This window comes from Helicoverpa zea, chromosome 12 (genome assembly GCF_022581195.2).
Source record: "Helicoverpa zea isolate HzStark_Cry1AcR chromosome 12, ilHelZeax1.1, whole genome shotgun sequence".
In the NCBI taxonomy this organism is placed as follows: Eukaryota; Metazoa; Arthropoda; class Insecta; order Lepidoptera; family Noctuidae; genus Helicoverpa; species Helicoverpa zea.
In genome coordinates, this window is record NC_061463.1 from 5,377,217 (window position 1) to 5,521,395 (window position 144,179).

The following is a 144,179-nucleotide window of genomic DNA, read 5'->3' on the forward strand; positions in this document are numbered from 1 at the left end:
AGATCTAAAACACCTGATGTGGAACTCCAGGGGCCCAGCTAGACTATAGCATATAGAGGTATGACGTTTTAGCAAAAGTTGTTCAATCTGATAAGCACTCTCTGTTGACTTATAAAAATTGAAGATGTAAAACACCTAATGTGGAAACCCAGGAGCCCAGCTAGACTATAGCTTATAAAGATATGACGTTTTAGCAAAAGTGGTTCAATCTGATAAGCACTCTTTATTGACGTGTAAACATCGAAGATCTGGAACACCTGATGTGGAACTTCAAGAGCAATACTACACTTGAAATGTATAGAAATGAATGTTATGAAATAGGTATAGTGAATCAAAATAAGTAATTAGTCCGTCTTTTAGATAACCCTAAAATAATGGACACGCATTTTTCTTTTCTCTCTCTCACAAACAAATAATAACGAAGATACAACAACGCTTGAATTTCGTGTTAAGTCACTGCTTAGTACAAATTTTACATACCTAGACGTGGCGTCACGAGCCTCCACTCTCTAACTTTGTTGCGTTTTATCTTCATTATTATTTTGTATATCTCTTCCAGACCTCGGGACTACAGAGTTCCAAATTTTTGGGAGGCAAACGTGGGGTCGAAGCCAACACGCTGAAGCCCTTTTGAGACAACTTTAATGAAATGGTGACACAAAACCGACGATTATCCCTTTATACACTATAGAAATGAACCCAAGGACAATCCCCGGTGGACGTCGTTAAAAAAAAGACAATCCCCGGTTCTGTGCTAAACTATTGCTAACTATGGAGGAAAACTACTTGGGCTATTTTGATGGGATGTTAGTGGATGACAATGTATTAGGTACATGTAAAAACGGCAGGTGGAGACTCGCCACCTCACTTACTGTAACCAGTCACTGAATAGCAACAAGAGGGCAATAGGGACATGAGCGGCTGAAGGGTGAGGATACCTCGGCGGACTTTAAACGCGGATTACGCGCTCCCTGTGCTTACCATGAGGCACCTACCCTCCGAGCAGGGCCACTAATCCTGCTCTAGCGACTCCACTCTGGACGGCCAAGCCAAGCCAGAGGCGTGAGACCTACCCCCGTCATGGTTCACTCCGACCGGCCGGAGATGGGGGACAGTATACTCTCCCTGGAGAACTCAGTATATATAGCCCCGCGGGGTCGCTACTCCCCGTCATCAGCCTCAGATGTCTTGCGGTGCCTATATCTCATTATTATTGTCGTTATTATCTCAAGAGCCTTTGTCCCAATTATGTTAGGGTCGACTTCCAGTCACGATGCAACTGAGTACCAGTGTTTTACAAGGAGCGACTGCCTATCTGACCTCCACAACCCGGTTACCCCTTGGTAAGACTTACTGGCTTCTGACTACCCATAACGACTGCCAAGAATGTTCAATGACAGTCGGAACCTACAGTTTAACATCCCCTCCAAATAACGGTCATTGGTATCCAAAATATACGTAGAAAGTACATACGAACTTAGAAAAGTTGCATTGGCAGGCACTTGCCAGACCTGGAATCAAAGACGCACGCTCATACTTGAGAGATTGGTTCTCTACCCACTAAACCACCACGAATTCCACTAAGTCACCACGACTTTGTCATCTATTTAATGTTTTTTTACGAAATAATACCTACGTGTAATATTTTTGCCACACACAACTTAAATGCGGTCTAATTAGAATCACTACTTTTATCCCTATGGTCACGTCTATTGCGACTATTCAGATCTTTGATTTTGCTGACCCCATAGTCGCTGGCATAAGGGACAGGATCCGCGTACGAAGTCGCGGGCAGAAGCTAGTAAAATAATATTAGCGTAATAACGATTTGTGGCAATAAAAGCAGTTATGACTTTGGCCAATAAAGTCTGTGTATCTCGGCGTTTTAAAATAACTGAAGATTAAGGGGTGGAAGACTGTAGCTGTCTGAATCTATAACGCCGCGTCTTAATGCGTCTTAATGTGTATTTTACGATTGTTACACAAGACGCGAGCAGTTTTACATCGGTTTAAGCGATGTCTATCTAGCGTTATTAAATCCTCTGATGTTCCGAAACATCAAATTATGAATGAGAAATAAATCAACAGGGGCGATCGTAAAATGCTTTATGTTTTTGTTCTGTTCGGTCGGTTCGATTACTCTCCCAAATTGCCCCAGATGTGGGCACGCGCAAAATCATAATGTTACCATTCTGTTTGTATCGAAATTAAAAATAAAGTAATAGTCCATTTTGATGTTCCTTTCAGCAAGCGCTTGTGATTTAACCTAAGATGATATTGATCATAAAATTGAACGAACCAAATTGATTCCGATCACTCGATTGATGTTCTGTTTTGCGAGTTAAAACTGACGCAGGATAGAAATATTTACATCAAAATGGAAAATGATATGACAACATTGAATAGAAATCATCATGAGTAGGTCTATGTTGGGATATTAACTTAAAAAAGGGGCAAAATTGGGATGAGAGTCTTGCCTGTGATGTCATTGGAGGAAAATGAGATAATGTATGACAAAATTGCTATTACGATAGAATTGCTTTGTGTTGCAAAATGGGAGCCCATTTAAATGTTCGGTAAATAAAGTTTATATATTTTAAAGACAGCGTACGAAGCTACTTTGATGGCGTATCATGGACGCATTACCACTTAATGAAACATTATGAATAGCTAACATGTTAGGGTGCAGCCTATATGATAAATGCTCCGCGGATGACTGGCGGTAAGTCCCTTCGATTCCCGATTGGCATGACATTAAAGAAAGTATTTGCAGTGTGTGCTATCAATCAATATTATGGAATATAAGTCAGGTGTTAAGGCGTCAGTGGTTTGTGATGGTAAATACATCAATTTAGGTTATATCTGTGGTTTCACTGCTCCATTGCTTGCTATCTTTTTTAATGAAGAAAAATCAAGTATTTCTTACATTCCATTTTACCGGTTTGCTTAATAGGAAGACCTTATTTATATTTCATAACAATTTTAATACACACAGTAACGTCTGATTTGAAATTCATCAGATTGATTAAGAGCCTCACATTACCATATCAAAAAAAAAAAAAACTACCCCGACTCGGTTCTTTAAAACACACAAACAATTGAACGAAGTCAGAAAAAAGGGGCGTGATCAAAACCTGAACTTATACAATGACAGCAGCATGTTGATTCAATCACAAAAAAAACGGGAATTCGAACAAAAAACAACAATTAAATATCGAAGCCTCGGCCGCCCGAGAAATATTTAGAATACGTTGCCGAAGACACAATTTCTTTTTTTTATTACCAAAAAGTCCCTACACGTGTCCATGGATGTCGTCTTTATTGGTATAGCCCAATTAATGGCGTCTAATGTTCCCAGAAACTGGCCTTACGACAATAAATTACTAATTTTCGTTTATTTTTATTGTATTTCAAATTTAGAATCTGTTATTCAAATTTTTCTTCAAAAAACTCCATTACTCATAATAAAAAAGAAAATTGAATTTCGAATTTTAAAACTCGCCACTAAGAGATTAAAATTGCGAGTTAATGATAAAGAAAACGGTTAAACAATGTTTATTGCATTACGAAGAGTTTTTAAATAAAAAGTAAATAGAGAATTGTTGAGATTTACGAATATGACTTTTCTATGGCTATTAAGGATCTTACACAATGGCGGCGATATTATCGTGGGTTTAATTTGCAAATGCTCGATCGATATAGCGAGCTGAGTGATTGAGACTGAGCGTACGGACGCATTGACAGTGCACCGCATTCTATGTAAAATATGAAAGAGTCTCGCTCCCGGTCGCCGATGCCGGACAAATGACCCTCCAGATGGATGTGGTACTCGTGCTGAGAGCTTAACTACGAATAGGAATGTACATAAACTATGTACAGCGAACAGATGGAAATATTATAGGCTTCCAATGAATTTCAAGCTGAGATTTTCTTGAAAAGCCGTAGACAGTTACCAAGTCAGATATCATTCACCTAAGTAAGTTACAAAACAAACCAAACAAACATATCTGAAGCAGACAAAATTTTGTATCGATATTAATTGTTCTTAAGTTTTGACTTGGCCCTTGTCGGTCTCACGACATGTCTATTCCAGTATATTAGATAGCATTTTCCTGTATCCATGACGACTAGAGCAGTCTCAGTCAAGCTCATCCACGAAGGATTCTCACATCTGACACATTGGTCATTCCACACATGCATAAAACAAGCGGTGACCGCGGCCAGTGCCTACCACTGATTGAATTATGGTTGCACTACAACTGATTAATGCGACATCCACCACTGACGTACTATTGTCTGTTCCAATCTGCATCCACCAATAAGAGAGTAAAACGATCCCCGTCCGGATCCGGAATGTGTAAGTATCAGCATTTTGTCTCTGTGTGTTCCATTTTGTACTTTGTTACGTTTCGTGGTGTAGGATGAAGGTGCACACATTTGCAATTTTATATTTAGAATGCTGATTTGGAAATGGTATAACAATTTCTTCTTTTGTTTTTTTACAATGTAACGGTTAGTCACGAAAGATGCCAGCTGTGAAAAAGCTGTCAGTGAATTAGCTGAAATATAGGAAATTCAATGATTGTCTACAAAATATCGTGGGGCACCTAATCATACGAATAAATAAAATGTCTCAAGACTAAACAAACCGCGGCGGACCTTTTCCTTAAACAAACAAAAATAAATGAAAATTCAAAGGCCAAAATATAAAACGATAAGAGGATTAGGTGGAACGGAGATGACATTGGAAATTAAGGCTGTTTTCTTTTGTAATTTTCCCCCGTCCCACCCTCGGGTGGCAGGAGTTTGGGGCACGTTAAAAATGTATGTTTTCTCAAGTCCCCGGTCAGCGGGGAGGCTTCGCTCGGATAATTTTCAGGACATGTCGGTGTACACACGCTTTATGATCTGAGACAAGCGGCGAAATCTAATTTTACGATATATGCCTGTAGGCTTTTTTGCTTTGGTGGTACAAAATATAACTAGAACTACTTATAAACTTAATTATTTAACAACAGTTAAGTAACTAACAGTTTAACGTTAAAATTGTTTTTAAAGGCAGTCCCTTCTCACGCGTCTAATTTGCAGAACGTGCTTACCACATTAGCCTAACCACCATAAACTATAATAAACGGCTGTATCTCAAATGGAACGCAAAGAAGCACGACAATGGCCGGTCTACACGGCGCGTTCCGAACGCCGTAATTAAAGCGATACGCGGACAAAAACGCGCAGGCGTTGCGCGCGGTGTTCGCCCGATGCGAGCGTTTTTACCGCGCCAAAAACACGTCGCGCGAACGCTTCGACCTGCAATAAATTAGGCCGAGTGACGAAAGCCGACACCGACTCAATACCCGAAGGCGTTAAATAAAAACATTAAAGGCTGGTTGAAATAATCGACGGGAAAAAGCTATATTGGACCGATTTGGTGGCGACAAGGGCCCGAGAACGTGAGTGGATGCGCCTCGTTTCAATCTGGCGCTCGAAGAGTATTTTACGAGTATTTGTATTGGCTTTTACTTCTTTCAGAGCTCGAGGAATGATAGTGTAAATATACGATTTCAGTTCGAGCTGATTTGGGGTATTAAGGCATATTCGTATTTACGAGGAGACGTTCAATCTGCTGTAAAGTTTACGTCTGTGCTGTCGTAAACAGACATGCTGAATATGAATCTAAATCTTCATGACACCGACTGTTTTTCTATAAGTTAGAGCAAAATTTTATCGTTTAATGAGATCTTGAAATGTTGAATAAACAAAAACAGTGTACGAAAACACAAAACTCTTAAAGATAATAAGACAATTTGTGACGCAGCAGCATCTGATAATATCCGTGGACTTGACAACCTGCGTGAGTATTTTAATACGCAAGTCGCAAACTGAATCGTTTAAAATATCTGCTGTTTATGAAGGGAGGGCCATGTACTCGTATATTTGACGTCAGAGGAACATCGGATTCAGTATAATTGCTAAAGATTATTTCTAGCTATTCAGAGATGTATTTTGAAATGCAGTCTCCAGTGGCAACGGAGATGATTTAAGAATTGAAGGATGTGGGATTGAACACAAGAAGGCGTAGGTACACATTATGCAATTTATTGACTCATCTCCACTGGGAACAATAGCTATAGGTAATTTGCTAGCTGAAAATGCATTATAAACTAAGATTTGTTGTATTTTCGCATATTTATAAATATTGCCCGCTAATTTCGTGGGTGCGCTAATGTCAGCCGTCTAAGCACGTTTAGTGACGTAGCCAGGAAAACGTAACAGGCAGCCATGTTTACGTGAAAATGTAAATAACTCGCTTTCGTATATATCGGACAAATTTGCGATTTAAATCTAGAGCTTTCAATTCCAACGGTAACAGGACTGTTAATACTGTTTCTAGAAAGTTCTGTAACGATAATGACTTTTTAAGTAGGTATCATAATAAAACCTCATTGACAGGCAATATGAAAAGTAACGTACAAAATCCGAATAAAAACATGTTTAGTTTATAAAATGTGTGTTTTATAGCCGCTTGGTATATCCCTTTAATATTCCTAGATAAAATAGTAAAAGTTTTACAGCATTACAAAAATAGGCAAAAGCTAAATCTAGAATGCCTGCTACTAGAGCTATCAAACTATAAACCGGACTTGCATTACCAATAATATCGAAATATTTGATTTTATATCCAAGGAGTTTGTAAGGCGAAAAGTCTTTTAAAAATCAGAGACTTCACAGGTGGCCCAAGTAGGCTCCATTCTCAGATTATATTGTGACGCTCCTTGCATAAAGGGGACCACTATATGATATATCTTTACTTCCATATTGACGCAAGTACATTTGCGCAAGTACTGAAATACCTCACTTCAGAATAATAGATACACATTTTAATAATATGCCGAATTGTAAGTCAGTCTACACGTGCACGAATTACTTTTATATCAAGTTGTTTTTTAACTATAAAACATTTATGAGGAACTCTTTATATAAATCAGTTTATATTCTATGCCCATGAGTATAATTTCTGACGAACACGTGACCTAATTATACTGAAAGACGAGGTTTTAAATAGATAATTTTTCTAGAAGTTAAACCTATAGGAACAGAATCGATTACGGTTGTTTACGTTTCCGTAAATAATTATTATATTGGTGTCTTTAATTTGTGACAAAGCAATTTTCTATTTACGTTATCAATGATTTCTGCAATGTAAAGAAGCAATGATTTTGTGTGCATGAGTCAAATTGCTACAGTCGTATAGTGAAGTGATTCTGCTTTTAGCTAGAGCATTTGGTGGTTTATGATTCAAGTAATGTAGCAGATAGTGATTTAATAATCATGAATATGAGATGTACTGGTATCGCTTGAGCCTGCTGTAAATGTGCACTGTATAAATAAACCATTTTCATTTATTGGCCCACTTTACTGTGGCCTGAACATAACGCAAGAGTAAGACATAAATTTATTTATTGCCAAACCACAAAATGTCTCCATCACAAAGGTATTCTAGTTTTCCTAATAACTATTAGCGAAATGAATACGGTGGTTTTCTGCCGCGGAAAGACTATGAATTCCAAATACTCGTTTGAGCGTTCGCCGTCGAAATAAACATCCCCGACTTTGCCATTTCAACATCCACTTAAATAAGTACTATTCCTAAAAGGTTGGAAACGAAAAGGAATTAGTATTCGAAAATGCAATTTCGGTGCAACGCCGAGAGCTGTCGTATCTACATAGGGGGCGGTCCGAAAGGGGTAGGGTGGGTGAGTACATATCCATCTTGTTAGGTATGCGCCCGGATGCGCCAGCTTCTACAAACACAATAAGAGCCTTGCCTTCATACCCCACTCTCCCCCACCTCCTCTCTTATGGAAAACTTATTAGAGCGCGGCCCGCCGGGGAATCCTTTTTCCTTCGGTAAATATTTGAGGGAGAAATTAAAATTTGACAGCGGACGTTCTTGCGAGTTACGAAGGACGATAGAGTCTATTCTATATGCTCGTACGTGATACTTGAGGCGTAAAATGAAATTTAGATTGAGTTTGGACAGTATTGCTTCGTAGCTCTTTGTGGATGGTAATACGTTTCAGTCCGTGTAAGTGTTTACATTATTATTTATGCATAGCTCTAATGTTTGCCTATTTACTGTGATTATTTACTTTATAAAAGATTAGAGCCTAAGTATATTCGTTGGAGACATAATGTTGACGTATTATGTACTCGTTTTATATAGGCGATATTACTCTAGCTAGATTATAGTACAATAAATTATATATTATTATATATATACAATATATTATATATTATTAAAACAAACGTTACAGAATCTATAAAATACTGACTTCAGGTAGATATTGGACTTTACAACTTTACTGTTTCGTACTAAATCAATCGCTTTCTTTAGAATTATGTTTGTGGTTCATCTTTTTAGCAATTACTCATAATTTTGAAGTAAGACCTCAAACAGGTATCTGTGGAGATCTAAGGGGAAGGCCTATGTTCAGCAGTTGACGTCCTATGGCTGAGATGATGATGATGATGAAGACCTCAAAGTTTTCTCTGACTCTCTGCCACTGACTATTACATACTCAAGATTTTCCTCTAATTTTCTCCCAAAAACAGGAGCCCAATAAACAAACAGGGTGCGGTAAAAAACAATAATTCACACGTGAAACCAATGTAGTGAAAAATGAGAGAGGTGGCGAACGTGAGCCGCGTGGTAACACCCTGTGTTACAAATGAGAACATTTGCGTGCTGTATACGGCTGCCATCTTGGAATTTGTCATTTTTTAATGGATTAGAAATGCGTTTTTTATGTTAGGAAGGCACCAAGACTGCTACGGGAAAGTCATCAGACGAAGGTAAATAAAAGAAGATATACCTCCGAGAGAACATATTGCGTCATGAAAACCAGATCATTGTAAAATTATGGAAAAGAAGTGGTCTATGACTTAAAATCAAAAAGAAATAAGCAATGTTACAAATCTTTGTAAATTTTACTGAACCTAATATTAAGATTATATCTTACTCATGCTTAACTCAAAGCGAGGGTTGTTTTATAAATTGAAGTTTTTCTCATAAAGCTTTTCTTTGATTACTCAAATCACAGAAAACGAATTAGCCTCACAAACTGTACCACAAGCTCAGCGGGGTAAAACCTCATCATTTTGCCCCCTATACAATCAACTTAGACGTTATATAAAAGCATTAAGGGGTAATGTCTTGGCAGTAATTAAAGGCCGGGGGTGGGAGGGGGGTGAGGTCGGAGGCTGCGCGGCTGGGCGTGGTTGACGCATGCGCAGATCCGTTTAATTACACAGGAACAACAGCTCATCGACGCCTCGCGTTCATTAGGCGACGGGCACATAGACGCCACTGCGGAAGGGATGGGCGTGGAAAGTAAATACACCCTTAATTAGACGCCCTTAAGATCGTAGAAGAATGAGGAAAATAAGTTTTGGCGCTTAAGATCTTTTATCACTGAGCGGCCGAATTAGGAGGTTCCTAGGGGAATGGATACATAAAACTTTTGATAGAATTGTTTTTATTTTGGCAACGTTATAACAGCTTATATCATCCTACGAAAGGAAAGTTACTGAAGATATTCTTCAGTAAATAAACCTCTTATCATTTGCATGGTGTTCTTAAAACCCTTCCCCTAACGATATATGCATTGGAACATTAGAAGATACAGACGTAACTCGTAACATTCAAATGAAATGGGCTCGAAATTGTAGATAAGGGGGCTTTATGAACGAAATAAGACGAGGGGAGGAGTGGGGATTAGGGGGAAACCTCCTCATATATATATGTGGAGGAATACGGAGCTTAATATGTTGTGGAACGGAGTGTTTTCATAATGTTGCTTTAATAAGCTCGGCATTGTGGAGATGTATATGTTTGGGTGCGTGTCTCTGTTATTATTATGTGTGTTTAAAGACGTATTAAAAGTAAAGGTTATTTAAATGCTTTTAAAGAATATTTTGAGAAAGTCAATAATCATATAACATCACGCTTCTTTCTCCAAAGGATTAGTAATTACTCCCTTATGATAATTAGTTAGGTACATTTTAATACCGAAAGTTAACTTACAATTACACAATAGTAATCTTTGCAACATATTGAATTCTGGCTATCATATAATTGAAAATGTAATAGGTACCATTGCGTGGTAAAATACAATAATTTATATAAGTGTGTATAGGTAAATAAATAGTTGTGAATGTGTGTTATTTTTAAGTAAACTTTCAAAGACAAATAAGTCGTGACCTTTATTTCTTTTAACTGTATGGTTCTTGTATTAATTTATTTAAGTAGGTAAATTAATGTTTAAAACCTAATATGATTATCTTCTGAAAATGTTTACTATTCGAGAAAAAAAATCATACTGGCTTACTTGATAATACTGTCATATTGTCAATGCTTAGGTGAATATACAATTTTATTTAGAATTCACATCCTTGAAAGAAAGTAATTAATTAACAGCTCATTCTTTTATTACTATAGTTCTTAAGTAAATAACGAAAACGTGATCGGCGTTAATGAAAACTGTTATTGTTCATGTTAAACTGTCAACCATATTCACAGTTAATTCGTGTAACGAAGTAAATACGTGAATGTTTTACTAAATGGGTTCTAATCAACTACTTTATTCTCTTTTCTGTCAAGTAATCTTTTGTTAAATACTGATTAACGATACTTTAGCTATATTGTTTATAGCTCGTAAAAATGATTAATACATGTTTTCACTGTAAATGAAAACAAATAAAACACGGGCGACCTCAAAAACCAAACAAAAGCACCTCTAAAGTAATTCTGTCAAAAAAAGCTGAACGTGGTTGTCCCTCACCAAATCCGATACACGAATTAGATTCATTTTATTCAAACACAAACTTTTGTGTTAACTTTACGAGTCAATGTCTTTTATAACAATGCACAAAATCACGTGAGCCGCCATTCAATACTCGATGAAATACGTTTACATTCGAAAAAGTACCTCAAAATATACAGGTCGGTCGAAAAGTTTTAAAACGTTATTTTTATTGTTCGTGGGTACAGTGAAGGAGAAATGTCTTGGCATATCTAAATAGTATGATTTAAATAAAAAATGTGGGCACGCGACGAGGTGACGGTGCTCATGTAAATGGCTACGGGATCACGTCACGTAGGGTAAAAGGGTGCATATATTTTTGATTTGTTCTATGCTAGGCAATTTTTTTTGAACCCACTTCGTCTTTTTGTCATATGTGGGGGAGTAATCCGGGGGGTAATTCGAATTGTTTTGTCAACTCCTCGTGTTGTTACGGGCTTATATTTCTTATGGGCAAGACGCATAAACTATTCTATTCAATTAGATTATAAAACTTCTTATAAGTAGGTGTAAGCAAATATTTATTTCAAAGTTTGTACATACAATTTTACAAATGGCGGCCATGTTTCAAGAAAATTAGACAGGCAACACTTGAACGCGTAGGTGTAGTAGTTATAAAATATGATATAAATAAAGAAAGATTATGTATTTATAATATACTGTGTTTTATATTACTTACTAGTTTATCTTTAAAAGCTGGAAGATTGTTTATTTTTCTTTAAGAGGGTAAACAGGAGCGGTACGAGTATCAGGTTTTGGTGGTGTGCCAAGACTAGAAATAACGTAATGAGTTTTAAAATTGGCAACTATCGTTAACTTTACTTTATGATATTAACAACATAAGTATTTTGGATACAATCTTTTTGTAGTAAAGTAGCACTTAGCTACGGTATTTACCTAACATTATTTAGTAGATAATCTACCCGTTTTTCTTTAGTTGTATATTACGTCTAAACTCTTAGGTATATGATTGTAGATAAAAGTCCTTACTGTCTATTATCCTGGACATCTAACTTAGATCCGTTTAAAATATTTCTATCTCATATAAAGACCATCCCCAAAAATGAATCGTTAATCGCATAAATCCAACCAATCGCAGTCAGTCACTGCAACGTATAAACAAACAACAAATCCGTACTCTATCCATGTTGAAACAACAGCGACACATTTCCAAGGCCCGATATAGGGGGGAGAAAAGGGGGTGACACACCATCCCTGCATATATCCCTCCGTTCCTTCATTTATCTCGATGTCGCGCCCGAATCCGAATTACACTTGGATGTTCGATTCCGAACCGAGATATGTATCTGGGTTGTAATTTTTCTTAAGCAGTTTAGTATTCAAGACACAAAATGTGGCCACGCGATATGCCTAATGCGATTTATATTTCACTGTAGGTACGGTGGAAGGGTGCTACGGATGTGTTGTTGGAAAGTATGTGGCCCAAATTTTTGTGGCTGGCAGTGTAATGTTACTCGTAATATTACTGAAAGTTAAGTTATACGATTATGGCATTAAATTTCAATATATATGACGTATGATTATTGCAATCATAGTTAAAATTTTAATTGCAAAAGAAAATTGCATTTCTGTAAGAGAAAATGCCTGAAAAACATAGATAAAGTCAGAGAAATAAAATTGTATTTCTACAGAGAAATGTAGTAGGAGAAATGGTATAACTAAATCTACACCTGATTGAGGCAATAAGCTATCGGGGAAAGCTATTATAGGTTTTCAGAGCAGAAGCCTTCGTCATTCAGCTCAGCCGAGCGCTGGACCAAAGTAGCAATTTTCTAATAAATGAGCTTTTCATAAAGGTTACTTAGACTTATATTACCGACAGTCATTTTCATTTTATTAAATTAGTTAAGACCCAAAGTCTTTGCAAAAGAGATGTACGTACTCATATATTAGGTACCTACTTATAAAGTCTAATGTATTATCTACTTCATTTTAGTGACTAATAGGGGGAGGAATGTTAAGACTCAATCCGCTCGTTTCAGTGTTTTTTTTTTCAACACTGATACGGTTATATTTCAAACAGACATGTCAAAATTAATTTCTATATTACCTATATACCAATGATCTCCTTAAACCGATTCCATTTAACATAGTCGGGGTAAGCAATCAAAACACCAATATCGCCCGTCTGTACCACTTATGTAGGTAAGGAAAAATCTTCCGAGGGAAAATGAAAAAACTCAATGATTGAACGTCATACCTATGGGAATAAATTTAGTGAGGGTGGCAGGGGGGCGCACGTGTCACCCAGTTGAATTGTCAATTTGATTCCACGAAGCACCTACATTATTAAACATATACGTACAGGTAACGAAACAATCCTATGTACCATACAATATTATTAAAGATTAAAGGGAAGATTGAATAGAAACTCTTTAGTTTTCCTCGGACAATGGTTTTTCTTGTCTCTGAAATAATTACGCTTTACAAACTGTTCCCCTTTATCTCTTCCCGACCGTTTCCTATCCTCGTTTGTCCCATTTATTCTGCTCCGTTCAGATCTTGCACGTTCCTTACAATATATATGTACCTACGAACATACGTCTACTATGTATGTGTATTTGTGTATCTCCTGAAATGTATGTTTGATTTGGGAGATACTAATTTTCTTCCTAGTTTCAGAGATCAATTAGAAACGGTTAAATATGAAAATTACTCAATGATTTGTATATAACAGAATGCTTTTTTCCTATGATGAACAATATGGTGTTCTCATGACATATGCAAAGTACTTAGACTTAACTGCATTATGATGATATTGCTTTAAGCTTTTACGACGTCGAGACACTTTTATACGGCTATTGGACTGGAATTTCGCTCATGCTTTTTTCAAGTACCTACCTTCATGGAGGTCAATGTGATATTGTTTGAGATGTTATGTGAAGGTAATTTTGTATACTAAACGAGTATAATAAATATAACAGTTTCTCAAGAATTTGCGAGTGATTTTCTCTTCAGTGTGGTAATATCAAATCTGTTTAGGTATCGATATGATATTCGTTTCAATATATTATTATTGGAAGCATCAACCGACATAAAAAATGAAAATCTAATATCACCAGATGAACAGAAAATGACTTGAGTATTATTCCTCCCATTTCATAGGTATGTTATAAATAATTGGACTCCACGTCGCACTGGTAACGAGCACTCGTAAGTTCAACCGAGTATTTTATCTTAACATGTTTACCTTCTTTTTCATAACGAAATTAATTTCGTGTTTCCATCGGCATTATTTATGAGTTCGAATAAGCAATAAACGTATACCGATAACATGTATTTGCTTACGGTCGTTAAGACCGTGGATTTATCTAAAAAGGAGAACAAAAATGTCCCGGGTTAACCCTGCGCCCGACGTCGTAAAAGACCCAAGAAGTACTGCGGGCAGAGCAACGCAACAAAAATACTTTATTTATATGCTAATGTAATTTATATGACGCTTAATGTCTCGTGGCTGGTAACGCACGATTCTGTTCCATTATTTCAGTAGGGACTGATCTTACATATACAACTGTATTCTGAAGGCAGTAAGGTGGTGTTTAGCGTGCGCCAAGTGTCGTGTGTGTCGATGCGATTATGAATGCGCGGTAGGAGGCAGCTTCCAACCCAGCTTCCTCTGGAGGAGGGGGGAGGGAGGACTCAGGGTGAATCAATAAAAATACGCGAGAAAAGCGTTGATTATACAACGGGAATTCGGTAGGAAACTGCTCTTTCAATAATGCCCGCCTACTATGAGACGTAAATTGAAATAAAGAAACGTTGTCGGGCTCACCGAAGTCAAATATTGAAATGTAAGATAAAATCTGCTTATATTAGGTAGATGTCGTCACTATAAAACGACGGTTCTGTACATTTGACGATAGTGTTCATGTCATGAAAACAGATATATATAGTGGGTTTAAAATGAAAACATTAAATAGACAAGTAGGCGTACAATCAAGCACAGAACAGGTTCGAGAACTTCTTGCAACAATTTCAGCAACTGTCCGTATCTGTACGCATATCATTTAGCCATATTTGTAAATGATAAGGAGTAACGTGCATTAGACATTCAAATTAGACTAAAACAAACGATAGCGGACGAGTGATGGACATTCCATCTGCGTATTGTATGGTATTTGCATAAAAATCCTTCGGTTCCGACCGTTGGACGTCCCGCTTGAAATGCAGATTTAGTATCGCAATGAGATAAATACGAACGAACAAATATAAAGTTAAAACCAAGGTATTGGTGGAGTGAATAACTTGACATTGTACTGTCTAAAGATAGCGAGGTCGGAAAACGACTCGATATTGTTACCTAAAAATGTATTCAGGGAATACATTATTGCGGTCTACAAAGTAACAACGACATTCAAAGTTCGAGATAATTAGAATCGAAAATCTAAACTGAGTATTTTTATATGGGAAATTGGTTCGTTTTAGGCACCAATAAGTATTATAATGTGCTTAGATATCAAATGCTGCGTACACACCCACCCACTTAAGCTAACATTTATACTGCCTACACGCCTCCGTAGCCTGACAAGATCTTAAAATTCAAGAACCTGTACATATTTTCGATTTAAAAAAGTGAATGAATTTAAATCCGAGTGAATCAAAAGATGGCGTCTTTCGAGCGGTGACCGTAACCCGCCCACTGCGCGCGCGTCGGTCCCAATATACCTAACGCGATAACTACCTAATTGTAACATAAACACACTAAATAAAGACCTCACAACAAATGACAGTGTCCAAAAACCTTTTAAAAAAACCTGTGAATCAACTAATAAACGAGGTTGACTTTAATTTGTTTGCGCAATTTAAATTGTTGAGCCTTTCAATGTTTTTAGGATATTTACCCCAAAATTGTATGCATTTATTCAATACAGCTAAATAAATATAGGAGAATATGAGAAAGAAAGTAAAAAGCTTCTCAAAAACTGTTAAGAGTCTATAGAAATGTCTCGTTTTAATTCACCTGCGGTAATTTATTGCACACATTAATTTGTGGTATTATTCACCCATGGTTTGCCATAGCGGTGAAGTGTTAATTTATTCGTAAGAAGTGACGTGTCGATAGCCTTTTTTTAAATAATTCACTGTAATTTAATATAAGGCCTTATGTCGCGACTTGTTTTAAATGCTATGGAATTTGAGCAAACAGACTGAATGATCAAATAATTTATTAGTGCAGGTTAAAGATAATCCTTAGTGAAGTCCAACTTTACTAGAATTTCTCTCAAGAATTATTATTTTCAGTCCGATTTCCTTAACGTTTGACTTTGCTTTTAGCTTTTGCTCAAGTTACATCATGGACCGGAAACAATCCCATTCCTTTAGCATAAAAACACACATGTGCTAAAAATAAACAAATATTGTGCATTTTTATAACAGTTCAATTACATCGCGGCCGCAACATTTTACAACCGAGCTGAATGAACAAAAGCCGAGCCCACAGATATAAACGTAGGTATCATGACATACCTCCCAATACGACGCCCAAACCGAGCGAACCTTCTCATTTCCCTTCGTAAAAAAAGAACTTTAATATTTGCAGCACGGCGAATTTAAGGAGGTATAAATTTTTGTCATTAGGCTAATAATAAGAGTTGAAGTGGTGTCGCGGGAACAGGATGTTATAATGTCTTTTGTTCGACTCTTCGTAATTCGCATACCAATGATCTCAGAACTGTATACCTACCTACATTTTTTCCGATTGCAGTATCATCCAGCGTTTAATAAGGTTTTTTTTCATTACGCTATAAAACAAGATACTTAGCAGCACCTGCGATACTTTTGAATTTTAAATTGTATCGTTAAATATCGCGTGTGCAAACAACATATTTACTGCGCTCATATACCCTGTTTTATGGAGTGAGATATAAAAACGATTTTGTTGTCAATTTTAATTAAGGATTTCATCTTAATGAAGGTTTTATGGATCGAGAGGTGCGGTATGACAACATGCGGTGAAACTAACGCAGCCTCCGAGTCATCGATCGACATTAGAAGACACATCCGCAAGGGTCGGCCGCGGATCATTGAGTTGTTTGCTATAAAGTGGAACGTGCAGTACAGTAATGGAGGTACACGTTGTAGGGCTCAGTGATGGCTAGTATTACGGTGTGAGTCCACCCGTTAATGCCTCACCGGGAACTTGAAACCCATCATTACGTATTAGCATAACCGCGCCAAACAAAAAGCTGGCAAAACGTCAGAAACGCGCCGCGTAAGACGCCGTAGAGAATCGTAACGACACTCGAGGGAAAGTCCCACAGCCACTGATTTATAGTCGCGTTTGATAACTTATTTGATCACTTTATGATGGCGAAAACTGCCAGGAAAGCTCATAAGGCACGCCGATGCAAATCGCGTGTATTAAGGCGGATATCGCGGACGGAGTGTTACATGCGTGACAAAACGATGCACTCCCGCATCTTCATAACGGAATAGAAATCACATAACAACCGTGCATGCGACATAACATCAAATCAACGCAGTTGAAAGGTAAACGACTTTTTAACGTGTCTGTTATGTATGTATATGACAAATCAAGCGATAAGTAATGAATCGATGCCAAGTGTAAAGAACCCATTCAAAGATCCCACATGACTCATTTAAACGTAAAAATAGCATTATAAATTTTAACAGCAGTTGGACATAGGACACGTTTATAATAAGAATAAGTTTATTTAAATAAAATGTAGGTATTAGCATGCCAGTGTGCGCGCGGATCTTTCCATTGTTTTCGCTAAATGACATCAAAGTTGTGGCGGCGATGTGTATTTAGCATGTGAAATAAAAATTGTTTGCTGTTCTTAGAAATATGTAGGAGTTAACAGGTGTACCCGGCCGGCGAGCCTCGATACCATGACGCGCCTCCAATATACTTATACAGCTAACTTTTCCTTTTAGGATTCAATTCGTCCCGACGACCTGGATCTTTTATAAAAATGGTATTCAATCGAGTTATTGAATTGCGAATAAGGAATGTCTCCTCTCGAGCAGCATCGTGATGCAAATGAAGAATATTCTATTTTAAATCGACATTCCCTTAAAGCCTATTTGGTTATAGACGAAAGTCTCAATTTCAAAGTGACACGTATAAAACCTCTATGGTTACAATTCAGTGAATTAAAAAACATACCAGCATGTGTGTGTGAGTGTGTAATAAATAAATAAATTATACCTACTCATACTATTAGGTAATGGCATCATGGAACAGTACATGAAACAAAAAGATTAAAAATTAAGATATCATTCAATAAACACCTAAATATCTAAACATAGGTATAATAAGGAGAAAATTGAAAAAAACAATTCATGAAGCTTCAGAGATTTATCAAAATAATAAACATACCTATATACATAGATAGATAATGTGCGAGCCCCAGCTACATTAGAATATCAAATAAGCGAAGCTCTACATGACACGGAGTTCCCATCAATCAAAAGATTTCTTCAAACATACCTAATTTTCTTAACCGAAACTCAATTACGAACACACGAGAAAGTTTTTCTATTAAGGGGTTACACGTGGACGATTACGTAAGCCGTCAGGTTTGTGTTTACGTATATTTTGCCCTCCAACGTAATGTAGATCACAAGGACTCATGGTAATCCACTTCATGTTCTCGAGCATTCCGATAAACTGCGCCTGAATACTTATTTGTCAATGTACGTGAAAATCCGTTAAAGGTGTCACGTTGAACAAAAAATTGGTCTCTATGAAAAAATACGAAATTGACGTAAAAGTGTAAAAAATCAGGGTGATATTAAAATAAACGAGACATGCGTGGACGGTGCGCGCGCGCGGTGTTTGCGTTACAGTCACGTTCGACGGTAATGACAAATTCGCGACCATTGTTGCTGTTGACTGAGGATTTTTTCAACGTTCAAGGTTTTCATTTTGAGTAACAATACGAACGTGCCAACAGTACATTTTATAGGAATTAATTATGCAAAAAATTTTTTATAAAGAGTGTATCGGTGACGAGATTGCGACGAGGTCGTGGCTCAGACAATGAATTAATTTACAATTACAGCCGCAGCTTGGGTCAGAAGTGAAATCTGTTATCACGGTTCGCACTCGCCCTCAAACCATGGATGCGTGTAATTGCGATAAATACACCAATTAAACGTTTGCTCGATCCTAAGGCTATTAGCCGAGAGACGTTCAGACCCACTGTTATTAAAGCGCCACTGTTGTTCCACTTTGTAAGCGAGCCCACTGCGAACAAAGCAGCTGAGGAAATTGCTTTTCTAGACAAAAGTTTGTGACGTTAATAATACATAGTACATTTAAGAATTTTCCGATCTTAACATTCAGAACCAAACAATGACGTTTGTGTATTTTTTATTTCAACTTTCAAGCCCTAGTTATTTATCCTTTCAAAATATCCCAAATACAAATATTCAAATAAATCACACTATTACCTATAAAATTTTCATAAAACCGTACAAATAACACGACGCATATCCATCGCGCACAGTGAGCGAACTTTACGTCAAGCTGGACAAAAGACGCGTAATGAATCCTGAACGTATTAAATTACTCAGTCAGCGAGTGATTTGAGGTCGCGAGCATTAATTACAGCGTCACGGGCCCACATTAGCGTGCTCATTAAGTGAGTAATGGCTGTGTAAACAATGTAGTGATGGGGGAATCACGCGACGGTGACTTGCATGAACCATCGTGTTCTTGGACGTTAGGCATCCGCTTTCGAAAGTGAAAAATTAACATGCGCAATTATTTTGTAATTAACCCTTAATTACAATTCCGCTAATTTTGACTGGATATCATGCGTGTAATAGTGTGTAAGGAAGCTTTTTTAATTGCGCCTGTCGTCATATTGAATTCAAAATGGTAGATAAGAATATTAACCACTTATCGAGTTTTATTTTGCCAGCATATTAAAAATACAGGTAAGTATTTTGTCATTTGTTGCAGAATAAGCCTGCAGGTTCATTAATTACATACTGCAGTAATTGCTAATTTGACCTCTCAACCAAAGATTACATACCGTCAACGGCTAACAATTATCACAGTTAATGAATGCTGCTATTATTTACATTGTAGCATTGTTTGTTTTACGAATATTTCCAGAAAAATCTACGCAGATTTTTTGTTTATTTTATTTCTATAACGGGCTACATAACCGCCCAATATGCACAAATAACGTTTAGCTAAAGCAAAATATTCATTCAGAACAACATAAAACTTATAAATCAATGTTATGATATTATTTTTATAGCCGTTACTGACAATAAAGTCGTAGGCGAGCTTGATTCTAAGAAAATGTTTATGTTCTATTGTATTTTTAATTTATTTATTATGTAAATGTATATAAAATCATTGGCCGTGTTAGATTTTTATTAAAACATGCACAATGCTCTACATTGTTGTTTGATTTACCTATCATTTTTATGTATGTTCTAGAGATTGCAGAAAGCAAAATCAAGACCGAAGAAATTCATTTCGGATACAAACTATTGTTATCATGAAAATGATATTCATGTGTTTCAATTCTATTTCTGTATGTTATGGATGTCTTAATAAGATTGTTATTTGATATAACTGAGGACTACTTTCCTACACCGGTTTTCAAAATCGATCCCCATGGCATTTGATCGGCAATTGTCTTAATCGATAAGGGCATTAAATTGCCCACCCTTTCATTAAAGATCCGACTCTTTGCAAAATATTTTTAAACAATGGTTAAGTTGTAAATCGCTAGTTAAAATAATTGAACGGGTGGTATAATCCGGCTGTCGTGGGCACGGATCGTGAGTCGGGAAACACCTGATAATTAGCCAGCTTCGCAGGTGCTTATAGTCTGTCTAGATTCTAGCTGCTGGGCTGGGAAAGTCTTGGTATGTGATTATCAGGTCATGTGAGAATACTAGGAAGGAATTTGCGTGGGTTTGTGTACATACATTGTATGTAATACGCGTGGTTTATTGCAAGTAATGTTGTACAATATTTCGAAAATATCCACGTGAAAAATGGGGACCTCAAAATGAAAGTTATCAATGGACTGTTTTTGGCCTCGTTCTATAACAATGCTATTTTTAGTAACAATATCTACAGAAATAAAAATGCTAAATCAATATTTACCGAAATTAAAACGAAACCCACAGGCTACAAACATCGGTATGGAACAACCTGTATGTCAGTCGCTTTATGTAAGTATACGACTAATTTTATAGTTGGATCTAGTCCTCCACAAGTTACTTATTGACTAGACTGATATATTGTAAACGACTTTATTACCGTCCACGCAAATGACAGGCTTTTAAAGCTCTGGTTACAGATTACTGTGAATGGGTCAGTAATCGTTCTGTGTAACCAAAGCTTAATTGTATTACCTAAAGAAAAAAAAAAAACAAGAGGTGTTCTAAATTTGAATTGACATGGTCAAATATAAGAATGGACTATGATTTCGTAAGTTGATATTCTTATTTCAAAAAAGTAACATTGTCCGCTACATCTCACGGGAACTTCGCGACCAGAGACAAAGCCGTTAATACAAAGACAATCCCCTTAATTAAAACTAAAGTTAAGTCTTAGGGTGACATGAAGTGGTCATGAATAAAGAAACTTATGAGGGGCACTTCGATTTGATACACTTATTGTAAACCTTTGCAAGGAACTGGTTCTAAGGACAAAGGACCCTTATAATGAGGCCAGCATATTGTATGAAGAGCCCTTAAAAATCAAGTCCGATTCGACAATATGCTTTTTTATAATGGGAGCGAAATTTTTGAGACTCGTTACACTCCGATGCTCGTTCGAGATCGTGTTTAACAGTCGAATTTGTTTCTTTGTGTGTTACTGTTTTCATTTGAGTAATGTGTTGGTAGTTTATGGTAGCAAGTTTGAAAAAGTTAAGGGATGATGATGTATGTGAGACTGGTACAGGTATCCCAATGTCTCACGCCGAATAGCTTTAAAAAGTGACTTGTACTATAAAAAATCGTCATCAGCTACAGTTTATTTGATTAGCTAAGAGTCGATTAATTATAGGGGATCAAGGAATAATCCGCACTGATCCCACGATTAAGTCAGCTTTTTCTAAACCCCAAACAACAACGAATTAGAAAAAAGGAAATTGAATCTAAATCACAGCGTCGAACCACTTAAATCTGAGAGCCAGCGTGAACGACACTTGGTCATTAAATAATAGACAATAATACGATTCTAATACCCAATATCCCGTGTTAGAGAACAAATGTAGACGTGGACATCCTTATTGCATTAGTTCGCAGTGGAATCGTTGAATCAGATAACAATCCCTGTGGGGACCCAATCTGGACTATTTAGCGCGACGGAATGGGCTCAATTAGGATATAGCGGATATGCGGGCCCCTTACTAGCGGGACGAGAGAGCGCTAAAATGCTGCTCTGTTAATAAGAGTGATGAGTGAATGTGTAAATCGATGTGAATTTTTTTTTTATAGTCAATGGGTTCTCCGAATTTATAAATTTATATGACCACAATACCTTTACTGAAATGAAAGTAGTTAAGGAAACAGTGAAAATCATTGGTGGCCAGAGATTATTTTACTTTTTCAGGTGCTTATGAGAACTGGTAAGTTCCCAAAAAGTGAGAAAAACTACTGCATCTCAAAATTAAATTAAATCGCTCAGGAGTACGTATCTAAACTGAAAGTTGTAAGCATAATTTGAAATTGCATCTATAGCCAACTCACACGGAACTCCACACTCTACAAGTCCATACTAATTGAAAACGTAATTGAATGTAGCAGCATTTTAGGGGCTCGGACACCAAACTAACAGTGATTCCCGCTCCGATTATTGTAGGAACGATTTCGTCGACAATCAACAGCGTTCTACCGTTAAAACATCACTTGAGATTTAGCTCGGATTTATTGAGATCAACTTTACCACTTAAGCAGTGTATTGTATTACGAAAATTAGCGTAGGTAACAAGGACGGTAATACTAGATTATCTCCCTTAGTAAGTACCTGACGAAATCTGTACGGGGTACAAAGACGAGCATCAAAATCCCATGAAACAATGAACAACTAAAACCAAGTTAATTTGTACAATCTTATTCATAATGCGTAAAGCCAACGACATATATTTGTGTAAAACTATACGATTAGTTAATACATGTATGTTCTAGTACTTGCCCTATACAAACACGTTGATGTGATGATATGCGAACAGATCGTCGGAACAATATAGGTACTGAAAACTTTCCACTACGAATTAAGTAAATCTCTTGTCTCCGTTGACCCGTCATAAATTCATCTCACAGTCAAATCTTAAGGTAATTTTCTGACGATTTTGTAACTCATTAAATGTGCAAGGAATATAAAGTACCTAGTCCGGCTGTCACACAGGTTTCGACTTGATATCGAAACGGAAATTCATTCGGAATTTTAGTATTTTGTTTTAAAATCTAGAATTTTACACGTCGTCTTTTATGGATCATATTTGCTAATGCTACATTTGCATCGTTTGTACGAAGGCGAAGGCCTAATTGGTAACATTGTGTATAGAAATTGCGTGATACGACACGCAATAATAACGTGTCGAGTTTAAATATTGTAATAAAATTGAGAACAACTGAAGAAATTGTTTTGAGACCATTTTGTTTTGTGTTTATGGTTCGAGAGTTTTAACTCTTGTTTTCCCGAGAATAGGGTTTAGCTGAGTTTTTTTGTGATATTGGTAGTGTTGTAGTGGATGATCGAATTAATCCCACAGATATGTCGAAAGCTGCAAATCAAGATCATCTGACTATCAAAGTGCGCCGGAGTGGTGGCGTCGAGTCGACCAGAGCTTATTCATTATTATAATATGATATACGGACGTCGACTCCCGTCCGATTTCTCTTATTATGCACGTAACTTTGCGTTATCTATAAAATTAGCATCGTCAAGTGTGTTGTTTACATAACAGATGTGACAGCCGTGTGTTATAATAGATACGAAGGAATTGATTCACTTATTGCATGTGTGGCGAATCAGCATTGTGGCGAATCAGCTGACAAATGTAAGTACCTAGTTGGGAAAGTAGAAAACAAAATTCTAAATTGTATTTCAACTTTTTTTTCTGGAAAATTCGAGCACTGTGTACGACATATTCGAATGTATTTGAAGAGGATGTCAGAATAAGATTTAACAAACAAGAAACAGGTTACCTTCTTAAAATGCTCTCATTTATTATTTCTTATTAAATTTTATCTTTCTAAGCTTATGCGAAAATTATCACACAGCATAATCATTTGGAAATTATGTAAATAATAAAACAAATTATAAATCCTTTGAAATTTTATTTAAACTAATTTTCTACGAACAAAACAGCGACAAAAACCTATATTCAACACCAGACGATGTAATGTAGGTAAGTAAAATACTATAAAGTGCCGAATGAATAACATAGTCAACCCGTATTCTTCTAAGGAAGTTCAATTCATTTATACAAGCTTGTAGAGTAGAACTTTCTATGAGTACCACTGTGGAATATCTTGATACTTTACAAATTGTTAGAACAATCGATTTATCATATAATTTTCAGACGTCAGGCGTCACAAGCCTTTTACTATATTGCTAAAATGAAAGAATATTTTGAATTGGTCCAGCCTGTTACGTAAGAGTTTTGTATTTTATAATGTACCTATAATGTAAATAGTCATGTCATTAGGAAGCACAAGCTTTTAATACTCTTGTAGATTGAAAGAAGTCTCACACATTTGCACAACACTATGAAAGCCTCTGATAAATAATTTATTTAGATAATGGGTTTAGTTAGGTATTTCTACAGACCGCCTAGAAATTGAAAGTAGAAAGTATCAATGTAGATAAGAACAGGATAAGGGTAGCCCACTCGACTATCAAACATTGCGATAGTGTTTTTTTTCACTGTCTACATAACTGTCTAAACACATTACTAGATAAATATGACAGACGCATCACTTCGATCAAGATCGTTGAAACGGCGCCTATTGTGTGAACGTGACACCAATCATTAGCATCGAATCCATAGGTTTTCGATCACGTTTCGATTATTTTTGCATCACGGGTGAATAACGTGGTCTCATAACATGTTGTTTGTCACAGATTCAAAGATTACAGCCTTTATGCCTACTTGACTGTCTTTTTATTTATGTCAGTACTTATTTAGGTCATTTTCTGCGTTAGACATTTTTCAGACAGGTACGAGAGCGGATTTGTAAATCGTTTGGGTAAGAATTATTCTACAGTTTTTTGGGACGTGTAACTGTAAATAAATGTAGGTTAGGACGATTTAGAATTACACAAATACGTTTCAATTACACATATGGAACAGATGAAAGTTTACTTCAGGTCAATTATCGATAAAGTACTGCAAACACTAATTCAAATCTTCATTTCCTTCGTTGTAATCAGCGAAAAACAAAACAACTGCATGAAACTAAATAAATGTGCGCCATTAAAGTTTCCTTATTTAACCTGGTGAGCGCGGTTATCGCGAAATATAATTAAGGTGCAACCTCAATAAGCAGCAATGCGAAGACTTCATTCCTAGGTATTTATAGTGGTAATGAAAATATCGGGGCGGGTTGGCACGAGCGCTCTAACCACCGCACCGCTAGAATGTACCACTTGTTACCTTTGCCTATGTAGACAGTTCGTGTTTTTAATTCTTTTTTTAAACATCCTTTGAGAAACGTCATTTTTTATTTTAAGTTTATATTGTCATTGATGAGTTCTAGATTTGAAGTTTTTCCGCGTTTTCTTTGTATTTGCGTGTTCGGAAAAGCTAGCAGTTTATTGGATCGAGCTTACCACATGTGAGTATATTTCAAAATGATAATGTGCATATATGTAATACATTTTTATATAGACCGTCATTTTAAGGTCCAGAATTTTATTTCAATGTCAGAAGAAAAATGAGGTTCTCCTGCTTGACATAAATGCTTTTAATTTGAACTTAAAACGATATAAGCACTTAATGTAGGTGCGTACATATACCCTGTCTTTAGTTGATGTATGTAGATACCGTTATATACTTAGGTTTGTAATTGGTATTCCATGATATAGTAAATAGGTAAAGTGGTGGTAATTTATAGCAGCGTTTATGAAACTGACAGGATTTACGATTCAGTAGCTATGAGTTAACTGTACTTATGTATCTTATGCCTAACATTCGTGATCTACCCGAAGATATTTTTATTTAACGAGCTAATATATTTTGTGTACGTTAACTAGGTACCAACCTACTCCAATTTTGCCAATATCTGAATAATAAACCTCTTTCATAGAGTTCTAGTAAGTTTTAGAATGAGTTAATGTTGAAGTGGGTAAGTTTGTTGATAAAGAAAAATATTCAACTGAAATTTGTAGCAAAAAGTCTTAGCTTCATAAAAGCGACAAGTTAAACAATCTTAAAATAATCTTAGGCTTTTTAAAAAAATACTATGTCACAACATATCTCACAGAACCAAAACCATCAAAATCAACTTTAAATAAAAATAGAGCTCATTACACTAAAAAACTACCTCATTACTTACTCAAAAAGTCGACAATATTCGAAAAATTACTCGGAGTATTATCTAAGGAGCGTGGCGGAACAAACCGCCGTCACGACATCGGTACAGCAAGATAATTACCGCTAATCCGCGGTTGTTTCTCTTTCTTAGCCAAACGATTAAAATAATCATCACGACTTTAATACTCTGAAATGAGACGTTTTCTTCCCTGTTTTGTTATAACCAGGTAAGTTAGACAAGTAGAAGTAGGCAACGTTATCGTTATTCTGTTGTCGGGTAAGAATGTTGATTATTTGAGGATTTGATTTTGTTTTGTTAGTAGGTAAAGCTTTTCTTGTTTGAGCACAAGTTTTAGGGTTACTGTAAGGTACACTTACAACTATGCAGTGGAAAATGGCTTTTAGAAAATAAGCTAACAAGCTCATGAAAAAGATCTCAATTAGTACATGAGGACAGGAAAATTTAATTCATGGAAAATTTTCAGTCTAGGGGCACAATGGTGAAATTTTATTGATAAGGTAGCTTGCTGCTGTTTGTTTACTTGCCAATTTATCTGAATGTAGATACAGTAATAACTGCAAACACAGCTACATTGTCGCAAATAATCAGTTAGCAACATCGCTAATAAAGCCTGCTTATTAGCAAATAGCTCATTAGTCGTTGTCTAAATATCAGTTAGATTAATTGGACGTTGACTGCTGTTCCCAAGTTCATTAGAGACCTTGTGATAACTTGCCATTTCCTACTGACTTTGTATGAGATCGTTATTTTTATTGGAAAGTGGAGCGAGCTCGTTTCTTAGGTTTTTGTATGTATGGAAATGTTTTTTAAGTTATTTTCTTTTAGTTTCAAGTGATTGTAAAATACTATGTACATATGTGTACATGTTCTAATTATGAAACTTTTTTATTTCTGTTTTGGGAAAACTTTTCAGTGGTTAACATTGGATTGAGTTATTCATTGATTAGATATTAAGTATATGAAATATAGGTATCTAATCAAAAACTTGTTTAGGAACAGTCAGGAGATTAAAGATGTAGGTAGATTTGCTCAATCAGTGTTACCTAAATTTCGAAGTTAAGAATCTAAATGCGTGGGAATATAGTTGTAGGTACTATTGTTAATATATTGCAAGCAGCCAATACACTTTGTTAGTAATCCCTATACATAGACTATACATTAACTTGTTCGGTGGTCAGCAAACGTGGAAAGGATCATTAACTTAACTATGTAATGGCAATTTGCGGCAAGAAACAAGAGCCTTTCAGTATGTTACTTGGTTTTATACTTTCGAACTGTCATGAGCATACATCTTTATTAAGTTAAATTGCTCATTGAAGTACGAATTAGAAGCTTAGACTTTTAGAAGCGAAAAAGTCTTTTAGTTAAAATGAGTTTTAAATCTCGTAAGGGTGCTGATCAAATGTTATCTAAGTTAGGAGAATGTCTACTCTGGCACTTTCCATCATCTAATTTCATAATGACGCTGAAGCAAATTCTAAACAAATTAACATACACATTCTAAAAAAAACGCTACCAACTTACATCAATCATTTCGCGAAAGATTATTACTTAGAAAAAGCATCATTACACATGTGTTGTTTATCCACAAGCAGATAAATGAGCTCCAAATGACGTTTGATGATGAAATGACTTGACAAGAACCATCTATTGTTATCGATGCGTCGTGATGTCGTTTTGATTAGAAAACTAACTATATATAAGTAACGAATGTGGCGTTGGTCGCATCACAAATCAATTTCTCAAATTGAAACATGACTGTAGATACAATGCTTGTTTTTTCGTTTCTGCTCGGCCCCCATTGACGTCGGTGATTGAACTTCTAATTGGCAATGAGAGCTGTCATCGGTCACGCTGTTAGCTGCAGTCACGACAATACTGCCCGCCAATGGACAGCTGCCCAACCACTCCTATGTGACATTTTCAGCGCAGGCCATCTACCTAACCATTCCACAATCTATTACCAAACAAGTTTTTCCTCATGAGTATTTTGTTTTCTATTTAAGACTAACTGTACACTCTACATAAAAGCGTTTCAATAAGAACTATAAAGCAGCAGTAACCTCCATCTAGATTCATCAGTTGATAGTCGGAGTTGATGTAAAAATTACTACCGACACGCTAATAACCAAATTAGTTTTACCTATTATGATGAGGAATTTCCCGACGACTACGTCACATAAATAAAATTGAATGTTACGTAACGTAATAGAAAAATAACCACTTACATTGTAACAAGGTGACTGTTTTAATTATGTGGGAATGTTCGTTAGTCTGGTGGATGCCTATTAGAGATGATAGCGGGTAATCAAACAAGTATGTTTATAAAATGATACTTCCATAGTTTAGCGAGGGTATTCAACAGCTCGTGTCGAAGCTACTCTTAACGGTCTCAACTCATTACCAGCTCACGTTGTCTCAACTGTTTGTTGAGACAAAATGGCGGCGGCTGTAAATTACCATATTTTTAGTAAAATTGACACTTTGCCATTATCTACCGGTCGGGCACCGCAGTGGAGTCAACGCCCTCAAACCATCCGGATCTAATTACGTAGTGTCATTAACATTGCGGAGGCGGCACGTCGGCCTAGGAAATGGAATCGAATCATTAGTAGTTTGATTACAAAAAAGGCTTAATAGAAATATAATAACGTCCGACGGAGAAGAAATTGTAAAAAGATTGTAGAGCGATCCAATAATTGGCGGTTATTTGTCGATACGGTTTGGACCGGGTAATGGGTTGGGACGCCTCGACGTGACTCCAGGCCGCGTGGACTCCCCTCCCGGCCTCACTCATTATTGTTTACAGAGATTTGCAGATCGATCACTATGATAGCATTCGCTCGATATGTGTATACTTAACGAGCACTTTTAAACTATGCTACCAAACTACTTTATCATGATTCAATCTGATTTACGAATGGATCAGACCTCCTTTCAAATTGGATTTGACAGACTAGTTGTGAAGAAGCATTCCCGATGTCAGTTTTTTCATCGTTTTCGTCAAAGACGTTGTACGTGAAATTTCTTCGCGTGTCATCATTCATGTTTCATCCTTTTATTGAAACGACACACCGAACAATGTTGTTTTGAACAATTCTATTCAGTAAATCTTTACATCAAGTGAAAACACGATTTGGCGTGAAGATTTGGTGTTAACAAAGCGTTTTGTGATCATTTATCGGCGGCTGCAACGGTTACTTACGAAATTCACGTAAAACCGACGCCATTGAACGTTTACGAGTGAAGTTAGGCCACGAATGTAGCGTGGAGGGAAACTAACAGACGTTTTGATGATACCGACAAACATAAAATATACGGATGGGTATGTTTTTAGCTTGTTTTGACAAATGCACAGCAATGCATCATTACCAGGTCTTAGTTTTTGACAATGAGACTTAGTTTTACTGCTTTCAAATAAATATCATTGGCAGAAAAGAAATAGAAAAACCTTTAGCTATTCTCACATAAAAAAATCCATTTTATTTTCATTCAGCAATAACGATATTGATCATATGGTATTTTGTCTAGTAAATATACAATATTTCATAGCATTCCTCAAACATCAAATACGGATATACAATTTCCACAAATAGGTATAATTTATTCTTTTTAAGTAGCATTTAGTTATGATATTTATGTCGATTCACTTATACTGGAATTTATTTTTTAATGTTGGTCTTAAATCATACCTAAACATTATAAGCAGCTTATTAAATAACCTATTCTTTCCCGCCCACACATTTTTAACACAAAAGAAGATATTAATATTTTATTAAAATCTTCAAATGTCAAAGTCGAAGAATGTGTGCATTCATTAGCTAGATAAGCATCGCAGACTAATGTGAAAACATAAAAAACAGTGGTCATGAATCGCCTGTTCCGAGGCCCAACCAAAGGTTAACAGCAAACTATAATAATTCTATATAAATCGAAAACTAAGCGTACGAGCGTGACGTATACAAAGTTATACGTGATAACCTGGTTTTATATATTTTTTGTAAAATTATTGCTATCAACCAGTCACGTTGAGGCCGCAAGATGTTTGTGCAGTGTTAAAAACTTTTTGACAAATAAAACGGGGGGCTTAAAAAATAACTACGTGCTTCTTTATTTTGACAATTAATTCGGCCTTGCTCTATTTGTACTTATTTGTTATAGGAATTGTGGATCAAGACCGCAAAGCAGTAGGTACTCCTAACTGTATCATTTCAGAAGAGACGAGGTACCCATTTACCTAGCGTATTTGTTCACGATCTCGCACGTTATTTATCTTTATTTACGGTAATGCTTCCCGATATTTAAATCATAGATACTATTCATAATAACAAACGGAGTGCCATTCAATATAATAAGAATAAGAGCTTACTGAACCACCAAACGCATCAGGAATCCTACAGGTATATAGGTAAGCTTAAGCTCTTCTATGAATAATAAAGAAAAAACCTGAGTGTATGTACGTATGTACCTATATACCTATTTAGATATCGATATAATTACTTTATATTATCTCTTTTTTTACAGCTTTTTGTTTTGAGGCAAGATATTTGTAAGCACTTTATCCAATCTGCTACGACAGACTCACCATAGTTCGGTTGTGTTTAAATTAGTCAAATGGCTTCGTTGCAGGTACCGAAGCTACCCTTGTGCGTGCGCTATGCAATTTTCGTATATGGGATTGCAACTTGTTGAATGTCTGTTTATTCGTACAGGTAGACGGTCACTATAAGTATATTTGAGTACACGGCAAGTAGTTATAGATAGATATTTGAGTACACGGCAAGTAGTTATAGATAGATATTTGAGTACACGGCAAGTAGTTATAGATAGATATTTGAGTACACGGCAAGTAGTTATAGATAGATATTTGAGTATAGGCAAGTAGTAACTTGTAAACCTTTCTTTATACGAAATGAACATATGTGATATTTTGTATGTTCAAAATGCTGATTATATTTACGAATGACTTAAATCTATTTAGATTCCTCAACAGGGTTGCTCTTATCAAGTTCCTTAGTATTGTATCAACTTGTTCTGTAGATATATTCTATGTGAGATCAATGCGTGATCTAAAGTCAACGCCCTTTCTATAATTTTCCTGTTTATCTAAGTATGATAGAATTGATAGACATCTGCTTATATTTTCCTTTATTCAAAAGCTTCCTAACGGGCACAACATTTTTTACACAACAATATTCTACGATCATTGCTTCAATGATCTGCCTACTTACCGTCATGATATCGATTTCATAAAAAAATCTATTGTATTTTTTAACAAAAAAGGCTTATTTTATGGTAAGCACGTCCTATATATTGTGTTTTACAATGAAATAATTAGCCTGATCGCTAACGGGAACATTTTTTATTAGGCTTCAGTTTTTCTTTGTACGTTTGTAATTTAATATTTTTTTGAACGAACCCCAGTGAGTGGGTGCGGGTAAAAAATATGTATTGTAAATAAATCAAGGTTAAGTGATATCGTTTTCTCAAACGAAAGTGGGTGGTGATTTATCGGAAACAGTGGAATCTCGAGCTTTTGAGGCCATACCAGTCCACTGCTTTACAGCATCACGAAAAATATCTTCACATATTCTGGAAATCCTAGCCGGAGAAGGATTGATGAATATGTTGCAATGTTGAACCTAGATGTAATATTACGGAAATTCAAGTGTAAATAAATAGTAAAATTAAAAATAAATATATATTTTAAAAATCATATAAAAAGAGACATTTATACAGGTAATGTGTGTTTGGCTATGCTAAAACCGAATTTTGATGAAACTTTCATTTGTTTTTACTTTCAGAAAGTTGTTCATTGGTAATAATAAATTACTGAGTGTGTCTAGTCTGTTTGTTATTTTCAGTTGAAAGGAAAATTCTCATACCTAGACTTTGTTTATTTATTTGTAGGTTGTAGATTTTAGTAAATAATAAAAAATATGTAAGTAGTATGAAAGTTCCATTGCGATGTGCCGTCACGATCGTTTTTATATAATTTAAAATAACTGGTAACCTACAGTAGTTTCATAAACTAGCAATCTGTTCTATTTAGTAGTACAGACAACTTATTTTTATTAAGCAAAGGTGAAACTATCATAATTTAAAGAGCACCTCCCACGAAGGCATGGAATATATCTCTACAATATTCATTTCAAATCTTTTGTAGCAATCTCTATCAGCAGACGCATAAAAACAAAGCCATATTGTTTTAAGACTCAGGTAATGCTCTCAAATGCTATTGTTGCTATCTGCGTGAGATACTTTACATTTCCAATTATCTCCAATGTTCACCTGTCCCTAAATAATTCGTTAATTCTCAGAGCTTAGCACGAGACTTTCTACCAAAAAATATAGGCTTTGTTTAAACACTCATTGTTACCTCACATTGCATTCCACATAAATGTTCTCCAACAAAAGCAAACAAAAAAACAAACTCAGGATAAAGGAACCAAGGAAACAAAAAACAAAAAAAAAACATAATTCAATAATATAAATATTGCATTTATTTCAACGAATTCTGCAAATATAATAACTGTAGATAATAATTATAATAATACTATTCAGTTTACAAGACTTTCAATCTTTCCCTAGGCGGTCGAATCAACGCCGCAAAATACCAAAGAATTCTTTCACTGGCTGGCACAGGACTTTGTTTCAAATAACTATTTAGAATAACGTCATCTGAATAACAGTAAATGCAGATCGCATAAAATTAGGTTAAAAATTAAATTATACAAATTAAAATAAAATTATTGGAAGTCGTATTGGAGGCAAATTCAATATCAAGGAGTACGTCAGTCCTCGACGTAAATACGTTTAGGTATCTACATGACAAACAAAATAATAATAAAACTAAAGAACAAAAATAAATACAAACATAACAAAAATAAAAGAAAAATAACAGAAAGCGATATGCAAATAAACATGCTCAAAATCTAAAGTAAAACCATAATGCTGTAGTATGTATTCAAGGAATAGTAAATAATACTTATTATGTTCTTTACGACAGACCGGGATATTTGCATTTGAAAGATCAATAGAGACGTATCAAGGTGTTTAGAGTCGGTAGCGAAAATTTCCACGTAATAAATAAGGGCGCAGCGTCGCCCCGCAGCGCGTGCGCAGGGCGCGGACGCATGCGCGCCGCGCTCGTGCGCCCCACGTACGCAACATTCTAATTTGAAGAAAATATTTGCATATCGCCTAACGCCTCAATCGAGGCCCACTCTTATGTAAATGTCACGAAAGAATAGCAAAAACTGGCGGGACCCCACACGACAAAACGGCTCATTATTATGTAAAAACCGACAAACTTCTAATGTTATGTCTGTATGTATTTTTGTACTTTTAGGCTCGCGCCCTCAGCCGAGACCCTTGCGAAAGATGCGAAGTAAACTAATTAGATACATTTATATCACAAGTTCTTAAGATGCCTCTACGAAACAAATAATATATTTATATCTACCTATAGATAAGAACTATCCAAATACACAATACGAACAGCGGTCGGAGATAATTTTACAATGCACATCGTTACAACTAATAGTATACTTTTAACTATTTACAGTGGAGCTCAAGAGAAAAATAATTTACAAAACACTTGGATCCTACAAGGCACCTTATTTAAATAATTATAGACTTCAGGCTTCGCTATGACTTTACATAATAATAACTAAAACATTTAAATTCTCTAAAATATATAATTTGGTTTTCATTACAATCCTACAACAATCGACATGTCGCTAATACCTAATAGGAGTTTTAAATACGAACAACTAGGAAGAATAATATTATGCAACAGATTACTAGTCTATATCTCTCTGTAGTGTTGGTTTCCAATATGTAGAGCAAACACAATATAATAAGGTAATAAAAACAAAGGAAACAATGGACACTGATGTGCTGTTTCCGAGAAAGTCTTGATTGGCATCATTTAAATAATTGATTATTCATGTGGAGCGAAATGCATGTGCGCCAGATCGGTCCCATTAGATATACGACGTCCTTCACGCGTCCTAACTCCTACCATTGTTGTGCATCGACTGCATTCGTATGTGCTTGCAGCGGCCGCCCACCGGCCGGCCCGCCTCCGCGACAACACGTGCCGCGGCCGCGGCAGCGGTGCGCACACAAACAAATAGCATTTACTCCTAAATACTGTCCCAACGCACAACTATACAAAAAAATATCTATTTCACACTAATTTAAGATTTATATTATAATTCGAAGATTGAGTAATGTTTTTTACTGTTGCCACGCTCCGAGCTAGGTGCTCAGTAATTATCTGAATTACGAAATAATTTCAGAGATTGAATCGGCTGCGTACGTGCCGCCATTACCTTTTACATCGGCCGACCGACTTGGCGCATATTTATCTCAGTACTGTTTTGAATATGTGCATTTCTCACGGGCAATTATAGCTTATCTCAATCTGAAGAAGATTTAACATTGAAACACCAACACTACGGGGAGATAACGTTAAACTATTTCAGTTACACCTAAAATTTTATTTACAAAAGGACTCACTAGTAGGAAAGTAGCAACGACCGTCACGGCACGAAATGAGCTTCGCTCGAACTGCATTAATAATATCTTCATCTCGAATTGAACACATTCCAAGTGACAATGACGCGATCGAGCGGAGCTCGCCGCTGCGAGGTTCTAATGTAAGAGGGTGCGGGATCGCTCAGCGCTGGGAGGCGCGGGGCGACTCGCTCCGCGGTCAAGTTGTACACTCACCGTTTCCGGCGAGCTGAGGCCGCAGGAACGCGTTGTGCAGGTCGCCGCCCATGCCGCTCTCGAGCCGCGCCGCCATCTGCATGAGCGCGAGCGTGCTGTCCTCGCCGCCGCCCGCGCCGCTCTCGAGGCGCGCGCGCACTGCGGCGATGTGACCACGTGTAAACACATGGTCCTGTACCGAATACTTGTGACTGTACTTGAAGTCACACACTCGACACTCCTCTGGCGGCGGTGCGTCAGACACTTCCATCAGTCCGGCAGCCAGACGCGCCTTCTTCTCTTTGGCACGTGCATTTTGGAACCAAACTTGCACCACGCGTTTGGGCAGCCCTATTTCGCGCCCGAGCGCCTCGCACTCGGCCATAGTAGGAGTTTTATAGTCACCGAATAATGATTTCATTATCTTTACTTGCAAGGATGACATTTGCGTACGATATCGCTTGCCAGGTGGTCGCGCCGACTGCTGTTGGCCAGGTAGAGGTGAGGTCGGCTCATCTTCCTCGTAGAACTCCATAGTCTCGGAAGCGGTGTCGGAACGCTCGTCGGCGTCCGATCCGGGTCGTGACAGGTCAACAGGTTTACTGAGATCTAAAGGTATCTCCGATTTTCCATGTTCTGGGCGTCGCTCAGATACTTCATTGTTTCCGCCACCGTTTTGTTGGGCAGCGGCGTGCGCTTGTAATTCACTAACATAGCGCTTCATTGACTCCTCACTGTACTGCTTGATAAACTTCTCCATGTCTGAGTGAAAAGGTGGAAAAATAGGGGGCAACATGGGAGCCCCCGCTTGGGAAAAATTTTGCTGCCGGTCACTTTGTTGGGAGCCAAAACTAGGTGTTGATTCTGTACTTAATTCTTCATCAGGCAGCGCGTCTACGTTAATTTCGCCTCTCGCACACTGATCCGCATGTTTAGTGCTCAAATGACTTTCTAGTGCGCTCTTTACCTTGAACAAGGCTGGACAAAACGGACATCGTTTATTGATGACTTGTGCATGCGCACGAAACTGGCCTTTCCTCTCACGTGCTCGTGTATTTTGGAACCAAACTTGTACCACTCTTTTTTTTAGTCCAACTTCGCGTGCTATGTTTTCAAGCATTTTTCGCGATGGGTTAGATTCAATTTGGTATTTTTGGTAGAGGTAATCCAGTTGTTCAGGTAAAATAGTAGTTCTTAAGCGCTTGTCTTTTGGTTGTTCTCCAGTGTCCACTTCTTCATATTCATCGAATTTCCTCTTAGCAACTTGCTGGTTGAGAGCAGCTACCAATGGATGTCGAGCCTCATCAGTCCCAAGCGTTGCGTTTAATTGTTGCAGCTGCGCATGCTGCTGCAAGATCCCAAATGGGGAATCCGGCGGGTATGTGGGAAATAGGTTTGGGTTCATTATGTGAACAAGTTGATGTTCCCGCCACAAATCAAACCGAGGGAAGACTAAGTTACATTTATCACATTGAAAATTTCCATCCTTTTCTTCACGTGGAGCGTGTGTTAGAGGAGTTACTGGCGTTAAAGGCGCTGGTGGTGCTGGAGACACGGGGTAGGTGGGCGCGGCCGGGGTTGGCGTGCGCGGCGGAGCGGGCGAAACTGGCACGTGGGGAGGGTGATGCTCAACATTGCTAGAGTTTGAGTCCTCACTGCTCAATGTGGCAGCAACTTGAGCTGCGGCCGCCTGCGCCTGTGCTGATCTTTTAGCATCTTCTTCCTTAAAACAATGAGTTTTCTGATGTCTTATGAGTTCATAGTACCTTTGGAATACTAATTGGCACTTCTTGCATTGATAGTTAAGGCCTGGGGTGCGCTGAAATCTATTTGCGTCATCAGTAGCGCTTGCAGGCGGGTCTGCGGCTGGTTGATTTTCATAAACTTTTCTGGCTTTTTGGCGTGCATTTTGAAACCATACTACTATTACTCTTGGACTTAATCCCAACAACTTCGATAAATATTCGAGATCATCATCTTTGGGATATGCGTTGTTTTCAAAAAACTCTTGTAATACTTTGATTTGATAGTCAGTGAACCTAGTTCTGTTGGCGCGTTTGCCAGAAGACCCCGTTGAGCTGTTGGATCCGTTCGAATTGCCCCCGGAAAGTCCGAAATCGGCCGGTCCCCTGCCAGGACTGAGGCTGCGATTCGGGGTCAAAGGTAGGACGTTCGGGGGCGCGGAGTTTGGGGACGTGAAATTAGGATTCAGTTTTGGTGGTAGCATTGATGGATGTGGCGGCTGCGGTATACTCGTAGCCGGAATTGAATCTAATTGAGATTGAATCAGCGAGTTTAGAGATATATGCGTGGGAGTTTGCGGTCGCGATTTGTTTTGATGATGATGGTCATTAGTCTGTAAGGGTGCAGGACTCTGAGATGGTGCTTGAGGAAAGATAAAGCTCTTATCTTCCTGGTGGCGATCATCATAGGAATTATACTTTTCCTCCATTGATGGTTCGTCATTAGGTTCTGATTTTACCTCCTGTTGCATAATCATGCTGTTGTCTTCGATCTTTGCCTTTTTTTCAGGCGGTGGCTTGCCTTCATCTGAGCTAGCCGATGAATCCAAAGTTGTGACTTTAGCTTCACCTGTCTTCTCATACTCCTCCAAGTTGAGTGTCGTGGAGGGAGGGTTGTTAAAGTTGTAAGGTGAATCCTTGTTCCGCTGACGCTCCTTGAAAAGAGTGTTTCTGAACCAATGTTTGATTACCTTTGTAGCAAGTCCAGACTGTTGAGCCATTTTCGCGATAGCTTCGTCGCTGGGCGAGTTGTTAATGTCAAAGTGAGCTCGCAAAATCTTAAGTTGTTCGTCAGTGATGCGAGTACGAGCTCTCTTTTGACCAGCTGCAGCGTTAGCCTGCAAACAAAAGAAATCTTTGTTAAGTGCGAGCTTTGAGACCAAAGAAACCAAACGAGTTTACAGTCGTCAAAGGGTTCATTTATCTATAACGATATTAAGCAGGTAAGTCCGAATACTAAGGGAAGTCGTTACTAATAATAATGGTCGGACCCTTCATACAACAATAGATTCTCTGTCGCCTTGTGCAAACAGATAGCTAACGTAAATCGTCGAGCTTATCTTACAATACGCCGTAGATATCCTTATTGGCGACGATCGAATTTACACAGTAACTGACGAAAATAATATCAATGCGAAGCCTTGTGTTTGTATAAGTAAATACACGTTATTTGTACGTCTCGACTAAATTTAACAGCTGAGGTAATTGAATGTTGCTAAATGATTGCGCAGTTATATAAGACTTGAAATTGATTTTTAATTATTTAACTTCAAATCCGTCGTGGTTACTCGTCAATTTCAATTCAAATGTACGTTGTTGTGTAATTTGTTAAATATATATTTCGTATTCTTATTGAAGATTTCTCAGCACAGCTTTTGGCCTATTTTGAAAGTTAATCTGCGCGTAACAATGCTATGTACATACACAATACCTAAGATAATATTACGAAATTATCACTGCATGTATTTGTGTTAATTGGTTATAAATTCATCATTGTTTACATATGTCTTCTTCCTCCGAGCCTTTTTCCCAAACTATGTTGGAGTCGGCTTCCAGTCTAACCGGATTCAGCTGAGTACCAGTGCTTTACAAGAAGCGACTGCCTATCTGACCTCCTCAACCCAGTTACCCGGGCAACCCGATACCCCTTGGTTAGACTGGTGTCAGACTTACTGGCTTCTGACTACCCGTAACGACTGCCAACGATGTTCAATGACAGCCGGGACCTACAGTTTAACGTGCCATCCGAAACACAGTCATTGGTGTCTAAGATATACTTAGAAAGTACATACAAACTTAGAAAAGTTGCATTGGTACTTGCCTGACCTGGAATCGAACCCGCGCCCTCATACTCGAGAGGTTGGTTCTTTGCCCACTAGGCCACCACGACTTTTACATATGTACGACATTGTTTACATATGTAATACTGATAATTATTATGATAATATTGTGTCGTACTGAATACGATTAAAAGATTATTCACTTCAATTTTATAAATTGCAGTTATTAATCTAATGCAATTCTATACTACAGTTAATGTGACATCGAAGTCTACTTAATACTAATTTGTATAATTCCTTTTATTTTATGTAAATGATACTCAATGATGTATTCGCATTTGCTATGTTCACGTTATGTAAACGAAGGATACGTATATATACGTAGTAATATTGGAGTTAAATTAATTAGAATATAATGTTTACGTAAAATAGAGACTCACCTGCTGCTGTTGCTGTAATAATTGCTGTTGTTTCATTTGCGCGTCGTGAGCGAAGGGCATCGCGTCGAATGGCGGAGGAGGCAACATTAGAGGAACCAGGGGCGGCTGAAGGTTCATCGCTGCCAGAGCACCCACGTTCAAGCCCAGAGGGAGCCCCAACGATAGCATCTGAGCCACCATCGGGTGCAGCTGACCCAGCTGCTGCTGAAGTTGGATCATGTTCAGAGCTGCTTGCATCTCTTGCACTTGCGCAGCTAGCAAAGCGCCAGCTTGCGCATCCCCCTGCGCGTTTCCATTTTCATTGAAGTTAGCACTGTTATCACCACGTGGAGAGGGTGACCTCTCACCCTGCGGCGCAGGAGAGGCCGCCCGCGGAGAGTTCGGCGCACCTGATTTCCTCTCATACTCCGATTTGAACTGTTCGGCGAATTGCTCCAGGAATTCGAACGGTACTTTATCTTTATGCACTTCCTCACAATGAGTTTTAAGAACAAAAACACTAGAAAACTCCTTGTTGCAATGTTGACACGTCGATTTAGTTTCACCATCCGGGGGCTTCTCTTCTGGAGGCGGAGGCGGCGGGCTCGGCACACGCGCCATCTCTCGCTCTTCTTGCATTTTTCTTCGCTGGTTTTCATTGTATTGCATGACGAGGTCGAAGCCGAAAGTTTCTAAAAGTTGTTTATACATTTGTGAATTGCGTTTGGGCGGGTTGCCCTTGGCGACCATCTCGTCAAGTGCAGCTGTTTCAGCTTCACCTAGCGGCGAATGCGCCCGCGCATCGCCAAACGGACATGAGGTCGCTCGATGTGCGTCGAGTAGCTCCCCGGTCGGGAATGACGCGTGACAGCGTTCGCACGAAGCGCTACCTGCGCGCGGGGATCGCGGGCTACCTGGGCGCGCAGGGGGAGAGGAGCGCGGGCCCCCACTGCTTGTAGATGAAGGGGATGTATTTTTCGGCGACAACACGTCTTGTAAAATTTTGGCGGGGTCGGTCCGGTCAGGCTGCTCTACCAAGGGTCGCGACAAGTCCACGTGTCCGGCTGCGGCGAGTTCTTGCAATTTGCCAGCGCGTGTTTGATGTAGCACTGATCTCATGTGAATGTCCAGCGTACTGCCTTGTGTGTACGCTACTTTACAAATGTTGCATTTGTATCGTTTGCGATCATCCTCTTCACTCGATGTACTCTTGGGAGTAAGTGTCAAATTAGAGGGCGCAGAGCCCGCCCCGGGCGACACGGGAGGGTTGTTATTATTCTGTTGTTCTTGCATCGCTCGCTTCAACTTATGCAAATGACTCACGCTATTGTAGTGAACGAGTAAAATATTCTTTTGCGTAAACGATTCTTTGCATACGTCACATTTGAATGGTCTATTTGGGTCAAGGTACTTTTCCATGGGGTAGGTTAGTTTTTCACCTTTCCTGTGCAGGAGTGTCTTGTTATGTGCGGTCAAGTAAGATTGGCGTGTAAATGCTACTTTGCATCGATGACATTTGTACTTTCTGTTCGGATCATTATAAGAATCTTCCGCCATTGACTGGGAGTTTAGGTAATCTTCCAAGAATTGTTGGTCTTTGTAAATAATTGAATCATCCGAGTTTTCGGCATCATTATGTCCGGACTCATCAGCAACGGTTGCACTTGAGTCTCTGTCTTCCATATCTGCTAAGTCATCATCAGGCGTTCTTAAAGCTTCCTTGCGTAAAAGCTCCGCAGTTGCAGCATCCAAAGCTGTGCCTTGAGCAGCTTGTAATAGGGGGTTAGACGCTAAGCTGCGCTTGAATGCACTAAGCTCTTCTTCGGATAGCTCAGGGTGAGATGTTTCGACGTGCTTTTGAAGAGCCAACACAGATCTAAAGCTCCTTCCGCATAAGACACATTTTGTTGCATCTCTGATAACGTGATATTGTGAATGCAGCTGTAGTTTTTCAATCGTCTTAAATGCTAGACTGCATTGATTGCAACGGTACTTGTACACATGTTTCTCAGAAACCGACATGTTTGCGATGGAATTACGAGCGTGTGCTTCTCTAAAATGATTTTGAAGCGCATGAGCTGCGTCAAAGTAGCGATTGCATCCTTTCTTCCAGCACACGTAGCCCGGCCCTTGAGGCGTTTGCTTCAGTTCAAGATGACCGGACTCATTCTGATGTTGACATAATTCATCAACATTACGGAAAGTACGGTTGCATGTTGAGCATCTTTCCGTTTCGCCATCTGCGCTGCCTTCTGATCGAGGTGAAGAAATCTCTCGCTCATCATCCCCTTGTCGAGATTCATCTCTTTGAGCTTGGGTTCCACCGTTCAACCAATGGCTCTGGTCAACAAGTAGTAACAACCTCTGTAGGCCTTCAGAGTTCACGGAATGAATTTGCATGACGTGTCTTTCGAGGGCTGGCCGTTCCTTGAAGCCATCTTGGCAAAGAGGGCAAATGAAATGTCGAGAAGGATCGCCATGTACGGAGCTAACGTGTGCGTGTAGGCGAGACTCGTTCGAGCAACTGAAGTTGCAATAAGGACACGTGTGTGGACCCGGTGTTTCACGCTCTTCCTCTCTCTCATTAGCGCTTTGTTGAGTTGGTGGTTGGACATGTTGCTGGGTTTGTTGTTGTTGTTGCTGCTGTTGCTGTTGTTGCTGTTGCTGATGTTGTTCCAAAAATCTCATCATCTTTTGCTCTTGAGTCAACTCAGGTTTCTGGTCAATTGGCTCCTTAGAGTCTGTTAACAAAACAAAAGCAATGAAAATGTTTGTTTACATAACGAAGATTGATTAAACACAAATAGTACACGACGAACCTCCCGCTATGGAATCTGCGAGCCGAATGGATACAGATCTGTATGCCGTAAATCCACAATGTCTACCTACGTCTACGTGAGATTTATCTACAAAAAAGATTATTTCTATAAATGAAGCTCACTATTGTTCGGCGCGAGCGTTTGTTACTTTTCTGAATTGAAGTTAAAAATAAAATTCTTCTCTTTTATATTATTAGTAGGACTCGTTTTGTTTGCGACGTCCCGGCAAGACAAAGGTATCGCTCTATCCATCCCCTACGCACACATTCACAGAAGTATTAATGCTAACGTAACAAGTATATTGTAATTTCGCACACAAAGAAGATACAGGACGAGCAAACAATCATTGTTCATTATTACAAAAGGTTTCGAATATTTCGTTTCGCATCGGATCAAATGCATTGGGATAGTTGACGTATGTGAATGTGGGTGTGAGCGAGACGACAGTATGTGAGTGTGCAATTATTATTTTGACCAAGGATAAGTCCGCGGCAGCGTGTGAAAGACGCTGGGCCGCATTGTTTACGCTCAAATAAGGAAGGTGAAAGAAACGGCCGAGGGAGAGCTGATTCGTTAATGTAACGTTACAATTATAGTTTATTAGATGAGCAACAGACCGGCCTTTCATTGTATTCTCGCATAAATATAGAATTTTGGCAAAGAATGAAACCGGAACAAAGAATACAAAAGTTCATATTAATGGAATATCTTGCGAATACTTAGTGCATGCTACACCCCTATTTCTTCATCCGATAATTGCAGAAAAAACCAATGTGTTCGAAGCAAGGCATTGAATTTTCACTTAATTAAAACTGGAAATTAATTCACAGTCGAGCGAAGCTGAAACCAGTCGTACCCCTGTCCGGGAACCCGTTCTATAGTTTTAAGCAGTTAAAACCGTTACATCTAATGAAGGGGAGAGGGATAAGTAAATCCGAGTGCGTAATAATAATGATAGCGCAACTGACCCTAATTCCAGAGTGACCAGTGAATGTAATTATTTATGATGTAAAGTCGCCGTCCCACAGTCTGGTAGGAGCATAGAACAATGGCCAGGTAAAAGGACCTTGTCTGCATAAACGCGATCTCTGACGCTTTTTGTCAATGGACAAAGGGTCTTTTCTAAGGAAACACCACATCGTTATAGCATCGTAAAGTAAGTATTGTGCAGTGTGAGTTTTGTTTTGCGAGATTTAGGTCAGGATTTTTACAATGTGGCGTCAGGGACACAATGGGAGCTGGACGTTTTACTGTCTTTGCGCACCGGTGTTGCGAGTTCGAGTTTCGAACTGAGTCTGCAATATGCCTGCGTATTTCAGTCTTTTCAGTTGATTTTTAATACGCTAAAGTGGGCCCAACAGACCATTAGGGTTCCTACTGTATTGAAAAGTCTCGATCCTATATAACCTGTTCACTGAAATTATGTAGGATATTGAATCGAAAGTTATGTATTATTGTTTTCAATCTTTTGGTGAATAAGTCTGAGACGTCTTTATTTGATCTTAGCTCGTTAAAGCAAAAAATCTTTTGAAACAGGGTGCTGGTCTTGTATAACGAATTAAATTATAAACCGGTTTTTATTCTGGTTTAATCATATTGATGATAGGGACAGTAACTAATGAATCAGTAGCCGAGGGGTAAAACAGTGACAGACTCAAAGGAAGCTACACAAATGACGTCGCAAGACATAAAGCATGATGTTTTTTGTTGCTATGTGGAGTACTTCGAGAGCGTGTGAATTTAAATGAATGCAATCTTCCTCAAGAACACATTTAGTTCATCGTCGTGTTTTACAATGAATCGTAAGCAATTGGCAAACCTAAAATTTATATCAAAATCGATCGTTTAAAACGGCTCTCTCAATAAGGTGAAAATAAGTAATAAGCATAAACATGAGGCCCACAATGGTGTAAGGCGGATTTCTTTCGCCTCCACATTTCTCTCGGAGTTTATCGTATTTCACCGTGGCCATAAACATGCACGGGGCGATGCGGCCGGCGACATTGTGCGATGATGTAGCAGCCTCATCACAAGGGGGCAATCATCCTTAATGCGCGACCGCCACATACGTAATGCGAGTCATTGTCCCGTGTGCGGTACTTATGGAAAATTCGCGTTCTCAATTCAAATCTTCTCTCCGTCTCTCTCGCGCGCGGGGCGGAGCCGCCTCCGACCAATGACGGCATCTGACTCTGGCGACACCGTGTAAGGCGTACGTTATTAAAGAAACCTGTTCTAATGTTGCGCGCTTTAAATTAAATTTTGTTCGTGTGTAATTATCTCATTATTGTGATTACGAATTCTTCGCTAAATGCTCATCGCTTAAAATGGAGATTGCCTCTCAGATTGAACACGGAGTGACGGTCACGCGATAAACGATAATGAAGCCCGTAGACGAAAACGGAGTGCACGATGTGTCCTCGTATCATCTCACAATACTCACAAATTAACATCAAACAAATCTTTATGTTTGTTGACACTATGCACAGAAAGAAGTTCACTTTGAAAAAACGCAGAACAAAATTGATTAAGGAACGAATCGGTTTAAATTGGAAACCGATAGTGACGTTTCGAAATCACATTCATAAGTCGACTCAGTATTACTTTATCGATACGAACGCCGGTAATGGTTTTGGTTGAATTAATTTTAATGGGATTTTTACGCTTTATAGAATAAAAATGTTACGAAATGTGTTTAGCACAGGAGTAATAAATAATAATAATATTTTTCGTTGTGTCGCGTTCTTTTATTGATTGAATAAAGGTTGTCACGAGCGACATCTAGCGCTGAGCAGAAAAACTGAGCAGAATGCGCACGCGCATCTAATCGCTTTTCGATCGTGAATGGTTTTTATGTTGCCATTGTGTAGACACTAGCGAGCACTACGTCTAGCTAGAATACTTACTTTTACATTGTTAGTAGGGTCGTTCGTTATGTAACTAACTAATTATCATTAAGTTGTAACTTACGGAGACAACGCCTTGAGGAAGTTAATGTGCAATAACAATAGACCAGTCACGGTTGGAAAATTATTAGTTGACAAATAAGCAATTTCCTTATTACCACTCTAGTGAACATGAAAAGACAAACGAGGACTAAATATGATAAAAAATTACCAATTAAATTGGATCACTTGTTTACGACTATAATAGCTATTTCTAAACCTACTAGTATAATATTGATAGTGAACTGTTTTGTAGGCAATTTGGGAGGTTCGTCAAATGTTTAAAATTATTAGCTAGACTACTTACCGTTATCTTGTTGATCATATGGGCTGGTCAACTCAGTCGGTTGAGGGATGACTTGGAATAACTCCGCGACATCAGGCGTTGGATCTTTGCCCTCAGATCTACGCTGTAACTGATGAATTTGTTCCATCTGCAGATGTTTGACAGATCGAACATGTTGCAGTAGTGGGAGGCGATGAGGGGCTCCGAAGCCACATAGAGCACAGCGGTACACTCGTGGTCTCTCTCGAGGCATACGCGCCGCACACTCGCGAAGATGTCTCAATAGTAAGGCAGCAGCCTCGTGTCTCGCACCGGCAGCGTGTAGCTGCAGCTTGTGCGCAGAATTGGTATAATAGTCACAGGCACAACATCTCACTTGCACTCCACCAACGCTCGCACCACCTGTTCCTACACCTCCGCAGAACTTCAGTTTCCATTCGTTCCTTGGCCCACCTTCTTTCACGTGGTTTACATGCTGCAGCCTTTGCAAATGCTTGTCAGTTTTACAATGAAGCTGGAAGTTGGCCTTCAAATTGGTTTTGTAGGTGCAGAGTTTGCAAACGTAATGTCCTGCTACTAAAGCCAAAATCTCCTGTTCTCTGATCTTTGTTCGGTCTTGGGCCAGATGATGACCTAGCGCTTCTAAGGAGTCTGTTGAGAAACAATTGCAGATGCAACAGTGGTACGTTCTCTCTGGCTCTGGGTCAGCTGGTTCTGGTGGTGGTTCCATCGCCTCTGGATTTAAACCGACATCTAGATGGGCACCTAGTTCAGGTGGTGAAGGGCCAGGTCCTCCAGTCATCAGTTGAATCATAAGCGCCTGGTTATAAGCCATATCAGCGAGAGCTGCCTCAGGATTGGGTGGCGGAGCATCACCTCCATGGAAATGAAGTAAGCTTTCAAGTTGTTGTTGGCTTTGTTGTCTGTGATGGAGTGCTGATAAAGTCTGCATATGTTTTACATTTTGTTGTAGCACCAGCATGTTATGTGTATGCTTTTCTGAAGTCATATGTATTCTTAGGTTACGAGCCACATTTGTCTCATAATTACAGACATCGCAGCGGAAAGTAGGCTTTGGTTTCTGACCTAATGGTGAATGATGTGGCAGAGGCGGCTTGTGAGGGCCCGGAGGCGTATGTTGCGGCGCTGGTGGTAAAGTACCTTCTCCAGGGTTTCCACCGTTTTGAAGCTCTTGCATATTATTTAAATGCTTGTCTGATTGCATATGTATACTTAGGTTGCCCTTTGTCGTAGTTGAGTAATTGCACACTTCACATCGATATGGTTTGTATCCACAGGTGTAGGTTTCCCCACGTGCGAGCCGTGGATGAGGCTGACCAGCTATGCAGTAAATACAGCTCGTTTCAGCTTCAGGATGTTTCTCTTTCATATGTATTTCTAAGGTCTCTTGGTATTTGTAATGCCAATTACATTTAGGACATTTCAAGGTTTTACAGGAATTTCGGCTGTGCATACCGGCTAGCGGGCCACCTAATCTTCCAGAATTCAATATTAGTTCACATTTTGGACAGTCAGCTCCTGAAGGCCTTCCTCCAAGATGGTCTGGACATACACCTATCGTCGTGCCAGAGAGGAAGGCAGGGGGAGTCGCTTGAAACGGTGGGGATGAATTGGGACTAGCCCGTGGTTGTACTGACGCATTTATCGTGTGTGGATGTGCCACGGAGATCAAGGAATGTTGTGGCATTAAAGATTCGGCTATTGATCGTGGCGGTCTCCACGCCGATGTTGGGCTTGGCTTCCTATCATCGCAAGTACCATTTAGTAGCATTGATTCGGTATCTCTGTCGCTCGTCATTAAATCTTGTCGCTTGTCTAGCGACGGGCTCGGTAATTCCGTCATGTTAGGGCTTCCTGAAGATGATAATCGTGGTGGCGCAGCAGCACCTACAGGTTCTAAAAATGAGACTAGTGGTTCTTTATCTTTGCCTACGCATTGGATGATAGCTGAGGCATTCTCTCTTGATAAGGCGTCTCTTTCAGAGTCCAGTAACGATAAACTATGGTCCGCTTGCGCATGCGCTACAAATGATTTTGCATAGCCAAAACTCAATTTACATATAAAACACATTAAGATCGGTTTGACTGGCACGCTGACGGGACACTCAGCTGGAGGAGATGGCGGTCTAGGAACGTCTTTTCCCCCTCGAAAACTAAATACTCGATAACTGTGCATAACGGGCGCATCGGGTCTCGCCCGCGCCCGCTCTGCTGCCAGTCTTCCGTAAAGCGCGCCGTATAATGAAGGGTTTCTTGACACGTAGAACGCGCTCGCTATCTGTGGGAAATCGAGCTGTCTCTCCACGACGTTGTTGTCGCGGCTGTCCACGATGCACCCGGGTTCTATTTTGGGTAGATCGGGTATGCTCGTTTCTCCTTCTGACAATTCGGGGTCCTCGATGATGTAGGCGGATCCATCAGGGTTGTAGACGATCTTGCCATCGAATCGTTCTACATCGGAGGAGAGCGGCGGAGAATCTCGGTGCGAGGTGAGATCAACGGCGTCAGGCGCGGCAGGGGGTGAGGTTGGCGCGGGCGCGGAGGAGGGCGCGGGGGTGGGCGCCGCGGGTGCCGCGGGCGCGTTGCGCGGTTCTTCCTCGGGACTCATGTCGCCGTCGTCGTCGTCGGGTTCGAGCGCGGCTGAACTCTGCGGATCGTCGCGCTTGCGGCGCCGCTTGCGCTCCGGGGGCGGGCCGCTAGCGGGGCCGCCGGGCTGCAGCGGCGTGGGCATGGCGCCGGGCGTCAAAGGCCGGCATCACATGCTCTCCTGCAACAAATAACCAAACACTTTAAACACCTGTTCTATGGCACTTAGGTACCTATTTGGCTTTTTTACGTTAAACACGTGTGTATAATGGTCAAATATTTGGCTAGTGGGCATCAGACCGCTACTGAACGGTAACCTATCCGTAATCAATCACCTATTTCTCACGGACCAGTTTCATGTAACTGAAGGTGACTGTTGAATACATTTGTGTCGGGCGCGCAACCGGAAGGAGGTGGGTCATCGTTGTGTCACTGTGTTGTTTTCCAAAGATAGATCCTGCAGTAGGTGCCGTATTTAAATTAGGCGGATGTACATACATTAATGTTGGTAATAATGCAATATTTGTCAGTTAGAAACCAATGAATCATAAAATATCAATAAAATAGTTTATCCATAAAATGTTTGAACTTATTAATACCGTCTTTTTGATAAGAGATAAGCCACAAGTTCCCATCGGTATATCAAATTAAAATACATGGTAATCGTTATCTAACTGACATTTGCGCAAACAACCACGATCAATTTATCCGTATGACAGCTTGTCAACGTTGTCAATGCTGACACTATTACAATTAAACAACCAACAAACCTTTTATTGCGGTAAGGTATGTTTTCGCAGTATAATAGCTCTTATTACCATTGACATAAGACTTAGTTAAAAGGAAACTTAACGCAATGAAATATAAAGAGCCAATCTAGAATAAAAATTCGTTAAAACCGAGATTAAGCCGTCATCTCCGTTATCTAACGTTATCAAAGACACTTGTCCTACAAATACCTAACGAAGACTAAAATAATATATTTACTTAGTTGACAGTCGAGATAATCGATGAAAAATATCACATGACACAAGGAATAAATGATTATTACTGAGAAATCGCACCTCTTACACATGAGATTAACAATGGAACTATAGAAAATAGAACGTCAGAATTATTGTCCTAAGATAAACTTATCAATCAAATCAAAGCCTGTTTTGAAACTATTGAACTAAAATTCTATCAAACACACTTTAAAAAAGTTGGAAAATTGAAATAAGAACTTGCCCTTCGAACAAATGACAGTCTACATAAGGAAACCGAGTCCCCACACGCGTTAATGACTAACAAATATATAAGAATTAAAGCAATTCAAATTAATCCAACTGACTAATTTGTAATTTCGCAATAGTAATCAAGTGCCGACTAATGAATGATTAAGCCAGGATGTGATAACAGAACCATTACCGCAAATACCCGAATCCTTACACCGGATGAACTCACTGATAGTAACTTATTAGTATTTAAATTATAACATATGTTAGTTAACTGAATTTATGACTTAATTCCTGTCACATTGGCAACAAGTAATGACACATTTTTGCATCATTATATTGGGTAAAGATTAAAATATTTTCAGCTTGGTAGACTTAGAATAGGGTAGACAAGACACTGAATTCGACGATAAAAATGGTGATGATGATAATGATGTAGGAACATAGAACAGTAGTATCAGTCTAAAGACTTTTGAAGTCACTAGTGTCATAAGGTTATGAAATAGAAATTCAAGAAAAGACAAGTATAAATTAAAAACTAGTCCTACAAGACAAAATGTGGTATTTCAAAATGATAATGGTTTGATATTTCGACGAGAGTAAAGATAAGAATTCTAATACACCTATGTTTGACATATTTTTTAGATTGAATCATCATTCGTCAATAGCGTGATTAATATTTTATTTTCATAGTCATGTGCTTCAATTGTTTGTATGGAATGTTACTGATTAATGCGTAGTAAAAAGTGCCTAGGCTTTAATTAGTTTTTTTTTCTTTAAGTAACTTGCAGAAATGCTAGTATTTTCAAAGGGTACAAATGGAATCGTTAAAAAAATTGAAGTTCAGATGAATTCTTAAAATTCCGCAAACCTCTACTCTTGAAGATTTTTGTGCTTAAATTGGCGGAAATAACGCAAAACTAACGCTATGTAAATTTGAATAAAACTCCTTGTCAATGTCAACAAAGTTTTATTACCAAAACCTTGGTTTTCCTATAGATTATAATGTGAACCACGCCTAAGCATTTGTTTGCATTACAACGGTCGAGTGTAGCCCTTGAAAACCTCATTTGATAATTGATATCAAACGTGACTTGATAATGCAAATATTTGTAAAGATATATTTTGAATGAAAGAGTATCCTTATTCTGTTCGATTGAGGTAATGATTGAAACGTTGTTTGTTCTAAAATAAATAATATCAATATCATTCATTTGACCACGTCTGCATTAGGTAAAATAATAAGATTTCAAATACAGATACACATTTTTCATTTATTCAACAGAACACATTTTCTATAGGATTTAACGGACGAATGGAAACTCCTCATATCATTATCCCTTTAATTACTCATCCTTCTACTAGAATGCTTAATTATATTCAAATTAGAAAACCAAATCATGGTGCAAATAAAGAGGATTTCCCAACACACGACAAAAGAGTAAAATAGAAGCGACAGGTGGTCCTTCCAAACAACACAATTGGCAATTTTTTCTATTAAACTCCTAAGACATCCTTGTACTAATATCGAACAGTTTCTGAGAAAAATCTAACAGGATTACCATACACGCTGCTTAGAAATGCATCACATGCAATTATAAGAAACTATCAAGTGACAAAGTAAAAAATACTAATTACACATAATAATTATACTAGTTCTCAGCAATAGCAATTTGTAGTACATTTCGCAGTGCTAATGTGTATGGAAATTATGCAAAGAGCTGGTAATTAGAGTCGAGGTGAATGGTCCGTAATGCCATAATTTACTCCTATCTACTTCTATCTCTTATTTTTAATAGAAACGGCACAAACTATTTTAAAGATACAACAAATAAACCGACGTTTTATATGAAAACAAGCCACCGGTATTAGCACAATGTTTTACTTGATAATGCCACATAATACGCGCGAAAGTATCATTAAAATGTATGGAAAAGCCAAATCAAAAGGTTCGTCTGTCAAATGTGTCTATAATTTGTATGTTGCAGTTCTTGAGTGGCACTCACTGAAGTAAATGTTTAATGTGGGCACACGTGCGCAGATTCCCATCGTTACAATCAGTGGTGTTGTCAATTTCCACCAATACCCCGATGCTTGCAGCAGAACTAATTTCCGATAAACACGCACACATATGTACCACATAGCTACGTTCGAGTGCAAATTACACGTACATATGAGTGTGTGAGCGTGAGAAAAGTACGGCGGATACAATGGTGCATGTGTGCGTCGATACTGACGCAATTTGCTCGTACGTATTTGCCATACAGTCGCACGGCGGACGCTGCGCACGCGCACCGCTACGCCCGCATCGGACTCTCCTACAATAGTTATCGAGCCCGTCATAATGAAGATGCGCGCTTTTCAAATCATTAATGAGGCTCCCACAATGTAATTGATAGCGACTATAGCAACCATTCAATAACGTTTTTGTCAATGTCCAATTTACGAATACAGTATCGTGCATGATCGCTGGCTAATCTCGCTTGTTTATCTAGAGAGAAAGCCAATCGAAAAGAAATTTAACGAGGTAAACTCAATGGAAGTGAAATTAACAATGATATTATACTCGGATACCATTAAATCCTATAATTAGCAGAGGCAATGGCATGAAAAGTCAATCAACATACTCATTACCGTATCCGCGGAATGGGAGTTCGTGAGCCATGTATCACTTTCGAACTACAATTTACTAGTTGGAAACTGTGACATTTGCGGGTCGTAGCATATTACGTTGTCTGAGCAGCATAACGAATGTAAACTGATCACATTTAATTAGACATTCATAAGTATACAATATAACTAAACTAGCAATTACGAACATTTCAAGGGTTATGTAATGATCCATTTTGATTTCATTCCCAATTAGGGAAAACGTGATGCCATGACATTTTCATCGAGTCTTAGACCCAGCGATAATAGCGTAGATACACTTATGCAGTTAGGATCATCCAAAAGACCTATCCTTGATGATGATGATGATGCTGTAGTACGCCTATTACGCATGAGTGTGGAAGGTAAAGTAAATAGCGTAGTGTGAGAGAAGTGTCAGTAACGAGAGACGCGGTAAACTACGTCCATATTAATAATCGTGGGTTATTACGAAGGCCCTCATTAAGTCGGCGGCCGCTCGCCAACGAAACCGCAGAACACTGCTAAATAATTACCCCTACACTGCTTTCTTCACGAAAACATGGTAAAAGCATATTAAACAACATCTACTAAGTCGGCAGGAGGAATTACAATAAATAAGGTATTAAGTCGACGTTGTCAGGCACCAAAATATAAGTAGCTATTATATGCGGGCGCGGCGCAACGTGCCTGGTGCCTTGGGACCTTTTGTAATTCTGCATATATTCAGGGTAATAACTCACTGATGTGAAGTCTTGAATAATGTGTTAGGCTTACAACTTGCAAAATAAAACTTAAAATCTATCGCCTTCACTGTTTTGAACTGTCATTTATCAGATCAAACTGTTGTTTAAGACAAATGTAAAATATTAAGTAAGCAACCAAAATGTGACCAAGATAAAAACTAAAGATAATCTAGGTTTCATTTCCTTATCACTACACCTACAGCCGTCATGGTAATACCCTGGACTTCCCATGTGTATCACTTGTACATGAAGAGAATAATTAATTGATTCTAGTTAGAATGCCATTATACATGCAAATTATCTGTTACACTTTATATTCTGACACCTCCCACTACTTTGCAGGAAAACTAATTAACTCATTGTTAGAAATTATGCAAGGTTTTCGAAGTAAAACACTCGTCGTGGGAAATTGTTAAATAACTGGTATTGCTTGGACTAGCTCTTACAAGCGTTGACCTACAGCAGAGAGGTCAAGTAGTACTGGTGTACCACCTCTTAAATCTGCCATCATATACATTCCCTACCACAGAAAGCTCAAGTTATACTGTGGACCAATTATTGATCTCCATTCGCATACATTCTTTTGCCAGACAAAGATCAACTTAAACTGGTTACTTAAAGCCAGAGCCTGCATACGACTAATGTTGAAAAGCTATTAATGGAAATAAAATTGAGCGAAGTCCAGAGGAACGATTTACTTAATACATTGATAATAAGTGGGGGGAATGTATGTAAAATGTCCGTAATGACGGTAGTCTTGTTAGACGTGGGAACGAAGGAGCAACCTGGGTAGAACATGGTAAGGTACGAACCGAACAATGTCCACCGTTAGGGTAAGTTTAAACCTTCATTAATGGTAATGGGCCTGAACTCGATGGGAATGCCTCTTTTTGCGCCAGCAGACGTTACTGTAATGGTTGTTCGACAAGGGGCTTAGGAAGGCCAGGTACCAACAGATTTAGGTTTCATCTGGCCTGCTGATACTGAAAAGATATATACATTTATTGTGTATACGAATTACTAACACTATTGTTTTAAAGAGAAGACACACGAAGTAGCTGAAAACATGGCAAAAAATTTAATGTTACGAATATATTTTAACTGTATCAATTAATTAAAAACAATGTTATAACATTTCCGTATAAGATTATGTAGCAATACCAATTAGTATCCTGTTGCCAAATATGGACTCTTGCAGACCTCTAACAACTAATCTTATAAGATTTTTAATGTCAATTACTAAACCTGATATATCTCTGATAATAGTTTCATTTTGCTATATGAGAATCAAATTCTTTCATAGTAACCAGTTCTAAATCGGTGTTTATTAAATAAAATACATGATTTATCTACCACTATTCTTCTCAACGGAGATTAATAATTCCATACACATAAGTATTATAATATACAAAAGAACAGGTGTTGAACAAATATTGCTAAAAGGATTTTTATAATTTTGGAATGAGATGACGTAAGCAAACGTTTAACGCAATGCCAACAAGAACGTTAAAATCAAGGAGAAAGCTATTAATTAAAAACGCTCTCTCATTTCACACGATAATAAAGTGACAACGCAAATTCGTAGGAACCGCAACGCAAGTATGTTTGTAATTACAAAGCGTTTTCGACGCGTGAAATGCGAAACTTATGATGATTAACGTAAACCGAACTTTCCCATTAATTTGTATTTTTAATTAATCGAGGAACAGTACTGATTTGAAATATAAATACATAATGAGAACTGAGTGTATTTGAAAGCACAAAGTAACCTCAAGAAAGAGATTGGATCATAAACCAGATGATTTTATGATTTATTTGCTTTCCAAGCTAATTGTATTAGGCGCCCGCCGGCTGTCGTCATTGTGGAGCGAACCTTTGATCGCTCCCACTCAAAGGCTTGTGAGTTTGTTAGAGCTTTTCATTCAACAATGTCGATAGACGAGAACTTTGTTGTCCAACACACATAGGCATCCAGTTAAAATACAGACAAAATTGATACTAATAAAATGTTTTGTGGTGATTTAAATCAGACCGTTTTAGGTATTAGGCTAGTTTAGCCGGAATAGATTAATACTAATTTGGCACATTGTTTGGATGTCCGTGGAGGTCCGGCAGAGGGCGAGCATCGCGTGTGCGCTGCAGGTAACCTGGCAGGCGCCATTCGACCGATGGCTCTTACGAACCGTCAATTTGCGCCTGTAATTATTGCGGACCCTTCGATACTTATTTCTATTTTTTTCCCCAGCTTAATTGTTGCAACAGATGACTTTTTTGTCGAACAAACTCAAAGAGAGCGGAAAGGCATCAAACGCAGCGTCGAATTTGGAAATAATTATACATAAATAGTCCCTTGAGCGGCCGATTAAGACAATTTCCGAGGCAAATTGCCGCAGACGAGCATAATAGCACACGCTCTCCTCCGTCATAAATAAATCTGGATTACGTTTCTGTACGAGATTAAGATTGATTCGATCTCGATGCTTTCTGCTATTAATGCCTACACGGCATAATGCCTGAGTCGTGTTAAAATTTTAAATCATTATCCGTTTTTGTGGGTGCGTGTGATTTGTGAGATAATTACGATCGACAAATTGCTGGCCGTCATTGTGTAGATAACGGGTGGATGCTATCGCCGTTCGTAATTAATGATCGATACATGTGAAATAATTAATTAGCGGCGGGGCTCACATCGGTACGGAAGGTGCCGGGGGCCTCTCCACAAAAAACAATGACGTGCGGTTTTGGTGCGCTGGCGCCGCTCCCGCCACGGCGACATCCGCCGCTCTATACGTCTATAATTTGGAAGACCTCGAATTAGTTTTAATCTCGTGGATGAGCGTGACGCTGACTTAACGTTCTCGAGAAATGTGTCATTAACGTTAATTTGAATGGTTGTTACCTTTTTTGTCATAATTTCTGGGGTAATATAAACATAAGGTAAAAGCAGGGCCATTTTGTGCTCAGAAAGTAAAAGACAACAAAACCCGTTTAACAGCTTGCTACAAAGTTTCTCACCGATTCAGAAGTTTAGTGTCGGCTTCAATAATTAACAGCGTCAAAGGAATGTAATGTCTAAACAATTAAATTAAAAGTATGCGAGATGTATGGTGTAAGCTGGAACCGACAGCGAGCGGTAAGGTTACAGGCTATTTTACCATAATCAATAAAACTTTGTACTTATATTTGGCCACACATTTTAATAGAACGGTAATCCGTATGGTTTAGAGCTTCAACCTTCAAACATTGGATTACTTTTAAAAAAGAAGTGAAAATCGCTACTCGCGCGCAGTGTCACCACGATTTAATGAAGATACGGTGTAGACACATAATGTGACGGCTCGGTAATGGCTAACGAATTTACCTCAGAGGAGAGAGGGCACACTTTATGTCCACGGTAAAATTAGCTTACTTTAACTATTATTAAATGTCATTTTAGGATGGGAACGGGGTGAGAGTGACAATTGTGGGAACAGCCAAACCGTTGACATACGGAATTTGAATAGATAATTATCTAGTAAATTCACTGCTTGTCACGTTTCGAGATAATGATTAAATTGCTGAGCATAATAGGTGTGTTGCTTTTACTCGTTTACGGATTGCGTGTTAAAATTGTTTTGAGATCATCACAAAGCGTGTACAAGAAATTTCTAGCAATTTAATGGTAATTATTTTTACTTTAAGTACATGTTTGTATTTCGTTATTAACTGCCAGTATTGGTCTACCTATCGCCCCAAAATCAATAATTGATCGATGTTCTCACGATCCCCAGATACATCACGTTGGATTCAGTGAGAGACCTCTAACTCGGTATCGCGATGCGTGTGCGCAATTAAAACGAAACCCACAATCAGCCGCCATGTTTGTACACGGCCGATGTTAATAGCCTTTAGTAATTACATACCAGTATCATGCTAACGTTGCTTCTCGGAAGGCTGATCAAATTAATAGAACCTATTTTGGCTACATGTATCATCCAAATATTTGATATAATTATACATAGTTTTCTATTGCATTCCGAACCAATAATAATACAACCCTGATACAAAGACGAAATAAAATGCTAGCAATAATAAGGCACGCCAACGTCACCGCGTCTCGACTCGAGAATTTCATATCGCCACATTTACATGTATTCTATTCGAGGAACTAGCGGTCCGACCTCCCCGTCGTTATATCCGGGAAAAGAATATCTAAATTCAATTACAAAAAGGCTTCTCTGCGAGGTGTGCCGTTGCACCCGCGCCTCCTCCGAAAAGGGTGTATAACAACTCAATTTCTCCATATTATTAAGACGGTGGGGTGTGCGGGTAGAGTAGGGGTGGCATGCTACACAAAAAGAATGCTAATTTAAAATTCTTATTGCTGTGTTTGTATGCGCGCGCGCTTTATGTATCATTCGCGTAACAAAAGGCGGAGGAGAGAGCCGCCCGAGCGCGTAATTTCAATCTAATATTCAATTTGAGAAGTATCGCGAGCTCCTCCCGCCATCTTTTATTTATTTTACTCGACTCCAAGTGTTTCCCTTGGATTCACAGATCATAGAAATAAACGAGATATGTTATTCCATAATATGCTCCAGAGTCAACAAACTTTTAAGTGTCTACGTATTATCGTGAAGAGTGTGACAATATTTATAGACTTAACTTGTCCTAGTTTTTTTGCATGATCCCATCGTCTATCATTAATTGGAGTCCTCATAGCCGGCCATTCGACGAGCCTTATCTTGACAAAGAGCACTAAATTCGATTCGATATCTCAATCTAACGGCCGAAGATAATTGCTTCATTCCCACGACGCGAAGAAAATAAATTTCACCGGTCACAATGGGTGCTTTCCACAGACAATTCGCGTCTAAACGGGGGGCGATAGACGCGTAATGCTCGAGTCGTGATATATTAGTGAAGGAGCTAATGGTGACCCCTTACCACACCTCGCGAGCATACGCCGCTGACGGACCCTCGACCGTTTAACACGATAATACGGTACACTTTCTAAACAAAATGTCGAACCACAAGTATTGTTTAAAACAGAGCGAATGTCAAGGATGACAACGGATTCTTCAATTTATTTTGTCACGATCACGAATTTGCATGAAACAAAATAGGCTGTGTGTTGCATTTTCGGCAAGTCAAGGCTCATGAAGGTATTGTTTAGTGTTAAAGAAAAATGAGGTTTCATTTGAACGTGTATAGTAATAAAAATGCACGGGTGGTAAACGCGACCGCATGTGGGCTCTATCGATGCACCACCATGCACTTGCTTCGGTTGCTACACAGATAGTCAATACTAAAAGCTGCAATGCCTTTTTCGCTACATTCGATTCGGTGCAATTTGCATTTAAAGCAATATATTTAAACCTCGCAAGGAGCCATAACACGAAAACGCTAGTTTGCAAACGACATGTCAATATGTAAACTAGAAAATGATTGCCTATCCGTCGTGGCCATACAATTGGTTTAATGGAATAAGGTAAACGCGGGTGAAGTCGTCATGCCCCAATAGTCGTCAATTAATCTTAAAACTTTTATTATTATTTTCTACTGAACTTAAAATGGGCCGGTTTATATATCAACATATTGTTGATAATATTTTGCACAATTGAAATAACAATACGGGGTTTTAACAGTCACGGCTTCTAAGATATGTTATTTGAAACGTGTGTGCCCTAACAAAATCGTTTTTTCGTGAAGTTCAGCTGTCAAAAGTGAAACTCAGCACGTGGTTTTGTGTTTTGATTTACATAACTCCAGTAGGGTCTGTGGTATGTTTCTTTGTTTAATTAGATAGTTAAGTTTATTTGCTATCGATTTAATATGCAATTTGGAATACTTTTAACATAGAAGATATATTTTTTCAATGTGACATCTAATGGTACTTCAAAACTCCCATTTAACCCAAAACCCGTCAATTTTACAATTATTTTGACGACTACTGGGACATGCTCAAAAGTTGCACCTAAACTCGTCATAATGAGGATATTTTGTGTTTTACAGTACAAAATGCGAATAAATAGCTAATATCGGGACTTTTACAAAATTGATAACTGTCTAGAACAAACATATTTAAGGTTTAGACTACATTTGTTCATAAAACTGCGTTTCTTTTAAGCTTTTTCTTAGGGATAAATTTTACTCTGCTGGTTCTAGATGCACGTACACAGTCATGTTATTCGATTCAATTCACATGTTTCTTAATGGTTAAATCCCCTGTTTTCTATAAGTATGCACATTCTACGAGTGTTTTTTCAGATATATATTGGCCGCTGTAGGCCTCCGCCATTCGATTAAGATCTACCGCTTTGGGTACAAGTAGGTCTAGCACTAGCCTTTGTTTCTACTACGCTTGGATTACAATTTGTGGCAAACAAAAATTGACTGTTCTTAAACTATGCTTTTTGTTCGGAATAACTGCATTTCGTCACGCGTATTGTACCGCGTCTTCTTAACGTGCCTTAATAGCGCCTGTATAAAAATTATGTCATTCAACTAGTTTTGACGCAAAAAATATTTAAATCAGTTTTAAAACTAAGATGACATAGCTTCCATCGCTGTCACTTCTTTGCTTGTCGTATTCGATATTGATGGGTAAAGAGTAATCTTAAGTAAGATTTTTTTATTTAAAATTGTCTGTATTTAGTGATTGCATGATCGTAATTTTAACAGCAGATCATGACTGAAAGAAACTACAAGCAAGAGGGCCTTTCAAAAGTCATAGAAGCTGTAAATCAAAGGGCCACAACATCAGATGCAGCAAGAAAATTTAAAACGCCCTTTTGAGACAACTTTAATGAAATGGTGACACAAAACCGACGATTATCCCTGTATATATATACTATAGAAATGAACCCAAGGACAATCTCCGGTTCTGTGCTAAAGTATTGCTAACTATGGAGGAAAATTACTTGGGCTATTGCGTTGGGATGTTAGTGGATTAGGATATAGGAAACTATAGGAACTATGGCACCTGGAAAAAAAGTCGTGGTGGCCTGGTGGGCCAAGAATCAACCTCTCAAGTATGAGGGCGCGGGTTCGATTCCAGGTCAGGCAAGTACCAATGCAACTTTTCTAAGTTTGTATGTACTTTCTAAGTATATCCTGCAATGACACTAATGACTGTGTTTCGGATGGCACGTTAAACTGTAGGTCCCGGCAGTCTAACCAAGGGGTATTGGGTTGCCTGGGTAACTGGGTTGAGGAGGTCAGATAGGCCGTCGCTTCTTGTAAAGTACTGGTACTCAGCTGAATCCGGTTAGACTGGAAGCCGACCCAAACATAGTTGGGAAAAAAGGCTCGGAGGATGATGATGATAAGGAACTATGGCACCTGCCGATGACAATGTATAAAATACATGTTAAAATGGCAGGTGGAGACTCGCCACCTCACTTACTGGGCCCCCGGGAATCAGTCGCTAAATCGCAACAAGAGGGTAACAGGTACATGAGCGGCTGAAGGGTGAGGATAACTCGGCGGACTTTAAACGCAGATCACGCGCTCCATGTGGGTCCAGCATCACCGGCCCACTCGCCACTTACCACGAGGCACCTACCCTCCGAGCAGGGCTGCTAACCCTGCTCTAGCGACTCCTCTCTGACCGGCCGATGAAGGCAAGCCAAGAGGCGGGAGACCTATCCCCCGTCATGCTTCACTCCGGCAGGCCGGAGATGGGGGACAGTATACTCTCCCTGGAGCACTCGGATATATAGCCCCGCGGGGTCGCTACTCCCCGTCATCCGCCTCAGATGCCCTGTAAGGCTTATTAGATATTTTTATTATTGGGTTTGAACGGTTAGTTGTACCTAATCATATTTTATTTTTTGATTGATACCTTTAAGACAGTAGACAGTTTAAACTGTCTATAGAGATTTTTGCAAATGGTACTTAGCATGCGCTAAGCAGTTCAGAAGTTTTGATAAATGACAACCTTACCTACATATCTCTGAATGTTAGTAATTATTTCGCTTAAAGCTATATAAATGAATGGGGCTTTTATTTTTTGTGAATACTAATTATTTTATTTTACAATTTAAATATTTTAAAAGTAATTATTTTACTCGTGCTACATATGCACATGACTGCATCGTTATTATGATTAAGAAATATAACATACTAGCTTCTGCCAGCGGTTTCACCCGCATCCCGTGGGAACTACTTGCCGTACCGGGATAAAAAGTAGCCTGTAGCCTTCCTCGATAAATGGGCTATCTAACACTGAAATAAATTTTCAAATCGGACCAGTAGTACCTGAGATTAGCGCGTTCAAACAAACAAACAAACAAACTCTTCAGCTTTATAATATTAGTATAGATATTTTATAGACTGGTTTTGTAATTCCAAGCGTTTGATAGATAGGAATATAAATTAAAATGCAACCATGTATCCGTTTTATTGAATACCTGCTCTTCTAACAGATTATGACCTGCTATTCTAAATAGGAATTTGGTTTTTTATCTATCTACCTACCTAATGTTTCAAAAGCACTATGCTTAACAAATTCAAGCACAAAAAAAATGTACATAACTTGAACCTTATGTTCAAGAGCAGAGAGTTTACATTAGCATTAAAAGTTGACGAGTACTGGGAATATTTGACGAGTATCCGTACAAATCAGACGACTATTGGTACAAATCGCCCTTTTTTTACTTAAGCCTTAATAAGTATATAAACCCATCAAAATGATTAAAAAAACATTAGTTACATAGAATAATGAATAAATACTCTATCACGTCATGCAAAAATTTTCATTTTCTATTGAATATTTAACACACAGTAGCGCTTCAAATTCAGTGATTTCCGAAATCCGACGACTATTGGTACGTTTACCTTATTAAAGATCAATGTGCGTCTTACTCAATTACGTAGCATGTTGTATTGTTGCACAGTCGGCCGATGGAGTCGCTAAGTATGATTTTTAACGTCAGTTAGTGTGTGCAGAAAGCGTATGCGGGAGTTTCCTGATAATTTGCCTGACGACGCGCCTCCGCCGCGGCCACTTACAGTAAAACCCCCTTTTCAATGCCTTCGCGTTATAAAAATGTTATTATTGGTACAGAACAGTGAAGTGATTACTGACAACGACTTTTACATTCGAAGAAGAACTGTGGTTATAATGTCAGTGATAATTGTAGGGGGAACGTAATAAATAAACGTTCTAGTTTCTGAATCAGTGTCTTTGGTATTGTTAGAGTTTTTGCAATTGCCGACGATATCTATCAGTGCATATCTATTAGGTACTTAGTAGGTATTATAACATACGTCTAATAAGATTACTGTCAAAATAAATCCTATATGAATTAACTAGGTTTATCAAAATCCCTAATCTTTTGAATCATCGTTAGCTGTCGTAATGGTGTTACGGTATCAATTTATACGATTTTCTTTTATCTTCATTTATAAAGTTCCAAAAACAGTAAATCACGATGTCCTAAGTCTCAAGTCAGTGAGAAAAAACTATAAATTCTTTAAACACAATATCAAGATAAAACCGACATTGTCGCATGATTAACGATCAGATTTAAATTTAAAAAGCAAAACTTTACGAGAGCACCTTATAACGAACACGACGAGCTACGTTTATAATTATAATTAATATTCTCACTGTATTAGAGTGGTCGACGGTAAAAAAACAAGATTCGACGCGAGAATTAATAACAAACAAATGGGCTACCTGCGGTGTTTTTTGTGAGCCCCCACAGGTAAGCTCGCGATGATGAAAGAAACTCATGTGTCTGTCTTAAAATTTAAACAATATTGCTCGATTTTGACACGGTTGCACCTTTTTATGGGGATCGTCAAGCTTCCATTCATATAAAGTAGCGGTGTACAGAAAAAATCACGCTCCGCGAATTCCGCTACTGGGCGACAGATGGCAGCAAGCGACTGACAATTACCTGCAACCGAAGAAAAACAAACATTACACTCTGCAGGTTTCACTCTAACATTATAAATGAACAGTGTGCCAGTTAAAGAAACATGAACAACTGAACTCTACCTCCGCAGGGTTCACATTTCTTTACCTCTGTGGGTTATTAAAAAAAAAATAACAATCAGTGCTTCATTGGAAACAAGAAACCATCGAATCGAAATTCTGGACAAAAGAGAGGAACTCTTAACGTGATACCATAATGACAAAACAGAAATATGATTTCGATTAAACGGTGCGACGGAGACGGCTTGATCGAGAGCTTTTGTGGGTGCAAAGGACAGGAAACTAGTTAATAATAAAAATATTTTATTTGTATAGTGGGGTAAAACACCCCCGCTGCGGGCTGTTTGGTCGGGACGGCATCCATCATCATTATATTAACCGATTTAACACTTTTGAACAGATTCCTACGACTAGCGCGGAGGGGACAGAAATGTGCAAGTCTCACCCGGCCATTGTGAGACTTGGTGCGGTTACTCTAATTTATTTGGTGTACAATTACTTACTCCTTATCGAGCGAACAGTATGGAATTGATGATGCATCGAGTCGAGAGCGTTATCGATTGAAGTCAATCTAGGTCCGTAGCGTCCAAGTTAGGAGTCAGTTTCTGACCTAGCCTATAGAATTCCCTGTTTGGTCACGTCGTGAGGATTATTAATTACAGGAGCCGTGGAAACCGGGTCGAGATATTTTTATCAGATTTCTAATTACGGCGCCTTCAAGTTCAACTCGGCGTATTGTCTACAAAATTGCGTTACTATGACGTTTCAATACAAAGTAAACAAATTGCATCTGAAACTCGTTGACGGAGGAGAACAAAAAAATGGCTGCGCTACTTTTGGTTGCGGCCGGGTTTGTGCCCGATTGGAGCGTATAAGGCAAACCTCCAGCATTATTTTATTGCATAATTGAAAACGTTTTTACGTCAATTATTTTCCAGCGTAACATTAATTGACATGTAACATGTTCATGTGATTATAAATATTTAACAGTCCCTAAGCAGTTACCTATCTATTTAAATAAAATGTGGAATTAATTATCTGTCGATCTATATGGAGGAAATGCAATTAGATGAAATGATGCATGTCGATATTAAAATAGGCATTGATATGCAAAGTCGGCTCATTACCGATGCGGGCGGTGGCCGCCGGTCCCATGGCTTGTTCACAAATTTTTGTTCGCTAATCAATAAGATTGACCCTAATACCAATTACTATTCAGCAGTAACAATAACGCTTGCTTACAATACTCAGCCTATTGTTTATTCACAGCAATTTTATCTAGATGTATGCACTTAGTGGGTTAATACCTGCTTAGTTCATGTAACATACCTACTTACAGCTCACACAACTGGGCAAAAGTCAATAATGACAAAAAACATTGATGTCAGTGAACCGACTCACGGCTATCCGAAAGGGCGCGTGCGAGTGTGGTCTGAATCTACCCAATAATTACTCGCAGTGATTAAATCTCAAGATAAGACTCATTCTGCTAATTACTCCCTAAAGCTAAACACGGTTTTTGCCATCGACATAATTTAATAAGCATATTAACCGGACCGATGCCATAGATAGGTGCCGGGCCCCGAGCGATTCTCGCTAATACCTTTATAATGTTGTTAATACGGAATATCTTTAAAGGAAAATACGGCAGACGAAGACACGGTCTCACCGCGAGGTCAAAGATGAATGACCATGTAAATGCGTAATGAAAGCCAGAAGACACTCCTGACTCGAATCACAGTTGTTCACAACTCGTACACATTACAATCAATTTAAAAGCGAGTATGTGTACGAGCACTATGACATTGCGTCTGGGCGAGTCCCATCGCGTGTGGCGCGACCAGCCACCGTCTGTCCAACGGTTAATTCAATAAAACGGGAAAGCAGTTCGCTTGTTTGATCTGTCGATATTGAACTTCTAAACAAGTCAACATATGCAGCCCATGAATTCTATGCAAATGTTAGTGGTTAGAATGCATGTTTATGTAGATCGGCAATAAAAGTCGTGTCACTGCGACTGGGTGTCGGAGAAGCGATCTGACCTCGCGATGAATGACTCCCATTAGCATCTCATAGGTTTAATTAGGGATCCACGCAACGGCCGGTCGCCCACGTCAACGCGTTCCCGTGTGTGGGCAATCAAATTAGTGACGACCAGACAATGGGACCGAGTGGAGCGAACAACCCCACGACAAAACGTTTCCTCGCAATCTTCGATCACCGGATTAAGGGAGACTCTCGCACGTTTTATCTCCGATTGTCCGCACTTAACGCACACTTTACGCCGAGTGCCCCTCGAGAGGAAATTGAAAGCGATCGCTTTCCCGGCTATCTTATCTGTAGTGTTGTACTAATTAATCGATGTAGCGCGAAGAGGTCGTCGTTAGAGGTAAATAATGCTGGCATTGTGGCCGCCGGCGGTGATTTATCGGTGTGAATAGACAAGTGTCGCGGGCGGAGCGGGTCGGCACAATGGCGTGGAATGTCGTCGCGGGCCGCTCGCTCGCCGCGCTCGTGCGACGTGAATGCGGATTATTAATAACCCGCTCTGGTTCGGCACGACGCGGACGGCCGAGACGGTTTGAGCGACTCCCATCGCACTCCTCGCCCGAAGCGCCTCCACCTGTACCCGCTGCACCATATGAGCGCGCCATAGCTTATTCACGATACTTTTTAATGGCCGCATTGATGCATGCATTCCGCGAACAATTCGCGACGCTGCCGAGACCAAACGAACGAAATAACAATGTTTGCTAATAATATTAAAGATCAATCACAATTTTATAAATAAAATTCTTAAATTATTATATTCATCAGCGCCCCCTGTGTTCTCCCCTACGGTTATCATCCCTGCGTCCATGGTGACAATGCATAACAATAGAGTCAACGCGGATTATAACAAATTCCCCAAATTGTGTGGGTTCATATTTGCGCTCAACAATAAGACAAAATAGTGATAATGTCACATGTGTGTGTAGTTTACCGCATTTGGAACTAATTGAGAATATTTCATAATGGATTATAATGAAAGTAACATCTGCCAAATGCTGAATAATTATCAGCGCGACATGTCCAAAATCTATCAGCTTTTGTTAAATATTCTGTAATCTTTTCCAAATTCACCTTTGTTTGTGTTTCGTTGTTTGTTTGTACAACAATGAGAAAACTACCTCATTATTACATCGTGACTATAATGTAAAATTCTAATAGCGAAAAAATTCGGCCAACGAACTGTTACACTAATGTAAAATAAAAGGTTTATTCGTCGAAAGTTATAAGTACCTACCTACTTAATTTAAGATGTCGATAAAAAACAACGAAAGTGGAAAGGGCAAAGTGCTAGAGGCGTGTTAAAATGAAAATGCACTATGAAATTACCTTTCACGTTTTGTTGATATCGGTGAAACTAAATGAGATCATTTTTTGTCAGCTAGTACTGAAGCCCTGTGTTGCCTTGTCACGTAGTACTTCGCAAGTGGCACCATTATATCGACTGTCGCCCAACACTATGGGCCCGACTAAAAGATTGCTTACGAGAAAAAACGTACTTATGATGTTATTTTGTAATCACACTAAGAAACAAGGAGTGGTTTATTATACGTTTAGAGTTATGGAATGATGTCATAACTACATTTTATTTTATCTACCTAATAAATTAGAAAAAATCATAATGCAATGCCCATATTTGGCTCAACAGCTCACAACAGCAGAACTATAATGAAACTTAATTGCACGAATATTATAAATGCATTGTAATATTTTTAATTTATGATTAGAACACAGTCGTAATTCAGTAGCATTTATTAAAAACATTGATTGACCAATCTTAATCTAAATTGATTTTACCATAGCCGATTGTGGTCAAGTCCCTATTAAAAAAGCTTAATAGTTAAGAACGCTCTGTTTGACACTAGTCCATATTATCGTTTTTTGGCGCCGTTTATTTTTGAGATTTTGAATGTGTTGAACTCACGATTTATTTTTTGCGTCATTTTCAACGTCCACTAAGTAAGTAGCCATGTCGTGAGTGACTCGATTCGTTACCGAAACTATAATTAGTTTTACCGTTACCGAATACTTTACATTTTCTAATGTATATCGAGCTTATTTATTGATACCCGTCGCAACAATGAGAAGCGTGACAACTCATTGTTTATTTTCTCAGTACATTGACGACTGGTATTGTCCTCTGCTTGTCAATTGTCTTCCGGGTTCGATAAAAACTTATAATTGGAGTTAATACACTTTATTTTTGTATCTGGAATTTCCAAATTCTGTCATCCATTAACTTAGAGGTAAGTATTTATTAGACAAGTGCGTTGCATGTCGAAATTTCCATATCTCAAATTTGTATCATTAACACGTTCTAATGCTAATTGCCGTAGTGTTGCGACAAAAGTTGGTAGTATCGTGTAACACTTATTAAGAGGCTTCGCTTTTTCTGAAAATTTAATTATCGACATTAGGTTGACACCAAAAATGGCGCTGCACTACGTCGGCTTACACGTTTGACTGTTTGCAAAACTGTTCATCGACAAACTAAAATTCCGTTTCAATTTGTAGAAAGCTGATAATTGTCCAACGAGTGACCGCGACTAGAATTGAAATGACAATAGCTCGATGTTGTAAGTGATTGATTGGATTTTACATTAATGACTGTACGACAATAATAGTGCATGGTATCGCTAAATGGATGACATTATGTCGGAGCGGTGCCACGTCAAATATGAAGGATGATCTTTTACATTTGTCCTGCACACGCATTCTAACTGAATTCAATGGACGCGTCTCGGCCCTTTGAGACCATGGCGCATGGGTTAATAGCGGATGGATTGTCATTTCTGACTTCATCGTTTTGACATATTATAAACAACGTTATTTACAACCTCGTTTCATTTAGAGATCTAATTCTTATTGACACGACAAGGACTATGAAATTAAAGATATTAGCTTTTTAAAATATGTTGGGCCGTTCATTTATTTATTTCACAACATACCTATTATTTATATTTATATATAAAAAACATTTAATTATAAAAAATATGTTTATTATTATTCTTTCTAAACCTTGTAGTAACTTGACTGAACAACAAATCACTAACATTCGTGATATTTAAACAACATGATGAAACCGTTAAACCTAAAAAATAAATTAGCATGAGTGTTCAAAGACAAATAATAAAAGCCAATTCACAAGTCAGCAACGACGTAAAGACTATCAAATTATTGCTACAACTATTTGAAAATGTACCACGCGTGATACTCGCGTTAGCACACTGCCGACCAATGGGATTGCACTGAAAACTTTGCCTCTTCATAAAACAGCCCGGAGACACTATGACTGCTCACTAATTTAAGCTTTATTAAATCACCTTAAGGCTTAAATCCGTTTACATGTATCAGTCTAGGCGACATAGCTAATAAGTCAAATAGCTTTTACCAGGTGTCCGACAAATGGAAAACTACTAATTAAAGTAGGTACTTGTGCGTCGAGACTTAAATGGAATAACGCACAGTCGGTCGTAAGGAGTTTAATTAATCTGGCTGCTGACGCAACGCACGGATCGTTTTCTTTCTATTAGTGTCCGAAAGCAGTTTGTTCAATTGATTCGCTGAGTAGCAATAGACAGGCTCAGTCTCTCGTGTTTGTGTTAAGAATTTGAGGAGTTAACGTTTCTAAAGATCAAAGAGACGGATGATTAGCGGATCACTTGTAGATATTGTTGTTACATAAGCCCGTACTAATGGTGCTAGGTACGCGTAAGAAGTAATTGTGATGTACGTTTTAGCACTTCTTTATACACAAGGACTACAAACACTCGTTAATTGCGTGACGTGCAATAGAAGGCGCGATCCTTCTGTCTCCCCGACGTCACTGCGGACGCATTCAAACTATGTTCATCACAATAATTCGAGAATAGAGATTTATTCTACCGAGAACTCCGAATTCATATCGTTAGAAGATAATTGCGGCAAATTGTCGTAATAAAATTTGGAAGGTAGCGCTGCTATTAAAATGAGTTCCAATGTGAGACAATGTGCCCCTAATGAACGTTGGGACAAGTAAAGTAAATTATTTACGCCACACACTGCGACGACACTGCTTCAAATTTGGTTTCACATAAAAGAAGATGTAGAAATCTGGGTAACGACGTAAAGTGAATGGACAGCAGTAATTACCGTGGGCCGCGGAGACTCCGTGGTGCGTATCGTCACATCACTAATTGTCAAATTCGAGGGCACCACGCCACGTTATTTATTCGTCTTACAGTTCCACTTTTATAGCACTTTATGTTCAAAAATACCATTTGAGTAGATGACCAATGTGAGACTTGACATTCTTGATTCATAGCGGTACCTATAACATTGTTTTGATACAATAGACCCAGTTCTGTAAGGCTCCTATTGTAATAAAGAAGACGACATTTGGAAGACATTAAAATTCCCTGGATCGTATAATTACATATGACACATTTTAACATTAACGCACCCACGCATGGACTATGTTGTGCCTCTAAACTTGTATAATTTGTGTTAAAGTCGTAATATATGAGAGTTTAGAGGCTCGCGTTCGGCGTTCCATGCATTCGATCGTTGATCGTTAATAAAATTATCAAAATCTAAACAGGTTTTATGAGTATCGCTCGTGCGTTCGAAAGAGTTCGTTTCGGTTCGACTTATGAATGGAAATGGTTTTTGGTATTTTAAGTGTTTATAAAGGTCGTAAATAATTTATCGCCGCGTGATACTTCCGTCGGTTGAATTTAAATGTTTAAATCGATGAACGCGCTAACTCGTACGGCTACCGGATTTTAATTCGCGTACACATAATAAATGACCAAAGTTCTTGATTTATTCTAAACTGTTTAATTACACTCGTAATTTAGATCGTATTGATTTAATTAACAGAATCGTTTTGAGATTGATATCTTAACTGTGTGTGAAGGCAGTTTGAATGTGAAGATTCTAATTTGAAAAGTGGTGAGTATAATTGAATCGTTTGATAGCATTTAGTTAAACCAATCTTAGATATGGATCTTTGGAGCAAAATTTAATAAAATAAAAGCCATTTATCCTCAGATCATTGTAACGTAAAGCCTCTTGAAGATGTGGCACACACTCGTATACTTTTTAAGTAAATACCGTATTTGTGTTGCGTCAGTGTTCGTGATTCAGCCTAAACTACAAACTACTAGGAGCTAGTAATTATTCCGATCACACGTGGACACGGATTACGGCCAGCCTTAAACGTAACTCTAAATGTTGCGTTTATAGGGTAACGACTTACAACTTGTCTTTATCGGTTCACGAAAATAATGGCAAATTGATTGCGGCTATCGAGCCAATGAGTGTTGCCAATATAAGGGGGAATACACACGAAGCTGGGAAAACTGCAGACAATCGCTTTGCTAAGACTGAATAAAGACTTGATGGTGAACAATTTTGAATTAAGAAGATTCTCAATTCAAAAAAATGCCTTTCTAATTAGAGATGGATACAAATTCTAACAACCTACTTCACTTAAAAAAACCTTTTAATAATTACAATAACCTTACATAAAACTCTCGCTACTAATGATTACGTCAAGAGCCCTTGTTAAAAGAGGGTACTTGTGACATAGTCCGGGATCTGTTTCGTATATCTAGCACTCGAAGCTACTTAGCTACTCTTTTACATATTGCACATAGTACATGTTAATTCAATCATTATTGCTATATTACATAAGATGTGCTTTGAGGAAAGTGTTGGTTCCGCCTCCAACGTAGAAGACAGTGATGCTATTTGTGGTGCTCAAGGAAGTTTATACTTAAATGACAACACTAGCTAGATAAAGATGTAGGTACCTATCATAAAAATATTCGCTGTCTACCAGGGTGGTCTTATGACTTTGGACCTCTAAGATGACACCATAACAACCAAAGCCCCAATTACTTCTATATCTGTCTTCTCCTTTAATTACGATAGCCATAATGTCTACTCTACTTGCGTAAGTCAAAATTTATGTCTTCACTCTAATAAATATTTGGATGTTACGCAACTGTTTTACGTACGTTCTTAAGTGTTTGGTGGCAGAAGTCAATTGGCAATTTTATCGGATTCACTATGAGTAAGATTGTTATGTGGGTGGGCATCATCAATCTCGTAAATAATAGGTCTGGTTTTAATGGGTTTTCCCAATCCGCAACTATTTCTGTTAATTAACTTTCATTAAACTTAACCCTATATTGAAGTTTTCCTCGAACGATCTGAGTCACTTCTTTAGTCACTCTAGAAGCCTTAATTATTACATTCTCTAAAATTATAAGCGGTTCTGCAGTAATCCTATTAACCGTTGCAACATTGAGTGAATCATATCCTTAATATAATCAAGGCCAGTTTCAGATTGAGTTATGACAAATCATTTGGCCAGTACGACGCAAATACCTGTGTGTGTAACAAAGGGCAAATATAATAGCTCTTATTAACTTTGAGCTCGTTCAATTCGTGCTGTGTTAATTAAATATTAGACAACATGAATTGTCAAAACTACAATTTGTTGATAATTATGTAATTTTAGCACGCAAATGTAGTTAATCGTGTTTGAGTTTAAAGTCCAATAATAATGACAAACCAAATAGTTACATCGACCTTAAAAACTGAACTCACAATACCTACTAGTGTTGGAAGCTTTAAAATTGGGTAAAATTCCGTATCACTTGTTGTCATTCTAATTAAATCTGATCTTGGTGAATTTATAAGCAGTGATTAATAAACTTCAATCATCAGTATAATTTTAATGCCTTGAATCTGACTTATATTACTGGTGTAACAAGCAATAGATCCAATCTGTGAGGAAGATGTTTCCCTCAAATATTTACGACAACCATATAACAGAATTAGATTTATTTAACTAATACCACCCATATGACGGATACGACAATGGTCCTCCTAAAACATGGGACACCAAATAATAAAAAACCTAAAACCAATATCAGATTGCAGTAACATAAATAATTCGTTTTTGTTGGACATGAAAAAAAGTGTTGTGACATCGAAGCTTCACCTGTAGATAATGTTTTGGGCGTAAAACCGGTAGCAGCAACCAAAGGAGGTTATTCATGTATTGGTACAGATACACGATCTAACCTTGAAAATGGCCAAATGGACATGCTCAAAACTTTATGAATGGATTAATAGTGAATATGAATGGACGTTGGTCAATGCTTGAACGCGAGTGGAAATCAAATTGTATGACGTTATCGAGGCTTTAACCGAATTAGTAGGCTTTTGTTGTAGGAGGAGTAGTGTATCAACTGCTTCATGACAAGATCTATGACCATGGTACTGCAGAACATCATAATGACTTCAATTCAATGAATATTCGAAAAATAGAAAGTTCTGCAGATTTGATCACCGTATAGCGTCAATAGTATTTTAAGAAGCAATTAAATTACAAATTTTAACATTTACACGATAGCCAATTTGCAAATATCAATATTCATTATTTTATTTCTTAAGTCGTAAATTAAAGTTTTTACTACACATATTTCTGTCATAAATTCTCGTAAATTAATGTTTTTATGATGACTATTATACTCAAAAACTCCTATGAAGTAGGTGGGCTACCTAGTTCAAAAATTATCAGTCTACAATTGACATAATCCCACCCACGGACTTTTTTACGATTTGATCCCATCTTAAGTATGTTAAGTTATCGAATGTAACGTGATAATAGGTGATAGAAAAAACCATTAAGAGAAACTATATTAAAGTTGAAACTTCTTCTGAATCAAGAAAGAAATTCTTGCACAAGCAATTGATGAAAGAGTTATAAGTTTACTATCCACAGAACGTGTACAAAAGGAAACAAATAGACGTTACCAAACACAGTCATTACTTAGCAAAAGCAAACAAATGAACAGCGTCCAAAAGAACTATCAAATGAAAAGAGTTCCAAGTTGGTTGATTTCCGACAAAAGCTCCAACAGACGAGACTAGAAGCGATAATGAGTGCGCCCGCGCCGGGTAAAACCGGTAGTACGCAGCCATCGCTCACCGTTACCTAGCACTTTCTGCCTTATAAACGATGTGGTAACTGTGATTTCAATCGAAATTCCTTTTAATTAATTTTCTACTACATTATCTATCTACCGAATACTCATAATAATCGAAGAGATTGACTCGATAATTATGATTGGGTAAGTTATGGAATAGTTTTACACTGCCATATTAATTTTCACCAAATTAATTTATAAATCATTAAGTGTTGATTGAATTATGTTTATGTTGCTAAATGAGGTTAGCTGAGAGTTATGGCTGGAGATGGCGTGGGCTGAATACATTCCTTTTGTGATAAAAATACAGCCATTTTAACCTTATTCGTCAACAAACATCGTATGCAATGCATACAGACTAGACAGTTTTAATTTAAAACTTTGCCTACAAGCTTTCCAAGTCATTATGAAGAAGATTTACTATAGATTCTATTTCTGAATTTAAACAAGGCTGGTTCAGGAAAACATTTGTTTTTCCTCTTAACAAATTAAGTGGTCCTTAGGTAAATTCCAAGTGACTAAAGAGGTCATCTGGATTCGTGAGTGCTTCGTTATTTAATTATCGCACTAAGCTCCAAGTCATTGTTGTCTCTACAATGGTAGCCTGGTGCGGATTAAGAAGCCGGTTATTTCCACTCGAAACTAATTAATAAACATCTCATAATAAAACCTTGAACTTTTGATTACCGAGAACTGGACAATGGGTCTCGTTATGTTATAAATGTCTTTACTTACAGAAACGGGCGCACAACAATCAAACGGACGGACGGACGCGCTATCTAAGTAATTAATCGTAACTTATGATTGATTAAACACATTAAATGCGAGCACGATTCCTATTTGAATATTAAATCTATTACTGCGGGTGACATAATACTTAATACAATTTTAATCTGAGTTATTGCATAAAAGATACGACACATTTAAGTTTTGGAAACAATATGGGCGTCTCATGCATAATACATGAAATGACAGTAAGTCTAATGGAAAACATATTGGGAATTTATGTTAAATAATTACAATAGTTTAATTGTTGAATAAAATGATCCTCTGCACTTTAAAACTAAGATAAATTATCCTGTTTGTTTAATATCATATGTCAAATATACATATTTTTGGATAGAACCAAGCGGGTTATACGAAATATCATGGAGGACTGGTTAGACGAACTATTGTAAAATATTTTGTTAGTGCAAACGAGGTAAACACGTGTATTTACTATTTATCGACAAGGCTGTCGAGTGGGCAACCCTTTACACGATGGCACCCGCGCAAGACGCGACGCTCGCGCACTTCGACAAACAAGATCTAGTGATGCGGAACGCAAACTCTGATGTCGATGTTTACACAACCACCGCAAACACTGACACTCGATATTTGTCCAACTCCCAGCTAATGGCGGCATCTATATTATTTACTGTTGTTAAATTCACACCACGCAGCTACTGTAATGAAGCGACATTAAGCAGAAAAGACACAATAAAAATATTTTTACGATCAGTTTATTTAAGGTTAGAAAGATCAAAATTAATATTAACAAATTAGGTACCGGTTTACATAAACTGTAGGTACGAAACGGTCATAACTTCACCAGGATTATATTTAAAATAAAATAAAAACGTTTAAAACGAGAGAAAAAAAGGAATGTAAAGCCATAACTTCATTTTGAATTCCGTTCGGTTTGTTCCCGTCTCACTGTGAACGCGCCCAGCAGGGGGCGCTATCGTTCTCACCTCACGACGCGAGTGGTAGCCGGTCTTTAATAAGTATCGATAAAATATGTCGATAAAATATGAATATTTATAAATATTTTCTATGCGTACCCATATCGCCTACTTCTAAAGTTTGTTGCCTTTCGTGTGAGTACTCGACCCCCGAGAAGTCAGCAGTTTTTATTTCAAGCTCTTATTTAAAATTGATAAATGGCGGTTAATTTATAACGCAGCTAGCCTGGAACTATTTATTTCTATTAGAAACTATAAATCTGGCTATCATAATAACGTTATGGTCAAGCGGCATTGATGTCAGTATTTACGCGAAAATGGCAATAAATCTGCATTGAATGTAAGCTCATGCAGTGTCAAAAACGTACGTACCACACAAACGAGTTCTCAAACATTCAATTTGTTAGTAGAATTATTCGGCTTTAAATTGATAGCCGGCAAAGTGTATGGGGGACAGAACTAATTAATCTCTTGATGGTATTTCACATTAATTAAACATCTGAAATTAGCTCTCATCCGAATTAGATCTTAGTTCTCCAAATATAAGGACTATATTCGCTTGTGCTAACCAGTAATCAGTACACGAACGATATCGTTGAAGGCTATCATAGTGTGGGGTCTATTTTATTATTACGCAACTTTATTTTTCTTTATAAAAGCCTACGCTTATCCATGAGAAGATTCATGAAAATTAAATGTCTCATAACAATAGGATATAGTCGTGGACACCGAGATTATAAAGCGTAGTTTACACGATACGATCTGTTGACTCGAGGTCTTCCGTGAGAAGGACGAAATTATATTTTTTTCAACACCAATTACGTAACGCCTAAACATGACCGAAAACTAAATTTAAACGTAACGAGCATTAGTAAGTACGACTAAATTGTCGTTTAAGTTTAGTATGGACATGGCAACCGTTGTTTTATTTAAACCGGCGATTAAACCATGAGAATAATAATAATGATAGCTTTCAAACCTTCAGTAATAAATCATACAATCTAGTTTTTTGAGGTCTAATAGTTAATCAAATTTAAGCAACTGTTATGAACAAGTGTGATCCGTTTTTTGCTGCCGCTTCGCGTAATTTTCGCAAGTTTAATGATTAGACTTATTTGTGTAGCATTAATCTTTACACGTGGTTGCTGCGAGTATTTATATAAATATTTCCACGACCGCATCCAAAATGTTATTAAAATCCGCTCAACGTTCTGTGATGAACAAGTACAGTCAACTAAACAGCACAGTTACTACGCAGGTCATATCAGAAAAACTACTTTTCAAAAATGTTGCCTTTACTCGTCTTGTAAGAATTCATTAATTTCCAATGCAACGCGAAGATTATTTTCCTTGTCGATATCTTCGCTGACTGTACTTCCAGCTACTCTCTCTTCCATGAAGGGCAAACCGAACGTCGATTTCTATGAGTCGTCATTACTGTAAATAGTTAACGATAAAAGTATTATCGGCTGATCGCACGTAATTACAATCAATGTTTAATATATTCCTATAATATAAAATATCAATAAGAACATTATCTATTAGATATACTGTACTAATTTCGCAAAAACATAAAATTTTATGTGAAATTAAAATGTTTAGTAAATAACTGATTTTATGTGGCTGTATGTGCGCAATTCTAATTTCAAGACTGTAATTTTTGTTTGCATTTAACCTGAAGTCCACTTAAGTTTATGTCAGTAAAAACCACAGGAACAAAGCTATTTCAAATGGAGAGGTACATCTGTCTCTGAGCGTAATGATTTTGTGATACATAACTGGGCAATATATTATATTTAGGTATTAAGCCACACCTGTAAGTCCAAGGAGCGTTTAAGGCGGTACATTTTCTAAAATAATTATCATGAACATCTTTTGCGGCAGTCGACGCCCGGGGGTGCTATTGTTTTAAGGGAATTTTTTATTGCTTTTGGCAACCCAACAATGGGAGCGGCCGAGAGGGTAATTTCGTCCGACCGACGCAGTTTAGCTCGTGGCGTTCCGACGACACTGTGCACACCGCCTTACTTTCTACCTTTTTTAGGCTTTTATAATCCATTCAATTTAATGTTACTGCGTTTGACTTTATGCTGCATACGATATTTTTTGATTTATTTCAAACTGCTTTTAATTAAAACAAAATTATAACACTAAAACGCCAACGTGTCGATATAAAATTAATTACACACCAGTTAATTGGAAGCAAAATATAAAATTGTTTTCACGGCCACTCCTTTTATTGCTAAGGATAATAGTATGTATTAAACTTTACACCTTTCGACTTGATACGAAATAACGAGGCCTAATATTAACGTGTAATTAAATCATAAACTAAGATAAAGATCGTATGGAACAAAAACACCGCTGCGACGAACTAATCTGTTGATTTACAATTACTCGTAATTATTACTTAGCCTAATTGCGGGCAATTTTAATTATCAATAAATTGGGAATTTGGAAGTGGGTCGATTTATGGCGGCAGTCGCATGACAAATTAATGCTGATTACATTTTATTATTCTGGAAATTTAACGATTGTAAACATATTTGGGTGCTAGAGGTTTATTGCGCCACACCTCATGCATTTGTGTTATAAGAGCAAACAACTGCAGCGCACCATGAGTTCCCAAAATAGTAGTTACGTGAGTAAATGACACCGTTATGTGTAAACAAAACTGTAGGTACTAACTTACCTTCACCAATTTTAGCTCACGATTTCAAACCGTTCAAAAATGTCGATCGTTAGTCCAAACCCTTAAGATCACTTAGTCGAAGGACAACTTAAGTAGGCCCCACATCCTGTTCGTATTCGTATAAATCAAAACTAAAGCCACAAATTACTACTACATGAGCAAATGAATCATTCCACGAGTGTCTGCGATAATTATCAGTATTAATTACTGGTTAGTCACCGATTTCAACGGCCAGCGAAAGAATTCTTCGTACTCTGTACCAGTTTAAAATTATGCTGCATCATAGTTATTTCTGAACTCAAAACAATGAGGGGGACCATTCATAACGAGCCTTACAAATGTCCACCACAATTGCAGCAAACACAAAACTTAATTAAAGTGACACTTCGCATGCATAATGAAATGATTCACTCGCTTATAACGACTTACGCACACATGCACAGATAGTTTCTTAAACATGGAGTCTGAATAACAAAAAGAAAGTTTTTTTATTCCATCGCTTTGTGGCTGTATTTTTCTGTAATTTATACGAGAATGTAGGCACATTCATTGTAATGTACGTCCGGACGGTAGTCTTAAGTTGTCATTAAATAAGTGAGCACTTAATTAACTATGTGAGAAGGTGTCTAAGTTTATGTCATCTTGAAAAATGTTTAGATACTATATAAATAAAGTTGTAAGAAGGGTTAATAATGTTCCCATAAGCGAAGCGATAGCGATTATTACAGGATGAAGTGACGATATTGTGAATAAATATTGCTTAACAAGGTGTGGACTTGAAAGGAGTAAGTACCAGGTACAGCTGTCTAAAACCTTTAACTTCATACAGCTTTTTAAAAGTGTGTCTTTATGTATTTTTTATTTAGATTTTAGTTGCATGTTTTATGAATATACAGTGCTGGTAACATTGTAACATTAAGGACACAGGTAAGTAAAAATATTTCAGTATAAAAATCGCTTTCGCTTCGCTAGTTAATGTAATCCTATCCAAACTTTGACAGGAGCTTCTCAACATAACGAATTTAAAAACAGAACACAGCTCGTACCAAAAAGTTTCATTGACAGCAAGCCATAGCCAATGACCGTTTATCGATCGAGTGCCTATCGATTATTTAATAGCAAACATAGAAGATAACGTTTTGGGTAGTTATCGCTAATTATTGGGAGATAACAAGGTTTATTACTGAACTGGAGTGGCTCGACAATATAACTTAGTCTACCTAGGTGTTCATAGATATGGAGGGTTATTCCGATGTATGAAATTGATGTTTTTAAAACATTTACGGATTTTCAAATTAGTTTTCATTTTTATTTATTTTCGAATTGTGTGTCTGGTTCGCAATTTTATTAAAAAAAAAATACAAGAACAAACGTCATGTGATTTGTTGATCCGTCAATTTTAGCATCTACTGTCAGACACTAGTAATTTTCATTAAAAAATAATTGGTACCTCGAGCGTCTATTGACCGATCACTATTAAAATTCGGAACTGGATTTTAATAAGCATGTATCACATGTTTAATTATCTTTCTAAAACCAGTAGGTGCCTATCTATCTATCTATGTAATACAAGATTCGCCCTCGTTGTCAGTCGGAAATTACATTAAATGTTTATGTTCGGTATCTATAGATACCAGGGCAATATACATCGGATTATGAGCCCGTTATCTTAGACAATATCATTAGCTGTTTTAATTTTTGATATTAAAACATTTGGAGGTTACTGCCTCCAATAATATATGGGGTCACATTTTGTTTTGTAGAGATATATTTTTTGGGAACGTAGATAAGGTTAAGGGGTGAAATTCAAGGACATAATATGTTTTAAAGTAATCCGTTTAAAAATCAATTTTGCTAAAGAAATATTCTATGGATGAGTCATAGATTTGTTTGGGACATCAAAATGTTGTTCAATACGTTGTCAACTCAACAGACGTACAAGCCTTGCCGCGGGCAATTTTCGCAATAACTACACACATTATCACTAAAAGCAACATTGTTTTCCCGTTTTTTATTCAAGTTTTTCCACATTCTAAAACGTTTTTTAACAGAACTTTAGTGCCAAAATGTCATAATAATGTCTCAATTAAAAGCTTAAGTTGAGCATAACAATGAATGGCTACCCAAAAACCATACAGTTTCGAAAAAAACTGTCGTCGGTAACGTGAATCGAGTCGAGTTTCGTCGGCGCGAATAAGGACAATGGTTCGGGCAAGTTCGTCGTCTGGCCTTGAAGGAACCAGTCGGTCTCGTCCGAAACACCTCTGGGCAATTATTCAATAAAACAAAAGCATCAACCACGCCAAGTTTACGCCACAACGCCAGAAATTGTTCGCGCAAATTAATTTCAGCTTAATTAACGGCTCACCTGCTTGCGTTGAAAGTTTTTGAGAATCATTATGGGTATTATTAGCGAAAATTTTGGTCGTTTTTGTGGTGCAAGTTTTTGTAAGAAACTTTTCCATTTAAGCAGATATTTTGACTTAAGAGTTGAATACAATGATTTCGTAGTTTATTTTCTCTAATCTGGAATAGGTGTTCTGTACTACTCTGTATGAGACCATTTTGCGTAGGTTACTTGAAACAAGAAGCCTGTTTAGCTAACAAAGCATCTACTTACATACCGAAATAATGTATTCCGTGCTATGTATCACGAGTTAAATAGATAAGCCAAAGCATACAACAGTCAAAAGCCGGTACCCATTATTCACGCACGTGCGCTACGAAATGAGCCCTATTATCGTTCAGCTAAAGACAGCACGAGCCGCTGAAAAATATACCAAGAAATTTGATATGACACATGCTTACATCTTTTATTGAATATATCGCCTCTCCCGAAGGCATTGTGCCCTAGTGGCGCGAGCCGAACGAAATATTTCAAATGCAAATCGTGCTAACGCTATGAATGTAATAGTTTGTCGTGCCTTGCGCACGCGCCGCGTACGCCGGAAACAAATTATCATACCCATATAAGCACGTACGAAATCGACGAAAAACTTATTGATGTCACTCAACACTGATAAATTGCGCTAAACGAGAAAATGGTACCGGTGTGTGGACGTAATCTGTTGTACACACAAATGTACATAGCTGACACTCCATAATAGACTCTAAAGTTCCGTAGGAATTTTTATTCGACACGTTTCTTATTCACGAGACGCTCTTGTTACTGTAAAGGTAAAAAAAAAAATTTTTTTCTTAATTCCACTCATAAAAATTATATATTTTATAGCAAAAAATAAAATCGACGCGAATAACAAGTTGTTATTGTAATAGTGGCGTTCGAATGCAGCGTTAAAAATTCGGAAATCGATTTGTTTGACGTCGCCATGTTTGTTGACATTCGATTTAAAAGCCGAACGCGACCGATGTGGAGCGGAAATTTATAGAACACCTTTTGGATTGAATACGAAAAATAGAAAAACGGACATTGAACGATTGTAAATAGGTAAACGGCTCGGGTCATCTGTGAATGGGAGACACGTGCAAAATCATAACGGTCACTTGTCGTTTTATTTTTACGGGTCGAAGTAAACCACTATTTATATAACACTCTTTTGTTCGTGATTCGAACAAACGTCCTCTGTTATGTACTCAGGACAATTTGTAAGTAATCTATTAGATTGATGAAAGTCTCTTGAAATTTAGTCACACTTGTGCATCTATTGTGAATTTTGCTTTTCAAATTAAATGTCTAGATGCTTTTATACTGATGAAACAACGTGACTCTGTCTACGAAAAACAATAGGATCAAGATCTTTGGCGAATCTGATGCTAATTGGTCTGAAGTGAAATTTTATTCAGAATAGAACCGTTACCGGTTGGTGTAAAGACCTTTGAACTGTCGGTAATGTAGCTGTATTTGAGGAATGGCCTATCTGGAATCAGTTGAATGTTAAGTGTATTGTGTGGGTATTATCATGTATTTGGGTGAGATGCCGTCGTCCTCAGGTCGCCGACATCACGATAAATTGTGTTATTTTTGTAGACATAGACTATGTATTTTGATGACTTAAAAATTTCAAATCGCGTGATGCAGATAATGTTTGCAGAAATGACTCGAGAATTTTCAATTGTTTTTACACCCTGTATACATAATTTATTGATAGTCTTCTTTGTAATAAATAATTTAATAGTCTGTGGTTAGCATCATTGAACTTTCCTCTTGGAAAGTTTTAGCTCAAAGTTGGTTTAATCTCGCTTTCATTAATAAAAATCTAGGTACCCAGGTATCTCTAATAAAGACTTACGCCTTACCGCGAAGTAAAAAATAAGAGACAAAAATAAACCTCTATGTGAATACAACCAGTAAAATCACGGCTAAGAAAAAAGTAAAATAAACAACACTAATTTATCCTAAAACCTCTTATTGAGAACCCTTACAAGTATTTATCTATCTAGTCTAGTGGTTGTCGAGAAAGAACACTTTATCTGTACGAAACGCGCTCTTCACATAACACGCTTCCACTACCGCCCGATAGATGGCGTTAGTAGTACGATGTCGCGATACTAATCCGCACGGGTCACGGTTATTTTTTCAGAAAATTCTAGATCATTTTCAAAGAATGACTAATACTGGATACATATATTGGAATGTAATGTAAACGATATTCTTCGGGATAATGTTACCTGTTATTTATACCGTATGGTAATTGATCAAAGCGATCTCAATAATAAAATGAATCTGTACCTACATAATGGCTTAAAATAGGCTGTGGTAGGTTTTTTATGTAGAATCCATCTACTATTTTTCTACATCTATCCATATTAGTAGATAATCTAATATAATGTCCTAATTATTACAATTTAGGGCTAAGATAATTACGAGCTTATTTATTCATAAGAAAAATACCTACTCAGGCTCCACGTTACAAACAATAATTTAATAATTGCTACATTCGGTAAACTGGTACCTAATTGCAACATGATCTCATAACACAAAGGCACATAGGTAGTTATTGTTGCCCGTCCTAATAAATCCCTCAGTTTTGCTCGCACCTCCCACGAAATGTGACAGGGTGGTTCTAGTCATTCTAGAACGTTAAACTAACGCTTCACAAAAGGCACTTAATTATATTTTGACAATACGTTAAGGCACAGCGTGAAAAGGAATGTTTCGAAATATTTTTTTTTGTCAACTCTGCATAGGCTGTATCATTTTTTTTATGATGGTATGTAAATAGACAAGTTTCACCCGTCACGCCTTCTTGTAAGAAAACATAATGCGAAAGACAGTGTTTTCCTTCATTTAGACTTTGAAGAAAAATTGGCCAGTAAGAAAAAGCTAAAAGAAGAATAAGAAATCAATTAAAGTAACTTCGTATCCATTAGGTATTCCTTCCTATCTATGTAACCCGGAACTAGCAAAACAAACAAAATGCAATACATACAATGTATGCTGCTTTACGCAGAAATTCCCTTAGAGTCATAGACAATTCCAGCTTGATTTTATAACGAGATAAACCTACTGCTTATTACCACAGTGTTTTGAACGCATTAAAATTGCTAATACTCGTCTCGACGACTGCTTGGTTTCAAATCACACTTCGAAATCGTGAATTATACATCGAATACCTACCTACGTGACATTATTTTTCGTGTAACACAAAATACATAAACAATATATAAGTTTTTTTTACTGTTTACTACGATAACATGTGCATTCAGCTTAATTACCCCATAATCGTATGTGACCTATTTGATCTAGCTAGAACGTTTGATACTTTTTTTTAAATCAAATTCGACATGAATTGTTCGAGATAAGTCGAAAACAGAATAGAAATCTTGTATTAGTATGTAACATTGAATAAATACATAAATATGAGAATTTTTTCATTGTTTATAATGCTAGAGGTTTTTGAAATCACGTGTTTGGTATAAATTTTAAATTTCAGTAGGTGCTTATACTTAAGCTTTTTTTCTAGGTACTGACAGGGTCATTTCAGATGTCCTTATTTTGGTAATATTGATCTGCTTTGTATTTCTGCTACGACGTTCGACATTAGAATGGAATTGTAAAATTTCTGCAATATGAATAAACAATGACGTCTATGGTACTTAAAATATTAAGTAGAGATAGGTATCTGCTAAGTGGAATGAACTTTCCTGCAGTATTTCACCAAAAAAAAAAAAACATAAAAATGTTACAGGAATCGATTAGGTAAACGCATTTACAACGTTGTATTTTTTATACCAAACTGGCATGACCACATTGGCTACAAAAAAAATAGCATCATTTTATTGCAGTTTTTACATACCTACCTAAATAAACAAAAATACATACACAAATAACAAAAATACATGAAATAAGCTGTGCCTATGTACTATGTGTTCTATCTTTCTTCTCTTCTATATTCTGTGTGTGTATCTGTGTACATGAACTATTAAATAAATAAATAAAACAACAAACATTTCGTGCTCGTTAATCACAGTATGATATCCGGTTTTACCTACCTATAAAAATGTCAACAACAAAATCAAAACTACAAAGAAAGGTACCAGGACTCCTGAATCAAAAAGGAGTTCTCTATTCAAGTAAGTGTTATGCATATAAGGTGGCATTACCATAACGTCTTTGGTGGCGCCATTGTCAGTATAATTCGCACCAACCTTACGCGCCTACGCACAAATCAATTATAATACCGGTAATAAATTAAATACTGTTTGCGATAGATATCGATCGGTTTGATAAATGAATCTATCCTGAATCTGTATCGGGAAATCTCGGCGCAAGATGGCCGCCCGTAGCGCGGGAATGCGCCAGCTGTATGGAGCGATTCTTATTTGAATTTTTGAACTCTGATTGACATTTTATTAATTAGAATGGGTATTTGTTTAGACCGCATGGACAGAGCAAACCAATAAATTAATCTCTTAAGAATTTAAGTGCCTAATTTTGAAGTTTATTTATTTTGTGGTCGATGTTATCAAAACTTCTATAGCGTACCTACCTACTCATAACTGGCAATCGGAAACCTTATTGGTATTAAAGTTACTTAAATAAGAGATTAATAAGTAAGTACCTATGTAAATATTCTTAGTTGTTTTAGGTACCTAGGTACCACGTTGGAAAGCAGATGACTTTGTATGACCGAAGGGGAGAAGTTTTGTTATCTAATAGCAGGGAAGAACCTATTAACTAAATAATGGGATCAAACCCCGATAGAAAAAAACCTAGTTCATACCTACGTATTTTGTATATCAGTAGGTATTCAAGATCTTAATTCTTTGACACGGTATTCACATAGCGATTATCAAATGTCACGGGTTGGCAATAACGGCAATTTCAATTTGGATTTCTCAAAGGAAAATTAACTTCTTGATTAAAAAGTTCTTTTCATTGATTTCAACTAATCGAAATTAAGGCCAAATCAGTGATAGGACGCAATTAAAAATCGACTTTGCTCTTTCTGTTGCTCACAGTACATTTTTTTACGATGCAAAAGTCATAATGACTTTGTAAGAAGGCTGGTAGGAGAAAAAAAATCGAATAAAAAAAGTCGCGGAATACAAACAAAGTTTTAGGTGCGTAATACGATAGTTTCCTTATCTTCCATAATCAAGTAAGAAAGGTGTCAAATACGACACAAGAAAAGGTTTCCGAGACATCGACATTCTCTAACTTTAAGACATTTTTTATTGAACAATCCTTTTTTTGTTGGCTCACAACATTAAAAACAAGCGTTTATTTTTATACATTTACTCTAATGTTGTTTTACATTTTACATTACCAAAACAGGATAATCTGCGGAGAAAATACTTTTTGTTTTATGTAATGCATTATTTGCAGTTTCGAAATTGCACTAATCTACATAACACTACTATCTCCATAGATAGAATAAACGTAAATGAAGAAATTTCTTTTTTTTTTTCACTTTGCCTTGGTTCAACTAGAGGCATAAACAACACAAAGCTATAAATCTAGCTAGAATACCTTTTCTAAAATAAATATTAAGACAGAAAATTTTACCTAAATGTCTTGAAATCATAAGAGACTCAATTTTTAATTTATTTCATTAGAAAAACAAAGATCACAACTTCAAAATTGCAGCGCAACAGACTTGCAAATTGACGTGCAAAATCAGACAGCCCGGGTTTCCTTTTTTATAACGAACATAATCTTAAACATCAGTCTGGTATTTTAAGTTGGTGTGAAAGTGCAATAAAACTATTTGGAACTCATAGTCTGTCTGTTGTTGAAAGAATGCCATTTATGCCACTTTTTTTCCTTAAAAAATAACTTTAATGAAATTTTCCGTGCGACGGTAAACATTAGCGGAATTGTAGCGAGTTGCCGGGATGAAAAATTAATTATTTGCAAAGCAGGAAGAATTTGCATAGTCTTCAAATTGTAATATGTATACTTAAATAAACTGTTTGGCTAAGATAACTTACTTTGAACCGAAACGTTCGTTCATTTATAGGTGTACTTGTAGGAATTATTACGACTCTCAATACATAAGTCAACAAATCTTTGGGCTCAATAGAAGGCATTAGATTCATAGTTAAAGCAATCAGGCGATTATGAAATGTCTTACAAGTTTCTTTCTCATTGATAGAGTCAGAATTAAAAGGTTGGCTAAGGTGTTTACAGGAATTTTTATCTACTTCTGTCTCGATAAAATCACTTTGAACAACATCAAAATTAAAAATATTATGCAGATCAGTAAGTCCGATGTTTTAATTAGCCACAATATATTATTTATTAGCACGAAATAATAGCTATCTCTCTCCCTGCGCTCTCGATGCGCTTTTGCCTCTAGGCATAAAGTAAAGAAAATACAAGTTTTCACAAACGGGAAAACACATGTATGAGCTAAGTCATCAAATATTGTAAATTTTCCCGTAGGCCTTACAAAAATAACTTCGGACAAAGTTAACGAACTTCCAGTTCAAATGTTGTTTTAGCCGAAAACTAAAATTTTTTTTGTGAGTTTCCGACTTTTTCCAACTGGACTGTAAAGTAAAGTTTTAGATATCCAGATTCTTCCTGCAATGGGATTCCTATAAGAAAACTTAAAAAGTAAATATTAACCTGTGAGCATCGCCCGCAGAACGCAGCTAAACTGTTAATTGCGGCATAGCACGCAGTCACTTTTAATCACTTGTCCAGTATCCAGAACTTAGAACTTGTTACACTTGAGTGCGATCAGTCAAAACACAAGTAACTACGTTATTACACCAAAACACCCACTGTAACTGTTAATGAGGAACTAAAGTTGTTGTTGGTGTGAGTTTGTCGTTTCGGGGTGCGGTTGGTCGCAGCGCGCGCGACACAGCACAGTCAACGGTCGCCGGCTCACTGCGCGGCCGGCGCGGCGGCCCCCCGCCCGAGCCGCGCGTCCCTCGCCCCGCAGGAGGCGGGGCCCGGCAAAGCGAGTCGAGGCGATGCGAGCGCTTAATTACGCTCGCCGGCCGAAGCGGGACGGCGATAGCGAGTGGGCGCGAGCTATTAGCGCGCGGAGAGCGGGACGACGCGCGTCTTAAGTATTTTGTATAAGTAATGAGGGGCGCGGGCGCGGGGCGCTGCATCTCCCGCCAATCTTTAATGTTGATTACGGCCGCCGCCGCCTCTGAGCGCCCCTCATTAACGCGAAGCCCCGCCCGCATTTAATTACACACGTTTAATTGTCGATGCTCTCTCGCGCTATTGTTTTTGCGCGGATTCCTGCGTTCGAATTTGGAACGCGTTTGTTTTGTTTGTGGTTGGGTTGATTGTCTCGTCAATTTAATTGGGCGAAAAGTTGGATATAATGGACGACGGTCATGCCATGTTATGATACGGTTGTTAATTAACGAGTTTTGTCAACGAATACCTCCCTACCTATCGTAGTGCAGAGAACTAAGTAGATAGGTAAGTAGGTACTGTAAGTAGGTACCTAATTAACACTATTAATGTAGATGGGTGGTTAAATATAATTTAGGGGCCTATATTTACAACAAGATTGTACATACCTATAGGAAAGAACTATTGTTTTTACCTAAACTAGTCTCTCTATAAAAAATATAGGAACTTACCTAGGTAATAAGTTATTTTATTCTCTTTCCCTTTCCGTAAATAGGTAAATTTAACTCTACGTACCTACCTACCAAAAATTAGACTTTTATATTTTTACCTAATTCTTCAAATAGTCTCATATGAAAGGTAGGTATTTACCTACTTTTTTTTCCTACAAGGATCAAGCGACTGTCCTGTCAGTACCTAATGTAAGCATACATTGTTAGGTAGGTACCTAAGTTAAGTATTTTTATCTGGGATTGGTGACTTGTAGATATTATACATAGGTATTTGTTTCTTAAAAATAAAAAAAAATAGTAATAAGATTTTTTGTTTTAGTTTTTGTTTACCATTTTTGGCATTGCTTAAGCTACTTAATTGTAAAAAGTAGGTAAGTGCCTAGATAATAATTACCTACCTACATTTATCTACACTCCATTGAGTAGGCAGTTACTTACCTAAAGGTAAAAAAAGATTGTTTATTTTACAGACCTTTTGCATGCTAAACTACTTACTTACTGCTTAAAATAATTAGGTAATAAATTGATTAAGCAGGTAAATATCATTAAAACGGAATTTACTTACACCGATTTTTGGCTCCATTTTACTTTTAAACTGAATTTTTAAGTTAATGGTTGACTCTAGTTAAGACTCTAGTTAACTAGTTGAGTGCCTACTTATACTCAAATGGAATCCCTACGTAGGTGTATCACAAGTACCTAAGTACAGGTTAGAATACCGACTCAAACTATAAGTAATTGTTTTTAGGTAATACTTATGTAGGTACTTAGGTACCTTTGTAGAAAAGTAAGAATTTTGAATAGGTAAATCGTAATAATTAAATTATTTTAGGAACTTAGGTACCTATACCTAAATAGAATCTTGACAGTACCTATAGCCCCACACAAGAATGACAGTCATATCTCTAGTAGGTATAAGCAAAGCAACAGTTATATAAAATATAGGCAACGGCCGAGTAGATAGGTACCTACCTACTTACCTAATTCTCTACTGAAACACATGAGGTCCTAGATACCTAGATACCTACCTACTTAGGTACGAGTAGGTATCAACCTACTTATGTATTTCAACAAACCTTTTTTTTATAACTTCTACGAAGAATTAATTATAAAGCATAAAGTGGAATAAAAACGATCAATGAATAACAAATATTAGGCAGGTGTTAGCGAGCCCTCCCAATGTTTTTATTAATAGTTGAATATGTTGTGCATACCAATGTCAGAGCTACTGTTTGACGTGCCATCTAACTTAGGTATAAGTTATAAGTAGTTATAACTTATAAACGAACTAAACCTATAGTTACTTAAATAGTGTAAAAAATCTTTTTAAAATAAATTTAGGTTCCCACATTAGGCATTAAAGTAGATGTATGCCTACTTACTTACGGCCAGTTTTTTCATCAAAAGTTAAAGTTAAAGTAATGTCTAAAGTTAAAGTAACGGTCAAATTTGTTTTTTCAAGGCTAAAGTGACAGCAAAATTCATAGAAAAATTGAATTTAACCGTTACTTTAACTTTAGTCATTACTTTGACTTTTACTTTGGCTTTAACTTTTGATGAAGAAACTGGCTGTTAGGCAGGTAAATAATATTATAGTTAAGTATAGGGTACGTAAAAAAAGTAGAAATTAAAGTAGGTACATAGGCACGTAAGCAGGTATTTATTTTAAGATCTTGAACTTTAAAGCGATTGAGACTTGCAACTGTTTCTACCACTTACCTACACTCATTGTACCTACTGTAGATAGATCACTTTTTTAAATTCCGTTTTGTGACAACAAAAAAGACTGCAGTCACGGTTGTAATCGATTCTTTAATAATTTTTTTGATCTCAAAAATTAAGAGTGTTAAATACCTACTTACTAAAGCCTCATTGATAGGTAACGTAACTACAAAATAGTATCTACTAAAATACTTAATTGTCGTAAGAACTTCAAGAACTTTTTAAAAACAGGATATCCTTCTAGGTATCATATTAGCAGCCACTCTACCTCCTACATACCTACTTACTAAGTTACAATTAGGTAAGCTCTAAACAAAATAGGTAATTTAAGTAGGTGAATAAATTAAAAAAAGTACCTATTGGTTGATGTCCATCAATGAGTTTTATATTTTGAATAGAGAATGAGAATTTATCAGGAGCACATTCAAGAGTCGGCCATTATTCGAATTGGATGACAATTGACAATGAACGGCTACAATCATTGAAAAACTCATGTCCACGCATATCCACATTAGATACCTAATACCTACTAGGTCAACAAGGAAAACACAAGGTTACCTTACCTACATTACTTGGTTAGGTACCTCTATTATTAGGAAAACACTAACACCTAAAATGTAGGTACCTAGATAGATTAGAAATAGCTAATGTGAAAAAAAATATATTTGTACCTACCTAACAAAAGTATCTCTGGTCCGCACTTTGATATTTTCAATCTTTTTATATGGGTCGGAAACATGGACAATTAAAGCTGTGGACATGGACAGAATAAACGCATTCGAGATGTGGTGCTGGCGTCGAATGCTTCAAATTCCCTGGACCGCTTTCCGTACAAACGAATCCATCCTAAAACTACTGCACGTTAAAGAACGCTTATCTACGATAGTCCTAAAGCGATACCTGCGTTATTTCGGACACATAGCGCGGAAACCCCCTGACAATATTGAAAAATCAATATTATTAGGCAAAAGACAGGGGAAGAGACCACGGGGCCGCAGACCAACCCGATGGACGGATTTGCTCAGTAAGACCCTGCAGAAACCATTCCAGGAGGCATACAGGCTGGCACAGGACAGAGAACGCTGGCGACAGCTAATAGTCGGCGTAGGAGATGGGGTCACGATCCTCAACGAGTGAGGGACCGACTAAAGAAGAAGATAAAACAGTTGTTTAAGTTATTTTCAGAAATTACCTATTTATTTTTAGGTAACCGAAAGAAAATAAAGACAAAAACAGTTTTAAAAAATGTGTCAAGTGTTTAATTTAAACTACGCATATTGCGCTAAACACGAGATGTTAGCTACTATTTTATTAAAAACAAAATAGATTTCAATATAAACAAGACAAAATCACAAAGAAGAAGAATCTATCAGACTCATATCAGATGCTTTCTACGTCACACGCCGAGACAAGATAACAATAGGCTAGTAAACCATATCAAGGTTAACAAGAATAATATTAAACTCTAAATACAACTCGAAGAAACTATGGACTTCATATTTTTGTAAGCAACCAATATAACTAAAGGACGGATGTGGGCTATTGAGCCCTGCCTTGTGAAGAGCAACCTTTAATATTGTTACAAACCACAGTTCGGATAAAGGTTTTTTTAAATTTTAATGTTAACAATGTTTTTTGGTAAGTTTTGATGCCATAGTCGGCAAATGTAGATTATTTTTGTTTTTTTAATTAATTTTCGATACCTAGGTATTTCGGTAGTTTGCAATACAGTAGCTACAATAAAGAAGCAAGATGATTTCTAAAATGTCATCATAAAGAACTCGGTAAATGAATAGGTAAATAACTTTCAGAAACTAATAAAAAATAACCGAAAATAGAATCATCATACGGTTAACGTCAGAACTTAACTGTAGTGTTTCCCACTTAAATAAATATGGAACTACTTATCAAATAAAATAACACCCGCCAGATGGCGATAGCTTCCTAACATAAAAGGGTTACGAAAGAGCAGAATAGGTACCTACCTATTGTTATAAATGCTAAGTTTTTTTGAAAAATATTGGGATCGTTTAAAGTATTTAAGTTGACAATTGAATTGACTGAGGAATTTACTAAAAAGTAGCTACTTACACCTTCTTTAAAAATAAAATGCGGTAAGTACCTGTATAGGTACTTAATCAGGTCATGCTCACAAAAGAGGTTCTGCATTACCTTATCATAGCCTTTAAAGGGGGAAATCAGAAGTAACAGAAACACCCAAAAAACATTAGGTATTCAGTCAGGCTGAATGAACATTTCACGTGTTGGTGCAGACCGTTAGATTTACAAATCATCAATCTGTCAATGAATGGACTTCGACACTGAAAGCAGACATGGACGGACGCAGTTCAGTTTTAAATATTTTACAACGCGACATATGTAGACAGAGTAGATCGGAGACGTAAGACCTACTGAATGGAATAGGTTTTTTCCTTTGTATCATGGTTTTAAAGTTCAAGAAATTACATAGATGCCTAAAGGTTCGCTTTGCCCCTAACCGAATCGAAGCGTCCATAAGATAAGAAATCAATTCAATCTTAAAACGTCAAGTTTCACATATTGTTTTCATTTCTGATTTTCTATCTAATTATCCAGGTATTTGTCAGAATTCACCACTTTTCTTATTCTTATGATAAGTCCAAGAATTAATAAACTTTGATGTCTTCGACAATTTTTATCCTTAGTTCCATTTGAGTTAGGTACTAATTTTACGAAATCTTTATCATTTCAGGCTAAAATTATCATGATCCAATAATTTCCTACAATCCGTAGAAGCAAAAGTCGGTACGGTTACGTCAACCGTCTATCTCAACGGGATGGTTTATCCAATTCAAATAACCTACCAAGATAAATATCTAATTCAATACCTCCAGATTATCATCTAAATATCTATAGATATGCCATTTTTTATCTCTCTGAGCCAGTTTGGTCGCTGACGGAAATGGCAAATTATGATGGTCACCTAATACGAGGGATACTTATATCTAACACGTTGAGATCTCAATAATACTCTATCCATTTTGAAGTCCATGTATAATTCCACTACCTACAGTAGTATAGGTTTATGTATTTCTAAGTCTTCCTTATTTACCTGACTCTAACATCGGATAGGGTATGGAACAATGAGGAACTAAAAGTATGTGGTATATTGAGGCGGGCGATACCTCCATACGGAATCCCTATTGCCAAAAAGTAATTAAAAGTCACTTATTACCTACAGGTGGCCAAATGACTGTTTGGCTGTCGAGAAGAAGTAGATAAGGTGAAACCTCTCTCTCTTCGTTTTTTCTATTTTCTCAGCCTGTCATTACAATCTTGTATTCGGCCATAATTAAAGGAACAAACATGGCTGCTTGCCCTATGTAAGTAAGTAACTCTTATTTAATTATGTGCCAAAGTACCAATACCGAAGCTAGTTTGACGACTAGCTTCCCAAGATGTTTCCCAGCTGCTCATCATGTTGATACAAAAAATATTTATTCTCCTAGATACATATCGTACATAAGAGATGTTCGATGTATGAAGTTTTTATTTCGGAGTGTTTTACAAGCTTACAAGAAACGTGAAGCGCTTCAAATTGTCACTTCTATGGAGATGGCAGCCATGTTCAGTGAACAGATATTATTATTGTAATTGATGGTTTAAATGCTTTTGTACCGGTCCTTAACTAATTTCATAATCTCTGCTAGCTAGTCAGATGGACTAACAAAAGCCATGCTTTGCAAATTCAGGAAAGTTGAGAACGATTTTAAAATGTAGAGATTTAAAACTAACACTTGGATGTGATTTCTGGAATTCCACGGTTTTGGATAGAAGGGATATTTTTGAGGACAATAAGAGAGAGCACTTGAGGCTTGCAGGAAATCATCAATATAAAATGGATTGTATTAGGTTCCTAAAACTGGTGCTTGATAAATATTAACCATTGCACAGAATTGTCAATAGCCGCATGGTCACCATTGACCTACCCAAGAATAAACTACAGAATTGGGCATTGCGCATCCATATTTGTATCCAACCAGTAAAAACGCGAAAGATAAACTAGGACAGCGCACACGCATGATCATCAACAATTTTCGCGTCCTCACAACTATGTTGCATTACACGACATATCGAAAATTTATGAGGAAAAAATAACAATAAAAAGCTTATATGTCCAGTTGTGACATGTCGGTAGCTATAAATAAATTCCCCCACGTTGTGGCCGCCACCCACGGAGCACGCGCATGCAAAAAATGTGTCCACCGCTACCTGCCACTATTTGTATACTGTGGTAGGTTTGTGCTATTTTAAATTAGAATATTATTGCGGTGCGCCTGAGTGGCCAAGGTGGCCATAAGAATGGACGGCGAAAATTGCCAATTCTGTTTGTGGTGAAGATGTCACCCCATTTACTTTGGTAGTTGCTATAATGCTGGTATTGAGTGGACGTTGAAGCCTCATTCCTATTGAAAATTCCAGGATCAATTTAGTTTACCCACATACTTGAAGTGTTCCCTATTTTCCTGATGGGTTTTAGCATGGAGGTGATGTACATGAACTCATATTTTAGCAATTATCCTGGCATTAATTTGAACGAACACTTTGCCTGATTATGAAACCCTGGATTCTAGCGATTAATTGATGTCATCCTATTGTCAAACTGGAAGATTTTAGTAAATTCTTCACTGAACTATGCCCCCACTGGGAATATACTCAATGGTACATAATTATGAAGGAAAAAGCTTTAGGATAATACAGTGAATTATCTGTCAAGTACTTTAAAGAAGCCCAATCAATGGGGGAGGCCTATGTTCAGTGGAGTCGGCCTATTGATGATGATGATTATGAAACACTGAGTTTAGTTTGCACAAGAAATAAGATCCATAGAAAAAAATATTAAACAATTCAGATAACGCATTGAACTAAATACAATACTTAAGAGTCAGTAATAGGTTCCGAGCCACTCTTATCAGCGAATGAAAAAGTAATTGATAGCCGTTATGAACTTATTCACATTTAAAGTGAATGTTACCTACAATAGTTTCATTTCATTAATAAATATTGAATGTTATTTATAACACAATATAGGTACCTACGATTTGCATGATTCTTTCATATTAAGACCTTGAATTTTCAAATCTAAGGTATACCTAAAATTGCGCTCCATGACATGACATGAATTTTCACATAAGTAGCGTAGTAGAGGCCAGTTATTTTTCCTGTAGATTGGCCACTATTTAGTTATCTGTGGTATAGCGCCAATTGGTATTCCACTTTTAAATTGCGCTTCTTTTTTCAATCCGCCATTTAAATAGATCTATTAAAATTCCCGCCATCTTCGATTCCTCCAAGTTCTTTTTTCAAAAAAATCTCATTTCTTCAACTGTTTTTTTTTCGATCGAATTATTATTGGGAATGTAGGAAAAAAGGCTCTGTATACAATCGTGGCGTGACCTCTCGGCGATTCAGTCACAAAGCGGTGCGGGCGTTGACCCGCGCGGCCAACCCCTGACCTTGGTATATCGTGAACTGTGCCCACTGACGTAACCGTGACTCTTTCCTACATGTGATGCTACGCACTTGTTTACTTCTTGTTCACGTGGCCTACTAGGAACGTATGAAGGGTTAGTTTAACTTAGGTTCAGATTAACGCTCCTAGGTAAGGTTTCATCGTCGTGATTAGGGGTGACTGACGTTAGACAACCACGTGGTCGTGTTATTAGTCTAAGTTCCAGAATTATTATAAAAAGAAATATTAACAATTTAAATTAGTATTAAATAAACAATGAAATAAAGAAGATAACTTCTTTACTTAGACATAATTTTATATCTCAGGAAAGAAGAACCTTTTCTGTCTCTTAGCACACAGTGGAGTAGAGAGGTAACATTGATTTCTCACTAAAACATCTTTAAATATGATAAGGCCACAATTTATTCAATCCGATCAAAATACCAGAACATTTAAAATATCCGTTACTAACCCGATCAACGTGTAAACAGAGGCATAACCGAATCCAATGGTCAGCGGTCAGTTGATACACACACCGCCCCCTGTACGAGTTTACACGAACTATAACGTCAGAAAACAACCCTACTATTTCCCACTTGAGGAAAAGCTGAGAAAATTCCCCTAACACATGTGTGAAGCGCTAGCATCGTACGTGAACGAGTCGCTTCGTACGACCGTACAGCGCCATCTCTTAGGGAATAGTGGAAACGTTTTTACAAGGCATTTTTATGATTGAAATGCTACTAAAATAACACTGAATTGTTTTACGGTTGGCATTTGGATTGTTAAATTCCTACAGGTTGGTTGTTGTGCGTTTACCTCTTAATTTTGTGGGGTTTTCCTTGCGATGAATAACAAACTGGGTTACCTGTAAGAAAAAAGATTTTTTATTAGTTTATTTATCGTTTTTTCAGAGGTTTAAAGTAGTTCAGTGTTTTAAAGTAATTATTGGAGCACAAAATCCCGAATGCGAGAAAATAAATATCAGAAATACAAAAACTTTTTAATAATCGAAACAAATTCAATTAAAATCTGAAACAAAATATAAAGCACAAATAACTTATTTCCATAAAAATAATCAAAGGGAAAAACTATTGGAAGAAAAGTCACCGCTTCTAGGAATCTCTCATTATGATTGAAAATATCTACGATAGCGCCATATTAGCATAGATACAAAGTTAGGTTATTATATTCTGTGAACTTTTTAGAACATAATAACGTCTTTGTAAGAAACCTATCTATTTAACGTATTTTGAAAGGCAATGACATAATATCATTACAAAATAGGTTCATACAATTTTTTTTGGTATGCAAATTCGAAAAAGGTTTTATGCCTAATAATTTAGGGGTAGTTAAATATGGACAGTTGATGTATTCAAATCTTCTATACTCTATTCTGATGATCGCGTGCCTAGCTTTTGTGCCTACACCAAGAAGGCACGAGCGTGAAGATAATTTACATATGTATAAGATAAATTTTACAATCATTTATTTGTATAGAATTTGATAACGGGTTAAGCGTAGTGCGGTACGGTACATAAGTAAGTAGAATATTTTATTACAAATTGTATTTGAATAGAATGATTCAGTGTTTAATAAAGTTTCAGCTAAGATATTGAACAAATACAGCCTTAGATAGTACCTACAAAAACTTAAACATCTGTTGAACACTTGTCTAAAAAAGTGTGGCTGCAAAACGGACCTTATTTAAACGTCATCCTAATCAGACTTTTTTTAGACAAGTGTTCAACAGACGTTTACAAGTTTTTGTGGTACGACGGGTAGTGTCTATAAAGGTACTTAGGTAGATATACTAGGTAAATAGGTAAGTGACTATTTTCACGAACGCTAAAATTGGTGCTTGAAAAATAAATCAAGTATGAACATATAACTTCTCAACTAACTATCGATAGACAAACACAAGATAATAATAATACATACTAAAGAACAACTTTAAACCCCACATCGCTCGCGATATTCGATATCGCTTGACATTTTCGCCAAAATCGATAGCGCCCCCTTATTGGTAGCGAAATGATTGAACATCCTAGCGCGACATTTTTCTAATGGTGCCTCGTGTTTGAGACCCTTTTCCTTTGTAATGGAGTTTACACATACGGTAGAGGACTTTTTTATGAGTGTGCATATTTTTTGGTGTGTGCGAAATTGTTTTTGGATGTAGAAAAATTATGTTAAAATATGGATGCTGTTCGTCCTTTGATTAAAACAGACCGTTTTAATCTAAATAAATAATAATAAGATAATAAAAAAAAAAAATAATAATAAGCCCCGCAGGGCATCTGAGGCGGATGACGGGGAGTAGCGACCCCGCGGGGCTATATATCCGAGTGCTCCAGGGAGAGTATACTGTCCGCCATCTCCGGCTTGCCGGAGTGAAGCATGACGGGGGATAGGTCTCCCGCCTCTTGGCTTGCCTTCATCGGCCGGTCAGAGTGGAGTCGCTAGAGCAAGGTTAGTCCTGCTCGGAGGGTAGGTGCCTCGTGGTAAGTGGCGAGTGGGCCGGTGATGCTGGACCCACAGGGAGCGCGTGATCTGCGTTTAAAGTCCGCCGAGGTATCTTCACCCTTCTCAGCCGCTCATGTCCCTGTTGCCCTCTTGTTGCTTTTCAGTGACTGATTCCCGGGGGCCCAGTAAGTGAGTTGGCGAGTCTCCACCTGCCATTTTAACATGTATTTAATACATTGTCATCGGCAGGTGCCATAGTTCCCGTAGTTTCCCCATTCCTAGTCCATTAGCATCCCATCACAATAGCCCAAGTAGTTTTCATCCATAGTTAGCAATAGTTTAGCACAGAACCGGGGATTGTCCTTGGGTACATTTCTATAGTGTATACAGGGATAATCGTCGGTTTTGTGTCACCATTTCATTAAAGTTGTCTCAAAAGGGCTTCAGCGTGTTGGCTTCGGCCCCACGTTCGCCTCCCAAAAATCCGGGACTCTATAGTCCCGAGGTCTGGTAGAGACATACAATAATAATAATAAGATGAAGATTTTAGATGTAAAATGGTGTGATTCTGGAAAAAATCAGCATTGCACTTCAATGTAGGTAATCTCAATGTATCTTCATTGTTAATTTTTAGTAATATTGCTCATAGTAAATAAATAAGCTCATCTACTACTATAGATATTTAGATGATCTAGCGATAGGTACATTTTACTTACAACTTAATCATATTGTCGATTACCATAGCAGAGCATTCTATAAGCTTGCAGACCAAAACCAAACCAAGTACAAAATATTTAAGCTCTTATAATTCAATACCACAAAAATTTAAACACAGTCTGCATTAAAATTTCTCGCTCACAAACCACAGGACCTATATTTCATTACACCATTGTCGGCCAACACCTTACCCGGAAACGGCGATCAAGTGAGTACGGCCCACAAAACCCCTTTTCTTTTTACATGTCGCAGCTAACGACAATACGAAATCAATACTAACACCATCGATGCGAAAATCGTGAATAGCGAAGTGACTCACACTACTATGTGTGCTTGTGTGAGTAATCATATGCACGAGTGTGAAGGAAAGACGTGTAAGGTGACTATGAGTTTGGGCGGTTTTGGGATGTGTGATTTGTGATTGGTGGGAAAATTATGTTTGGTTTGGTTTCTATGTGGTGGTTTTTAGGTCAAAATAGGCTTCATTGTATATTTTTTCCTTGGTCTACTTTTTTTGTTGGAGAACGGAGAACTTTTCATTTTCACTATATTTCAAAAGTTATAGGGTTTCATTGCAAAATTGAAAACACTTCAGAATTGAAGTGTGAGTAACATGGAAGCATCTTTTAACAAGACTGCATGTCTCCTCAAGTAGTTCAGAAACATCCACCCCAAAAAAGGCAAATCTCAAGTCCCCACACTCCACAAACAATGGTCACCCGAAAAATTGGTAAAAAGAAAACGCATTAACACATATAGATGAGTAGTCACACATGCTTACAGAGTTACGCACACATACATACGTCCCCCTACCCCGCTCCTTTAAAAACCTCCTCCACACCCCCGGGAGTCTTTTCATAAGGAAATGCAGACATTTCAAGAAAGCTAAGTATCAAATAAGCATTGAGAAGCAATAGCGGTATTTACGAAAGGATAATATCATAATACGAGGATCCATATAACTGTTGTGTTTGCTTGATATTTAGGTCGTTGATACACGATTTTTTTGGGTAAATTTTACTTGTAAGGCCTTGATGTGGGTGTATAGATAATTTTCTGTAATGTGCCTATTGCCTAGTTTTGATAGCCTAGAAAAGACAATAGAGTAACGGTGGTTGAAGATTTTGGTGTTCTCGGATCATTTGTTAGAATCTTGGAAGTCTGTAATTGTTGTCTTCCGTAGAAATTGTAGTTACGACTCTTTTGGGTGATACATAAATTGAACATTATCGAGGACTATTTTATCTTTTTCATTGTTATGTATTCAGAGCATATGGGGATGTAGGTTCGTGTATGTGTTATCATTTTATATTAAAAAAAAAAAAAAAACTGTCACAGATGCGTACTGATGTGTTTTGCTTATATAAGTACTTACCTGTCTATAATCCAATACATTACGCCTTATGTTCCTAGCCATTAATTGTATTAGAACATAAGTTATACATTAAGCTAATTTAGTGCTGTGCTTAATTTGTATGTTTATGTTATTGAATTAATTGAGGCTAATGATGACATCATCTCAGTTGGGAAAATCCACAAAAACTTTCGTTCTGATGTGACGTGTATATGACATGGTCTTTTAGATTAAATCACCTCATTAGAACCATTATACCGAAGCAATAAAGACTGTATTTGTATAAAACAATAAATTACATAATAGTTGACCAACCGGACCTATTCACAATCATAATCGGAACATTTGCACAAAATTATCAATTCTGTAGCTTAATGTCTCTAAAAATGCTAATCGTTATTCGATTAAAATCGTTATCCGATTTAAATTCTATCGTCATTGCTAATTATAGCTCAAACAGCTAACTTGAAAGCCAGGCTTCGCTCCCCCAGTTTTCAAGTGGTTTACATTCCACTGAAAAGCCCCGTCGTTTGGCGAGATTTGCTAATAATCTCCCCCAGTAATTAAAACCCTGTTTTAATTGCTCCAAAACGCCACCTGTTGCGGGTAGGAGTCTCTCGTTCACTCTCTCTGTCCTCTTTCCTCGGAGGCTGTGGAAATCGGCCCGTATCCGGATACCCGGGTAATATTGTCAGAAATTTAATTTCGGTACCGGCTAATTGGAGGCAAATGAAATTGCCAGTGTCGCCCGCAGTCCCTTTGTTTGAGAGCCTTCGACCGAACCATAATTGTTTGACGACATTATGAATTAACTAGCTGGTGCCCGCGACTTCGTCTGCGCAGGTTTAGTATTTCGAACAATATGTTTACAAATTGTAGCCTATGTGTTATTCTGATGTATAAGCTATATTATTGTAAAGTTTCATTAAAATCCATTCAGTAGTTTTTGCGTGAAAGAGTAACAAACATCCATACATCCATACATACAAACTTTCGCGTTTATAATATTAGTAGGATTTAATGATTTCGTCCGTACTTCATTGGAAAGAAGATGCAAACAATTTTGGATTTTGTTTGGGAATTTTGCAACACAGAAAAAAAACTGATTCTGGTTAATGCGATTTTAAACTTTAAATCAAAATTCATTCTTATCTACATCAATTTTTTTTAAGTCAAAAATCGTAAAAAAGCTATCGTTAAAATATCGTATGTTCATCCTCCGAGCCTTTTCCCAATCATGTTGGGGTCGGCTTCCAGTCTAACCGGATTCAGCTGAGTACCAGTGCTTTACAAGAAGCGACTGCCTATCTGACCTCCTCAACCCAGTTACCCGGGCAACCCGATACCCCTTGGTTAGACTGGTGTCAGACTTACTGGCTTCTGACTACCCGTAACGACTGCCAAGGATGTTCAATGACAGCCGGGACCTACGGTTTAACGTGCCATCCGAAACACAGTCCATGGTGTCTAAGATATACTTAGAAAGTACATACAAACTTAGAAAAGTTGCATTGGTACTTGCCTGACCTGGGATCGAACCCGCGCCCTCATACTTGAGAGGTTGGTCCTTTACCCACTAGGCCACCACGACTTTTAAAATATCGTATATTCTAGTCTATATAATACGAAAGAGGTGCAGTCAACATCGAATAACGCATTTAATAGATAGACAACAGACAACTAACTACAAACTTCATGATGATATGGCCATATGACACAAACAATCCTGCTAGCTTGGAGCCTTTCCAGAACAATCTTATATCAAACCCCAATTTCCTCAATCACACTTAATTCCAATTCAATTTTTTATCATAATTGCAGCTCGTTTACCAAATTAATGCGATATTAAAAACCGCCGCAAGTGATCCATCAGACCAATCTTGAGTTCAAATCCATTGTTATAATACTAGAAAATTGCTTAGACCGTCGAAACTAAATTATCAGGGCCATTATCAACCCCTTTCTTTAATTACCTTCATATAATTTTTGTTTGTACTGGCCGGCCTATTACAATAATGGCGGTGAAGAACGCTCAATTTCAGATACAACTACGAATGATTAAAGTTGATTAAAGTCAATTTCGTGTACTTAGAATATTAGAATGATTTTCTTTGTTATTAAACAAGTAATGTTTGTTATTAGTAGCCGTGTTTTGTTTTGTTAATGGCCTGTATCGTGTGTTTGTTTTTTGTTTCTGTATACCTATAATCATACGTGCAGTACTGTTCTTTATGATTAGGTTTAAATGATTGTGAGAATGTTTTTCTACATGTCTATTCGAACAAATGTTATCTTAAATACCAGTCAAATGTTGAACTGGATAATTTTTATCACTGAAGATAAAACAAACTTGATTTAGATGTAGACACAGCGTCCAAATACCCATTTGACAGATAAAGACAAAATAATCAAAACTCGTTCATTAAAAACAAGAAAAAAAACAATAAAACGCAAGGAATCAAGCTTTTGTGTTGACGTGAAAGTCATTGAGAAGCATTTATATCGTTTTGATTAATTAATTATTTGGTTATCTGTAAAAAGATCGCGTTCGACCGGTCACACACTGAGAGCGTCGGACCCCAGTGGGAATTATTAACATAAATATTTTAATTGCCCATATTAATACAATCAATAAATGGTGATAGCTCTGATTGTGTCTTAGAAATACCATGTTCAAAGTTTTATTGGTAATCCATTGCATATTTGTTAAATTGAGATGTAAGGTGTAAGGTTAAATTAAATACGAATGAACAAAACGAATTCATCTGTCAACAAAATCAAAAATGTCTGTTGCAAAATTTAACGACGCACCTATTTATATTTTAATAGCATATTAAAATGTTTTGCATAAATACATTAATTTAGTATACATAATAACACATACCTATCATTAATGATTGCTGACGACTATAAAAGGTAAATTCAATTGTGTTTTAATAGTGATCTATGGTATGTACCCTGTACCTTTTGATTTTTGTTAGACTACTAATATTAATCTGTGGAATATTTATTGTTCTGCATGTTATATTCTCTTTTTATATATATTACAGGAACTATTCATTAGCTTAACATAATAAATTACTTATTTTGTACGGGCAACACAGCTTCTCTGATGACAACCCAATGAAGATTTTGACAGAAGAGACGCACGCGCTTTTTCTTACAATTGTTATTATTGAGTTATAATACGAGTAAAACATAATTACGAGTCCGCCGTTTTATTTCTGAAAAGCTGTTCGGAGCCATGTCTTGTTATTATTTGAATGAGGATGCAAATAAAGGCCGTATAACCAAGACAATTTGTCAATAGTATAGAGGTGACAGAAGCAGGTTAACGCACAGTAAAATGGCGTACACTCGATAGGCAATAGGTCTCAGGTTTAATGCCTTCGAAGCTAACGCGATGCAACGCAATTACTATTGGAGACGCTTTCGCGCAAATGGACGACCCACGACTTAAATGCGACACACGGATGCTAATGTCGGCGAGTAGGTTACAAAAAATGTTCAATTTTGTTATGATTTTATTTCTAACAGAGTACGACCTACCTCACTTAGAGGATGTAATACGAGTAAACTCGCAGCAGCCAAAAAACAAACTTGAACGAAAATTATATTTAACGGATTCAGCAATCAGTAGGTAAGATAAAGTAAGATCGCTTGGTTTATGCAGGACAGAAAAGATTTTACTTTTTATTGGTCTTAAAAAAGCGTCTTGCATATTTTTGCAAGGGACTTAAAATTGCAAAAATCTAGAGTAAGAATGCAATTTAAACCATATAAAATAGCAGAATGTTTTCCGTTCTTAATGCTCGTACATCCCAAAATTATAAGCATCTAGCGCATACATTATTGAAACGATTTTGGCGTTAATTCTCTTACTAGTTATGTCGTTTTCATTTTGCACCACTCTAACAAGTAAAAGCCGTCTAATGACATGCTCGAATAATCGTAGCGAGGGCCGAATGACACGCATGACGCGACTTGTTACTTGTTTTTACACCATACTTAATATGGGTTGAAAATGTGAGTAATTGTTGTATAGCATACCTTTGAAAGTCGTCCAACATATCGTCGGCAGTAAGGGTTTAATAACAGGAGTCAGTGTTATCTAACCGTGACAACGATGCGACGTTTTGTCATGACATATCACTGCTATTTTGAACAGTTAACCTGTGCAGACTGCGATGCATAATTTCGAAGGGAATTTTTAAATTAAATGTAGGAACGCCTATTGAGAAGTCATGCATGTTCATATATTGGATAATTTGATGTAAATGTATCGCATTACTTAGAACTGAATTGCAGCCTTGCTTCGAGTTAGTAGAAGGATATTGTGAAGGTCAATGACCAAATATGATTATTTATATGTCGTGTTTATGCAAATATTACTAATTTGGATGAGCGTTTTCATTGTCATCGTGATTGTTAATGCAAAATTAATTTATTTAGTTTATTTATTAGATATGCAAAGGCATATCCTTGTCTAGATTTTTTTGGTGACTTAAAAGGTGCGTTGGTTAATATATCATGGACCAGAAAAAAACAGGTTTAAAGGCCTCAAACAATGAGTCTTAAATGTGTCATGTGCTAAAGAAAATTTGTATGGAAATAATCTGAGGGTGTAGTCAATTGTCCTCCATTAGAATTCTCCGCACTATTTTTAATGGACACTTACATACCTAAGTGTGTTGATTTTATTCTAAATCATGAAGCTCACGTGAATATGTAAAAGACAGTTTAAAATTCACCACGGCAGCGTCAATAATTCCGTATCTAAGTCGAATATCGATATTTATATCGAGTCTTGTTATTCTACACAAATAAAATAAAGCGTTTATTAGGATTCGCGTCGTGGTTCTGTTTCGAAGACTGCCTATTGTTTCTTTGGGGCTATCAATCACCTATAGTTCGGCCGACCGGGGCTTGGGACAGGGGGTGCGAGGTGCGCGGGCGAGGGGGGGACGCGAATAACGGTTATTGAAATGAGACGAGGCCCCCGCTTTTTTCCAAATTTAAATTTTGATAAGGCAAGTCCCTGTTTTGCTCTAACTGTGTCCTCGTTTGGTGAGGGTGGCTTTTTTGTTTCTGTTCCAACAGTCTTTGAGTTTTTGTTTTGGTGTTTGAATTTAGTTTATTATTGGGTAATACAAGGTCTTCGGCGAGAGAATCTTGATGCATCTTTCTCAAGGTTCTCTGTAACACGACGTAGCTTACACCTTCGCTTTTCAAACTATGCTGGTATCTTTTGGTGCATTTAAATTTTAAATGACACACTGAACTGGGTACAAACCTGTCTTTAATTATTGCAATTACTGTTTGCTATTTATATAATTAACATTTATCACCCGCTCTAATACTTGCGCTACTTTTAACTAGGGCCTCAAATTGCAACATAGAATACCACTATGTATAAATCAATACGGCAGACATATGAATTATGAACTCATATTATTCTCACAAAAACTGATCTATTCATCATGTCAATCGTGCGCAGTTGTTAATTCGTTTTACACCAGTAAATGTGCGTCGACACAATTCCAAATATTCGGTTATAGGTTTTTTGCCAAGCGCGCCGGCCACGCCGCTTGAATACGTTATTCGAACCAGAATAAAGCAGAATTAACATATCCCGAATCTCCACTCTCGATTCAAACTTTTTTGTTATGTAAAATTTTAACTCTCGGTCCTTAAATTGCTGCTTAGAGAAATGGTGGACGCATTGACACCTACGTTATACAGCTCGACATTTTTTCATTCAAAAGTCCTATTATTTGATACGTCTCATCGATATTCATGGGTCGGAGCTGTAAAATGCAATAAAACACAATTTTTATATCTTATGTTTAGACAGTGTCCGAGAGTTGATAACGAAACCTGTAGGCCAGTCGATATTGTAGGACCGGATATCGCCGGCCATTCACAAAAAACGGACACGCACACATGGACAGCGTGACGTGTTCACACGTTGTGTTGACACACACATGCGCTCTCACGGTTCATTCATAAGGAATAGTGGCTTTTACAGCGTCAACAAAATAGTGGACAGCCATGCGATGGAATATTTGTTAACTAGAGTTTGTCCAATCCAATGAGCATTATGGCCATTTGAAATATATTAGTAGCAGTGGGAGGTATACTTAATAGTACCGATTTTAATAATGCGTTCTTAACTTATTGTGGTCAAGATGTCTTTTTAAAACTCGAATATTTTTATACTACTAAAAATAAAGTAGGAACCACTGGTAGAAGATTATTTCAATATTACTCCTCCAAAGAAATAAGTTCATATATCTTCTCTAGGCAGTCGCTTCTTGTAAAGCACTGGTACTCAGATGAATCCGGTTAGACTGGAAGCCGACCCCAACATGATTGGGAAAAGGCTCGGAGGATGATCTTCTCTAAGAAGAATAATGTATGGAATCCAGAGCATGCACGCCTAACTTGCATGATTAGATGTGCATACCAACCCACGCAATGCTTGAAGGTGTACAAAGAGTGACAGGTAACTAACAATGCACTTTCAACCTGTCATTATCTACGTCTATGTGTTATTGTAAGCAATTTTATTTTTTTAATACCTATATCTTCTATCTAACGCCCTGCCTGTTGTAATACCGTCTGTGACATAGTCTCGCCTTGCATAGGTAGAAATGAAGGTGTTACCAAATAAAACTTCATTGAATTCTCCAAGTTGTTTAGACCTCAAATAGAGACAGCATCCTACAAGACAACACTATCGGATCACAACAATCCGTAAAGGTAAACATTTTATAGAGGCGCGCCCAGCACACGCTAGCATGTCAAGATAGAATGACTCATTGGAGCTTAATCCAGCCTCGTAAAAATGTCCAACCTATAGTTCCGTTCTCTTTCACCGGACCGATGACATCGACATCGAGAATCGAGAACTCGTTTCACATCACGTGCTAATTAATTCATATGTAGGCGTACCATTATCGATAGAATTATGTGGTAGCCCTATACTTTATTACGACTATTCGTCTTGTCAGAAAAAAATATGATAAAGATGTTTTGTGTCCCGTGCGTGATTTTATATGGTAACGTTTTTAATTAACATAATATGGCTATTAAATGGTATCGGGAGAGATGCTTTCCAAATATTTTGGGTTGGAGATTTTATTTATGGGTGCTGTGGTCATAGTTGATCGTGTGGTATCTCTTTCAAAAGGACAAGCCCACTATACTTTTAAAATTGCTGTTGGTCAGGATATACTATGAACAACGCTTAATTTAGATGTAAATATGAAATCAGTTTGTGGTTATTTACGTAGCTCATCTCCATGTTTCAACAGTGGTTTCTTTAGAAGTATTCAGGAAATTCGTTAACAACAAATTTCAAATACATCCAGGAACAGTTCTGCAGTTAACCCCCAACCTACGCCTCCGCACACAATTCCAAAAACCAATTCCTTTGCAAAAAATTGTTGCCAACATTGTACAGTAAACACCTACACAGTTTAAGGTTAAGTTAACTTTTAAACGAGTAGTGTACCTATATGTTGCGACGTAAACGCATCATAAACGGCGAGGAATCGTTTGCAGCCAGCCATTATGTCTATCTGCCTCAGTTCAAAGTAGCTGTTAACACTTGGACGGCTATGTATGGACTCATTCTAAGCCCATGAACATATAAGACTTGTTCTACGGACTACTGGATTGTGGGTATGCGACAAGTCTGGTAAATGGGTCAGAATTTCGTTGTATGGATGTGAAGCTCTGATATAAATAAATAGGTATAAGGAAAAGGAGATTTTGAGCCTTGATCATCAGTAACATAATCAATCAAAATTAAATGGAAATGTCAAGTATAAATGTTGGAATTAAAGCCCAATAAACTTAAGTAGTACATCAAAATAAACTGATAAAATCATGTAAGGTCACATCTTAAAACGTGCACGAATTACTTGAGAAACTTTATTATTTCCCCTTCCAATTATATTCCGCTTATTTGTCAATCCGTCGCAATCTTTTAAAATTAAGCAATTTAAAATTTGGCATACCTAAGAAACCCGTTCCACACCCATTGAAATAGCCCGCATACTTCCTCCGCAGGTATTTCTGCTATATCCCAAATTATATTAATTCAATGCCTATTTTGGAAGAAAAATCTTGTTACTGGTGACATAAATTATGATGAGGTGGAATGGCCAACAATACTAGGGAAACGTTAGGCGTTTCAACAAACACCCATATCATACTAAGTTGCTGTTGTAGTTCTTACTACACAAATACAGGTATCAGGATCACTAACAACTTAACCCATGAGAGCTCAACAACACATCTTAATAAAACCGAAGCTTTATCTTAAATAAATCGGAATGAATGTAAATCCAAATTGATTATTAATTAAAGTAAACCTAGCATTCCAACTAAGGCGACGCGATAATTTGTAGCGTCGCGCATAAACTAGTGCTGATGGACTAATCCTTGTGGCTCGCCTCTCCTTATTCCTTATTCTCGCTCTCTTCCTTATTCCTTATTCTCTTATTCCTTATTCTCGCTCTCTCCTTATTCTCAGTTTTAATGCAAGGTTTAAAGTTAAAAGGTGCATTTAAAATCATTGTTTGTTGGTTTTAGTTGCTCTTTTTGTAAGGTGATTTATTCTGGTGCAGGATGAAAATAAAAGAGTTTTCAACTTAGGTCTTCATTTTTCCAGTTTTAATTCAGTATACTGTTTGAACACGTTTTATTGAATCAAAATGTTTAATGAAACCCAGTTTGGTGTCACGATATCGAGTCATATAGTTCCAAATCTATCAACATTAGACAGTAAAAAATATGGCGATCATAAAAGCCGTTGACATCAACCGTCAAATAATTTCTTGACCATTTACATTCGTTTCCGTTAACCAATGACTAATTCGACATATTTACCTAAAATGCAAATAATGAGACTAAGAACGGAAAGCAAATAAATTAAACATTAGAGAATAATTAAGTATACTTAACTCTGTCATAAATTATAATGAATAAAGTTTCTTTTTAAAGGTAGATGTTAATGGGTTGATGACGGTTTAGATGGCACTGTTGGTTCGCTGTGATCTTTGAACTTGCACGTGCCTGAGACTTGACATACAAATAGTTTACTACTGTTGACACTGTTTTCTTTTGAATAATTTGTAACAAATAACCTTATAAAGAAATCTCTCTTTTGAATGTTTAGTACTGGTTAGTTACAATTTTATTATTTTTTTAATCGATTTATTCAAACCAGCATTGTTTAAAAAGCATTTAAAACTTAATACTATCATTAAAGTCTTATAAAAAGCATTTATTCTACATTGCAACGTGTTTATCTCGGGCGCTGCGCTGAAACAAGACATCAAATAGTTGCAGAATGGTCCAGCTCGGGCGGACATGCTCTCGCGCACTACAAATTACAATCAACACGGCGGACATGTTCGCACGTGAGGACGGCCCTATCCCTATCGATTTACAACAAACACATACACCAAGATTATTTTATAGTAATTTCTCTATTACGATATCTCCTTAGGTGTTTATTCGCACGAGTCCTGTTCGAGATAACAGCGATTTATATCTTCATTATATTATGTTTGTACGAAACATTCCTTTTTTCGTTGGTTTTGTTTCGCTACAAAGTCGCTGAAATGTTTATGCAATGTAGCCGTTGTATTGTAGTTGTCAGGTGGTGTTTTTAGGGTTCCGTACCTCAAAAGGAAAAAACGGAACCCTTATAGGATCACTTTGTTGTCCGTCTGTCTGTCTGTCTGTCTGTCTGTCTGTCTGTCTGTCTGTCTGTCTGTCTGTCTGTCTGTCTGTCTGTCAAGACCCTTTATCTCAAGAACGCGTGGACGTATCAAGATGAAATTCACATGAAATGCTCAGGTCTGTTGTCCCTTTAAGCTGTGAAAATATCAAGCTTCTAAGCCAAGCCAATCAAAAGATACAACCGATTATGTCGATATTTTCAACAAATTCTCGACACTCGCAAAGGAATCAAAACCTACAGGGTACTTCCCGTAAACTCAGAGTCTTGAAATTTGGCATGAAGTATTGTCATATAATGCAAATATAGGAAAAATTACGAAAATCTCATTTTTTTAGTTATATAATATAAAAAAATATATTTTAATAAAATGAAACTTACTACCTTATTTCTCACGAACGAATAAAGGTATCAAATTGAAATTTATACCAAATACCTAAGTCTATTGTCCCTTTAGGCAGTGAAAAAAACAAACTTCTAAGTTAACGCGATCAAAAGATACAGCAGTTATACCGACACCTTAGACGAATTTCTGTCACACGCTAGGGAATCAAAACCTACAAGGTACTTCCCGTGAACTCAGAATCTTGAAATTCGCCACGAAGCAGCGTTATATAGTACAGATAAAGGAAAAATTGCGAAAATGATAAATTTGAAGTTACATAAAATATTAAAATATTATTTTTGCTTACACGACATAAAATATTTTTTTAATAATTATAAACTTACTAACTACCCTTTTTTACATGAACGCGTAGAGATATTAAAGTTGAAATTCATATCAAACACTTCTTAAATATAATTGCCACTAAACTATGAAAAATTTTAAATCATTCAAAGGTCATTGGGCACCTTAGTATGAAAACCATACCCACGGCGGATACGAACGAAATATAGCACAGTATAATGATAAAGGCTCTGATTTACTATGGCATTAGTCGCATCTATGTGAACCGTGAGAATCTAGAGAAAATCAGGTGTAAACATCAAATATTTTCCTCATTTCAATGGGGAATTTAAACGACCAAATTTGACGGATTTGAGAAATCATTTCTTTGTAGTGAAAGAGTATACTCGCCGTTTATTTCCATTGTCATCAGGTCAGGATCTGATGATGGAAATCCTGAGAAATCGAGGGCAACTATAAAAAATTGTAGGCATGCATAGGATTAAAACTTGATTCTCAGATGTATGTCTGGTGATACTATCAAACAGTGAAAGTTTAGAGCTTACCTGATGATGGAGAAGTGAGAAAGTCGAGAGAACTCTATGCATGTTTAAAAAAATAATAGATCCCATTAGTAGTGAATTCTCATCACCTAAAATAAAATAAGCTCCAACACAAGGTTACGTTATAAATTGTAAAGGAGTTCCCATAACTATATCTGATCTTTGCTATCGATCCCACAATGGCAGTTAAACCTATCTATGTGGAAAGTCTTCGCCAATACGAATAAAATAAGCCCAAACACGTGGTAGTTGCAACATACCGTTCAGGAGTTCCCTCGACTCTCTGTAGTCTCCATAATCAAATCAGCTCCAAACCTTCACTGTTTACAAGTACCCTCAAAAATACACTCACATGTCTGGTTTTGACTCGATGCGTGACTACAATATTCAAGAGTTGCCCTCGATTACTCAGGGTTTCCAGATCCTTTCTTTATGAAAAGTCTTTAACAATAAAAACTAGCATTGCAACCTGTAAAATCCTCTGAAACTGCTTGTCTATTATATTTTTCAAACGATCCTGGACATTCAAAGAAACGTCATACCATTCTCCACGATTTAAAACTACTTTGATTCATGTCCGCCACTTTTTACAAAGCGGGTCAGATATGCCCAATGACCTTTAAGACATAATTAGTTATTTTCAATCAGATTTCTGAATGATGACTATAAAATTTTGTATATAAATAACTTTAATAAAATAACTTTTACAAGGTACTGGCCTACTATTTTAGTTATATTATAAAATAAAAAATATTAGCTATTTTGACTGTCACGAAATTACCATAACTATGATTGTTCTAAACTGAACGGTTGGCGCGAGACTCACTTTTTATCTAACCAGGATTTGTACGGAACCCTCGGTGCGCGAGTCCGACTCGCACTTGGCCGGTTTATTTGTGTGCTCCTCTATATTTTATACTGTCTTACGTATAACGGATGTACGTAATGGGTACGTGCGTGTTTAATATGAACAGTTTTTTAAGGTATTCGTAAACAGTTTTTGTCGCTAAACGTCAACTTTACGTGACTGCTCTAGGCTTTCTTGTTGTTTAACCTAGAAAATAGGTTCTAAACTAAAACGTGGGCATTAAAATAGATGCGGCAATAAAATGATTCGCACAACAGCTCCATAACAAAGCAAGATACAGTTAACGGTACTAAACAAAAAACACCAAACATTGTGACACCTAGAAAGCCGTAAGCCATTAGCTAAACATGAACAATGTATGAATCAGAGGTGTTTATACTAAGACAGGGCATGTCGAAACGTCCGTCAGCCGGAGGCGGCCGCGAGGCAAGCGATTAACAAGCAACGGGCGGAGACGGGCGACGCCACTAGTTTGCATTACACAGAATTGACACTCGCCTTTTTGTCGCGTAATTGTTCTAATTTTGAATAATCATTTGTTTTGTTAGGTACGTGACTAGTTGCTCGAGGCATACATTGAACAAACATGTTTATACGATGTCAGACCCCTTCCTAATGTGAACTCAAACCACGACTTAAATTATACGCAAGTTTATTAAGTGTTTATTAAAATTCTGGATTTATTGATTTTAATTTCAATTATAGATCAGCTTTATGAAGGCTAAATATAAATTAAACTTGTCAAAAATTCAAAGGAACAGCTGGACTGTATTAAAGAATAACAACTAGAATTAATTAAAGATTTATCTACGAACTTGTAATATTAAATAGAGATCTATTTTTAGAAGCTTTGAATTGTTTTGATAATATGGCAGTAAATTTTTGAATATCTCTGTGAGACGTTTATTTATCTGAAGACGAAGAAATGTAATGCTCGTCTAATGCGGAGAATAAAGACGCATTACGTGTAATATATGTATATCAGGCTTTCGTGCTCCGCTCAATTCGAGGGCCCGGCCTAATAGTTTTCCAGCGAGCACTGATTTACAATCAGGATAGGACTGTCGATCTGTAGCGTTGCGCCTACGCGCATTCACTATTATAGCTAGCAGCTACACGTATTATTTATGGTAAGAAGCTTTCCTAAGGATTATGGAGGCCGGGCGTCAACAATGCAACTAATAATTTTTAGGTTTCTATTGTTGCTCTTGTATCAATATTTTGTTAACTTTTATTTGGTTGTCCAAACAAATATATGCATTCTCTATTCGTGTATAAATTGTGTTCGAATATTTAAATTTAACTATCATAAAATGTGAACTTAGTGCGACATAAAGTGGCGAGCTGACGGTTCGCATTTCTCGTTACGTAGGCCGCAGGATCCATGAGATACATTCACAAACAGATGGCTAAACCTTTGATTACTTTAGAATTACGAGTGGCGTGGCGTACTTGATTATAATTGCGTGGACAGCGCGGATCTGATTTGCGTGACCAATCCTGCTCAGGTAATGACGCGCGCCTACCGCCCGCCATCGCTGCGTTTCAGCTTAAGGCCTTTGTAGCACTACATGAGCGAAGCGATCCTTTGCATATTGTATAATATTGGAGCTTATTTGGTAAAAAAATGTGATCTGATTGATTAGCATAAATAATAACTTAAGAAATGGGCAAAACCAGTTTTTGACTTAAACCTGTTTGTTTTAAAATGAGAATTATTGCCAGAGCTCATTCAGCTTAAAAATAAATTAACAATTTTATTCATTTTCCATAACTTGGATTGTCTTTTTCCTAAGTTCAATGCTTCAAATCATTAAGTTTCCAAAGCATCGCTTGATCATCGACTATCGCTGGCAGCGCGCCTCGCCGCGTAGCGCGACCGCCTCACTTTCGCACTTAATCGAGAAATATGGCTCGTGCTCTTATGCCTTTATTTATTGCCACAGCTCTCGGATTAAGAACATCGATTTATATTGTCCTCATTAGTGCTCCTAAATTGATTAGTGTAAGCTTTCGTTATGGAGTTACGTTTGCAATATTTAAATATTATACGGATAGGCTCCAGCTTACATTTTGTGCAATTTAGGATTTTGCTCTGCGTTCACATGCAAGGGGAAGTTTGTGTTTACAGTTGGAATGTTGGGCAGAATTTGTCGTCGTTTTCGTGGATGCATTTCATAAAGACATAATTAACGACGTCTCAGTTCACTTTGCACATACGAGCCACAAAAAGATACCAAATATTCAGAACGGTTGCATAATTTACAGTCCGAAATAGCCGTAGGAAGCGGCCACTTCCCGCCGTGACGGGCACACGCGACGAAAAACTTCGCGTGATCCACTCGTCTACTTCATTATATTAATTACCCCATGTTAGTCTAGATTACACCGACACCGCCAACAACAATACAGGTATACAACAGATAAGAGAGACTCGATTTATAGCTTGCATTTCTTTTGTCAGCTTTGAAATTGTACTCGCATAAGTTAACCAAGATTAAAGTAATCGAACTTATAAATTTTGTCGCCTCACCTTTATAAGGCCAACGGCGTTGTCGACGCGAACTTTGTTCAAATTAATGGGCCGCATTATCAGATCGAGCCTGGTACATGGCGTTTATGCTGAGATAATTTTGTGTGGAGAATATTTTTGTGCGTTATTTTTTCTTTCTTTTCGCGCTTGTTCCCGTGGGTAGTGTTGTGATGTAAGCGCCATCTCGACTCGTGGGCGCTAAGATTGTTCACCGTGAAAGACGACTAAGTATAAATTAGTGTCCTACACAAATAACATTTGGGGCAACATTGTGTTATAGATTTAAATACATATAGGTACCTAACGGTATGTTGGAGTTTAAGGAAACAATGCGTTAGCTCACGTGTCCTGAACATTCTAAAGTTTATTTTATTTACAAAGCTTTATAAGCTAATAACGCGTAAGCTTACAAAATTAAATGTTCTTTTTACGGATTGAAGAAAAAGTCAGAAAGGTTACTTAGATCGAATCTAAATAGTAATTTATTCCATTAAAAAGTGCAATTTACATTCTAGTTAGTAATTAACAAATGAATACATCTCGAAATACCACATTCAAAGAATCTCTGTCATGGTATTTCATGTATTAAAATGTCTAAGCCGATATTATCACACATTGTCAATATATTTCTATAGGACTAACAATAACAGTTATATCGGTATATAAATATCAGAGATTTACCGACGCGAATATTTTCTAAACACTGCTATTTCGGGTGTCAAATATTTCTATAATGTATGACAAAATCGCTACTGAATGTGATTTTATTGTGAAAGATTAATATTTATATAGGCTCGTTTATGATTTAAATAAATAAGAATTTTATTGTATAACATATCTTCAAGTTGGTTATATTTAGTTTGTGGTTATTATAATGTCAATAGTAGACGCGAGCGTTAGTGACTTATGATATTTAAAAAACCAATTCAATTTAAAATTCGAATGTAACAAACTCTATGATAAACTATCCGGATGCTACAAAGCAAGAAAAAAAACACAGCTAATAAAACAATGAAGCATAATAAAAGGCTCTAAAACTTATTACTGGAACCGGCAGGAAAACCCTAATCCGACTATGTCGTGTTGAAAACGGTAACTTGTAGGGACACTAATTAAATAGCTAAACAACCTCCAATAGCCATGAAATTCCTTATAGGAGCGGTAAACCAATTCCGTGGCACTTTAGAGGCGCGCGCGCAGTAATTGACAAATAAAGGTACATGTTAACTGAAAGCACCGTGTTGACGATACTTTAGAAATATTTAGTTGTAGCGTGTTAAAATATACGTCTCGTGAAAATTGATCGTAATTTTTGTGGAATCTAATACACATAATTGCTTAAAAATAAGGTTATGTTTTCAAAAACAAAGATGATTTGTTATCTCAACTTTAAACGTCAAACTAAAGAATTTACGCATTCCTTCACTTAGCTGAGCTTACGTATTTTACTGTTATAATAAACGAAGAGAAAGCTATAAAGTTCACTCACAGCATCGCATTAATTCCTTTAAAAATTACAACGAAGACGTACTCTCTTACAATGACATTACAAATCGTCACCCCATAAAATCTCGATGTCGCACTCGAAATGAATAATTAGCGGTGTTATCGCCGAAACAAGGGACTTTGTCTTAATTATTACACCATTATAAAGTTCCCCTCGACCCCTGGTGATACCAAGAAATGAAACTTGAGAGGGTAAGAAAAACTTGCAAGACAAGTCGAAGTATTAATTAATTCTAGCCGGCATCGGTCGGTTTATTAAACGCTTAATTTCCATTTAGTGGGCACAGACTGCAAGGAAAAATCTTGAATGACTCGGGTTTTCCTTGTCCAAAAGGGAAGCGGGGCGAGGAATGTAAATGTTTTGTCGCGGTTTCATTTGAATTAATTAATGGATTTAATGAACGCGAACTTTTTCATCCGGCCTCCGTTTTCTGTAACAATGTTTATGGTAAATAAAACTTGTCAAGGAAATGCTTTTTTGTCCATCTGTCGGTTTTTTCTTTTTAATTCGCTCGGTTTGTTGGGGCCGCGAGTTCTGCGCTGGATTGTTTGGATTTATTCGTGTAATTAGTGAAGTTTGTTCCGTTAGGATTATTTTTGTTCTTTTTTGTGTAACAAATTGGGTGGAATTCAATTTGGAGGTGAGTTGGATTGTACTAAAAGCGCTCGATTGTTTCAAATTAAGAACTTTTTGGGACTAATTCTCTTGAAGCATAGCTAACGAAGTGAAGACCAAAATACAGTTACAAATTTTGCAAAAGATCTTAAATTGCTTTATTTTCTTAAGTGGGGAATTTGAGTTATATGTACCAACAATGAATAAATTATTTAAAAAAATACAAAACAAATATCATATTAAAAATTCAAAGAACTTATTAAATATACTCACAAAATTCAACAAAGTTATCAACGCCTTTTTTTCTTCGAATGATTATTAAAATCTTTCCTCAAGAAAGGCGGGAAGCGAGCTACGGAATAATGATAAATCGCGCCAAACCTCCCCGCAATTATGACGGAGCCGACCAAATTAAACATAGACTAAGAATTTCAAAGCCAAGTCTCCAGTCACTAATAAATTACGCGAGCGAAGGGTTAAAGAATAAAAAATGAGATAGCGCTTGTTCTATAATAATTTAACCCGTTTAGCGCAGTCGTCGAGTAATAAAGATTAAAAAGTTTATTTTTTAACACTTTTGGTGCTAATGAGGGGGCGTTGGAAACAATTTGAGGGATTACCTTCTAAAAGCTTCCGTCAGGTTTTTAATTGAGACTTTTTTGTGGGCCGAAAGGCTTTTAGCCCCTTTGACTGCGACTCGCGCCTCGCCTTTGTGCCATCCTCGCCGGTGATCTATTAATGAAGGAAAATATTCCCTTTTTTATCTTTACAAATGACGTGTTTTCTGATGTTTTTATAAATATTTAACGTAATTTGATAGCTGTTGTTTAGATTTTGATTAAGTCGAGGTGTGGCTGTTTCTTTATTGATTTTGGTTTTTCTATTATGGGTACAGTTTTTATTAATCTTTCTTGATGGTTGTTTTTTTAATTATTAATATTTTTGACATTTTAGATAAATAACATTATTGATGAACACTTAAATAGTATTTTGGAATTTTTATTTGATGTTTTTACAAATTGTTGAAACAGCTATTTCTACGACAAAACTAGCCTGTAGCACCTACCTGACATCCGATACGGGTACATGTGTAAAGGTGTCGAACAGTAGTAAACTTGAGCGGAACATAAAAAAGCATAACTCTAATCTCAAGTAAGACATTACGAGAATACCAATGCATGCGCGAAAAATCGATCGCGCGTTGCCGTCTTAAATTCCTCACCCTTTTCGAGGGGGCTCCCCCAAAAAAACGAAAAAATCTAAATCGTCTCATATCTCCCCCCCGGACCCACCCCCGCCCCCGGACACCTCCGACGTCAAGCACCCTCCTTATTTCGTATGCGAGCTCCTCCAGCAATCATTATAAGGATATCGATTAGGGCTACGTCTCTAACCTGCCCATATCTTTGTGGAACACTCATGTGTACATAGGATTACTTTTGGCGACTTCCATAATTTCTTTAAAGTTACGTAAATTTTTTTGCAGTAAAAAAAATATTTAAATCAAGTTCTAAAAGCAGTAAAGACGCTGATATTCCTGAGCTCGAGTAGAAAGATAAAAAAATATTCACGAACAAAATATTGTGCCGAGGGTGTGAAATAAACTGACTGATTATGATCCATAAAACTTCTTATGGCGCTATATCTACTAAATTCCATTTGAACTTAGAACCTTATAAAGTGAAAGACATATGTAATAGCGGCGGTACTAAAAAATATACATCAAGAGAGATTCATAGTAAACAAACATAATATCGGCAAATACATATTGATATACGATTGGCTCCGAAAAGGTAAGACGAAGGAGACTAGTTAACAACCGAGGACGGCCCCCGCATAAGCAGATGCAAATTGTTCCCGTTAAACTATTTCGGAAGGTAAACATAGAGGGGTTGGGCCCACGTGCTCGCAGATCCGACCAACGAGATTAAAAATGCTGGATGGGAGACCGCTGGGTCGAGTACGAGCCAAGAAATATTGGAGTTCACGAAGAAAGCCGCTTTGGGGATATGTAAATAGGAAACTACAAAAGTAATGTTTGAGTTTGGGACGTCGCGAGAGTGAGTGGACGCGGGATTATTGCCGCCGATATTGTGCAAGCTTATCCAATTTAAATTGAGATCGATGTTTGGTTTTTGTTGGGTTATAAAGTTTGGCAGCCCTGAACAGGTAAATGGTAATTTTTGTTTGCGTACCCGGTAACCCACATATGTATAATACAGTTTTAACGACCTCCACCTGTATTGATGGGGCAAGTTCAAATGTATTGACTTAATAAGTTTGAATCCTAATAACATACAACTACTAAGAAATAGTTCAAAAGATTCTATTTCTAACTCCAACCTTAACAGGCACTTGTAAAATCCACGAAACACAAACAGTTACTATCGACAGCACAATTGAAGGAGACATCTACCCACGAGGACACAGAACTAATGACGACTTGAATTCTTACAAACACAATGGTATAAAAAATACAGTAAAACTGCTTTCGACTCGTCTCCGAGACTTGAATAAAGCGAAAACTAGGATCTAAGGAATCCTACAGACGACACTTGATTGTATACACGCGACTGACCACTGCGGGGTAATAGGTAAAGTTAGCTTGGAGAAAACCTTAGAAAATGAGAGATAAGACTGGCTAGCCTAATTATATTCATAATTTTGTTTTCTTTTTTCTTTCATGGTTGTTTGTAATTCTTGAGTCCGTGGTGTTTATATTGCATTTTCTTTTCTATCATTTATATTTATAATGACATCTCCTTATAAAAATAGGTATACTAAGATATTTTTGGCTCAATGGTCTAGGGGTCCCATAGTGGAAGCATGACTTTTGCCGACAAGTTCCAAAGTTTCATTCTTGAATTAGGAAATGTTTTGGAGCTATAAACCGGTCCTTGTCATTATTATATTAGGAGGTAAACCAGTACTCATCTAGGTTATTTGTCTGGTAACCACACTATTTTCATTCAGTTGTAAACATAAGCCAACGAATATGACTGTATGCCACACAGAATGTTTCTTGTTACATATATTTTATTCAATTTGAAATAACAGACACGATTTTCAAGTTATTTAATAAAATCTTTTTTTCATTGAAACCGAAAAGTTCTTTTGTATTTTATATTTCATTTGTGTAGCTTCTTTGTTAAGCGTCATATGAAATTTCGTGTAAGACAACATTTTAAACAAGAATGCGGTTATGAGTGGGTTAACTTGATCGCCTTACGTCATCCGATCTCGGAATTACATTTACGTCATTTTAGGAAATGTATTCTCTATTGTTGGAGCTTCTATATAGATACAAGGTATTTAGATATGCTAGAAGTATATTATGAAAGGTATTCTTTTCAATGAATGATCCAACATTTCTGATTTCGATGTCCAATTTAATGTGATCACCAAATGCGGCACCATAAAACTTTATTAAGGGCAGAATATACATAGTTAGAGCAATATCTACGTTTTGTAAGTGCCTAATTCCGTTTGGCTGAATCTAATAAATCCCAACCGCTGAGCGGAGAATATCTCAAAGCTGTTTCATTATTCGGCATTAGCCGGCGGTCGGCCACGCAAATCTTGGCGTCCCTCAGCCCCGGCCAAGAGCCCCCAATTTCCCTCATTACTTACCTCCCGTCCGAGACAATGGCAAGACGACGACAAGAAAAAAATATAATAATTTCAAGTGGAATAACGCTGAAAATCTTTTCACGGAAACAAGAATTATTGTTGTTTTGCAAGCGAGCTCTCAGAGACAAAATGCACCATCCTTATTACGCTATTGTTCGGTGTTACGGGCTTTATTCATTTTTACTTGGCTCGACTTGAATGCTTATTAATTTAAGGCCGTGATAAGCTCGGATTCTTTTGAATGTACGAAAGAAATGTCTGGCTATTGTGATGAGTTATTTTACATCCTATTAGAAGAGAAGTTCGCGAAATGTTTCGATAATGATGTTAAAGCCTCTAGGGTTCTAATATTTTTACAATTAACATTTTTATAATACCCCCTGAATTTACATTATACAGAAAATATGCTTCGCAAAAATTACATATTATAATATTATTACTTTCCTTAACATTTATTTCTCTTAATAACACTAATGGGAAAAATAATTGCCCCTGCATTTAAAACGTCAGCTTATATAAGCAAAGTAATGCTTGTGAGTCTTAGCATTGTAATACTTCGTATGTATTTTTCTAGAATATTCTAGAAACAAAATTGCACATTGTAACCACCGACAATTAATTTGTAAGGGTAGGTAACAGTATAGCTATGGCTGTAGGTAAAATATGAGTATGGGTAATAATCCAGGGAGTTATTAAAGGTTATGTTATACACAACATAGTGAAGAAATTAATGCATGTAAGCACTGAAATAAGTACACATAATGAAACGTAAATATACATCACACGAAACGCTTTATGGTAATCGAAATATGCCGAAATATGTTGTTAAGAGGGTAGAAAACTACCGGTGAACATGCAAGGGATGAACTAAGCTTTCATATTTTGCGGCTAGCCGTAACGAAGCGACTCGGAAACTTTCCTACCGTATGTCGTTCGAGTTTTTTAAGACGTCCATAAACATTCCAACAAGGCTTTAGTGCCACTATTTGAACAACGCCGCGATGTGAATCGTAGCTCGTAATAAAGTCATTTTTACAACATTCGACTTACACAAATTACTTTAAATGTCACATAAACGAATTTGCGGGGACGTTCGTGTTGTTCAATGTGGAAATCTTGACTTTAGTCTGTGAGCGGTCGGAGGCATGGCCCTCTCCCCCGGGGAGAGTCAAGAGTGATTACGAATTTTAATTATTTTTTTAAGCCGGTGGCGGCGAGGTGATGTTTCCCCGCCGAGGCTTATGCAAACAATCGACTTGCACTTGGAATTAATCCGACTCCGAGTTTTTTCCTTCGCGACAAGGAATTAACAAGCAAAGAAGTCATTAAGTCGGAAGATATTCGAGGATTCCTTTTAATTGCGGCTTCCTTAACGTCCGTTTTCTAATTGGTTCGTGTCAGCGAGTTACTTGAAGGACTTGAATTTTCATTTTAAAAGTGTTTGCTGACTTTGACGCGTCCATAAACATTGATTTTCCGTAGTCGTTTGGTTATCTTTGTTGGCAGTGCGACATGCAGGTAACTACGTGTCATTACAGTGCATAACACACCCCCTATTATCCAATTATTTCTAACCTTTCAGCGTGGGCCGCTTCAGTCCAGTAATTACTCCACTTGCTAAGTTTAAACGTGGTGCATGACAGTCTAAGTGATTGTATGCGGTGAACTACGGTACCGCTAATGAATTATTTGTGGCTCGCGTGCAATCGCAACGTCTCTAATTATCCTGCTGTTGGATATTATGTTATGACGTGGCACTGCTTTTGATTTCAAGACTTGAGGGTTTTTCTACCGCTTGCTAGTGAGACGTGGTAATTGGGCTGTTTTGTTCAGCTTTGTAGGGATCGGAACTGCAGTATCGCGGTGGTGAAGAGTATTAAGATTCATTGACTCAACTCACTTTTTAAATGACTTTGAGATAATGTTTATTTTGTAACTGAGTATATATTATATAAACAGTAACATTATTTATATTTCTATTATATTCCAAAAAAATCTTATTTTTCTCATCTTATGGTATTACAAGGAGGCTCATTAAGATCTCCGAATGCCCCAATTTCAACGTGCCTACGTCTGCCCACTTACAATTGGCACATTACCTAATACCGAAGTAATAAAATTCTTAGGTAAATAATTTGGCATCCTCCAAACAAGAGAACAAATAAAAAGCCTGATTGAGCACCCCCGCTAAAATGACTCATTTATATTAACGACCAAACTCATCAATACTCATTCACTCGATTCGGATTTTTCCACGAAGATCCGTCTCTAATTGAAATTGAAATCTGATTTCCCTCCCTCCGCAAAGCCCGGTGATTAAAAGTATAAGAAAAAAATACAAATAATGAAATTACAATATCGCTAACGACTCCTCAGAATCCTTTTATATTTTTAGGGAATAAATTAGAGGCGGAGAAGGGAAAGCCACGCTCCCGCAAACAACGGGTAACGATTTTGGTTTTTAAGCAGTTGTTGCTTCTAGTAATGATTTCGGTTACCCAAGTAAATATTTTTAGAAAAAATATTATTCAGCTGTAAATACTCTACATAAATTATATATTTTTCCCGAAGTTGCTAAGATAAGGTAATGTTCTTTATTCTCGTTCCTTATAATAAGTACCTAATGAGAATCGTCCGTAATATTAAGAGAAGCTATCCCTATTATACCCATTATAATTACCATTAACTTCCTAACCACACTCTAATTATCCTCACAATAACGATTCACTCAGTATGATACATTCTCTCGGCAGCTATAGTAACTGCATACAGTAGTTACAATAACTAGTTCAACAAAAGAGAAGATTACGTTAACAAAATACCTTAAATGTGGCTCACATTAAATCTACATGAAAATGCGAAAATTTATATTTATTTACCATCAATCCTGTAAGGTAGACGTGTGTATTTTTCATTGCCATTAAGTGTATAAGGCTCGTGAAGCTGAATGAAAAATTGCCCTATTTTGAGGATGGATGACGCGAATTAAAGAAGCAATTACTCATCAGAAAAGCACGGGGGCGGAATGTTAATAAGATGAGACTATGGGTGTGAGAAATTTTTCATTTGGTCTCCTCGGACAATCACGAACTCGTAATTAAGATGCAAATGTTCTCTCGAGAAATAATATTTTAATACAGCGTTGAGTGCTTGCTTTTTGTAGGACGTGTGTAGGTTGCCTTAGTGTTAATTTGTTTGCCTTTAAAATGAGAGCTCTAAGTGATAAAGTAGTATTATGACGTGATGACGTGTGTTCCCATTTTGGGGTATTAGGTCACGTCAGCGATTGTTTGTGTATTGTATGATCTAGTCTGAATATTTATAAATGGTTTCGCTCCATCATTAGCACTCGACTAAGAAGCTTGATTCGTAAGCGTCCACAATACATTTACATTTATACTTAGATATTGTCGTTTATTGTTGTCAATTATTGATATTATTGACATTTATTTCCATACATTTACCAACCTACATGTGAAAAATACAATCCTCGAACAATAAAAACACAATCAAACAGTTTACCATACTAAAAACTCAAGGTCGGTCGGTCCAGACAACTGTTCGGTACGTGCAAGTACCAGCGTCTGGGCGCCTCACGTTCGCCCCATGTTAAGCCCCTCGAATTTTCTCCTAACTTTTTCCGCTCCTGGCCACTTATCACCCACCCCCAACCCCCCACTGGTCCATCGAGCTCGACCACTAATTGCGTCCGTTAATTAGGAAACGTCATGAGTGTTTACCGAGTAGCTAAGTGTGAAGTTCGTTCCCCACTAATGCCTTGGCGTGAAATTACTTCCGCACCAAGTTGAAACTTTTTGAGAAATAAACTTGGTAGGATTAATTAGCTGATGGGAGGAGGATTAGCCGCTGCGTCTGCGTTCTAACAAGATTATAAGAGTTCTGTTTCCACAACTTTTCAACCTTACTTACGTTAATTTTGTTTGTTCCAATGTTTTAGTGCTAGCGTCTATGTAAACACTTAATGAAACTTCTACACGTTTCTTATTTTTACTCGGACCTAATTACGTTTGAGGTGGTTGATAAATTAGCTTTTTCTTCGTTACTTTTAGCGTAATAAACGATCGCAATTACAGTGAACGTGTTTATTCTATTGTCCTTTCGTTCCATTATCATAAAACGTTCCTAAATAAGCACCAGTAAATAGTAAAAGGAAAACAAAGATGGCAGCGGTACGTCAAAGGAAATGAATCGTGGCGAGGTGTCAGTGGGCCGGTAATTAACACGTAGCCAGCTTAATTACGGGCCGCATTCAGCCTAAGTGAAATGTGTCATCGGCCTGTTATTGGCCGCAAACGTTCTGAAATTGTCGCTGCCTAATACCTCATACATTGACAGGGTTAATGAATTTATTAGTGACGATTGCTATTGATTGGGGGGACTGGGAGGTTTTGATGAAGTATTGTAAGTCTGTATTCACACAAACATCGGGTGGCAATATTATGAAGAAACCGCACATTCTATTCGTTTACACAGGCATTTCTAAGCCGCATAAGGTGAGGGCCAACGTTAAATATTTTCTCCTTGGTAGGTAATAAATGCCAATTCGCAAGTAAAATATTTAATATTCATTGCATGCCTCTTTAATCATTTAGAACCTTAAAAATTCATAGTAAAAAAAGCGATGTTGCAAATTACGTGGGTTCCTTATGATTTTGTTTTGTTATGACAGCGCGAGTTGGCAACGCCGGGTTCGGCGACCCCACTCCGAGTTTTAATGATAAAAAAATTCGTACAGAGGGGAGGCGAGTAAGTGCCATCGAAGGAGGGAAAAAACTACGGAGGAAAATATTTGGCGCGACAGGTTGCCTCTCCCCGCGTGCAAGGGGGACCTTGATAAAAATTAAATCTTAACGACGGAAATTTAAAGATGACGCTCCAACGATCAAGAAGAGTGTACATCTGAGCCCTGGGGCGCTTTAATTGGGCTGAGTACAAGACGAACCTTCTTTTATGTATTCCGTTGATTGATTGGTACATTTACGGCAGATCCCCCGTCAAACGTATTAGGCAAGACATGTATTTGTTAATGTTTTTAATTTCCAGTTTTTAGCCTCCCTGTATTTCTTGTTACAGCTACGGGCTTCTGCTAGACATCGAACGTTTAATGCGATGTTTATTATGCGCCATTCAACGTTTTACTATGAATTACATATTCATAGGAAATTATGAAATACGCGTTTAGCTTGGATAGTAAAACGATAGTGTGCTGTGAAATGCTGGCAGTGAAATTATTGTCTGTTGCAGTTCTTAATGTTCTAAACAGAAGTACTTGACATTCAGTTAAGAGGAAAATATCGATTCAGGATGAGAACGATTATAATGTGTATATTTATTTATAATGTGTATTATAAATAAATGTGATTATTAAAATGTTACCACATATGTTTTATCTACCTACCTATAGCAAAAAATATAGGTATCATAAGATCATAATTTTCAAATTCGTAGATGTCAGAATAATCCAGAAGCTATACATACATTTGTGGCACATGACTTTACTGCAATTGTATCCCTATATTTCAAACTACTTAAAACCCCAGACACGAAGGAATTACATAAAAATAAAAGCAGTAACTCAAATTCGCGACCGCATTGAAATTCAAATCGGGATGCAAGAAGATTTGCATCGGACGGCATCGAATATTGATTTTTCCTACGTCTTGAGGGCCACCATTGCATTCCTACTTGTTTAAACTTTTTATTTTCACTCTTCACTCGCGTTTTTTTTGTTTCAACCACTCGCCCCAGGCTTTCTCCCCTACGCACTCCCTCTTGCATAAAAAAGCTTCTAATCGATAATTTCTGTGGGGTGCATTAAGCATATCGTCAGTTTTGTGCCACCAATGTTTTTCTCAATGCTTTCAGATTTCACCCTCAAGGCTATTTTTGTTTTGGTGGCCATTTCCGAGATTGGAAGGAGCTTATGTTGTGCTTAATGAAATTTTATGTTGCGTAATACATAAGCAGGGTCCTTGTTTATGTGGATGATATTATGCAGATGATTTACTTAGGTATATTAACTTCCTATATTTTGCTCCTGTCCCAGATATTTTGCTGACGCGTCATTACCTTCAAATGGAACCACCTTAAAAATTGTGTATTTCTGTCCTAACTTCAAATTAATCCATTTAAATTATGAGCGACTATTTATTAGAAACGCCGACACAAATGACAATATTCTAATTTAAAACGTATAAGAACAACAGAACTAACGGCTTTACAATTGAAAACAGCAATAACAGTAACGGCGATCGTAGCCATCGGATCTAATCAGACGAAGAAGCATGGCATGGATGTAGCTAACTGCCAATATCTGATGCACCATGAGCCCACTGGCCCATTGTATTTGTTCTTTATATTTTTTTACGGAGGGACGCAACGATAATGTTTTTATGGCCAGAGGGTCCGCCTTAATCAGGGAACGTTGTGATTAAACCGAACGTTTTCGATACTTTGACACCATAGTTGCTCCTATCATTGTTTTCGGATAGATGCCACGTTGGCGACGAAAATCTCGAGCATTTTTGTTCAAAACATTGAAAGTTTCGAAGTCCAAGCGTTGATTCACACGCGTAACATGATATCTTTCTAATCAAATCGATGTTTTGCTTTTTACAACTCAACTAATACTGTCCTAACTGTTACAATTTAAATGCATACGATTTTTAATCTGATAAAGTTAAATGATTGTCTATTGAGATGGTACATTAATTTCTGTGCTTGGGAAGAATTTTTATAGTTGTAACTACATTCGAAGGCGAGTCGAACGAACTTAAAGCAATGTGACGAAATTATTTAAGTAATTTTGAACTGATTAAACTGCTTTCTTTAGGTACTTACACTCACATATACCGAATGAAATACGAAGAGACGCATAAAATGCTAATTTAACTCGGATCCACGGCCTACACATTCGGAATGCCTCCCTTCCACGAATACCGACACACGATAATGACTCCAAAACGGCAATTCGAGGCAGAGTTTTTCATAAAACGAGGTATATGAGTCAAGAACATAGGAGTCATAAACATGAGCAAACCACCCCACGCGTTCACCCCTTGCTCGAAAAAGTCACCCCCGCACGTACGTAGAAACACAAAAAAGGGCACCAAAGGGACGTTACGCATCCCAAGTAAGCGAACTCATTGCTGGCTCTGCAGATGTCTTTAATGGCTTTAAATTATATGTAGAGAGAGCTAACTGCCGCGACCATCTCTAGTAGGTGATAGATCACGTTTCGGCCGTTTGGCGCTCTCTCGGCTTTATTACACTTTGCTCTTCCTGTATTCTTATAATTTTGTAGTGCGCTAAGTCATTTGTTTGTTCTTTGTTGGACCGTGAAATTCGCGAAATGGTTAAATATTCTGTATTAGCATTTTGTTGTAGGTATGTAAACCATTGTATTTTTGTTGTAGTGTCAGATATAGAATATTTCAATAAACTGAAAACCGATTTGGTAATATAAAAGCTACATATATAGGGATCATTTTAATATATTATTTAGTACCCAAGTCTATTCCCGTATCGATAAAAATCTCAACAGATACTTGAATGAGCATACATTCCGTGTTAAATTGGATGTGAATACGATAGAACAGTAAGTAGAGAGTTCGTAAACGTTATTGCGTTAAATTCTATAAGCAATGACTGTACACGAGCGACTGAGCACGGCTACGCGATTTCATTACACAGGAAAAAAAAATCGCAGGAGAAATTGGAAAATAATGTCAATTACTGTACAAACTGGAAGTCGCAGCGACTAACGATCGTCATTACGCATTGTCGTGATTGCGTAAATAGAGACGATTTCTTGACGAAGTGAGGCGGGGCGGGCCCGCTAACTTTTCCGCGTCGCTTATTCGCTCGCGCTCGTTACTGTAATCGCAGTCTTGTTTAATATGAAATGACGTGCAATTTAATTGCAGAATATCGCCATAAGTAACTGCTTAGTTGGAAATGAGTGGTTAAAAATTAATACGGCATTTTATATAGAAACTATTAAAGCTTTTCAGCTGTTGCTAATCAGACATTATCATAAACATTTAAAATTAAATATTCGTATGATATTTTCACGACCTACTTTATGAGTAGGTAAGTAAATCTCGAATACAAAAAAAATGTGGCAGCCATTCGAAATATAAAATTAAGCTTAGTAGATACACATGAACTGACATTAAGTCCATTGAACCGGACACAATATAGAGCAGTTATCACATTGTTTTACGCGACACAAAGCTGCGGATGCGAGTGACACGCACGATCGCGCGTCTGCACCGGCCTTTATATTTTATATCGATCATTTGGTTGATGGTGTAAAAACAATGGCGTTTCCTACGCGGGAGCATGTCATATGTTTAGATCTGATTTGTGAGCGGTCAAATTGTTGACAATATCGTTTATTGTTGGTAATGCTGTGGGTTTGAGGGTACCTACGGACATAGTTTTGTATTAAATTATATTCAAGTACATAGTTGGAGATTTTCCAAAAAATATGTGTATAATTATGCTACACGACATATGCAAAGTTTTATTAATGTGAGGTAATTAAGTCTTCAAGATTTGTAGTTTTGATACTTGGCATGCTTTGAGAAATATATGCGAAAGAAACATTAGCTTTCATAGTTTGTTTCGTTCTTTTAATTTCCCATTCAAATAATGTAAAATTAAACTAGTATTGAAAAGTACTCACAATACTCCAAAGAGCTGTCTTCATAAACTTGTTAATTCTATTGTACTTCAATTCCACTCACCTTCTGCAAAAAACGAAAAAAAAAAAACACATTTTATTACAAATATTCTCACAAAATTCTTAATTCCACAAAACTTCACATAGATACGCCGTATTGTTCCCAAAAATAATAGCGCAGATTCCATACAAAAAGCCGTTTTTATATCTTTAGAAGCTATTTTTAAAATATGTGCGACAATTATCAGTACAAGACATTAATAGTCTACTTATATTGTCGGAAGACGATGTAAAGAAAAAAAAACTCCCCTAGCGCAGAAAGATTTATTCGCAAATTACTTATAAATTTCACCTCTAAACTCTGACTCTTTGTGCCGAAAAAAGCCGAATTCCTTCACGCGATTTTCACCTTTTATTTTATAACTTTAAAAGCTAAAATAGCATGTACAATTTGAATGATCGGCAATACTTATGTCGACGATCGTACTAGGACATTGGGTTCGCTTATAAAAATGTATTTAAAATGTCGCTACGGGAAATGATTTATAGTGAATAGTGTCATAAATTTGTCCACTTGGATTTAGAATAAAGCCGGCAATAAATATGGTGCATGCTACTTAATATGGTATTGCATGATTTCGAGTATTGAGACATTTCCTTCTACTATTTAGAATTCAGTACTTGGTATATGGGAAGGTATTTCAACGACTTTTAATGTCGCAACTGTACCTACTGGTAAGCATTAGGTGCCTCATATATTTGTTTTTTATTTATTTTTAATGTCTACGATAGCAGCCTAAAGTCTGATGGGCTACATTCTTACACTTCTCTAGTATGTGTCACCTACAATACATATAAGTATATTGATTTCTCAGCCTAAATCGTTGAAGAAAAACAGTCACAACCCTTTCGTAGCTGACCGTATAAAGAAACCTCATGTAAACGAACCACCACTATAATTAGACCTATCTAGAAACGCGAGTGCCATACTAAAACGGCTCATTCAATACTGGTTTTCTTAGCCATGCTACACCAGTCGTCCAAGACACTGACCTATCCCAACAGGTCCACATGACAAGTTCATTCACTAATAGAAATGATATCATGTTTATTGTTTCTCCTTAATGTTTCTATAGAAATGCAATGGGTGCATTGATGGTCTTTTGAATGACTTAGCCAATAATTTCCTGCGTCGTAAAATGGCGCAGTACGATTGCTTTCTAAATACTAAGACACTTGATGTAGCTATGTCAATCGAGTGGGTTACATTTTAAGTACGTCTATAAAAGTTAACTGGGAAAAGGCTTGAGTGAATGAATGGAGTGTGTCATTTCAAGGTAATAATGCCAATGAAGTTTCTGCCTACAAAACGAGCTTTTTTGTGGAAAATTAACAAGAAAGTTGTTATAAATAAATTAGACATAACATTGCTGAAGAATGTTTTAAAATCAAACCAATTCCAATTTCAAAATTTCACCCAGATCCTATGTCTTCAAAAATTAAAAGCACTATTAAAAACATCGTTTAACTGCCTTCAGTCCCCAAAAATAAGAAGTTCCCAGAAAAAAAGTTAATCTACGAAGTCAGTAGCAGACGCGCCATATTACTTCAATGTTGTTTTTCAATTAAAATCGCAATCACACACACATCAGTCGCACAAAGAGATCGGAGACCAAAAAAATATAATAGACATGGGAATATTCATGTTCTACTAATACGCATGCGTTAATTTATGCAAGACGACACTGCTTTTTTTTAAGAAAAAAAAAAACATAAAGGCCTTCGTCAAAAATTGCGATCGGTAGTGTCACCTAACACTTCGAAGGGGACCCGTCAACCCTAACGTGATATGTCATTGTACTTCCTATTTTGTCACTTAAAAGATTTTTTTTTTCTTTTTACCAAAGGCAAAGGAACAAAAACTATCTAATTGTAACAGTTTTTTGTGCGCAGATTTTAAGCTCGATTATTTTTTCTTTTGTGCCAGCATTGATTTGAGACGTAACTTTTTAAGAACAATTTGAACCGTTATAGGCTTGGATTCGAATACAGTTTAAGATTTGAACAAGAAAAAACAGAATGAAACTATCGGAAGATGATAATTTTGTATGCTGTTCATAATAGCGTTCACGTGAGAATTGTAAAATGAGCATATTGTGATCAGAAAGAAATATAATGAGAAAAAAAATTATAAAAGATAAATGCTTTTTTACAGCTTCCATTAACATGAGAACTTGTTTATGGTTAGACAAACATTTAAGCAAAAATTTAATTGTAAATAATTTCTAGTAAGTACAGAAGCAAACGAGAACCGATATTTCACATGGCACACCTGTGGGACAGGAGGTGAAAACACGAACCATGTTATTAAACCAATTCGATCGATTGGAAAGGGTTAAGAAACTCATAATAATTGCGAACAAAAGAGATCCGCTTCGATCCCAAATTCTATTATTTATAGTTTCCGATCACAGTCTGAATACGCCTTAATTATCGGCTGTGTGTCGCACCCTTAACGTGTTCCTTTTTCAAACTTTCACAAGAGCAACAACTTTCACGGGTTAATTATTTTTAACCGATTTTGTTTTTTTTTTCCTTTTCTATTATTGTGGTAACACCTCATTGGTTAGGAATTATTTTTACTTTAAAATTATATGTTTTCAAATACTTATTTTTGTAGCTACCTTTATCACAATTGTTGCGGATTATATTTATTTCAAACATAGAATTAGAAAATAAAACTCTTTACTCCGTTTTTCTCATGGTTAGAAAAAATATTAAGTAAGTGAAGTGTGAGTATTAAGTAAGTCATACCGCTCTTTCACACTACATTTTTAATTACCAAACTGCAAAAATAATTATAATCACTACCACCTCAACTTTGGGAGCGACGAAAAAAATCAAGCTGCAGCTTACACCAATGTTTGAATAACCCATTAAAAACCATGTCAGGAACTACTCCAAATATTGATTGAGGTTCACCGTAAGGGTGTTCGAAGGTACCCATAAGTGCCATAACGGATAAGTCAGTACCTGGGGATGTCTTTAATAAGGCAGAAATTGTTTTGAACCATGTTCGGTAAGCGTGAAGATTTCGTACGGATTAGACGGGTGATCGGTAACGTATTTCTTCGGCGGCTGATGCTCAAAGTTTTGGTGTTTGTCTTTTTTTTTTGTATTTTTTGGATAGTGAGAAGATATTGTTAATAACGTTGAACATGCTTTATATATTAAACTATATAAAAATAGAGAGTGTTTTACTGAAATGGTTGTACTGATATGACCCATAAACATGTCAGGCAGTAGGTAACATTTATCTGCCAAAACTATGTAATATTATGAATTATGTAAGTAACCAATCTTTGTTGAGGTTGATTGCATATGGTAAATAAGTATATAATTAAATCCATAATATGGAAATGTGTACCCCATTAAAAGGATGCATGGTGAGAAGGTAAATGTTTATGCAAAACTTTGAGAACCATTCCCCAATAATACTCTGTGACCATTCCAACATTGATTGGTACCACAATGAGTTACAAACTCCGCTTTCACATTGTAAAGTGATATATTTATATTATTTTTGCAGCCCCCTGTCGATTTTTTAACAATACCTATATAATCCTTCTGTATATGCCGTTTCTTAGGGTAGAAATGCCCAAGTGTGTACATAATATTAATAATATGTTTGGGAAAGGAGTTTGAAAAATTACAATTTGGTTAACTTCTTCGCAAATAGTTGTTGAAGTTCTATGGGATTATTAATGGTGTTTGTCTTGTTGGCTTTCGAGAAATTAGTTGTGCGTATAATATGTTTGATGATTTGAAAACACGCTATGAAGTTATGGTTTTGTGTCGGTTAATAAAGTATTTTTTATTCGAAAATATATTCATAAAATATATACGAAGTATTGTTGACATATATCTGACATCTGAGGTCTGACGATGAAGTAATTTCAATATTTGTAGTAGTATTATTAAGTAGGTCATCTGTATAACTAAACTGTGGTAGTATTCAAGTAGAAGATGGAGTAAAAATTCAAGAATCTTAGACTGATTTCACAAACACTTCAGCCTAAAAACAAACAGCATAAAAACACCATAAACACAGCTTTATGGTGCTACAATGATAACTAGTTCTTATCGCCAACCGATGACGCATCGAGAATTCAAAATGTTATGACTTCGAAATCTGTAGCGTAACCGAGATACCATAAAATAACCATTTCTTTCATGTTATACGAGGGTGTAAAAGGTGCGTAAGGGTTAAATGGCTATCTTTGTGCGTTAAAATCGTAACGATACAAACTACTAGACTGGAAACCGTAAAAAATCAAAGTAAACGATTGGGTTCGTGAGTAGATGACGGATAGATGGTGTTTTAATGACGGATTAAGTGAACATTTTGTAGTACTTGTCATTACTTAGGTGTGAAGGTGAGGGATTTCTGAAGTGGACTGGTACTTATTTAAATGGTAATTTTATGAGTCAAGTTTTGAAGTCTATCAAAAACTGAGGTATGTTTCGAGTCTCTGTCAATATACAAAAAAAAACTGAGTATGATTTTTTTTCGATAATAGGTATTTTTTCTCATATTCTCTTTACAAAATGCAGTTATAAATATTGTCCTATTTTTTCAACCATCCTAACCTACTTCAAACGCCACCTCTATTTCGCAATAACTCTATGTCCAATAAATCTGATATTCAGGTAGCGACTTTGATAAGCATGTGAAAACTGTCTGTTACACACCGAAACCCATAAATATGACATTAGCACATCGTACAGTGCCTTTAATTGCTCGCTCCCTATTGTGGCACGTACTTTATGATCTGTATTACGCTTTAAATACTGCGCAAGAGTTGATTTAAGATGGTGTCTTGTAATGGGGACTGTTTTGTTGCTGTTCAGTTTTGGAATGAGGACATTTATTTAGAGTTTTTTTAATTCTGAAAGTGGAGTAAAAAATACAGTGTGTTTAGTTGAGAAATTGAAAAAATGGTTTTAATGTTAAAATATTAATAATCCGATGCATAAAATTAAAAAGGACAAAACACTAATCAATTAACGAAACAAGACAGGATACAAAAAAGAAACACGATAAAAAAAGATATTACGTCAAAAACACATGTTATTATTATCGTTTTGAATATCTATCAAATTGTCACTACGCCGGAGGGCTTGTGAAGTGTCAAAAATGCGCTTGAAGTGGTCAGTTGATGGCAGATAAAGGCACCCCACCTGTGAAACTACCCTTAGGGGACACTGGACTTTACTATGTTTAACAACGGCACTTGCTTTACGGTTGTTTTCCCTTGAATAGTGGGTAAATGAGGGATTTCTTGGATAGGTGGACCATGCTTAGATGCAGTGGAAGATTGAATACATACATAATATTCCTCAATAGATTGTCACGGGTCTAGTAGGTATTTGTTTCTCTTTCTTAAACCTTCACAATAGGTTCTGATAACTTGATTAAAATTTTCGAGTTTCAATCTCTGCACTGCAGAAATGATGGTAGTGAAAATAAAATAGAATGACAGTGTGCTTTGCGTAACTTGTTGCGTGTGCAATATTGGGACCGAATACTCCCGTATATAACCGAACATTTGCTTGTGGCGAAAAATATAGCATAGAAAATTCATGGGAATCTCAAGAAATATAGGGAAAGCATATTTAAGCATTCAGCATACTTGTTAAAGTTTTGTATTTCCTATCTTTAGATAAAATCATTAAAGCGCGTCCTACTTATAATTCTTCGTAAAACAGTACCTTTTAAACCTTCCCTTTATTCAATTTAAGTTTTCATTTACTAACCACTTTGTTTACAAGTTAAAGGTTCTACAGCAGTTAAGTGTCAAACGGACACACGAAATGGATAGTAGATCGAGATAACTACACCCTACCTGTGTTGACCATACTACAGACTTACACTAGTGTGAGTAACGTAATGCCAAATATATATCTATATTTGGCACGCACACATACCTGAACATGACTGGTTTACGTAAATCGCATGCAAAGCTTACTAGAAAGTCTCCTTTAATTTGTCGTTGAATTAACGGTGATGCGGTTTTGTTTGTGTGCGTGTGTGCTTCGTCATTGTAGGAAGTTTTAAGCATGTTGTAATCTTGTTAGTATTGGCATTGCTGTTGTTTGTTTGTGTGATTAGAATGTTGTCAATCTGAGTACATTTGAAACCAGGCATCATAATGGTCGATTATGATCACCAATTATTGCATACGTCGTCGTCTTCGTCACAGGCTTTAAAAAATGCATACAAAGTAAACATTTTCTAGCAATATTACCTCTTTCAAAGAACCGTTATTACAAGTGACCAATACTTTATGCGGTTCATATGACTAAAAATGTTCAATAGACCTACCTCCATATCTAAGCAATTCTTAGCAGTACAAGGGAATCGTAAGCAAACGCAACATGTTCGCACGATCAATATATCGAGCGTGGACACTGGGCCAGAGCTTCCGTTCCGGCGCCGGAGCGGGCCGTCCGGTGACCCGCGTTAAATTGACAGCCCTTGTTTTATTGTAATCATTACTTACAGCTAGCATAACTGTAGCGAGGCTTGTATGTGCAAATTGTAAATTGTGGTAAATTGAAGTATGTAAATAAACAAGACGTTTGACGGTCATGTGTGGCAAAAAATGTCTCTGTTGGTTCCCTGAAGGGATCTAGAATTAAAACGAGATGTGTTTTTAGTTAGTAAAAGTCTTGACACTCATTTTTATAAGGGGTTCTCCATATAAAAAAAGGTGTTCCTCTCAAGGAAGGGCAGTTCGAAATAATAACTTGATGGTAGCAGGCTTGTAGTACGTATGGTCTGAGAATCTGCCTGTATTTGTTCACCTCTGTCTGGTCTAACTCACCCCATTCTGCGACATAAAGAGCGATTTATATTAAAATGTGGAAGAAATATAAATTTTCAAATATAACATGTATTAATTTGTTCATGTTTCCTAAAAACATTCCATCTCTTTAAGGAGTTATGAATATAAACGATTTGACTTTTGACTTAATGCCTAATATTCATTCTTGTATCTTTGTTTTTCTTATATTATAGCTTTTTAGCGATATACAATAACATTGTTAATTGAATATTATGGTACTATTAATTTAATTATGGATATCTCACGCTGTGAATCTAAGAGCTAATAGTTTATCAATCTATACAAAGACAAACATTAAAATAAAGAAATCGTTGACACTATTGAACTTTTCCAAATGAGCAGAATATATGGACAAAAAATGTCATCACCTGGGCTTTATATTTTATGTCGAAATTCCTAATTAAAATAGATTTGATAGTTTTAAAACATCTGGTCGATAATGTGTAGGAATGTCGGCCCACACATGCCTCGAAATGACAATAAAATCGATACGGAAATCGATTGAGATTTAATATAGGAAAAATAATTTAATTGTTACGTTTGTAATCTTTTAGGATGTAAAATGTATCGATGTATCTATTTGTTAGGTTTTAGATTTTCAGTTGAGTGAAATTGCTGCTAACACTAGGTACTTATAGATAGGTACATAGACGTTACAATATGCCTCTATTTACAGATCACACAGTTATTTTGAGTGAAATTAAAATCATTGATGTAGTTGCAAATGATTTAATTTGAAAGATTACAATTTTCTAACAGTAATTTATTCATTTATGGTACTATCGAGCAAACGTACTTACACCTGAATCGGGATTTGGGCAGAAAATATGTATTTATAGACTACAAGTAAACAAGCAAAGAAGTAGGTCTGTGAACTTTTAAATGTCAATTTTATTAAACATTTCAATATACCTACATAGAAAATAACAAACGTATTGAGACATCGAAAAAGATTTATCAACAACATAAATCAGTGGTCGGACAGTTCTATCAGATTTATTATAAGTATAGGTAATTAACAATCAAAATATACACGGGCAGCATCGATCGTAATGAATGACGCAGGGTCCGGCGACTAACGTGTCCGACCGGACACGACCCACGTCGTTCACTGCTTCCAAACTATTTCTACAATAATAAAATAATGCCTACATTCGCCGGACGACCGGACGGCACGGCTGTCGAAGCCGAGTGGGCGGGTATACAAGTTCCTTTATTGAAAATGATTCATTTTATGGTTTTTGGAAGTTACATTCTGCCTATTGAATTTTCGTTGTTGGTAATTGATTTGTCGTTGTGATTTACATATTGTAGGCATGCCGTGTCATGTAGCTCAGTTTTATTATAACTCTTCACTTCAATTTGATATCATCGTAAATTTCAATTTTATGTTTGCTAATTGACATTTCAGAATCGAAACATTCACTGCTACTAAAGTTTATCAAATTGTTGCACGAGCTTAATTTTCGTCAATACAATCTAGCATAGTGCAGTCGATAGGTAAGCCGATCAGAAATGGTATCCAAATACATTTTGACAGGGACTCGTGTTAACAAAGAATTCTTTTAAAACAAATAACACACGTAACAGCTCAACCTTCAAACATTTCAATCCATAAACAGATTTACTAACAAGAAAAAATTACACTCGTTAAAAAATCGATAATTCCACAAAGCGATTATTTTGTTCGTAGCACCAAACGGTGTTTGTTTTGTTATTCCCGAGTTGCGTGCAACAATCGATACAAGCTGATTGCATTAAGCAATTACAGTGTATTTAATTACCCGAGCCAGTTAATTAGTGAAGCCTTATGTTCACTGCAACGGTAGGGTTTCCATGGCCTCCCTTCATTTACACTTGCAACGACGTTTGCATTTTTAACATTGTACTACTTGTCACTAAGTTCGTTAAAGGATTAATTTCATGTAAGCAGACTTGTACCGTTGTTATGACATGCATTGTAAACGCTGTGTTTTATCATTCTATGTGGAGCGAGAATATTGCAAATAAATATTCGCAAGTGACTAACATTTTTACGTAGATACAATTTGCACGGGGAGAGGCCATTTATTGAACTTACTATAAGGCTTTGTTAAAATGAATCGTTTCAACCAAATGCTAAAATATGCAACCCAAACAATACCAATAGCCAAATAAGATTAAAAAGAAACTTTACAAAACAAATATTCCAATAAAGAACGCTAAAGTCATAGAAAACAATAGCATCGAGAATTGTTTTGTTAAACTTCTGAATTTACCCGTCCCTCGGTACTCATAAAGTTGACAAAATTTTGGCAACCCTGTTCGATAGTCGCAGTTAATTCGCGGCTTGCATTTCGCACGAAATTTTGTGCCCGTATTTAATTAAGTTCCATGAAAAAGTACTGCAATGCCAAAGTTTTCTCGTAAATACTGCCTAAAATTTGTAACTTACTGTTTCAGTGCACTGCAATTAATTTCGTGAATTAAGACTTCGGAGCGAGGGTTTAAAAGCCTATGGAGTACAATTTATAAGTTTTTAAATATCAAAATTTTGTTGACGGCCCGCTGTCACGCGAGACTTGTCTTCAATTGTTTTTCTTGGAAAATGAAAATGGGATCAACGTTTTCGACACGTTAGAAGTTATTACTAGAAAATACTCTTCACCTTAAACCTGAACTTTTGCACTGTCTTAAATGTGAAATTAGTGATTAACGCTTTTGAACAATGACAAAATGACGTCTCCATTAACTCCTTTATAAGGTGCATAGAACGGGGGATTATTCATAACTTTCAAATGCATTAAACATCTTTTGTTCGTTCTAATTACACATGTCCATTTCTAAAGTACCTCTTGTTTAAAGCCATGAGTTTGAACGCCGAGGTCTTATTAAGTTGGTCATCAAATGAAATGTTCGTCCTTTAGTTGACATAAACTGACTGATTCTGATTAAAACTGAGATTAGTTTCCAGTTATTTGCATATTAAGAGACAGTTGTGTTGTTTAGGTACTAATTTGTTTATGTTTTTAGTTTGCAATTATTATGAATGCTATGCGAAATATGGGTAGGTATATTATTTCAATAGGTACTATGTGATTTTAACGCGAGATAATAATTTATCAAAGTGTCATTGAATGATAATATGCATCTTCAAAAGCATGTCTATTTCAAGTCAATTGAATCTAATTCTATTATAAGTGTGAAATAAAATAATTTACATACACGCGCCAAAGATCCAATATTATGACTAGCACAACACTGTAACATTGTGGCCACATTTTGGATATGCAAATCTTAGCATAAGGGTGTCTCCTTATATGCAAAGTGTGTCTAATTTTATGCACTTCAGCGTAAGATGGCACGGGCTTAAGCGACAATGTCCGCACGAGCTGCATAATCTTAGAGAAGAAGACATTTGTCTACAAACAAAACATGCTCATGGTTTTGAATAAATTATTGACAACCAGCGTGATCAGTTTGATATGGTTAGGGTTGATATATTAACTAAAGTTCGTCGGTTAGACATTCATAGATCATTAAAAAACCATTGATTTTATTGGAGTTGTAAATTTTACCGCATCTAGCTGATTTTTGTGTTTCACTATTACTAAAAAAACAGTGTCTTCAGAGTCGTCTTAGACGAGAAGATTCTGTTACTCGTAAAGAAGTCTCTTCATATCAGTTTTAAGACCTTTATCCATTGATGGTTTTACCACAACAATTTTTCCATTTCATTGTCAAGATCACCAACATCAAAAAAAACAACATTATCAAAAGTTTTTACGTTATGCTAATTTGCACACACAATATTATAAGGGTGTCTTCTAATATGCAAAACATCTCTTCCTTCTACATTATTTAGGATGGCACGAGCTTAGTCACAATGTTAGCACGAGCTGCATAATTTTGGGACATATTTGTATCTATGTCAAATTCTAGTGGTGTTAAATAATTTGGGGCTTGTATTTTAAAAAAAACGGGTCACGGGTAGTTTAGATTAGCACAGTTTTCAATGATTTGAAGATTTCTTGTGTTAATCGTCGTGTGCTCTGCTTGTACTTTGTGGCTCGATGGATCGAAATGATTTTGAGTTATTGTAACTAAGTTGGTAATTTTTCTAATATATTTTTATTATTATACTAGCTTTTGCCCGCGGCTTCGCTCCCGTCAACTGACTTCTCTACTTTACCCTATTTTTTGACAATAACAAACACAACAAAAAAAGAATTAGCCAAATTGGTCCAGGCGTTGTTGAGTTATGCGCTTACCAACACATTTTGCGATTCATTTTTATATTATAAGATATTATGTATTGATTTTGCTGTCTGTTTCAATCATTTTAGTTTTTTTTGACTCTTTGATACCAAAGAGTCAAAAAATAAAAAATCAATAAAAAATCTTTGCAGTCGCTTTGAAAGTTTTTTTGATAATTTGCATAACCTAAGGGTTCAAGTATATCAGTGGTAACTTAGAAGGGGTGTCTTCTAATATGCAAATTATCTCTAATTTTATGCACTATGACGAAGATGGCACGAGTTGAAGCCACAATGCTAGCACGAGCTGCATAATCTTGGAGAAAAGGATCTCCTTTGAAACTACCTACCAACACGTCAGATATAAAGTGTTTATTGGCTGGATTTGAATGCATTACATTATACACTACTTGCACCTTGAGGAAGTGTATTGCAAAACAATATAAGTGTGTTATTTAAAGTTTTACTTTTTATTACTAATCAAGTAATTCCTTTTTCCCACAACGGATTACTCTAGTTATTTTCCATGAGCTAGAAACTGGTTTCCCCAAAACTAATAATAATTGACCAATAGCACTTATGGCACCTTCTTTCGGATTGCATTGGTTTACTGCAACCTAATGGATTCAGGCAGCAAACTTTTATGCAACAAACTAATCATAAATTGTAATGCAAAGTGAGTCAAATACTGATTAATTTATTCGAGCGTAACAACTGTCATAATATGCAAAGTAAATGATCTTATTTCTGACAATGACACACACCATGTATCTCAGTGTTCCGGAACATTCCAGCTTGCATATAAAGACGACAGCACGCGTCGTTCTGATCTATTTAAATGTATGCAAAACACTTAGTACCTGGAAAAAGATAATGGTGTAAAAGAAATATTAAATTGTACGATTCGTATGTTAATGTATGTGGGAAATAATCTAGATATGTGCGCCAACCATAGCGCGAGCCTTCGCACACGACGACCGTCACGCGCCTTCAATTATTGTAAATATTTATATTTATTGCCACCAAAATATGTCTAAGATATCTTCCCTTTTGTACACCGTTCAAATATTTAAATTGTGACAGCCTGCCATGCAAATGATGCCTTTGACATTTATTTCAACAAGCTTTTAGTTAAAACATATCATAGAATTTATTTTGCTCTAATTTCGTATCTAGTTATCAACTTCATAGTTGCGGTATCTCGTCATCATTGTATAAGTAAGAACAAAAGCCATTCAGAAATATGCGTCCGAGCGTCGACAGGAAACAGTGATGTGTGGTGAAGCAATGTTTTCACAACGAACACGTCGCAACAATTAGGTTTTCACTCACTGAGGAGGGTAGCTACAGTTTTGTACTGGACTCGAGCACAACAATAGATCCTCATTGTCTACAAAGCGAATCCACTGCAAACTTCATTTACTAAGTAAAGTTAAATAACGATCAATAATAATAAATTTATCCTTGATGCAAATTAAATTCCATAATGCACGGAACCATTATTTAAAATCGCAAATTTCCATTGTAATTGTAAATTACGAGAACCGTAACGGATCGATCGAGTGAGTCTAAACAGTGCAGATTTGAATATTTTTTCAATCAATAACTGATATATGCAAATGTTCGACAAAAGACATTATGCATGTTGCTCTTAACAATGCAGCGACCGTTATCGCAACAATTTTATATTTCGTCAAAGGTGCACCAGAAATAATAATTGATCGAACACCATTGTTGCGAATGATACCTACTGCGTACCCCTTAGAATATCAAGAGGTTGGGAGAATCCGAAAATTAACCAATGATAGGTCTAAATTTAATTTTACGATCTGATACCTGCCCTTGTCTGACAAAAGCTTCGTAATCAAATTATGCAGCCGATGCTACCATTGTCGGCTACATGCATAAATTTAAGGCACGGTATTGTAGATACATCGAAGGGTACGCAGGAAGAAGCTCACAATAATAGACGAGTTGCATCGAGGCTGTTATTGAACGATACGTTCGTGTGGGAAGAAGGGTTAAGATGATACTTATCAGATAATTGTTACGAATTATTGCATCTGGAGATTAGCCCGATGATTTGGAAGACGTCGTTGGAGATTTGAACGTTAAAATATAACTCGGGCTGACAGCATACATTTTGAATATTTTAACAAACATGAGACATCAAAACTGTAACCTTGCCGCAGTGGGTTCGTTAAGGACAAGTAACGTTACCATCAAAGCGTCAAACGCCAATCAAACGTCTGTAACAAATCCCACCCTTAGTGGAAACAACGCGAATATCGCATTACAAAAAAGTTCGTTATGAAAAGAAACCGTTACTATTACCAAAGGGTATGACAACGCGCGAGAGGGCGATCCAATTTTAGTGAATTTCTTATAGCAGTAATGATATGGAGCACGGGCGTTGCATACTTTAGCGAGAGAAAAGAAATTTGGGAGACGTTGCGAACATTGATATGTAGATGAGATGGCACAGGTAGCGAGGGGTCTTATTGAAATTAGAGATACATAAATGAAATTCGTGAATAGAAGTATTACCGATCGAAAATAGATAATGGAAATACAGACGTAACTTTTGCATTGGAAAATAACGTCTTTTCCGTTACATCATGTGCATTAGTGGAACTGTCAGGACGTAAAATTTGCCTACATGTAATACTTTTCCTCAATTTGAATTCCATATACAATTGTGTTATGCAATAAAATGGTATGAAAATTGCAGAAGCTGCTGCCGGTATTAATAAGAATGCAGTGTGTTATGTTAGGAAAGGTAATGTGTGTTGTTATGAATAGGTTGGTCCATATTGTCAATACTGACAAGTTGTAATCAAAACACCTAAATAGTATAGAGGTGAGCCGCTGATCAGCATAAGAAAGACGACAAAGAAGTCGCGAGCCATCATGTGCTTTGCATATGAAGAGTCCACGCGCGAATTTGCATACCCACCTCTAGTCCAAAATCTACATTTATCTATTCTGTCTTTTTGGAGTTCTGTCACAACGGAAACTGCATAAAGAAACCTTTTTAGTTTATGGCAGTAGGGTGCAGACTGAAGATGAGTCATGATATATTTTAAATTTTACTTTTTGATTGTGCAATAAAATGTTTTTCTTACATCTTTGCTATTTTAAGAATAAGTATCATAACTCTGACAATACTCAGGAAAATAGTTAGTACATAGGCTTTCTTATCTTAAGACTGTTAGGTACAAAAATTATATGTTTAGTTCAAATACCGTAAGACACCAGTATTCTACTCAAGTGTTGAGGACTTGGCAAAATAGCAAAAACAAAAGAAACAAACGAAGCTCTACTAATATTTAAGAACCAACGGAACCAACACAACACCGCCTCACTTTTTTACACTCCTATATTAGACTACCCTCGGATAGCACGAGACACAAATTCATGCCTTATTTAAGAGCCTTACACACGCTTTAAGTAAGGTAAACCAAATTTGCATAAAGTCAGCCACGAGCTAATATTTTTGCATAAGAAGATAACACTTCTTCGAAAACGCTTTATATTAAAGTATCAGGCAAAGGTGTTAGGCTGAGTAAAATGTTGTCAGGCCCTTATTGATTTGATTGTGAGTCGTCTTATTTTATGATAATGAATGCATGAATTTTGGATATGTAAGAAGGTATAAATTGTTGGCGAATGTAAGTGTGTATTCTTGGCTTAAGAATTATAAGGACGTCTCTGATAATAAAGTAACTGTACGTAATATATTGTGACACGAAATTAATATATGAAATAATTTGCTTAATTTTGCGTGTTAAAGTGATAATGATGACGGAGAATATGCTGTGAAGCCGTTTAATGTATTTTTAATTTATTGTAATGAAACTGCAGATAATATTTTTGGGCAAAACGAAAATAAATATTCCACGAAGAGGATTTACTAAAGGCTGTTAAGAATCGAGGATGAACTTAAGTTGAGTCATTCATAACCTACAAAAGTTCAATCGAAAAGGAAGCAATTCAAAAGTTTAAGTTAACAACGAAGCTCATAATTTCATTGCATGAATAGATTCCCTCAAATTTTTCTGCCTATATTTATTTCCACAAAATGCCAGTAGCATTGATATTCTTTACGATAGCTCACTTAAGTTACAACTTCGCATACACATGTAGACCCTCACGTGAACGAAACTAAACTGCAACATAGAAGCATAAATTGCATCGATTCTCATATTTAACTCAACAAGGAACAAACAAAAATTTGTTAAAAACCTTAGCAATTTGTCAGTGCCGTAACAGGCGAGTTCAGTCAATAATGAAAAAAAAAAATCGGCAACTTTTTTCCCATCGTTTTCGGGTAATATTCAACACGCGAAGCTTCGTGGTACACAGGCCGCCGTATACATTTCATTATTTACTTATGACAGAGTAAAACAACGTTGCAAAAAACTATATTAATTGCCGAAACTTCTGTTGCGGTAGTATAATTTAATTTTTACGAATACTGCAGGAACTTGTCAGTTGGCGCATTGCTTGATCTTCTTTTTTTATTTGGATCCAGTTTATAGACTCATTTGATAGAACTGTTACAATGTAACTACTAATATTGTTGTCGTTATTAAATTCTATCATAACTTCTAACTAAATATAAAGTTCTTCGTTTTCCACACAAGATACGATGGTATTAATTAATTCTTTTGGCACTTACACAATAGCTGATGTTGGAAACAATTCAAGGTCCAGTAGAATATTTCATATTAATAATACTTAGATATTTTTCATATATGAATATGATGTATTACAAATACAAACCATAATCAATTGTAGTACATTCAAAATAACACAACAGTGTAGGTGGTAGGTACCTATTCGTAAAAGAAGTTTATATCTAAGTCCAGTTTGTTTTGCTGTTTTTTTTTTCATAATTGCCTCCTTAACAAAGTTTTTTGTTTACATATGTATTCTAGAATCTAGAAGATTTAAATTGTAATAAGCACAATTTAATTTCGTTTCTTTTGACATTGCGTTTCTAATTCTATTTTCAAATTCGAAACATTCGAGAACAAATTTCAAATTTAAAGTTGGAATTGATCATACATCAAAATACCGTGGAGCTATGAAAAATGAAAACATATTAGAATAGAATTGGCATCGTGCGCGCCATTTGAAGCGATTTGCCGAGTGCTCGCGAACGACTTCCGATGGACGAATACTTCAAATACTTTCCTTATTTGGGGAAATTGCACTTTTGATTACTTCATTCTGAATTTTTCTTTCTCCATGTTTTTTCTTGTTTTATGGTGAATGATATTGAAGCTTGGTGTTATGTTGGAAGTTATCTGGGTTACTTTGTTTTTTTTTCTTGTTTGTTTATTTTATTCCTTTCAATTTTGATGGGTTATTTATAACTTTTTATTCAACAAAATTTCAAATTATCATCTAAATTACTGCAATGTCAATCAGAATTAAAATAAGGTGACAAATCTTATTTAAGTTAGTTTGC

The 144,179-nt window shown here is 36.9% G+C and overlaps 1 protein-coding gene across 1 annotated transcript; it reads right to left on the reverse strand.

Annotated features, from left to right (window-relative positions):
* Positions 1 to 32,870: 32,870 nt before the first annotated feature.
* LOC124635444 (zinc finger homeobox protein 3-like) lies at positions 32,871 to 86,238 on the reverse strand. Its single transcript, XM_047171325.1, has 4 exons — positions 85,984 to 86,238; positions 45,401 to 48,167; positions 39,351 to 42,070; positions 32,871 to 37,968 (listed from the first exon to the last, which is right to left on the reverse strand). The coding sequence occupies exons 2-4, from the start codon at positions 48,129 to 48,131 to the stop codon at positions 35,113 to 35,115; spliced, it is 8,307 nt and encodes a 2,768-aa protein (XP_047027281.1). The 5' UTR covers positions 48,132 to 48,167; positions 85,984 to 86,238; the 3' UTR covers positions 32,871 to 35,112.
* Between the last annotated feature and the right edge of the window lie 57,941 nt (positions 86,239 to 144,179).

Coding starts and splice junctions, on each gene's coding strand:
- LOC124635444 (XM_047171325.1), bottom strand. CDS start 48,131: ATGCCCACGCCGCTGCAGCCCGGCGGCCCCGCTAGCGGCCCGCCCCCG. Junction 42,071..45,400: donor ATATGATCAACAAGATAACG/GTAAGTAGTCTA, acceptor TTTTGTTAACAG/ACTCTAAGGAGCCAATTGAC. Junction 37,969..39,350: donor TATTACAGCAACAGCAGCAG/GTGAGTCTCTAT, acceptor TTTTGTTTGCAG/GCTAACGCTGCAGCTGGTCA.